This window comes from Ochlerotatus camptorhynchus, unplaced genomic scaffold, assembly GCF_037179485.1.
Source record: "Ochlerotatus camptorhynchus isolate MF236.1 unplaced genomic scaffold, CSIRO-AGI_Acam_v1.1 ptg000141l, whole genome shotgun sequence".
In the NCBI taxonomy this organism is placed as follows: Eukaryota; Metazoa; Arthropoda; class Insecta; order Diptera; family Culicidae; genus Ochlerotatus; species Ochlerotatus camptorhynchus.
The window spans coordinates 4,541,921-4,686,099 of NW_027040631.1; the positions used below are offsets into that span (position 1 = coordinate 4,541,921).

Sequence of the window (144,179 nt, forward strand, 5' to 3'; positions counted from 1 at the left end):
CGGGAATTTGGGAGGAAGAGTGTTATACAGAGAAGATGCATATCGATGCGTTATTGAATTTTATATCGACGGCGAGTACATCGGTGTATTTAGATTCATGTACTGACGAAAATCTGATATCATCCAGGAAAAGTGGTACTGCCTGTCTGAGAACTGGCGGAAAGTAGATGATGAGTACCGTAAAAAGTTGGAGAAATCCAAGAGAGGAACGAAGCCGAAGAAACTGCTTGCAACGGATGAACAGTCGGATAAGTCCAGTACCAAATCTGACCGTCTATCCGGTTCCACTCTTGAGAAACTTCTCAGAGCGTTGGAGAGGGAGCGAAAAGCAAAGGAAAGGGAAATGGAAAGCGTATGGAAATGGATCGGATCGTGAAGGAAAAACTGCGGAAAATGATAAATGAGCTAAGAGAGAAGGAAATGCAGCAAGAGAAGTAATTGCTGGAATAAGAACTATGTGCGGGAATCATATTAAAATGCAATTAAAGGTGTGAAAGGTACATCAAAGAATTGTGGAGCAGATGAGAAGTACGACGACGGAAAAGCTGACGAAAAAAAACCGGTTTCAGTAAAAGACTCGCCGAAAATAGCTAAGCAGCTGAAGGTCCAGCGGAAGAAGCCATTAACCGGAAATCATAGGGTACATGGAAAGTCGGATGAAAGTTCGGATGACAAGTACGATTCGGCCGAAGAAAGCAGCGACAATGATGGTTGCTCGGGGGAAACGACCGTTGAAGAGTCAGATGAAGAATCGGATTACGAAACGGAGGAAGATCCAGAGCCATCGAAAGATGAGCCACGACATAGGAAGAAAACGGTAGCCCCACACGGGCAGGGGCACCAGCCGGTCGGACCAACAAAAGCTCAGTTGGCAGCGCGAAATGGGATTCTAAGAAGCTTCCTATTTTCACCGGGAGACTCGAAGAGTGGCCGCTGTTTGTCGGGAGTTACGCAGCCTCCAATGCAGCTTGTGGCTTCAACGATGTTGAGAACTTGGTGCGCTTGCAGAATAGCCTGAAGGGTCCCGCGTTGAAGAGCGTTCGGGGGCAATTGTTGATGTCGAAGTCAGTACCGAAGGTGATGGGCAAACTCCGTCAACTCTACGGACGCCCAGAGCAGCTGTTACATTGTCACCTGGAAAAAAATAAAGCGGCTAGATGCTCTGAAAGCAGACAAATTGGAGACGTATAATTGCTGATTGTGACGCACTGAAAGCATAATTGCTGATTGTGACGCACTGAAAGCAATAATGACAGATTGTATGTGTTAAACACATACTTAACGACCTCTTCGTGTAACTTACAAGTACTAATTATCATTATAAAATCTAATGATTTCATAATTCTGAAAAACATTTATTTTTATAGCAAATTAGTGGAAGTAACCCTGTCGTCAAGGATGTGACGAATGGTTCCGTTTTCATGCCACAACTGCAAATCGCTTACCAAATCATGGCCTTCTTCGCGAACTTGTCGGCAAACACGAACTTGAATCTTCACGGCACATCCTCACATCCAGTTGCGATGTAAAACATTTGACCGGGAAGCTGCTTAAAATCGAGTTTGACGTATGGTTCGTCATCGATCAAAGTGCAGCCCTTGTGTTTCGTCAAAGCACGGTCGTACAAGAGCCTTGCACGCTTTTTGACCACGGAATTCTGCTTCATGTGCCGATTCGGATGTCTACGGGCTTTGTACAACTTGTTTCCTTCCCTGGAAAGGATGTTCCGCACCGTTTGAAAGTTGGCATTGCACCTTCTGGCCACATCTCGGATCGAAAGACGTAGCTGACGATCCCTGGTTCCAGTTTTTTTTTCATAAGGCCGCTGATTCCTTTCCACACGCAGGGTTTCCTTGTCGGTCTCGAGCACTCGACAAACTGTTGTTTTCGGCATCTTCAGCACTTTAGCCAGCCTGGAACCGGACCACTCCGGATTTTCCAGGTGTTTGTGCACAATATTTTTTCTTCTTTCGAGTTCCATTTGACGTTATTTCTGAACGCGATCGACTACTCTGATCAAGCTTGCTCCAGTTGTTCTCTACAGAAGTGTAAACAAACCTCTATCAAAGATTTTCGATTCCCAACACTTGAGGCGTGCTAGCGGCGCGCGAGGGCCATACCAATTTACTTTTAGTCAGCCTTTAGAGGCAAAACGGGCCGGATCCGTCGGTTTCTGTGACGGTTCTGGCCCGTTTTGCTTTTAATGAAACAGTCAATTTCATTTATGCAATAAACGTTATTGTGTCATAAAAATAATCCTAAACAATATCAATAAAGGAATTACTCGTGCATTAACTTCAAGATCAAATAAAACTGAATAGTCTCATAGATGGTATTTATGATTCAAAACAAATCATAGTTATGTGTGAGATACACAAGCATTCATGTTGTGTTATACGTTATATAAATTTTCAAACATTGGCGTTGATGGCGACTCTCAGAGTCGGACTCTGTAGCTATTTAAGGCCCAAACGCAATGTGGACGGAAGCGGAACGGAAACGGAAAGTTTGACAGTTGTCACAAATGACATCAAGAAGCCTAACCGATGTCGATTTGGTTCTAACTAGTTTTCAATCCGACAAGTAGGCTTCCTCGGATCGGGCTTTTCCGCTGCCGCTGCCGTTCCGCTTCCGCTGTCATTGCGCTTGGGCCTTTACTCCTATGGTAAAATCCATAAGCAAACCTCAGACTGTGCGTGAAACATGGCGGACTTCGTACTATCAACAATCAATACGAAACTAACGATTTTAAATTGGCTCACCACTTTAGTAGCCTATTGGTCCCAAGAAAACAATTAACGTACCCTATTCTAGTTGAAATTCTATTACTACACTATGTTTGTTTTGATTCGCTATGAAAGTTGGACAGATAACATCAGGGGTGTGTGGATTTTTGCAGAACATGCAGGGGTGAGTGAAATAGCTTGGGACTGCTTGGGACCGTTGTTCTGGTACTGAGTGAGCCAAAAATAATAATGATTTTCTTCGGAACCCAGTGGTCTTAGAGTTACCTCTATGGTACTATCCTTTCACTCCACCGAAAAATCCAATAAGATTTGTAAATTGAAAATGTAAATTTTTTCTAGAAGAGACGATTTTTCCACGGTGCCGTCAACGCCAATAGGCAAAACAATAATGTGTGAACCAAATTGAATTTTTGAGTGTACCCATTTAAGGTATAGTCGCTATATTAGGAATATAGCGACTATAATTTAAGGTATCGGACTATTCGTTTCTGCTCGGGGTCTATATGTCAAAGACGAATCACCCCTCGGCGAAATTATAGCAAGCGTAAAAAGTTGGATGAGATCGAGATGATAGAAGAGATCATTGATTATATCTTAATTGGGTTTTGAAAACGCATGAAAATCGACGGACGGCTGAAGCGAGATAATAATGCTCCACGTCAGAAACACGCAAATTAAATTACTGACACCTGATTCAACCAATTCTACGCCGATGTTTTCAATTAAAGCTTTTGTTCAAATGCCCGGTTCCTTCTCATCCTGTACTGAATAGGATATAAAGCACTAATTTAATTCCGTACAAAAGCAGCAATCGGAACTGCGTGGACAGGAAATAGTAAGGTCGACCTAGGAGCTGGGGTTGCAAACTTCGACCGTTATAGAGGTACAAATGTAGCGATGATTAAACGGAATCACGATAACATCATCATCATCATCATCATCATCATCATCAACAGCAACAATAACGAGCTCGGTGACACGAATGTGTATACGCTTGGCCTGCTGCGTTGCGTTGTCCCTGTCCAGCCAGCACCTACTTGGACCAAGCCAAACCGGAGGAAGGAAGAGTGTTTTATCAGATCGAATCGAATGCGGGTGTGAATGTGGACGTGGACGACGTCTTCGCTCTCTTTGACACTCTTCTTATCGTGCTTGCAAGCCCGAGGGCGCGAAGGGTGGGGTGATAAATTATATAATTAATTGCTTTATTATCATCAATTATAGATGAATTATTTAATCGGGGGTCTTACTGGTTTCGCACACTCGCAGAATAGCCGTCCCGTCGGTATGCTCTTGTTTCGCCTTTTAAAGACTAGGATGAGCTCACATGAAAACAGCAGAGTGCTGCATTGTTTCAGAAGCACCACAGCAACAGGGTGCTATAGCTTCGCAAGAATCCCTATAATTACAAGCAAAGCAGCCCACCCAAATGCGACATAAACTCCACCATAAGCTACTGTCGTTCGCACCGTAAACAACCCCTTTCTGGATGGCATAAAGCATGAAAATAACTGCGAAAAAGGTCATGGCCAACTGGTGTGGCCGGTCTCCGATTATGGATCGGATCACGGTCAGTACACTCCTAATCATCCCCCAGCGGAGAGACTATGGCAATCCATCCATCCACCCACCTACCCACGTATTTATGCATGAGAACATAAAAGCGTCACCGGAAAAGCGAACCGACCGGAAAGGGACACGCTTTCTTTTTTTCTGCTCCTCTTGGGTACTGTCTATCGACTTCCAAAATCCAAAGTGGTCGGTTGGCGGGCGGATGGGCGGGTTAATGCTGCTCTGCAGCTCACACAAGTGGGTATCCGGTGTTCGATTTTCATCGTGCTGCTTCTCTGCTATTCAGCAGGCCGCTTTATTCGAACATCGAAATCAGATGTTCTTGCCGAGCTGCAATAGCAGCGAGCTTCAATGTTATTGTTGTTGTCTAGTTGAAGGCGATTTCGGTGCCGCGGTGCAGTGCGCAAGCTCCGGGTTGGCGTCTTTTGGGGGTGTTTGAATTAACAGTGTACCCGAAGAGAGAGAGGGAGAGGGAGAGAATGACGTTTCGTTCGGTTGCTCTCTCCGAGAGCGTGAGATCGGGAGCGGAAAAATTCAAATGAGCGCGACGGGCGGGCGGGCGAACAGCTGAGTAGCGGACGGTCGCTGGGTGATGATGGGTGGTGGGTGTTTTGAGAGCATGGATTGCTTCGATCCGAAGAGCATTAATTTGTAATGTGGATGTTTATTTTTCTCGTTCGCTTCCGTTTATTTTGATACAATAGCATAGAAACAGCAGCGCATGCTGCGAGAGATGAGCGGATGGTGGTGGATGGTGGTAGCATGTAGCGAATCATAACATTGACGGCTAATCGAGAACAGTTCGGCTTGGACACAATGGTCTCGATATGATTTCATGTGTTGAAAAATAAAATTAATCGATATTTTGTTTTGATTGTATCGACATTTGTTTTGACAGTTGATTAGCCGTTTCAATAGCAACCTGTAAACATGGCCTACTATGATGGTAATATCCGTCAAACTTTAACGCTAAGAACAACCGTGATTCTCGCTTGCACGCTCTCGCTCACCGCGTGATCTTCTCACGTGTGTTGCCTGGCTCCGCCGTTGATGCTCTTTACCGCTGCTGCGAGGGATAGGAATCTGTACCGTTTTTCTCCGGGACCGAACCGGAGGAGGATGCGACACGATTCCGACGATGCTAGGAGGCAGCAGCAGCAGCAGCATCTGATGGTCGGTCGTCGTGCGTGGAGCCAGTTTTTCACTTGCCCTCGTCCGGTACGGTCGCTAACCGTGATTCCGTCGTGACTCGTGGTGCCTCGTCTTCGAGTGTGAATCCCTTTCCCGTGAGCAAGCAGAGGCGTTAGGAAAGGTGTTGTCTTAAAATATCATTATTAGAAGTTGGTCCAGCGCTCTCATCGCCTGCATGTATGCAAAGGATAATCACCACCCCCTGGTTTCGATTTGAGTGCCATCGATTCGTGACCTGAAGGCACGGATTATCGCTCGGCGAGGTGTTTGACGTTCGATTTTTCCTCGGATGCTCTGATGCCGCGTAGCGAGTGTGAGAAGATAATGCGAAAATATCGATTCGTAATGGTGTCACTCGTGCGATTCGTACCGTTCTCGTGCTAAATGAACGCGAACCTCCTCCCGATCGGTGACGACTGCTACGACGACGGGGGAACCATGGGAAGAAGAATTGCATAAATTACATAACTTTTCTACCCAAAAACCGGCGAATGGTTCGAATAGTGGTAGGTTATATGTGGCATGGATTACTTTGATTGCGATCCTGGCGCGTGGGTGCGGGAGAGACTCGCCAACCAGCCAACTGGGTTCGAGGTCGAGCAATTGAAGCTCCTCTTCTCGTGTCGTTGCTCGTTGAGTGGAAGATAATTGCTTCTAAGTGAGTTGTAAATTGAACAAAAGCGTTCCAAAAAGTCGACTCAATTTAAGGGAACTGGCGGCTCGGCGATGGTGGAACTGACATGGAAGTGAGTCCACTTTGACTGACACCGGAAAAATTCCATTAGTGATCCACTTAAGACATCGAAGAAAACAAAACAACAACGGTACCAGGGCTTAAGAGAACTGGGTGTGCGGGTGATTGATGGATCGATGACCCTCCCCGCCTCCTATTGTCGATCATTGGTTAGTTAATCGTGAGCGCCAAAGTGAATTGATCCGGCAAGCGGAAAATTAAAGCGAAGCACGTGTTGTGCTCCCAGTAGTGCACTGTTGTTGTTGTTGTTGTTGTCGTTGAAGGAATCCCAGCAGGCGGCGGTGGAGAGTGAGATTGCGAGTGCAGCTGTGAGAAGATTAATGATTTTGATCCACGCTGTCAACGTGGTGCGTTCGTGTGTTAGGAAGCGTGGAGGAGTGTGAAGAAAATTGAAAGCAGGAAAAATCCGTGTAGTGGGAAGCGTTTATGGTAATAATGATGATGTCGGTTGCTGGAGTTGTTTGGAGCCAATAGTTGCCGCGAGGCCAAGAAGAGAAGGAAATCAAAGGGAGTGGAGTGAGAGTGTAACAAAGTATAGGAAGCAGGAAAATAATACGATTATAAATTAAAGCTGCCAGCAGCTGTTTGTGTCAAGTGGAAAACTCGCGCGCTAACCTTCCGCATGCTGGCTGCATGCATGCATGAGGGAATCTGACAGATGTTATTATTGTTGTTTGGTGATGCTTCCGATGATGTCGGTGGCATGTTGCTGTTGTGCGTAAACAGCGAGGTGTAGCCCCGAAGGCAGTGTTCCGTCAAACAAGGACAGGCGCAGCAGGAGCCGAGAAACGGAGGACAGAGAACGGCAAGCGGCTCGTAATGGAAGCTTAAAGTAGGTAGCTCGTGCGAGATAATAACTTTAAACTTTATTGACTGCGGTTGTCAGGTTTAATTGAAATGAACTCATGTCAGTCGGGTTGTGCGGATGGTGGGGTGGTATTAATTCTAGTATAATTTTCAAATGTAATTGCAGGAGTATGTTAATGACGCAGCAGTTTACGGTCTAGGCATTAAATTTATGCTTCACATGATTCATATGATGGCTATGATAATAGCAAGTCAGTTCATCAATTCCAATGTGTCCATTTATTGGATTGTATGTACTGATTTTGGCATCACTCATGTTTGGATTGTTTAGCTTTCCACAATTATCTGATCAGGTCCTATCGGTAAATTGACCTATTATTCAATTCAATTCAATTCAATTTATTTGTCTTTGTTTTAGCAATACATGGGTTCTAATAGTGTACATCATCTAAGGATATGGAGTACCTTTCAACAATTTGATAATTCAAAACAAATATTGCTGATCTACTGAATTATTTCCATTTCACGGATCATTTCTAAGAAGAAGAAGTTCAACCGCAGCGTCAAATTTCTACGAATGAATCGAAATGATCACAGTAGGCTTTGAAATTTTGAAATACCATTTCTCTTTCCAAATCAACAAACGGACGTGTTCTGAAAGGTTGTGCAAATTGTGAACTGTGAAAAATGGAGGAATCAATTTATTTAAATGTGTCTGGAAAGGAACCGACTACGAAGTTTTGAGCAGTGAGGATTCGGAGGATAATTTGCTTGAGGTTAGCGCTTATGAGGTAATGGAATTCAGGATTGAAAAACAAGAACTGTTGCACAAATGTATCAAAATATGTACAGTCAAATTTAGCTCGTTGGGCTATGTTTGGGTGGGCTACGTTTTAGTTGGGCTCCCGTTAGTTGGGCTGTAGCCCACCTAAATCGAAGTCAAACGTCGTTTTTGACAGTGCTATTTCTTTTCCGAGGGGCTCATGTATGAACAATTTGGATAGTTGCTAAAGGATTGTGATGATAACGAAAGTCTTTCACTAAGTGGGCTACAGGTTTAGCCCAACGAGCGAAAGTTGACTGTACTATAAATGTTTTAGTGGCCATCCAAAAAACGAATGCCTAAAGTTGATCAAAAATTACTTTTTTTGTCAAAAATTTCAAGGGCCCGAGGAATAAAGACAACGTTGGAGGGATACAAATTAAAGCTGATACCACGAAGCAAGTGATTGAAAGCATGGACTGCAAGTTTTTACATTGTGAGGTCGCATCAGTACTGGCTATAATCGCATATCAGTCCCATGTGGATTTTCGTCAATTTTGGGATAACAACACTATCCACTATCAATTGGTATCTACTTTCATATTATGTGATAAAACTATGAACTTTGATCATGAAAATATGAAAACAACATCGAGTCAGTTTGTCCCATCAAGCAAAGTAATCGCATATCAGTCCTATCCTGAAATTCAATCGTCCATAGCTCAAGTTAAAGTTCTGCTTTTCGAATTGCCATATTTTTCGCTGATATAATAGAACATGCAAGCTTCATTGTGACAGATTTTAACTTGAAAAAAATATGAATAAATTTACTATGATTTTTCAAATATTTACTTGAGAATTGCACTTCGTAACTTCGACTGCCATTTTCTCAATGACTACTTTTTCGTTATTTTTCACCCTCACTGATCAACTAAAAAGTTCTTCGTGGGTAGTGGGATCGTTAACTAACCGTCATTGTTTACAGGTATATTAATATTATTTTTAAGAGTTCTGAAATGCTGAAGCATTTCCTGTATTAAAAGCAATCTCTACCCGTAACTTCATCACAATGATGGGCAAAGCTTAAATCTAAGCTGTTCGAACCTATTAGTTGTGATCGCTCTGGAGCTCATTCAAATGTCCTGCTGACTGATACCATCATAAAATTAAAGGCAGGTAGGATCTCGGATGGGATCAATTGGTCGATATGGGTCGATTCAGGTTGTTTGAAAATCTATGTGGTTAGGCCATTTGTGATGCTCCTCCTCTGGGTATTATTAAATTATTCAGGCCCAATTAGGTCATAGTTCTTAAATTTCGCAGAAACGATTTGAAATCGGTGCTGCATTATTTCATCAATATCACGTGACAACTGACGTGCTACCTTGATTCTCACTGACGAAACCCCAATAGGCCTTTTTAATGCACGACCAACGTAGAGGGCACGACGCGAGCTCGAGAGAAAACGTCAACCAAACCGTTTGTTTACATCAGAAGAAGGATTTTTCAACGCAAATTAAAGCATTCTTCATTGAACATCTTGCCAATTTCCATCAGTAATTGTCTTATTTTACGTTTTTCTACACATATGAACTGATTTGCATCTAAACTGTTCAAACACAAGAAATCCGGAAGATAATAACCACTAAGACACTATTGGAATTTTGCATTTTTCCCAACAAAATATTCCTGAACACTAACAGAATCCTTGCAAAAATTATACAGAATTAAATTTTTCAACTATAGATCAAGTTTTCGAGCATCTCAGAAGAATCAATTTATCAGGAAAAGTGAAAAAGTGTTCCGCTTCCAATGTCTCACGGCAAAAATTTCTGCTCGCAACACTCTTTTTGACGGTCTCATATTCACCACCAGAGGTTGAATCGATCGCTTAGTTTCTATTAAAAAGGCGTATTGAAATGCTGACTGACAAAATATGATGCGACACGATGTGCGTTGCTTTGCTTCACCAATACACTTTGACAGACAAAGTAGTCCGGTAAATTGTTTGCTACTGGTTTTTTATTGAGCAACATGTTTTTCCTCATCATTTCGGTTGTCGTTTTGTTGTGTAGTGGATATTTAACGTCGAAAACAGTGGTTCCGGGTATCCTCTTCATTAAAGGAAGGATCATCCAAGATGATGCACTTCAATCATATCAAAATTCTCAAGTAATTTTTATGGCCACAGAAGTAAACAAATGCAGTTAAAGCCGCGTAATGTCAGTTCATGCACTGTATTAATGATAATTGTGTCCTTTTTGGCACAATACACCATACACCATATTTTGACACGATTGTAGTGCATCCACTTTGATGTGATATCAAAATTATTTGTTTGTTGTAAGCGAAAGAGTGCTGCAGGATCACCGGCTATGAATATTATTGTGTCATTGATCCCAAAGTGCAGTTGCGCATATTTCCAGATTCTAGGAATTTGTTGCGACACTGCCGGATGAAACATTCAACGGCTGCGGGAGGAAATGTTTTTTTTTTTTAATGGAATCCCTGTCAAAAAGTTGCGAATCATTACTAAGCCTCTCGTTGCTGCCGACAACTGCACATACGTGCATATTTTCAGCACATCGAATAATTAATGAAACGTGTTGCAACACAAAACAACGCACGGTTGAACTGCTTTGAATGGGAAGGTAAAAAATAATGCTCGTTGGATCAACCAAATGCTGTGAATATCCAGATTTCACAGATTGAGCAATCCTTGCTAGGTTCTGCATCACGGCATGGATTCCACGTTCCAACAATCAATTCTCAGTATGAACTCAACGAGGAAAAAAAGGACCATAATCCTGATAAAATAAAACGATAACTGAATAATAACCAGTCCGACAATACTCATTTTTCCAGGATTTAAAGACTATCGTTAACTACGTCAAAGCAACATACATGGACTTTGTTCATGTGGGAGCTCTTTATTATTATTAGTATTATTATAATCCTCCTATTCTAATCACCAAAGTATTTTGATTGCCAATTGGTGATTAGTATCAATTACGCATCGAAAAGCGCTTTAATTCTCTATTGTATTTTTTTTTCTGTTTTCAATAACAAAATTTCAACTAAAACAATGCATAAGGGCCTATTTGCATTGATCGATTCACTTCCTCGACTTTCTCTTTCGTAATAAATTGGCTACAAAAACGCCTCTGGCTGTGTTTGTCTTGTTAATTGCTAGATAATTGCTTCATCGATCAAACCGTTTGTCGAAAATAGCCTGAAACAATTTTACATAGCCGTGGCGATCCAAAGGGTTATTTCCAATCGATTCGTGTATTTGGATTTTAATTTCATCTATAAATGACAAAGTTACAAGCGTTCAAAACCTAACACTATTTCGTCACACATTTTTTTGATTTGTACCTCAGTCAGTATGGTCCACAAAGACGTAGTTCTACGTCAAAAACCACGATAATATACAGCCATTCCATAACAAAATGATATGTCAGAATGTCGTAAAAATTGGTAGTTTTGTTCTTTATCGCAAAATATTAGACCCGATTTTTTTTTGTCATTAGGGTAACCAAAAACATTTTTTTTTAAATGATTTAAAAAAAAAATCATAACTTTTGAATCAAATCAATAGAAGCGCATGGTCTAGTCACATAGGGGTATTGAGCAAAAACCCAAAACATGAAAACTTCAACAAATATAACTCAAGAACAAACAAAAAATGCATCGCTGATTTCGTAGATGTTGTGTAAAACAGCCTCAATTTTCAAGGAAAAACATAAAAACATATTGCGCCCTCTGTCTACAAACCACGAAAACGATAAAAAAAAAAAAAACAAATACAATCAATGTTTCTATCCAAAATCCTAATTTTTAAAATATTAGTATATAGGGTTAACTACCCCATTTCCAGGCTATTAGGCACAACCCGCACTTAGTCTTTCTTAATCTAGCGTAGTTTAGCACCAAACGGAATGTTATTATTACTGATGGCTTCTAAATTTATTTACCTTTCCGTACGTAAGGTAAGATTTGATAAAAAGAAACAAATTGTTGAGGTATTGTTAAAAGTCTAACACTGCTTCTTGACGCCAAACTCGGCCTACGGATTCTAAACTAGGCCTAACACATTGAAACGCCATTGAAACGCCAATGAATTCACTTAGGCCTATCGGATGAAGATGAAGATAAAGATAACGATTGATTCGGTCGGAGCGTTTCAGTTGTTTTTGAGAATATTGAGTGCAAAAATTCATATCACGCGTTCTTATTGACTTCGTTCGGTAGCGTTAGTATCGTATCAAAAGCATAATTTACCGTTTAACGCCGAAATCATGGACTTATTTGATGTTTTCTGCTTGATAGGCCTAAAATGAGCGCTTATGTCGAAGTTGTTATCCACCATATATAGCATTTATAATTACCATTCATTCGATATTTTGATCTTTGAAATCGGCCCAGCGGTTCATGAATTTTTATCTTTAAAAAAAAGTCATTTTTGAAAAAAATAAAAACGGTTTTTGAAAATGGTCACCCTAATGACAATAAAAAGATAAGGGTGTAATATTTTGCAATAAGGAACAATCCCAACGGCTAGTTCACTTTTACCTACTTTTGACTAGTTTCTCTCCTTTTCTCCTTCTAATGTTGTCAAAAACGGAGGAGCAAAACCACCCAACCCCCTGTTATAAGTAAAGTGTGGGAACTTAACGTTGAGTGTAATCATATTTCCTTAATTTTGGGTACAACTAACTTACTTTTGGGTAGAAAGCTAGTGGAAAATTCGATACGAATTACTCACAAGTAAATGAAAATTACTTTGACCCATTTTACCTACTTTTGGCTTCCTGCACTATAGTGCCGAGATGAGTGAAAATAACTTACTTTTGGTTACTTTTTTCTTGCCGTACAAATTTATGCACTGACAGTGACAATTTTCAACACTATTTGAAAGTGTAATAATCAGTCGTCACCGAAGCAAAAGACCGTAAGAATTCCATAAGAACCACTTATGAATTTAAGTCATAAGAAATCGATATAAATTTCATTGATTTGCGTTATGAAAATTAATGTCAAAAAAATAATAAAACGGAGCAGAATACGGAGGACTCGTCTTTCAACGCTAGGGGAAATAAAACGATAAATGGCGTACATCACGGTAGACAGAAAACATCCATAAGTCACGCTCGTGAAAATCATATGCGTTGTCTATTTCCCTCAGTGTACACAGCAGTCTTGTAAGCGGTCACCGTAGTTGACGCATTTTTTGTGATAATCGACTGCCTTTGCTTCCGACACTTGCAAAACAAGCTATCATAGTACAGTACTAAACTAAAATGTCATTTGACAGTGTCTGTCATACGACACTGTCGCCCAAGACCGTCACGAATGTATGTATTTTAGTTTTTCATATAACAAGAGCTGCTGATGTTGTGCTTGTGTTTATTCTGAAAATAGCATGCCATTTATGATCAGAGATGGTTTGATTTACACCAAATTAAGGAATTATAACGAAATCACACATTGTCATATGATAGTTATTTGATAATTGTCATTTTGCAAAAACATTATCCTACCGTTTGTGTTGTGTAAGAGAGACGACGGTAGAGCATGAGAGTACGAATGCATACAGATTGTCAGGCACGAAAACGAAGCGAGTGTAGTAAACAAATGTCAACCGTTTCAACCCTTGCTCGAAAGAGTAGCGTACACTAATGCTTATGAATAGGGGAACGTGGGGCTACACGCGGCTTCAAAGGAAATGATCGATTTTCACTAAATTTTAATCAAAAATGTACATTCTATTTAAGCGCATTCATTAGTCTTAACTAGAGATGGGCGATCCGCTCCCGAGCTGTTATAAAGACCCGATTCACTAAAGTGAGCTGATGACCCGCGGTACTATTTTTTAGAAACCGCAGCTCATCAGCACACTGTTATCACAAATCTAAACCATTCAATCCATCACTTACAGCGGAATTTTCCAAAAAAGCACGCATTGCTCCTTTACGCATTGAACAGTCACCGCGTAAACCGAGATGCGCTTATCAGTTCAGCTCCGGATCCGAATCATCGGCTCGAATCATTCACTGGCGTTTGTTTATTTGTTTATTTTTATATTGAACAATTCAACTGGCAATTATTGTCTAAATGAATAAAACTTAAACTAAATAGTTACGGTCAACGGTACGGAAAAGGCCAAGTAACCGATGACGAAACACGTCAGCTTTATAAAAGAAGTTGTTGAATTGCCGGCTCATTTCTCGAATTGGCTCGTGTTGTGTATAATTTCGGCACCGTGGTTCCAAAAACAGAAAGTCGCGTTGACGAAGAGGCCTCTCAGGGGCATACATGTTTAGCTGAGCCAGCAGTGTTGGACAAGTCAATGTCAATGGGCAGCTTTCCAGCGAACATAGCTTGAGCGACCGTCCGTCTCACCTCTAATGGTTCGATTCCCAGGAGACGGCAACGCTCCTCGTACGGTGGCAAGTTTGTTGGGTCACGGCAGTTGAGGAAACGAAGAGCATATCTCACAAACTTGCATTGAACGGATTCAATTCCAGTGATCCAGCTAGCATGGAAAGGGCATCAAACAACTAAATTTGACTCCAATAAGGATCGCACAAGTGAGCAGTAGAGTGAACTGAGGCATAGCGGGTCACGGAACTCGGCGGCAATTTTGAAAATAATGGAGATGATATCATTGTAGTGGATTCTGAAAGTGAGTCTACAGTCCAAGGTAACGCCGAGATCCTTTATGTGCTCTACACGAGCAAGACAGTGTCCGTAGAGAACATAGTCAAACATGATTGGTTCGATTTTTCGGTGATAGGAAATAATGTTACACTTTTCTATGCTTAGACTCATCAAATTTCTTGAGCACCAGTCAGCAAAAATACCTAACATATTCTGGGGATCCCAACAGTCCGAGAGAAATAACTTTAACTTTGTAGATTTTCGTATCGTCTGCATAGAAAATAGTGGCGGTCCTAGGTTACTGCCTTGCGGAACTCCCGAGTTGTTTGAGAAAACATCCGATTCCGACAGCTCTTTGAATCTTTTTTCTCTCGATTCTTCACGATTCAGCTCCGGATCTGGATCTGAGCTGATGATCTGGAGCTGAAGTCGAGAATAGTGGGAGCAATTGTGCTGGAGCATCACGCGCGGGGCGAGATTTTGCGAATGTACGAAATCATATCATCACGTGGGACATAGGTGTAGCTCTCTCGTATACATTTTTTTACTTTTACTGATATGTTGTTGGCACATTTTGGTTTACAGTTGTTCAGTAGCTCTATTGGTTTATGGACACTAAAACCCCTATTTCTTTTCTGATTTTGAATTTGTGCCAAAATTTCTATAATTTAAAGGTGAGCTAAAGAGCTGTCCGAAAGAGTCGACTCCCTTTAATGAGCTGGAGGGGTCTGATCCGCTCAGCCAGATGAGCTATTTTTCCCACCTCTAGTCTTAACAATATTCTTGATGTTAATTTGATATACATTCATCACCGAGAAAACGATTGTACAAAAAATCTTCTCAAAACAGCGTTTTTTTTTATTTTTCGCTGGGTAATATGTGCCACTAGCAAAGCCAATATGCGCGCCTCGTAAGTGTTATGCTTTTAACAGATGTTCGAACGAAACCTCAGACCATTCAAATAGAAACATCGGAATCGCTTTTTCGAATGATAGCTGCAACAGGATGACGGTTGTTTTGTAATCAGATGATGATCCTCTCGAATACAAGATGCGAACGGCCCTCAGTTGAAATACGTAATGCTCTCTGTAGAATTATTGTCATCTTAAATTGAAATACATACGGTATCGGTTCAACCCCAAAAAGGTTGATGTAAATAATTCAATGGATCGTCATTTGTAGATCTAAATATGGCTCAGATTCATTTGCCGTGTATGAGTAAACTAGTAAGTAAGTAACTCAAAATTGAGTAGAATTTGACATTAAATTGCAAAAAAAATTGGGTTACTCCAAGGGCTAAGTCACTCAGCACAGTGTGCCGAAAGAAGATTCGGCACACCTTCGGCGCAATCTCGTAGGCATTGGATTGTTCATTAAATAAAATGGGAGCACTGCTTGACAGCTGTCGTTGAAATTGTTCGCAACATTACATGCTGTTTGACTGTAGACTTAAGTAAAAGAGTAGTTTTATTTTCGAATATATACGAGATGAAATAAATGGTTTTCGATTTTTGTAACATAAAAAAAAATTAGTTAATTAGGTTGGAAGGAAGGAGGATCCCAAGCTAAGACGTTCGGTTTTGCCATCGGGTTGGAGTTCCGGGAGAATTCGATCGTAGTACCTCAATCAGTGAAATTCGATTTAAAAATTGTAAGTTAATTTGAGACTTATTGAGACTCACCCTAGTGGCTCAACCAAGACTCCCGGATAACTAGCTCAGTAGCATGAGACCCCTGAACTGTAACACAGGGCCGGCATGCTACTGGGTAACTCGGAGGGGCTACGTGGAACAAAGTGTGCAGAAACTGTGGGATTTCTATAGTGATGGTGAAATTAATTGAAAGCTAAAGTGTGGGTGGAAAAAGTCTAGACATTTATTAGAATGGTATTATGGTGCGGATGGTTTTATTGGGCCATTGTGGGGTGTGTTCTATGGGTTTCTGCTTCTGTGGTACGTACCGGCGGTGTTTGCTGAACGATGGCGAGCACTCACGGGTGGTGATTGTGTTGAGGCCGATGTTGTTTGACCGCAATGGCGGATCGGTGGTTTCAACTGGGCTGGAAAATGGCGCCTGGTGACTGGAGCTGTGGTCACGACAATGGTGGATCGGAGGCTTGTGTTTGAGCGTTGCGATGGTGGTTCGCAACCAGGGAATGTAGCGATCCCTGTGCAGCTACCGAAGTAGCCTTTTCTGTTGGCAACGGAGTCTCCCTTCGTTGGAAAATTTCAGCTGACCGTGACAAGAAATCCTTGGTCGAGCCGAGAAGGGTCTTCCTCCTTAACCATTAGGACTTCCGAGTCCGAGGATGCTCTCTTTTCTGGCAATTACAAGTGGAAGATCCTTGAGTTTTAGACCAAGACAGTCGAAACTGACTTGGTCAAAACGTGCCAATCGTGAGGATATCCGTGGAACAAATAAAAAAAAGTCCTGAACGGAACAGAAGAAGGTCGTTCACTGCACTTTGAGGTACTTTGTTCGGTTCACTATAGTATTGACTCCACTCACGTCTTGTACACATGAACGCCGGTTTACTACTGGCTACCCTGAGGAACTCCTGCTCTAACAGGTAGTCGATTAGATTTGGAATTTTGATAATTTACCTACAGAGTTCTGTCAGTTAAATAATTTTGAACTAATTTCATAATATAAAGTGGAAAATTAAACTTTTCAATTTAGCAATCAAACCTTCATGCCAAACACTGTCGAATGCTTTTTCTATGTCTAGAAGAGCAACTCCAGTTGAGTGGCCTTCAGATTTGATTGAACGAATTAAATTGGTAACTCTTAAGAGTTGATGAGTAGTTGAATGCCCATGTCGAAATCCAAACTGCTCATCTGCAAAAATTGTGTTCGTATTGGTGTGAAGCATCATTCTATTTAAAATCATTCTTTCAAAAAGTTTACTTATTGAAGAAAGCAAACTTATTGGACGGTAGCTAGAAGCTTCAGCTGGATTTTTATCCGGCTTCAAAATTGGAACAACTTTTGCATTTTTCCATTTATCAGGAAAGTATGCCAAATGGAAACATTTGTTAAATAATTTTACGAAGAAAGACAAGGTACTCTCTAGGAGTTTTGAGTTGATGAGGATATAGAAAATTCCATCATCACCTGGAGCTTTCATATTATGAAACTTTTTAGTTATAGACCTTACTTCGTCCAAATCAGTCCCCCAGGAATCATCAAAAATATTTTCCCGAGAGAAAATATTCAGATAATCCCGAGCAACCTGATTCTCAATAGGACTAGTAAGACTCAAACTGAAATTATGGGAACTCTCGAATTGCTTAGCAAGTTTCTGAGCTTTTTCCAAATTTGTGATCAAATTTTTACCACCTTCTTTAAGCGCTGAGGCTTTTGAGGTTTTTTAATTTTTTTTGTTTTTCGGGTCTAATTTAGAAACCTTATTTTCAAAAGTTTTGTTCCTCAGGGCAGAGAATCGCTTTTTAATTTGTTTTTGCAAATCCCGCCAGATAACTTTCATGGCAGGATCGCGTGTTCTTTGAAATTGTCTCCTACGGACATTTTTAAGACGGATCAAGAGCTGAAGATCATCGTCTATTATAATTGAATCGAATTTAACCTCGCATTTTGGTACTGAGGCAGCTCTTGCTTCAACTATAGAAGTAGTCAGAGATTCAAGAGCATAATTAATTTCATCTTTGGTTTGCAAAGGAATGTTTGGATCGAAGTTATATTTCATAAATGTTCGATATTGCTCCCAATCAGCTCTATGGTAATTGAAAGTAGAGCTGTTGGGATTACAAATTATTTCTTGGGATATTTCAAAAGTTACTGGAAGGTGATCAGAACCGAAGTCAGCATGGGTAACCAGTTGGCTACAAAGTTGACATGAATCAGTTAAGACCAAATCAATAGTGGAGGGATTTCTTGCAGAAGAAAAGCATGTTGGGCTGTTTGGATATTGAATAGTGTAATAACCTGCAGAACAATCATCAAACAGAATATTACCATTGGAATTGCTTTGAGCATTATTCCATGAGCGGTGTTTTGCATTAAAATCACCAATAATGAAGAATTTAGACCTGTGACGGGTAAGTTTCTGAAGGTCACCCTTGAGAAAATGCTGGCCTACGCATTGGAATGGCAAATAGGCAGCTATAAACGTAAGTTGTCCAAATTTTGTTTCAACAGAAACTCCCAAAGTTTCAAAAACTTTGGTTTCAAATGAAGAAAAATTTTTATGTTTGATTCGTCTATGAATAATGATGGCAACGCCACCACAGGGTCCATCAAGACGATCATTTCTATAAATCAAGTAATTTGCGTCCTTCTTAACCTTATGGTCAGGTTTAAGGAACGTTTCAGTTATAACGGCAATATGCACGTTATGAACTCTCAAAAAGTTAAATAGCTCGTCTTCATTATCTTTAAGAGATCGAGCATTCCAATTTACAATATTTAATGCATTAAAATCCATTACTGAGTTTTAAAGTCATGACAATATTATTTGCAAATTTTACTCCAGTTTGCATAGCATCAAACATGGAGTTAGATTTAAGCATATCAGAAATCATGTCAATTAATGATTTCTGTAAAAATTCCATTTTAGGGGCAGTAATGCTTCCTAAGTCAAAATTGTCAAAATTTCCGTTAGAATTACGTTGGTTAGTATTTTGATTTCTGCAATAGTAGCATAGGTAGCTCCATTAACTCGCTGAACATTGTTAGCAGCGAGGGGAGTAGGTATAGATGAAAAATTTCAAGCAGGGGTGATATTTGTACCTACGGGTACGAATGTAGAATTTGTTCCTCGCTGACCGTTGTTAACAGCAGGGTAATTTGTACCTGGATGGAAACCTGTCGCTTAGAACAAGATTGTAGAATCGCTTTGCGAGTCTTACATTCCCAAAAATTGGATTTGTGGTTTTCACCACAATTTTAACATTTAAATTTCTTAGGATCTTCCTTCACAGGACAGTCGTCCTTTGCATGAGAGGAATCACCACAATTCAAGCATTTAGCTGGCATGTAGCAATTTTTAGTTCCGTGACCCCATCCCTGGCACTTAAGGCACTGGGTGAGGTTTTGGAAATTTCCTCCAGTCTTCCTGAAGTGTTCCCACTTCACTCGGACATAAATCATAAGGCTAGCTTTTTCTAAGGCCTTAAGGTTGCTTAGTTCACTAGACTTGAAGTGAACTAAATAAAAATCATTAGAAATCCCGTTGCGCGAATCTCCATGACGGGATTTTCATTTTGATTACTTGGAGTGGCACAACTCCAAGTAATTTTGCCAGTTCATCTTTGATCTGATCCAGGGATTCACCACTGGGCAGTCCTTTCATGACAACCTTGAACACACGTTCAGTTTTGGTGTCGTAAGTAAAAAAATTGTGCCTTTTCTCAGTAAGATACTTGAGAAGACATTTAAATCCGTCCAAGGTTTCAGCCAATACACGGCATTCACCCCGACGTCCAATTTGTAGTGAAAACTTAACTTTCACGAAGTTCAAAAGTTCCATGCGAAGAGCATGGAAATCGGAAGTGGTTATCACAATAGGTGGAATCTTTTCCTTCTTGGCATTAAACCGGGAAAGTTTACTAGAATTTTTCTTGGATGATGGATCATTCTCATCACCCGTGAGCAAGTCAAATTGATTACTCAAATTAATTTCATCAGAAGGGGGATCAAGAGTTTGCCCCTTTCTTTTGCGTTTAGGCGCCATGGCGGCAGTAAATTTTTATCCAAATCGAATTCCAAGCAGATTACTATAAGAATCTGAAGATCGAAGCTTGTAGCTCACCACCCATACATATCATCTCCTTCGCCTATTCAGTTTTTCTACCACAGTTGATCACAACACGCTTTCGATCCTGTCTCGCCCAATTAAGTTTATAAAAATATCATTTTCTATCTAATCCTACCAACACAAATTTATACATTTGTAAATTTACAGCAATTTTACCAACAATCCTAATAATCCTACTAACCCAACAGTGACACTAAAAAGACACTACAGTTTCATACACAAATTTAAACCTAGGACATTGTAACTAAACGGTTACAAATTAGGTTGAGTGGAAGTAATAACAATTCCGTGTGATTGTGCCGTGAAAAGTAGTAACTTAATTGAACAATACCGAACAACTTTTCACGGCACAATCACATTCTTATTTACCATAATCTCTAGTACAGACAATACAATTTAATACAGTTTTATTTGAATGACCCATCGATTTTATAGTGTGAGCAATTGGAATGGTTATATGCACGCTGGAACTAAACATTCACCCGCAAGAGCAATTTGCATTGCCCATTTCGTGACGGCGAAAAAGATCCGCAAGAAAGGGTTACATCCACCTCCAGAACCTCAACTACGGCAAATAATTCACCCCGTCAAATAGTCTCATCTAGTTGCTTAATTTCTCTTTAAAATTTCCCCACAATAAATAGAAACAGAATATCATGCCAAATTAGTGCCGCCCCATCAAAATATCCCAAACGTAATTAGCGAGACGGTGGCCCATTCGCCATTATGGCTAATAAATTTTATCACCGCAGAGTCACCCCAAATTACCTCCATTCATGCTATCCTTGAGCTTGAACTGTACCGATTGAAGCGCCCAACTCCGGCTCACGTCCACCATGAAACCACATCACACACGGACAGTCCATTAGCCTGATACCCATTAAACAGTAGGAAAGGCATAGTTTTACCTCGCATTCCCCCCCTCCATGCTCGCAATCCGGGATTAACATTAGTTAATTAATTTCATACATCTGAGAGCAAACCCCCTCAGTGAGTGACCATTCCCAGCGGGCCAAAGGTGCCGGGAGGTCAACCTCGTGGTAACACGATGCGTGCAGAATTTTTATGACACCCCCGCAGCTGGTCCAGTGTCAAGCGGTATTTTCCCAATGGGAGGTGTGTTTTGCGAATCGCAGTATGTCACGTCTTCGCGCGGATGGGGAACGATTTAAATTGACCGCCTCCTGTGTCTAGGCGCCGTTTAATCGTCAATCTCTCTTAACGGGAAACCCAATTGTTTTCGAAAAAAAGAAGAAATAAACGTTGTGCCCAGTGAGTAGGCGTTGAAATGAACCGCAAATTCCACAACAAAGGGAATGGTAAACGTGACGTTCTGAAACGGCCTTTGATGGCATTCCGTCCGGTGTGGCAGCCAGCAGTCGTACCATCTGCTCGCATTTTGATCGTGGGTCGTAAAAATATTTCTCTCCATAATCATTAAGCTTAATGTTTACACCAAAAAATAAGCGAAGGGAAGCGCGAGCGTTTTATAGTTTCCCTGAGGTCTGAGTCTATGTTCTCGTATGTGTGCCAACCGCCAAACGGCTTGGAAAATGCCTATAAATCGCACGCAGCAGGCGTTGGATATGGGCACCAGCGCTAAGATGGCTACTTAGATGTGGGGAGATCAGCGTTTCGATTCGGAATAAATAATCCAACCAGGGGGGGCCAACATGTGGCACAAAGTGCCACATAGAATCCGATATCTTCCGGCTCTCCAAGATGGTAATCGAGCCCTTTCGACACGACGACCGCTGGAAGACGATGGCGTGGCCTACTTCGATGCCGTCGCTGCTGGCTGTCGGTACAAAGCGAAGCGAACCCGCGGAACGACAGGCGGACGTGTTTGAAATAATTTCGTTTATTAACTCAATTTAAATTGACTGAGTGAAATTATTTACGACTGACAGGGAAGGGCGACGCACAGACATATGCTTGCTTGAAAGGAGAATCTTTGTTGCAGCGGCCGGGATTCCGTTTGCAGTCCCAGCGTATGGAACGTGCATACGCATAAATCATTCCTCGGTGTGGTCGTCGTCGTCGTCGTCTTCGGTGGTGGCGCTAGTAGCGGTAGAAGGAGGTGCCGGGCAAAGTAGTAGGCGTATGCCAAAACGAACGAGGCGAAGAGTACCTCTTGACTATTTGCATTTATCTGTAACAATATCGGCCTTCCATTATTATGCCGGTCGGCACAGGTCGGGTAGGGCACAAGAGGAAACTCCCGGTGCTTGATTCCCAGAAGGTACCGAAGAGGAAGACGTGCATACTTGGAATAATTTAGAATACTTGAGCGGATCTCGTAGTTGTTGCCGGGTCGGGCAAACGGATTCGAGAATGGAGCGAGAACGGACGTTAATTCAACTTTAATTTGAGAAATAAATTCCCCAGGTTCGGGCTGTGAATGCGCTCCGGGTTGCACACATGTGAATGCACACAGGCGCTCGCTTTTGCATCGACGGGCCCCTGTAGACGGGAGGTCTAGCCCGGATGGATGAGAAATGTGCTGCTGCTGCTGCTACAATATAGTAGTAGGCGGTCGGAATGCCGGAACGGATCAGGTGTGGGGGCGGTCACGAAGGGTAGAGCTGTTTGTGCGGTTGTACACAAACAATTTGTACGTTTCATGGGGTATAATTGGAATTTATTGAAGCCTTCCATGGAATCCATTTGGATGAAGACAACCTTTAATCCTTGCGTCGAGGAGGTTGTTTTCGAGAAATTGTTTTCGAGAAATTGATTCAAAATTCGATTGGAGTGCCCATATTAACCAGGTTATATTTGATTTGCTTTCAGTTGGAAGTAAGGTAAATAGGTTCAAACATTCTGGGGGAAAGCTTCTTGGAAATTAACTGGAAAGGCACCTGCCGTCCAGAAACTTTGATTGGGTTAGAATAGGATTTGGTGGGCGGTGGCACGTGTGTTGTAGAAGGTTGCTCGAGGAGTTCAGTTTCAGTATACTCCTTTATTATACCCACTTTCTTTTACTGGATTTTTCCTACTCTACAGTGGAGCCCCCTTCAACTACACTCTTTGGATCACTCCGCTTATTATGCATGTTCCTCTTATTTCTTCCTGTTAGCTTTAACTTGTTGAACTAAGTTTAACCAATCTGATACCTTCAGAAAGGTTTTTAGTTGAACAAAGAAGCATTTGATGAAGGGGTCGTCCGTAAATTAAACTCATTGGAACCATAGTTGAAAATTTTACCTATTCTGACTGATGATTTACGATATTAAAATACTTTACAAAATTGTAGAACTCATCATTTCCATAACCTTTACTGAAGACACACATTTGCGATTTGTTTTTCCGTCGATCCAATGTTACCGACGCCAGGGAGGCAGCTCCCACACCTGGACCCTACCTATCGACCCATCAACTCATGAACCGGGGACCAACGGCTTTACTTCCCTTCCGAAGGAAGGCGTGATCAGAGATGTTATGCTTTAGAACATCCCGGCGGCGCCTACTGGGATTGAATCCAGGCCTGCTGGGGTGAGAGGCTATCACACTTACCACAGCAAAGTTGTTCAGATGGACAAGACTTATCCTAAGGCAAAGGGTTTATTTCAGAACTAACTTACCAGTTGCTTTCCCTAACTTAACATCTTGACTAGATATAAGGTTCCCGTCTTGGGCAAAGTTGTCCATATGGACAAGACCTACATTATGGTAAAGAAGTCAGATCAGAATTCACTCACAAGGTAGCGCTAATGTGACATTCATTTTGAATTGTTGTCCTAAATTCACATATGGACTAGATATATTCTAGTGGTGCGGTCCGCCGTAGGTACTGCGATCCCGGCAGTGGCAGATGGCACGGCAACAGACCTTGGAGCACGCGCAGGAAACGATTGGCTACCGGCCCCTGATCTTCAAGATGTTGAGGTCGAGATCGGTCGACTGAAGAACAACAAAGCAACTGGTGTAGATCAACTACCAAGTGAGCTATTAAAATACGGTGGTGAAGCACTGGCTAGAGCGCTACACTGGGTAATTGCCCAGATTTGGGAGGAGGAGACTCGTCCGGGAATGAGATTTGAACTCGTGATATTTAGCGTGATGTTTACATTCAGGATTTCCCTAAATTATTGTATGATTCTCCCAGGTATTTCCTATTTCTTCCTAAGTTTCATTATAACAGATCCGGAACTCCAGAACAGTTTGGAAATTAAGTCTGCATTTATCTTCTCTCTTGAATTATTCCAAGTATTCTTCCAAAGTTTCCATGGATTTGACCATTGAATTTCATAGAAATTTCCTCAAGATTCTCCCTTGAAATTCTTCTCAAATGGCGTTGAGAGAATGTTTTGCAATTTTCTTGAGATTATCAGTGGAATTCTCATGAAACTCTCATTTGAATTTGATTTGTTTTTAGAATCTCCTGCAACACTGCTCTGAATATTTTGGAAATAATGTTCAATATTTCCTCTAAAGATCCCGTCGAATTTTTTTTGAAACTATCTTCAAACTAGTTTGAAATTCTGCAAGGGGTTTTATTTTTAATTTGGTTCAGAATTATTTTCTTTTGGAATTTCTAGCCTTCGGCTAAAAATCTCATTAATAAAGAATGGAAATATTATTGATATTCTAGTGGAACTCTTCTCAAAAATCTCTGATTGATTGATTGATTAACTGTTTAGAGATTCTCAGCCGTAGGTGATTATTAAGGGTAGTGTCAGAATTGTATCCATATCATCATTAAGTTTATTGAAGTACCTTCAGAGTTGCGTTTGAATTCTCTAGAATTCTACTCATAATCCCAATGTGGGTATCTTCAAAACTACCTTGGAACCCACCTTCAGATCTACTGACAAGTTTCTTGAAATTTTTCCCAAAAACCTTAACCATCTCAAGAGGTAAGTCACTCAGCACATTGTGCCGAAATTATATTCGGCACAGCTTGGGTACATCCATCGGCACACCTTCGGCACAATCTCGTAGGCATTGGATTGTTGTAAATAAAATGGGAGCACTGCTGAACAACTGTCATTGAAGTTTTTCACAACATTACGTGCTGTTTGACTGTATATTCAGGAACATCTAATTGAATATACCAGAGAAACTTAGACCAACAGTCCACTTATAGATCCAAATATGAAATGTAGGTTCTAGAGTTGACTCAAGAGAAAGAGGCAGTTAGTCAGACCCCATTAGTACTCTTAATTCAAATAATGCTGCAACTCACACAAAACAAACTAAAGAAGTCTATTCATCATCGTCTATAGTCGGTCTCTAACAATGCTCCCCACCGGTTCCAACTATTTCCGGCCATTTCACATCACGAAAAGCTAGGTTTCTGGTCTGCCTTTGAGGGCATTATAAAACCCTAAAACACAAGACTTTTACTATCCTATGATCACAAAATACCAAAATTTCGCACAACCGCCACTTCCCGCGTCATCCTCAATCCGATTTATCCTTGCGATTTCAAACCAAAACAATCAAGGTGTCAGAAATATCGGGTTGCCGGGATGGGTATTTTACAAACAATCGCAGCTTGCTCTACCCAAGTAACAATTTCGGTTTTATAAGGGTTCTGTAGACCATGATTTAGACTTGTAGCATGCTATAAAACCTCCATAAAACTTGCAATGTTACTTAGGTATAACCGGCACAATCGGCACACATGCGGCACACTGGCAACAAAGATGACCCAAGATTGGTGTGTGGAGTGACCTACTCCTTAAAATTCTTCAAGAGAATGAGTTGTAGAGGATTTGGCATTCTCATTAAAATTCTCCAAACAATTCATCAATGTGTGAGATTCCTAAAATTGTATCTAATCTAGATTTACGTTTTAGATTAATCTGGGATCTTGAAAGTAAGGCCAATTTCAAAATTTAACTTTTTTGAAGTTTGACATTTCAAAAATTTTACTAGAATGTAAAAAAAAAACTGTCCTAGCCTCAAATTGTGTCATGTCTAATAATCTAATATTCAAAAAATCTCTTAGTTGGGATATGGCCCGCTATTGAACACCATGTAGTAACTGCAGAAAATATTATATGAGTTTCAAAATATTATGCATCCAGCCTAACGTTTGCAGTCATTCCTGTAAATCTCCATGTCACGATTGAAATGTGCTACTCCCGTCATTACACCGTGTACTAATCTGTGCTCGCGTAGGTATGAAATCTCTCTCCCCTTTGTCTCTTTCTCCTTCCAAATACAAGCGATGCGCTCCCGTATTTCTCGATAGAACTGAAATTAGGGCGTAACAGCTTTTGAAAACAATGGCCTCTTTCGATGATTTCTAGAAAGTTAAGGCTCGCCAACGCAAATCAACATCACCATCGGATAGGGCAAGACTTCCCCTACCCGTTTGCCTGGGCGTGCCTTGAGTTCCTAGAAATCATCGAGAGAAGTCATTGTTTACAAAGGCTGTTACGCGCTAATTCCAGCTCTATCTAGATTTGAGAATAGCACCAGTCGTTTTTGCACTAAAGGGTGTATTCGTTGAAAATGGCGCACACACATAAACCGATCATCGGATTTTCGTGAAATTGTCAGGGAATGAGTTATGATTTACAAAATTTGTTTTATTTAATTTCATCACTCCACCCATCAAATTTTGGACAACCGATTTTCCCACTGTTTTTGCTGTTTTCAACTCCAGCTCTGTTTTAATAGTTTTGGGATGTTTGCGAAGTTCCATCTTCATAATGGCCCAGAATTTTTCAATTGGGCAAAGTTCCGGTGAATTAGGTGGGTTCATATCTTATGGCACAAAATTGACTCCGTTGGCTCGATACCACTCCAACACGTTTCGAGCGTAGTGGCAGGATGCTGGATCAGGCCAAAACAGAGTTGATCCTTCCTTATGAATGGCAAGAGACGCTTCTTAAGGCACTCTTCCGTGTAAATCCAACCCGGGGGCAACTTGACAACTCCAGTATATTTCAAGTGTACCCCAATAATTTGGTTCTGGTGGTTCTGTCAAACTCACAAGTTTTCAGAAGAGTTATCTGAATAGGGCGAGTGCGGAAATGATATATAATAAATTAAATGAAAGTTTTAAATTTATGTTATTGCCGCGCGCCCACCAAACCGGAAAGCGCGTGTGGTACACGTGAAGTCCAACGTCAAAATTAACATTAGCGACATAGGAAGTCTAGTGATTTTCAGTCGCATGCGCAGTCATTTTGATTTTCAGTCGTATGCACAATTCATAATCAGTTTATATTTTTTTATGTAGTCTCGTATGTCTTTGAGCAGAACAGAACCAAAAGCTTAAACATATGATTTGTAAATCGAAAATATGTGGTTAACATCGAATTAATCGGAACAAATGAGAATTGAGCGAGAATACTTTCGGTGATTTCGACTACCCAAGTAATCAAAAGTTCCGCATTCAACGATAAAACTCATTTTCAAGTTTAATAAAGTTCGGGTAAAGTTCTGACAGAACTTTCAAGTTCCATAAAGTTCAATTAAAGTTCCGACAGAACTTTCATGTTCCATGAATTTCAAATAAAGTTTCGATAGTACTCCAAGCAACCAACAGATCCACATTCAACGACAAAACCCGCTTTAATGTTCCATAAAGTGCATATAAAGTTCCAACACAACTTTCTTGCTACTTTAGCAGCTATAGGAACTTCAGGCTCTTGAAGTTCAAAAAAAGTTCCATAAAACATCCCTAAGCACTTTTTAGGAACTTCAGGTAAAGCTGAAACAAGGCCACAACAAAGTTCCGATCAAGTTCCCAGCGGAACTTCTTAACAATTTTTAAGTATCTTAAAAGATCCCTGCGGAACTTCTTAGCAACTTGAAAGTTTCTTAAAAGGTCCGTCATAGCCCACACGAAGCAATCCACACATATATTTTTCAGGAACATACATTAATGTACGTAAATATGAAATGATCAGTGGTTCAAATGAATCATAATTCTTATATTTATGCAGTGCATCAAGATTCCATCCAAACAAAATAAAGATCAATTTCCTAGATTCCAACCCGTGTGTTTGGCATGCGATCTACGAACGCTAACACGTGCGCCACAAGTGTGTTGAAATACCCTGCGGGCAAACACCAATTCATCAAGGTGTTGTGTTTCGTATTCAAGTCAGTCAGCTGGCACTGAAAACTCCAACAAGGCAGGACAACAGCTCACTTTAATATATCTCAGATGACGAAGCAGTTCATGCTGGGGCTCTCACGCAGAAGGACTGGGTTTTATTCTTCAAAACAGCTCCAATTTTACTACTAATGCTGATAAATCCATACACTTCATACCTTTAGAAAAAAAAAACTTTCATAAAGACCAGACTTTAGAATTAACTTTCATAAAAGTGCGAACTAACTATAATGTAGTAGGGAACAAAAACCTTTCTTAATTTATTTTCTAAAAGTTCAAGTTCCGCCAGAAGCTGCTTATAATGCTCTTTCTAGCTTAAAAAAGTACAACGTTAGTTCAGCGGTGTACTTTGTATGCTGTTTCAATTTCAATTTCAGCCTCTCAAACCGTGTACTTTACTTACCCCGTAAGCGAAACACGGGAAAGTATACCTTCATCGCACAACTATGTTCAAAGCAATAATCTAAAGGCTTATCAAGAGCAAAATAAAACTGAAGAAACCAAAGTATTTTAATTTCCATTCGATGATATAAGATGAAACTCAATCAATCGGTTCAATATGTATGGATTTATTTAATTTCACCACGAAAATCATAAATTCGCTCTTTTCATATGGCATTCTTGCCTGTGGTTTGACATCCACTCATGGTGAAACAAAATTTTTGTTTCTCATAGCGAAACGCCGTTGCGGCGGTGAAGGACAATTCCTTTGTTTACGTTATGTAGCGACATCTACTATTTGCAAGTGGGTACGTGAAACTAAGGTTATCTGTCATCTTGCCGGGGACTTGTGTAAATCGCACCGTTGATTGTTTCGGAAGTGATGAAGAGAGCGCTTATTTCACCACATCCGCAAATCGCCTTCCAGATCAGGAACTTCTTTGCAAATTTCGATGATTTCTTCTTTCGAACATCCTCCGGACCATCGAACTTAGACTTGGCAACGAAATATTCTTACCCAGGAAGTTGACGTAAGTTTCGTCATCCATCACGACCGAACACGATTTGGTGATCAACTTCGTGCTAAGTTTCCGGGCGCAAGTTTTCGCAGTGATGTTTTGCTTTTCATTCCGGTTTGGAGCTTTTTGAACCTTGTAAACATGTAACCCAGGACCAGAGATGTAAAATATCATGACACTCACTCGACACTCGTCAACGCATGAATCGACTATCGCTGACAGAACGTTTTAGTCAAGCAGTGAGTGGTAGAGCCATGGCAAACAACAATCACGAGTAATGGTCACTGCTCACAAGCAAAACGGCCATGCTTTACATAACGAAAATAGTGAAGACTTCTACAGTACGATGATGCGAAAAAGGGAAACGACAGAATAAAATGAAAACAATACCTACGCATTCCAAGTTCATCTCGGCACGCGTGACTGTGTGAGCTACAAAACAAAGCAGGCAACATTAAACGGAAGCTGTTGGGCTCACTCATCAACAATAGCAATAGCAACTCACATAAGCAAGCAAAGCATCAACTGCTTCAAAACGAGCACAAATGAGTGTCGTGATTGTCGGGAATGACCAGATCGGGGATGGATCAACACCGAAGACGACATTCACCAGTTGCTTTTTACTTCTTTCGTCAACTTGATGGATGGTCATGGAGAGTGCTTTGAGTGGACTTTTTAGCGACATCTCGAATTGACATGTTTGGATGGTTCTTGAACTGTTGGCCATTTTACTGTCCATTGGACCACTTTTACGGCCACTCCCTTCCTTCCTTCGGTCATTCAGACGCTTCTTGAAGGTTCTTATGACACGGGATACAGTTGTATTTGCAATTCCAAGATGATTGTGCACAACATTTTTTCACGGACAATTGTCTCGACGACATGACTGGAACTACTGTATGAATAACTATGAACCTTGACAGATATGCCATTTTTAACGAATACACCCTTTACTCTGAGTTTTTAGTCGATCCTTGACTATAAGACTGTTTACAGCCCCGGAACCGCTGAGTTCCTGAAGGGATCCCCCCAAAGCCCCAAACTGCTGCAGCAGCAGCTCCCGGGATGGGCACTCAGGTCTCTTGTGGGTTCCGGGTCTCAGTGAGGGCGGTGGAAGTATCGAGCGGTGATCGGATTGTGGTTCGGTCGACTCTGGCCGGAAAACGGTGCTGATAGCCGCCCGGGTGACTTTGCCGGTAATACTGGCTCGAAACGGTGACTTAAGTAGCCCGGGAAGTATTTCGGGTGCTGATCGGCTGGCGATTGTGTTATGGGCTTGGCCGGGTAGTCGTCTAGAAATAGCAGAGACCGACGGTGAACAATGCCGGGCCGACTCCGAAGGACTAACTGTCGGCAATACGGTGGTGATTGAAGTCTGACTGGTGATAGACTGGCAAGCTGGCAGACCGGTCGGCTGGTCCTAAGTAAAGCGGGGTATCGCTTAATCCTGGAGCGGCAGTACGGCGTCGATAGTCATCGGAGTGGAGTACTGGCGGTCCGATACACAGGACCCCGGGATAACCGGAGGACTTGGCCGGTGACCGGGTGATTGTCAGGTATCCTAGCTCTCCGGAAAACAGAGCGTTCTAAACGTGAAGCGTGATGATGATCAAACTTTTGAAAATTACACCACATGCAACAAACAATTCTTGTCGCTTCTACGAGGGCTCACCCACTAACTGATCTCATCCTCTGACTGACGACCACTCTTTCTTCGCTCTTCTCATCGACAGTATTTATCTTTAATTTATTGAAAATCAGATCATTCAAATCGAAACATCGAAATCGCCACTTCGAATGATAGCTGCAACCGGATGACGGTTGTTTTGAAATCAGATGATTTTCCTCTCCAATACAGGATGAACATTGTTATGAGAAGGGATAGGACCTTCAGTTGGAATGCGTAATGCTCTCTACAGAATGATAGTCACCTTAAATTGAAACGCATTTGGTATTGGTTCAGCCCCATCACGCAAATCATTCAAAACGACGATGTTAATAATTCTATCGAACGTCATTTGCTGCTCTGAGCAGACAAACGAGGTGGAAGCATAGAAATCGCTATCAGAGGTGGTACGAACATTGGTAATGCGTTGTCTATTTCGTGGTGGAGGAACATTCCTCGGCCAACAAGTAATTGTTGTATCCATGATAAATGGCTGTTCATGGCTATTCAATATGGAAGTGTAAACAATCGAGTTAATCATCTAATCTAAAGCATTTGCAAGTCATCCTATTCTTAAATTGTTGTCCTCTGAGCCCTGTATGTTTTACAGTCAATTTTCAAATAAATATCATCCTTTATTTGAAGGGCAGGCATATGGATGCTCATCAGTTGATGACTAATTCAACCATAAGGAAATCATCCGAAATTAGACAGCATATTGTTAAAGGGCTCGAGCGATACAATAATCAATCGAAGTATTGCGGATGTTTTCGTTCAGTGTAGAGCAACATAAGCTTTCTGGCAACCCTGGTATATCTTGCAAGTGGTTTTTAGATTGTCCCACATCTTTCGCAAGTTTAAAGTGAAAACGCTACGTATATTCGCGAGTGATTGCTTAACGGTGCGACTGAGTGGTGTAGTCTATAAAACGAGTGCAGTAAGGTAGGGGCGTGCATATATTTGGTGATAATTATCATTAATTAGTTCCTACAAAAGTGCCACAAAGGAACAATTAAAAAAGCGGATCGATATCGTTTCTGAAATCAAGCCCGCCTTGCATGCAAGATCCTGTTGGTTCATACGATCTGCTATCTCGTGCAGCTGTTATTGTGTTTATTACCGTAGATATATTGTTGCGAAAGGAATTGTATGTTCCCGTGGCACAAATTGAATATGCATGACTAGTTTGCGTATATAGAGAAGAAAACAAAGTGTGTTGTTTATATACCTAATGAGATACAGATCTCCGGAAGTGGTGTTAGTCAATCACTCTGGAATTCTCTCTTACACAGGGACTGCATCCTACTGTTAATAAACAATTCACCGCTGAAATGTTGTTTGGTTTAGAAATGTGATGGTATGCAGTAGGCAGAAAAATTTATTACTGAAAGTAGTGCTTTCAACGATTTTTATTTATTTTTATTTTTTTTATGGTCTACGCCTAGACATATAGTCATGCTGAATATAGTTAGAAAATAATTTCTTGAAGTATTATAATTTTATTTCTGAATAAAATATCTACCCAATTCGCTTAGTATAAACATATAAAGCAACCATGATTGCTTTATGCCAAGATCTAAGGGTGTCAAAAACTGTTTTATTCCCTTTATTATAGGCTTTAAGTACGTATTGCGATGGAGACTAATAGAGAATTGATGAAAGTTGAGGATCAGCTGCGAGATAATTCGTTGGAGGAAGTAAATTCATGTTCCTCTTCGATCCTTAACTCCCCCGGACATGGAGATGACGATGACATCTACGATGATGACGACGATTATGAGGACGGCATAAATGTGACTCTGTTGTCGACAGCTGCTACTAATGAATCTAACGAGGAAAATGTTGGAATCAAGAAAACGGAAAAGGAGGTAAATGCTCTTCTTATGCTTGCTGCTAGCGGTAACTCTGCTGAAGTTGATACCGAATCACCGATTGAGGCTACAGTCCCAAAAAAGGCCAAGCGTCTGAATGGAGCTGCTAAAAAGAGGCTCAAATACTTGGTAGCTCATGGTCATTCCTATGATGATGCTCGTGTATTGGGTAAGAAGCCTTTCAAAGTACCGTATTCGGATCCAAACAAGCGTCGCAGAAATGCAGAGCTAAGCGAATCCAATTGTAGCGATACCAATCCACCTAAAAGGATTGCTCTAAACGCTGATAGAGGAAATCCAAAGTCCTCGGTTCAGTCTCGGCTGGAGAAACCCAGACAACAAGGCAATGGAGAATCGTCAAACATAAAGGAGCCAACAAGTAACAATGGCTCCCCAAAACCGTCTTACAGTGAGGCATTAAACTTTGTTAGGATTGGAATTCTGCCCGATGGCTATCCAAGCATTGAGTTAACCACACAACAATTAGTTGCCACCCAAAAGGCAATCTTAACAAATGTAGCTGGACAAAGGAAGGAAAGAATAGAACCAAAGTTCGGAAGCTGCCTGTTCCGGTCGGGTCACATGATTATCATCTGTAAGAATCACGACACCGCCAAGTGGTTAAAGGCTACAATTCACAGTATTAAGCCATGGGAAGAAGCTCGTCTCATTGCAGTCGATGAGAAAGATATTCCTCGGCCTGAAATACTACTTGGCTTCTTTCCACGCAGTGTTGAGGACACAAATGAGGACATCCTTGCATATGTGGAAAGTCAAAATCAAGGGTTATTGGTTGAATCCTGGAGAAATATTAAGAGATACACGGTCAAACAGCATCACGTGGAGCTTGTCTTCACTGTTGATGCTGTTTCTATGAAGACTCTGGAAGACTGCAAATTTACTGTGGATTACAAATTTGGAGTTGCCTATATAAGGAAAAAAGCCTCCACGAAATCAGATGATACAAGAGATAAACAAGGTCTCAAAGAGGAAAAACCTGATGACAATAAGGGTAAGGGCAATGCAGAACAGTCCTGTTTAAGTTCTACAATCTGTGTAAATACTGAGTGGAGCAACAAATAATGGAAATTCTGTGTTGCCCACCTCTTGCTTCAAGTTCACGGATCCTCTGGGTAATCGAGCTGATTTTGTAATAAAGGCAGACAATAATGCCAGTTTTGGTAAAAATAGTAACTCACAGAAATAGAAATGACCGGAACAAGTATCAAATTTATACAAGGAAACCTTCATCATGCAAAGGCAGCTTCCGCAATTCTATGTAAGACATTCATCAAAGGCAAACTGGACGTAGCGCTTCTTCAAGAGCTTTGGACATATAACAGTAGGATTTTAGGAATGCCTACACAATCGTGTAAGTTAATCTGTGACAATACTCAGCTTGTACCAAGAGCTGCAATTCTTGTGAACAGTAATGCTAAAATTACACCTATTACAGAATTTATCAACAGAGATATTGCTGCAATTTCGTTAGAGGTGCCAACTACGAAAGGAAAAACGGAGATTTTCATTGCATCCGCTTATTTTCCTGGCGACGTTGATGATGTACCTCCTCTTGATGTTGCAGCCTTTGTCTCATACTGCAGAAGGCAAAATAAAGCCTTTATCATCGGATGTGATGCCAACGCCCATCATACGATATGGAGTTGTTCGGGGATCAACAAAAGGGGTGAGTCACTTTTTGATTTCATTTCTCAGCGAAATATTGATATATGTAATAAGGGTAATTCGCCAACATTCATTAATTCAATAAGGGAAGATCTAACACTTTGCAGTCCAACAATCTCAGATCGTATAGTAAATTGGCATGTATCGGATAAAATTTCTTTATCTGATCATATGCAAATTATGTTTGAATTCACGGTTAATGATGTATTAAAGGAAACTTACAGAGATCCTCGTAGAACAAATTGGGAGCTATACAGCTTCAGTCTTCAGAGTCAAAATGAGCCTATTTTACAGGATTTTGATTCAATTTCTAAGCTAGAAAAAGCTGCTAATTGCTTAATAAGCAATATAAGTCAGGCTTATAATATTAGTTGCCCTGCAAAGGTGCGCCCGACTAACAGAAATGTGCCATGGTGGAATGATAGATTAGAAAAACTAAGGAAAAGGGCTAGGAAACTATTCAATTCTGCCAAATGCACTGCAAACTGGTCTCAGTATAAAGAGGCTCTAAGTGAGTATAACAGAGAAATAAGAAGATCCAAGCGAAAAGACTGGAGGCACATGTGTGAAAACATAGAAAGCACTCCTGAAACTGCAAGGCTTCATAAAGTTCTCTCAAAGGACCATTCTAACGGCCTGGGAGCTCTTAAAAAAGCTGATGGCTCTTTTACTATAAATGCAACAGAAACTTTGGAAATGATGATGCATTCTCATTGTCCAGGGTCTAGTCCTACTACTGACTGCATACAAGATACATCTCTAAGATGTGAAGAACAAAATGGTACTACTAGAATGAATAACTCTTGTGAACTAGTAGTTTTCAACAAGGAGGCTGTCAATCTAGCAAACATTCTATTCACATACTCTAGAATTGAATGGGAAATAGACTCTTTCAGCCCATTTAAATCCCCAGGGGTAGATGGAATTTTTCCAGCACATATCCAAAAGTGCAAAACTTTAATAATTCCTATTTTAATTAAGCTCTTCAAATCGAGCTTTCTTCTAGGGTACATACCAAAAATATGGAGGCAAGTCCGGGTGGTATTCATACCTATGGCAAACAAAAAAGACAAAACTTCACCGAAATCATTTAGACCAATAAGTCTTTCATCAATATTTTTGAAGTTAATAGAAAAACTTATAGATGAATATGTCAAATCAGATGTTCTTCATGGTAACGTAGAGCCCAATTCGCCTATCAGTCAGGCAAATTCACCATAACAGCTCTTCATATGCTAGTTACTAAAATAGAAAAAAACCTTCACAGCAAAGGAAATTCTATTAGCAGCGTTTCTGGATATTGAAGGTGCATTTGACAATGCGTCTTTTTCGTCAATGATAAACGCCATGAGAAATCGTGGCTTTAATGAAAACATAATTAAATGGATTGTGGAGATGCTATCCAAAAGAGAAATATCAGCTAATCTTGGAGATGCACTAGTAAAAGTAACGGCTGTAAAAGGCTGTCCTCAAGGAGGAGTTCTTTCTCCACTTCTGTGGTCTCTGGTAGTTGATGATATTCTTTTAAAGTTAAAGCATCAAGGATTTGAAGTAATCGGATTTGCTGACGACATTGTTATTATAGTTCGCGGAAAATTTGATAAAATTGTATTTTTCTTTTCTTCTTTCCTTTATTTAACGTTGGTCTCTGTTCCGCAATCTAGTGCCAATCACCGACGGACATCGATTGCCATCCATTGGGTCTGTAAAAGATCATTTGGTAAAAAATGGGGTCTAAAGCCGAAGATGATACATTGGATCTACTCGGCTGTTGTTAAACCCAGAATCACTTATGCATCACTAATCTGGTGGCCGAAAACCAGACAACAAACGGCACAAGTTAAATTGAACAAGTTACAATGACTTGCTACTCTTTCCATTACTGGAGCAATGCGTAGTACTCCTTCGAAGGCATTAGATGCTCTACGCAATATTCTTCCTTTACATCAATTTAAAGGGCGAACACGAAATTATTGCGACACATTCAACAGGGCATAACTTTTTTACCATTGGGTAAAAATCAACAAAATTTTGCACACTTTCTCATTGATGTGTATTGTGTACATGCTGTCAAACTCGAAGTCGTGTTTTCCGATTCAACGAAAATGGAGGTGAACCAACGCGAGGTGAGAGAACAAATTCTTTCCAAACACCTGGAATTTCCTGACCTGTCGCACCGGCAGTTGGGAAAAATGTTGAACATTCACCATTCAACCGTCTCCAGAGTGTTGAAGCGGTTCCAGGAGCGGTTGACGTTGGACCACGACAAAGGAGCTGGAAGAAAACCGGGACCGGAGAACAAAAAGACGGAGGGAAAGGTGAACCGGATGATTAAAGCAAATCCCAACGTCTCAAGCCGTGATTTGGCTAAAAAGATCGGCATGTCGCAGAGCTACGTCCAGAATGCAAAGAAGAGAGCTGGACTACATACATACAAGGTACAGAACTTCCCAAACCGCGATGAGCGGCAACAATCGACGGCTAAAACTCGGGCACGGAAGCTCTAGGAGAAGATGCTGACAAAATATGGCTGCTGTGTGATGGACGACGAAACGTATATAAAAGCCGATTTTAAGCAAATTAAGGGGTTGGAGTTTTTCACCGGCAAGAGCAAGTTCGATGTGGACGACAAATTTAAGAAGAAGAAAATGTCGAAGTTCGCCTCCAAATATCTCATTTGGCAGGCCATCTGCTCTTGCGGACTGAGGAGTGAGCCTTTCGTGACAAAGGGCACAGTAAATGGCGAGATCTACAAATCTGAGTGCCTCGAGAAGCGCCTTTTGCCGTTCTTGCAGCAGCACGACGAAGCTCCGCTATTTTGGCCAGATTTGGCATTATGCCACTATTCTAAAAGTGTCCTGGAGTGGTATGAGGCCAATTCTGTCCATTTTGTTCCAAAGGACATGAATACGCCAAACTGTCCGGAGCTGCGCCCGGTGGAGCAGTACTGGGCAATAATGAAGCGGGAACTTCGGAAGAGCAAGAAGACAGTCAAAGACGAGAAGGACATATTAAGAAAATGGAAAAAAACTGAGAAACTGGTACCGGATGACACTGTAAAGACTTTGATGGAGGGCATCAAGCGAAAATGCGTTCAATTTTACACTCAAGGCTCCATCGATTAACTTTTCTTTTGATTTTTGAAGTAAATATATGTATAAAACTACCCTAAAATTTTGGTTTGATTCTAAACATTATAAGAAAATTGGCATGACATTTTCGGTGTCGCAATAATTTCGTGTTCGCCCTTTACCATAAAAAGCTTAAAATGTATGTTATTGCTAAGCTTTCGGCTGATTAAAATTACCAGATTTAGATGTTTAGAAGCTTAACAAAGGTTAATGGTGTACAACAATTATCCAAACTAACGCTGAATTAGAATCGGCGTGGAACTTCTCCATAATAGTATTACAACATTGCAGAATCATATTGAACTGTTTTCCATAACGATTTACAACGTGCTTACAATCGGCCCTAACTTCAACGTCGAAAAATTACTCTTCAATCTCAAATCGACGATAAACCCCAAATCACGGGCCACTAAATTTTCGCCTGGCCCCCTCCGCAATAACCTCCCGACCCAAGCAGGCCACGACGAGGACGGGCACATATTTTCCCATCATCCCCCGGCCGAAGGGTGGGAAATTCTGCCACACATACGTAGCAGGCCATGCGAGAGCAATCAAATTCACAGCATGTGTGAGCTCCATTGACCATTGTTCCGCCGCCATGCGAGTCAAGTTGAATTGGAGATTCGACTGCGAGCCGAGAAGAGGGAAACAAAAGTCAAACACCATTCCATCTCCATCGCTGCTGCGCTGGCTGGGCTACACAAAAGCAGCAGATGCCCTGATATGCCATGATTGTCCAGACGTGCTTGACGCAAGGGAACTGAACTGGGCATCATCGTCGGACATTCTTTTCGGTGCGTGCTGCGGCTGTGACGATGGTTTGCGGTCATCAGATATGGGGTGGAGGACTGATTCTTTTGCTTGCCCATTCGGGACGTCATTGCTTGTAATAACTCACCATCATCGATGGTCCGGCCGCCCGGCTGAAGCTGGTGAGTGAGTGATATTGGATTCCGAGATCCCAGTTGGCCGATAATCCAGCAGCACGTCCTTTTGTCGCGCATTGTCTGGCTCATATCTGTCGGGGGTGCGTGTGTGTGTGTGTACCGTAGATTCCAGAAGCTGCAGCGTTTTTGTTGATCATCATCATCAGTATCAACGAGAATGACAAGGGACGAGAATTTCATTTGGACAACATTCTTGCCGGTTTGTCGGTCATCGCCTACTACTGCTACTGTGTCGTGGAGGAGGGTGAAAATGAGTGCAGCAATTTGTGAGGAATGTTAGACCTTTGGCACTAGGTCACAGACTGATGTGAATGTGAATTGTATGGGGAATTTGGGACAGATATCTTGAAGATAAAATTAAATCACACGAATATGGTTTTTGCATGGATTGTGATGGGTGAAATATTCACGGCAAAAAAAGAAACGAAAGCGTTCGTCGTTTCCGCGCGTGGCTCTTAACGGATGAATCTGGTTCCGGTTGGATGGAAATGAAAACGAGTTGTTGAAAGCCGTCCATATAACTAACTACACAGCGACAATCACCTCCCTTGTACACGACGGGATGTTGTGTATGGAGATCACGCGGAATCGACGGAATTTCATCGCCGGCTTGGCATTACAACGCGCCTGCTGTGTGTGTGTAGAGCGCCATAGTGAAGAAGACATCCATCTTCTCGGGCGTCGGGTTTCGGTTGTACGTCGATTGAAGCAGGCCACGAACGAGGCATTAGCGCAAGGGGGGGGGGGGGGACAAATTACAGGAGTATCACGTTCCAGTTCAGTTCCGGAGGCGGATGCCGTAATTAATCAAAAGAAGAACAGTTTGCGCTTCATGCTTACTATGTGTAGGCACTAGCATATCGGATCGCCTTTGTGTCCCGTTGTGTGTAACTAAGTAAGAGATTAAGTGATTTGATTTAGTTTTATTTCACGTGAAATGAAAGAGAACGTGCATGTCATCACAAGCGCTGAAAGTAAAGGTTCTATTTTGGATCCAATTAACCAGCGGAGTCGATCCGACTAATCTTCATTTCGTGGTTACGTACTAGCAAAACAAATTTCTCTTACATCCAATGTAAGGTTGGGTTTATTACATTCTCTGTATATGTTAATAAATCTGATATAAAAATTACAAAATTACTAAAAAAAAACCTTCGCGAACATTACAGAATCTGTTCATGCGGTCAAACATTGCAAATTGTGGATACTTTCCATGCAAATCGTTAATAGAATCTCACATTTCCCGGTTGAATGTATTTGGGCATTTTGACACAACTCAAAGCCTACTGAGCAATTGAAAAACAAAAATGAATTCAATGTTATTTGGCTGAAAGAGCGAGTGCTACCGAAATTGCGGCGCCATCGGGTTTCACTCATCCAGAACGACTGCCTTCAATTTCGTGCTACGCCCCACTGAGTTTCGCCTTGTGATGTATAGAACTATTTTTAGCCGGCTCATTGACAGCGTCATAGAATGCCTAAACGTACATGACAGCATATATTTATGCGTAGCTCGCCGCCTGGCGGTACCATAACTGTGTCACACTCATTATCATGGCAAACTATAGCTCCACCGAGCATCGTCTATGGCAAGCGGTACGGTAGTAACAACAACGACAACATTCGGCGTACGTCAAAATTATGCGGCCGCCGCAGTTTTCCACCACCCGCGATTCGTCCCGTTCCACTTCTACTGATTGGCATAAGTATTCCCAAAATTCAGTTTTCAGAAAATGCTGAACTAATTTGTGGCTCATGTCAGCACACTGCCTGTTGTACGGTGTCGTGTCTCTTTTCCCGCATCATCAAGAGACAGAGAATATGAAATGTTTCAGTATTTAGGCAAGGCTGACGATGCATGCTGAAAGGATTGGTTGGGTAGATAGCGGTGGAAACAAGTTTTAAAGGGGGATCAAAATTAAATGCGGTACCTGTCTACTAAGCATCACAGCAGGCTGTTGTCATGTTGACGCTTGACAGAGAGTTGGGTGCGTGTGCAGGGATGTTAGATGATTTTTTTTAAATGCATGGGAATTGGAAAAAAAATATCTGCAAAATCGTTTTTGGCCAAACTTGTCCTGATGTTTACGATTTACGGTGGATTAGTTCGTTCAAACTATCGATATCAGAATCAATAGGCGAATCCAATAGAAACCAAGCGATAGTTTCAGCCTCTGGCGGTGAATAAGGGAACCCTTAAAAGAGAGATGAGGGGGAAATTTCACCGTGAAACATAGGAAGAGGAAAATATTTTCATCTTTCCTGGTTAATTTATCCACCGCAGGTCCTTGAAATCGTCATCCGCGTGTACTATTTTGTTTTCTGTGTCGATTAAGCAGTGATCCGGTTGGTGTTTCCTTATATTTTTGATGAGAAAAATTGTCCCAGTGGTTATGGTCTACCGGATTTTTAATAAGTGGATATTTGTGTTGTAAATCAGTTCAGATCTGTAGATAATCGTAAAATAAGACCGCTTCCGATGGAAATTTGCAAGGTGTGCATTAAAATATATATTATTTAGAGTTTGGAAAATCGTCTTTATGATGTAAACAAACTGATTGGATGACATTTCATCTCAGAGTTGCCTTGCGCACTCTATGTATACATTGGTGTTGCATCAGAAGAGCCTATAGACTAATTGTGCTTTGAAAATTTTGATAAAATTTAAAAAGAATAATCAAGAACTGGAATATTAATCTTGAATTTGTACAAGCTTGGTTCTGTTGACACTATTTTATGTTAAAAAAAGTACACCTATTGTTGATTTATTAGCGAATACGCCTTTTTAGTAGGCTTTTTCAATGCACCGACATTGTAGAGAGCTCCATGCGAGTTCGAGAGGAAACGTCAACCAAACCGTTTGTTTACATTAGAATTAGAGTCGGTGTATAATGAGTAACGCCAAGAGTGAAGCCAAGTCTACCTATTGAACTGTCAAACCGGCTACCTAGCGTGCAAAGTAAACAAGCATTACGATGCCATGAAAGGTCCACGAAAGGTATTGCAATTAAATATAAAATATATTCGAAGAAGTGATCATATACACGCAGTGAGCATTACATTTATCATGCGATACGTTTTGAATGATCAGTAATGACAATTTCTACTATTTTTTTCTTTGAGATAATTCGACAAAATCACTAATATAATGATTTACTACAGCCGTTAATTTTTTCCCTCGCTAAAAGTCATTTGAAGTTGATCCAGCAGTCCTCTGTTGCCAAGTTAAAAGAAAGGGAATCTTTCAAAAACTGTGATGCGAGTTCAAATGTTTTTATCTTGGCGTGACTCATTATACACCGACTCTAATTTGAATAAAGATTTTTAACACCGGTAATTAAAGAATTTCGGAAATTGTCTTATTTTACGATTTGTACCTCAACTATTCACACACAAGAAATCCGGGTGATCATAGCCACTAAGGCACTATTCTAATTTACAATTTTTCTGATGACAACATATGAAGAAGACTGGCAACTATTCCATTTTCTCGTACGACCGCTTTGAGGCAGATACAATCGCGTCATCTGCCGCTCAAAGGTAAATGCTTGAAAGCAAAGATTACATCCTCAGAAGAAAGGTTTGTGTATTTGCTCATTGTTCTATGCGTTGCTTCCACCTTCGCTCAAGCGCAGCGCTATTGTATCTGTCGCTTGAATTATGGCAAAGTTGCCAGTCTTGATATGATATCTTCGATTTTTCTCAACCAAAATATTCCTGAACACCAGCAGGATCCTTGCAAAAATGATACAGAATTAAATTTTTCGACTATATATCAAGTTTTGGAGCATCTCAGATGAATTAATTTATCCGAAAAAAAGTCAAAAAGTGTTCCACTTCCTGTGTCTCATGGCAAAAAAATCTGGTCACATCACTCTTTTCAACGGTCTCTTATTTACCAGAAACTAAACGAACAATTCAGCCTCAGGTGGTGAATAGGAGACCGTCAAAAATAGGGTTTGTTGTTGTTGTTGCTGTTCTTTATTTCTGACATTTTACATCCTGCGGTTGCATTCATGTCAGTTCAAATCAAGTCGGGACGGGACTTGACAATCGAACTTCTCACTCTTCCTAATGTTTTTGAAGAATGCTCTTGGGAAAGTTTTGCGCTAAGAGAGTGATAACACGGGGGTGAAAATGAACCACTTTTCTGTCAAACGTGAACCAGCTCCTGATTGGCCGATTTCATGTTCGTAAGATAGAGATAGAGGTAGATAAAGATAGAGATAGATACAGAAATCAAAAGAGGAAGAAGCCAATTGTCACCTCTTCCTCTTAGGTTTTGCGTGGAGTTTGACAGAGTTGACCAATGATGCCAGAAATGCAATTTTTTTTTTTCAATTTCAATTTGGACTTTATTCGGAGTTTCGACCGCAGTTTAGCAGCTTGTACATAATATTTGCTCAACGCAATTAAAACAACCATTAGGCACTCAATTTTCCAACTTTCCTTTCGCAAATATAAACAATTAACAACGCCATTGACGTCAACATCCGGCATCACTGCAAGTCAGATTGATGCGATCCCTCTGTCCTTTTTATTCCACGATTGCTACTGTCAAATTGACCCATCAGAAACTGACTTGGATTTGAAAGCAAATTGGCACGAAATCGCTACCCGCCTGTCAATCCCCGTCCCATAATTCAAGGAGCTGCTCAGCCAGTATTTTTCTGTTGTCTGCTATTTTTCACCCACACACTTACAACCAACGCAAAACAAACACATGCGGTGTAAGCGACCGCTGTAAAATACGCTTATGGGCCATAAATTTATAGACCAGTTAAGAGGGTACTGTAAAATTGGTGGAAACATTTCTAGATAAAAATTTCCAATGGTCCTATATGCATTAGATTAATGCAAAATATTAAATTTTCGCTCCACACTGCTCAAACGGTTCCAAATTGGGTCTTGCTTAGCCTCCCAAAATTTGAACTACTTTAGTGAGAAACTGACTTGGCACAAACCATTTCAAGTTCATATGGGAATTACTATGGGAAAATTTATGTTTTTGTTCATATCTATCTAACAATTCACCACATCACTACGCATTTAAAAATGAAAGCCGTGATTGTAGCAAAATTTTCCAGCTACAAATTTGTTGAAAACCACTTTTCGATCAAATGTAAGGAACAAAAGTTATTAATGATTCAAGTCACTGATGTCTTATGATCATGCTCATTCAACTGTTCAGCAGGCAACATTGGTGTATGTGGTGCGAAGAATAGAGCACAAATATCATGGCTACTATGTCACACTGCAGAATACAGTGTTGCCTACATAACAGCAGCTTGATCATGCCATAAGATTATCAATCTCTCAAACAATTAATAACAATTTAATTTGACATTTGGCTGAACAACGATATTCCGCAAAATTGTAGCTTAGAAAATTTCCTGTAAGAATAGTTATAGAAATTTTCAAAAAAGTAATAGTAAGTAAGTAATAGAAAAAGTAATATTGAAAATGGGTAGAAGACAATGAACAAAAAGTTTGGTTTTCCCATAGTAATTTCCATATAAACTTCGAATAGTTTGTGCCAAGTCAGTAACCAAATGAGTTTAAATTTTGGGAGGCTAATCAGGACCTGATTTGAAACCGTGTGAGCACTGTGGAGCGAAAATTTCAAATTTTGCATCAGTCTAATATGCATTGATCGATTCTCTTCATCGACTTTCTCTTTCAACACTAACTCAGCTGCGAAATATTTCCCTGTTGTATTTGACATTTTCGACGCTAGATAAGAACCTCTTTTATCAAACTATGTGGTATAATTAGCGCGAAATCTGTTTGCATAGCAGTGGTTATGAAAAGAGAAAGTCGATGAAGAGAATCGATCAAAGCAGATAGGACCATTTGAAATGTTCATCGAGATTTGATGTCAGTCCCGTGTTTCAATTGGTTTTAGTATAACAGTGTGTGGGTGTGTTTAGAGTGATGTGAGGGTAAGTGTTAGTGTTTATAAATCAACTCAAATTTCACTTAGCTTTCTTATCATTTGCTCCTTTCCTCTCGTTCTGGTTCATCATCTGCATGCTCATCTCTTGTTTTCGCTTCTTCTCCATTACTTTCATCGTCTTCTTTCTTCATGATCTTCCATATACTAGATAGAGTGAAAAGTAACCTCCTTGACCGCCATAATGCGCTGCTACTGCAAACAAGGTTATGGTGCCTTGTAGTCCGTTGATATTTAGGTAGACATGCCAAATTTCAGTGCGATATTGTCTTTAGTTTTCTTTTGACAGCTGATTGTTGTTGTCGTGTTTGGCATCATGCTGAGTATGGATAAAATCGATTTTCGTTCTCTCATAAAACATTATTTTTTGAGAGGCATAACGACGAAGGAAAGAAAAGTGTTGGCTGACCAGGACGTGAAGGTGCGCGAGCTAGCAGATACCGCAAAGATTATTACTGAGCGCACTTTCCATATTTTGGGCGAGATTCTGCATATGAAAAAGTTATCCTGCCGCTGGGTCCCGCGCAAGCTCACTCCTGACCAAAAACACGATCGCGAGAGCACTTCGAAAGAGTGTTTGGACTTGCTGATGCGGAATCGGGTGAACTTTTGGCGTCGATTGGCAACTGTTGATAAAACCTGGATCTACTATTACACCCAGAGAACAGAATCAGTGTCCAGAAATGGATTGAAGCCGGCACGAGTGCTCCGAAGCGGCCGAGGGAGGCTCGATGGCTCGGAAAGGTTATGGCGTCGGTTTTTTGGGATTGTCATGGCATACTCTTCGTGGAAAGCCTCGAAAAAGGAAAAACCATCAACAGCGAGTATTACTGTGCATTATTGAAGCGATTGAAGGTCGAAATCGCTGCAAAACGGCCTCACATGAAGCGATTTTTTTTTGTAAGACAATGCGCCGGCGTACAAGAGCATCGCAACCACGGCTAAAATCAATGACTTACGGCTCCTATTGCTTCCGCATCCACCGTATTCGCCGGATTTGGCTCCCTCAGACTATTATCTCTTCCCTAACCTCAAAAGATGGCTCATCAATAAAGAAAAACAAGCTCTCGTGAGGAAATCATCGACGCCGCGGAGGAGTATTTTGCAGACCTTGCAGACTAGCCATTGCAGTTCCGCTTCGCTTCGTGTGCATCCTCTTCATCATATTCTCGTGATCACTTTCACATTTTTCCTCGTTAGCTTGCTCTTCTATAATTTCTTCTTTCATCTTCACACCTCCTTTGTAGTTTTCTTGGTTCTCTCTTTTCTTCGTCTTACCTGAAAGCGTGTTTTCTTCGGTTGGGGCAACTTTCTTCCGATGAATCTTCTTTGATTTCCTCGCCAACATCTTCTTTGATTTCTTCCCCAGCATCTTCTTCCATTCATTACAGACTTCGTTTTTTCTTCTGCATCGCTTCATTGTCTTCAACCATCATGTCAGCAGCCTTCTTCCACTCCGATTTCTTCCTACATCCTGCACTTTCCTTCCTATCCTCGCCCTTCAGACTTCCGATAAACGTTAATTTCATGCAGGAACTTGAGCAACCGCTTCTCAGTATCCTCGTCGTTGCGTAACGCCGTATATAGGCTTGTGGAATCGATTTCGTATTTCGTCCTGGCCGTTTCGGATTTCCTGAAGTGCAAAATAATGTTACAAACGTCAACAACGGTCCCACAGCATTCACATGCTGGCGGAGATGTTTTCTTCAGCAGACACTCATGCGTAAGCCTAGTATAACCGATGCGCAGACGAGTGAGTACGCGTTGATCGGCAGAACTGTACTTATCGATCCACTTCTTCGTTTCCCGTTTGACCTACTTTAGCTTGAAATCTGTCAATTGTGCCCAACGTGCTTCCCATTGCTGACGAAAGACTTGGTTCAAATTCTTGAAAGCATCATTCCTTGGTACGGTGACGTTGATTTGTGGACTGTTTCGTGCTTCACTGGCCAGTCGGTCTGCTTCTTCGTTACCGTGGATTCCGTCATGACTAGGGATCGATCAAAGGTGGATCGGCCGTCCACGTAATAAGTGCTCTATTTACTGGATCCACCGATGCTGTGATCTTCCAATATCTATGATCGAAAGACAGCTGGCCGAATCATAATACGTTAGTTTGATGCTTTCGCTGCGATGATGGCCGTCTTGATTGCAAAGGCCTCGGCCCGAAACACGCTACATTGTGACGGAAGACCTATTGCTTGATGAATGCTGTTGCTAAATACACCTGCTTCAACTATGTTCTCGCACTTAGAGCCATCCGTATAAATGGCCAAAGCACGGTTAAACCGGTTTGCCAGTAACTCCTTCACGATGGGATTCGGAGATCCCCAGCTTTCACCTGCCATTTCACATCCCAAACAATATGCGGTTTGGGTTCATACCACTCCCGGTTGGCGATGTTTGGAAGCTCCACATCAACCGCCGCCAGGCGATCGCACGCTCGTTCCACTACTGGAAGATTGGTATTCCTGAAATCCTTCTCCTAATAAGTCGCGACGTGACGATTGCCGATCCGATACATCTTCAAGATCCACAGCTTAGAGTCGCACGTGGTTGCAATGGTGTTTGAAGGACAGCAACCGGTCAAGGGTAAACGCCACTACGCCAAACTCTGTTTAGAAGTTGCAACAGTGCGATTTTGACGGATACAGGCAAACGTCGGATCATCGGATACCCTACTGTGCTGCTAGGTGATATTTTTCCGATGAAGTCCTCCCACGAATGTTCCTTAGCTTACTTCACTGCCTTCATAGCCGCTGACTTCGCTTCCTGGAACTGCTTCAAAACATCCGCTGTGTCCGATCCTGCTGTTCTACTACACCTCAGTGCTCTCAGACGTTTTCAACGCCGCTTAATCGCCGTTTTCACTTCACCGATTTGGAACCAACTCGTCCTGATATTCGAGGAAACGCTATCCGATCGACGAACTCATCAACGCCAAACTCGTCATCCGGTTTGATGCTGCTGGTAGTCAGTCGTTCCGAACGATGCCCAATCCGCTTGGTCGTAGAGCTATTTTCTTCGCTTCGTGGTGACCTGTGAGCATTCAGGTGAAGTGAGGTGATTGGAAAGTGGTCGAGCCATCTATACAGCGTCCTGAATCGCCTTTTCAGTTTTCTTTAACTTCCATTGGGTGGAATTACTGGTAGTTTAGTGGATTGATATCCTTGTCGACGAAATCCACCTTATTGTCGCGATACCACTGTAGCACCTCTCGGCTGTAGTGGCAGCTTGCCAAATCTGGCCAGAACTTCTCTGAAACTTTGTGAGCCTTAATGCAAGGTAGTATACATTTCTCCAGGCACTCTTGCTTATACAGCTTTGAGTCCATCGTTTTGTTGGTGATACAAATCTTGGTTTAAAGTCCGCAGCAGCAAATTCCTTGCCAGATCATCAGTTTGCGGGTGAATTTATCGGTGAAAACAAACTTGAATTGGCTGGGGACACCTTCCCGTGCTGTGGCCAGATAATTTTTTTGTCTGGAAATCTGACCAACTTTCACCACTAAAACACGTGTACTTTCAAAACAAATCCTTCGCTTCCAAAACATTCCAAAGCCGACCACTAGAGGCGCTGCTATAGAATAAAAAAAGTGTCTGGATTCTAAGTGGACTAGGCCCTGATTAGGTAAAAAATATTAAAATTAAGGAAATTGCGGGCATGTCAGTAGTAGTCGCCTCCTAAGAAAAATAAGAAGAATTTACAATGAAACTGTTCGCTGTTACTTGGCTCCGTAGAGTATCCACCAGGCGTCTCCATCGATTCACTTGCGAAACCTCATTGGAACTGGTCCATTCAATTACCCGTCTGCGTAACCTTTCCAGAAACCACGATTTGCTACAAATGAAATGACAGGCACTCTACGCCAGCCATCCATCCGAGTAAGCCATGAAGTGTATAATTGAATTTATCATTGCTTAATAGAATTTACCCCGATCATGAACACCAACCAAATATGATTAAACGATCAACTTCTCTCTTTGTCAATGCCCGATGCGGCTAGTCCTCGTGTCATCAAATCTTGGGTGGAGATAAAATTTTACAACCTTCTCCTCATCCGCCTGCTGCGGGCAAGACGACGACTCTCACTCTCTGTGCCTGACAACTTCAATTACGCAGTGAATTTATGGGATCCAAAACAAACATTAAACTTTATGTGTGTGTATATGTCGCAGTTTAGGAGCGAAAGCGAAATCCTATACTTTTACGCTGCCGCTGCTGTCGGTGCTTGGCTGGTCGTCGCCATCGCACGAAAGGGCGTAACTCGGGGTCGGTGGAAAAATGCGCCACACTCGCCACGTCGTAAAGCATTCGCTACTTTTTGGCCGCTTCAGAAGCACACAGTGTTTGTGTGTTTGCTTGTTTTACTGTTTTTTTTTGTCTACGCGAAAATGTATGTTATAGAGAAAATATGAAGTCGAAAATGGGCCGCCCAGATGGGGAGACGGTCGAGGTCGACTAGCAAAACAAACAGACCGAAGCGGGATGCAACTCCCTGATGGGATGCATGCAGCAGCAGCTCGTCGTTTTCCTCTGGTACTGCAGTGCATAAAAGAACGTGAAAATGTGTTGGAAGTTGGGGAAAATATGCAATACGAGCGCACAAGATCGAAGCAAGCGGGGGAAAAGTAAACAGCAACTACTCTTTCTCGCTGACATATGCATCGATACCTATATATGTGTGGCATGGCCCTGGCAGCATGCGCTGTCTGGGATGGGTGAGATAATCTGGAATGTAGTTCAATGGTTCGAGGGGAGCCCACCATAAGGGGAATCCTATAACTCTGCAGCTCGTGTTGACTGTATAAATAAGATTTTTGGGAACCTGCTTTTTTTGTGCAGCCACTGTATCGATACCGATGACTACAGGGGATTACACTGAACAAATGTTATGGTGCGATTTGGAAAACTCGTTACAAGAAAATAACAAGTTGCGTCAACAAAATGGCATTATTATTCGCGCAGTGTGCTTCTTTGCATAGTCAAAGCAATATTTGATCGTTTGGCGCCTGGGCGGTGGTGTTGAGAAAACAGAAAACTTGATCAAAATTTAATTTTTTCGCAGAGCTCGTTACCGAATTCCACGAAAGGCACTTTAAGCAATCGTTGCGAAAATCTTGGTCGTTGTTTACCAACCGAGCAAAGCAGACAGACGAAACATTTAGCTCCATCCCTCCTCACTGCCTGACCGGCTTGACCTGGTTCGAGGTCAAGGCAAAACCAAGAAGCGACAGTTCCTTGGTGCCACATTATGACGAAGCTCGAGCAGAGAGGGAATTTCCCAAATTACATTAAGCAGTGATTCAGGGAAATTTATCGAAACGACATCGTTGGGATTTCTGTTGCTTGGAACGGACCGGAACGGAAAGGCACTTGATGGCTTCAAAGTGTGGTTAAGAAGTGGAAGAAGTCTACTCGAATTTAGAATGTTTCTAATGAAGTGTATAAATTCCAGGCAAAACTCTCACCTCCAGCCTTGGCTTTTACTTGGTTGCCGGCTGGCTCATGCTACCGGAAGAGCCAATCATCACGTTCCTTGTGGTTTTAGAGTAACAAGAAGTGAAAGCTTAAGAAGTGGAATGCTACGATTTGCTACTTTAGCAGCACCTTGGAAAGTTTTTGGATATCTGAGCAGCACCTGTTTGCTGAGACTGGGGTTGACTTTGTTTGATGATTTTAATGAAGATTTTTTAAAGATTCCAGAACAATCGGTTATTTTTTCGAGGATAGCCAGACAATGACAAATTAATTAATACATAATTTTATTGTAACGGTCTACGCTCCATGCTCCTCTCAACAAGATTCGAATATTTCCTCCAGCACTTGAATTTTACTAATTTATCGTTGTTATTTATATTATTTAATACATTAATCACTAAGGTCTCATGATCGGTTATTTTCCAATCAGTATCCGTAACTGAACAAATGGAATCAACATTGGAATAAACGTGGTCAATTAAAGTTCTACTGTGCCTTGAAATACGCGTATATTCATTTACCGTTTGCATTAAATTAGAAAAAAAAAACTCAACTAAACGCTTCAAACGATTCGAATTATCGTTATCACACCAATTAATATTAAAATCACCAGCTTAAATATTTAATTTACTAGAATCAAGGAATACCTCGAGCCAGTTTTCTAAAACTTCAACAAAACGCTGGTCACTAGAACTGGGAGAATGAGACAAAACACCATAATTACCCATCTTCATGCCACGTACAACTGTAATGCCCAAGAACCAGTTGCCATCTTCGTTGGTACGAAGGTTTGAACTGATTCTTTGACATAAATAGCAACACCGCCAGTGTGTCTAGAATGTGATAAACAAGCAGCAACAATATATCCCGGAATACAAATAGGGCTGGAAGGATGCGTGGATATACCGTTCCAAACGCTCCGGGTTATGTAAAATTGGAATGCAAAATTTACCATCGTTAATCCAACAAATCGTGGTCGGACTATCGGAGGAAGCTTTTTAATCCGACACTGCCAAACACTTACGGAATGAAAACATAAACAACCAAACAACCCACTGAAATCAAATCTTTATACCAAACAAATCTTACATTAAATCTGAATAAATTTGACTAATTAAAATTGAATTTAATGCATAAATGACCATGTTATAAGCGTTCAAACCCTGACACTATTTCGTCACACATTTTGCAGACAGTTTATACCGGCAGAAATTAGCTATATAAGCCAATTTTTGGCAGTATAAGCTAATTTGCAGCTTAAATTGTTAGTTGGGTAGTCCACAAAGAGGTAGCCCTACGTCAAATTTAACGGAATTAAACATTTTTTTTACCTAATTGTAATTTGTTTAACAATAATTTCCAGGAAAAAAGTGAACGTAAATACATGTTTGTTGTTTATTTTGTAAAAATAGATTTTTTCGCGTTTCGTACTATGTTAACGGGACCCAAAAGGGAAATAAAAGTGTAGTCTCACTGAAAATCGGTCAATACCGCCGATTGATCCAGGAATATACAGCTGTGTTCGATAAAATAGCAGCGCATGCCGAGTTTCATACAAAATGGTCAACTTTGAAATGGTGTAATTTTGTTAACTTATGATCAATTGAGCTGAAACGTTTGCCAAAGAACTACAAATATGTTCAATATGATTACGATTACAAAATATTAAATTTTTGGAAGCACCGGAAGCTGCCGGAAAGTGAGACACCAGATAAAATTGTTCAAAACAATAGCAGTTTTTTATTTGAAAATTTACGTGCTGCAACTGTTTTAAACATTTTGAACTATTATATACATTTTTAGGAAAAATATAATGACATTAACACTCCGAATACGGTGGGTAAAAAACTTTACGCCGACTACGAAGCCTCCGAAAAGCGTGTAACGGCAAGTGTGCAATAACATAACTTAGCAATTTCTTGATGATTTAAAAAAAAAATTGTGGTATCTCTAGAATTCCTGGGGTCTGTAGATTATTTTGATTAAAAAAAAAATTAAAATTTGGTTCGCCTACTTTTTTAAAAAGTGAAAGAGTCGTTACATGTTTTTTAAAAGGTGTGTTGATGGGTTTTGCAAGTGGCTTAAGATCTATAATTTAGATCAATGGGCACAAATGTTCATAAATAGCCAAAATGCAGCCATTGTTTATATATATGGATCCTGGAGACAACGGAACGGCTCTCGAAAGATCTGGAGCATATGTAAAAGTGGTCAGTTCACAGACGGGATCCTATAGCTCCGTGTTTTGTTCTTCGAAAACATTAGGAATTGCGATATAAGCAAGGGGTAAGTAAATTAGATTCGGCACAGCTTGGGCACATCCATCGAAACACCTTCGGCATACCTTCGGCATACCTTCGGCATACCTTCGGCATACCTTCGGCATACCTTCGGCATACCTTCGGCATACCTTCAAAATACCTTCGGCATACCTTCAAAATACCTTCGGCATACCTTCGGCATACCTTCGGCATACCTTCGGCATACCTTCGGCATACCTTCGGCATACCTTCGGCATACCTTCGGCATACCTTCGGCATACCTTCGGCATAGCTTTGGCATACGTTTGGCACACCTTCGGCATACCTTTGCCACACCTTCGGCATACCTTCGGCATACCTTTGGCACAATCTCATAGGCATTGGATTGTTGTAAATAAAATGGGGGCACCGTTGGACAACTGTCATTGAAGTTGTTCACAACATTACGTACTGTTTGACCGTATATTCAGGAACATCCTCTAATTGAATATACCAGAGGATCTCAGACCGAACTGCTAAATACGAAAAGTACGTTTTAGAGTGGGCTCAAGAGAAAGAGGCAGTTAATCAGACCCCATTAGTGATGTGATGTGATGTGAATGGAACCCACCATCAGTGCAAAGATTACCAATGTCTGCAGATACTTTACCGGTTGTAAAGTTCTGCCTGATGGTTTGTTGCTGCAGGTTGAATCAGCTTTGGAAGACAAAATGACCAGATGGCCATCTGTAATCACATGACAAGGGACTGGCAAATCCACGAACCCTCTTCCAGTCAACAAATCCTTTGATTCCCTTAGGCTGCCCCCCCTTCATATAAACAAGATCGTTGATTGGCTTACGCCCATAGCCATCCAGGTCAATGTTTACGTCACGACCTCAAATTCATTCTTATATCCCAGTTCCTAATATTTTCGAAAAAAAAAAACTGCGGTGCTCTAGGATCAGTTTCATGGATAGACCACTTTTATGGATGTTTCGAATTTTTCGGAGGATGACCTCATGGCCATCCGGGACCATGTTTATGTCACGACCGCATTTTTTTCTTATATCACTGTTCCACGTATTTCCGAAAAAAACTTGTGGAGCTCTAGGATCAGTTTCATAGATTGACCACTTTTACGAATGTTCCGGATCTTCCGGAGGACCTTTCCGTTGCCTCCAGGATCCATATGTAGGAACCATGACTGTATTCTGGCTAATGATGAACATTTGTGTTAATTAATCTAAATTATAGATCGTAAGCCACTTGCCACCTTTAAAAAAACGTGTAACGACTTTTTTTCGATTTTTAAAAAAAGTAGACCACCCTATTTTCAATCCTAGTAAAATCCAAATAATCTACAGACCCTAGGAATTCTAGAGGAACCGCAATTTTTAAATTTCATCAAGAAACGGCTAAGCTATGCCATTGCAACACGCTTTTTGGAGGCATCGTAATCGAAGTGTTAAAAAATTAAGTTTTTGTATTGAAAACATTGGTTTTATTTTTTATGGGTTTCGTGGTTTGTAAATGGAGGCCGCAATATTTTTTTTTTTTTTTTATAATTTTCCTTGAAATTTTTTTCGTTTTTCTTGATATTATTTCACAAAATCAGCAGTGTGTTTTTTGTTTTCCGTTTTTTTTTTCGCCGGTGCCGGTGGTGTAGTGGTAAGCGTGACTGCTTTCTAACACCCCGATGGGTCTGGTTTCAATCCCAGCCGAGGTCGGTGGGATTTTTCTGAGGCATAAAAATCTCTGGTCACGTCTTCCTTCGGAAGGGAAGTAAAGCCGTTGGTCCCGGCCCATGTGTGTTGTGAATGGGTGCGATATCCTACGCAGGTGTGGGAGCTGCCTTCCTGCCAGGCATGGAAAATCATTTGCATTCATTTCATACATTCATTTACATTCATTTGCCTCTAACTTTTTTCATCAACAGCATTCCGCAAAATAATGCATGGAGCTTTTGTAGGTTTTGTTATTAGCTACAACTTTTGTTAACAAGTCAAATCCGTATCTCTGATGCATGACAAAACAGAGCGAACAGAAGCCAATACTGTTTTTCAGTGAATTACATTCACTGAAAAACAGTAACAAGTTCTGCCCGCTCTAGTTCGTGATGCATAAGAGATACAGATTTGATTTATGAGCAAAAGTTGTAGCTAATAACAAAACCTACAAAAGCTCCATCCATTATTTTGCGGAATGCTGTTGATGAAAAAAGTTAGAGGCAAATGAATGTAAATGAATGTATGAAATGAATGTAAATGATTTTCCATGCCTGCTTCCTGCACATTCGATTGCCGTCAATGGATGGCAATCGATGTCCGTCAGTGATTGGCACTAGATTGATAGAATAAAGGAAAAAGAGCAGTGTGTTTTTTTTTCGTTTTTGAGTTGTATATTTTTGACGTTGTCAAGTTTTGGGTTTTCGCTCAAAACTCCTATGCGACTAGACTACCATGCGTCGTGACCATGTTACAGTTGCTATGAATCAATGGAGACGCATAATAGTCTACTCGCGTAGGAGTATTGAGCGTTTATTTCATATTTATTTGATATTTTGATCTTTGAATTCAGCCCAGAGGTTCAAAAGTTATGATATTTTGAAAAAAACGATTTTTTGATCATCCTAATATGAAAATGGTCACTCTAATGACAAAACAAAAAAATACGGGTCTAATATTTTCCGATAATCTAATCTAATCTAATCTAACATCAATACAGCCAGTTCATGAAAGCATCCTGGAAAATGATAAATATACCTCCATCATTTTTCTTGTCTATTTGGTATATGTTGCAGAGATGCGCAAAATATATCAAAACGGCCAGGCCCACTGTGCAGCATTTAAGGGGCAAGATGATTCAGAAATAACGGGCCTGTTTAAGTCAAAGATTTAAACACAATGCTTCAGAATCTAATAAATGGATGAAACGTGGACATCGCGTACCGTACGCTCCGTTGTATTGTTATTTATAAATGATTGGTCGTTGGGAGCATCTAGTCTAAAAATGTTAAGGGATGCTCCATCTACCTTTAGTGGTCCGGCAGTATCGACCGCACAGAGCTATGGAAAATCATGGACGAGAACGGCTTTCCTGGGAAGCTGATCAGACGGATCAAAGCAACGATGGACTTACCATTACTTACCAATCAGGCTAAGGCCTTGTTGTCCTCTGCTGTCCGAAGAAGTCGTCTCCACTCTACTCGATCCATGGCCACAGTTCGCCAGCCTCGTAGTCTGCGAAGGGTCCGCAGGTCACCTTCTACTTGGTCGATCCACCTTGCCCGCTGCGCGCCTCTTCTTCTTGTTCCTGTTGGGTCGCTTTCTAGAACCATTTTCACTGGGTCGTCGTGCGGCATTCTTACGACGTGCCCAGCCCACCGTAGTCGCCCAATTTTTGCAATGTGGACGATGGATGGTTCTCCCAGCAGCTGGTGCAATTCGTGGTTCATTCGCCTCCTCCACGTTCCGTCATCCATCTGCACTCCACCGTAGATGGTACGCAACACCTTCCGTTCCAAAACACCAAGGGCGCGTTGGTCCTCCACGAGCATAGTCCAGGTCTCGTGGCCGTAAAGGACCACCGGTCTAATCAGCGTCTTGTAGACAGTCAACTTCGTGCGGCGGCGAATTTTATTCGACCGGAGCGTCCTCCGGAGTTCAAAGTAGGCACGATTCCCTGCCATAATGCGTCTTTGAATTTCTCTGCTGGTATCATTTTCGGTACGATTTCGTCACCGTCAATCTGAACTCGGGGTGGGAGGCTAACATTGTCTTCCCTAGAACCTCTTGCTTTCATGTATTTTGTCTTTGATGCGTTGATGGCAAGTCCAATCCGTCTAGCTTCAGCCTTCAGTCTGATGTACGTTCCCGCCATCATCTCAAAGTTCCGTGCCATAATGTCAATGTCATCGGCGAAACCAAGGAGCTGGATGGACTTCCTGAATATCGTGCCACACGTGTCTATCCCAGCTCTTCTGATCACACCTTCTAACGCGATGTTGAACAGCAGACACGAAAGTCCATCACCCTGCCGTAACCCCCTTCGAGATTCAAAGGGACTCGAGAGTGTCCCCGATACTCGAACAACGCACATCACTCGATCCATCGTCGCCTTGACCAATCGCGTCAGTTTATCCGGAAATCCGTACTCGTGCATAATCTGCCATAGCTGATCTCGATCGATTGTGTCGTATGCGGATTTGAAATCGATCAACAAATGATGTGTGGGCACGTTGTATTCGCGGCATTTCTGCAGAACCTGCCGAATCGCGAAAATTTGGTCCGTGGTAGCGCGGGCACCCATGAATCCCGCCTGGTATTGCCCCACGAACTCTCTTGCATATGGTGACAGACGGCGGCATAGAATTTGGGAGAGTACCTTGTAGGCGGCGCTCAGCAGTGTGATCGCGCGGTAGTTGCAGCAATCCAACTTGTCGCCCTTTTTGTAGATTGGGCATACGACACCTTCCATCCACTCCTCAGGTAATATCTCCTCCTCCCAAATCTTGGCAATTACCCAGTGCAGCGCTCTAGCCAGTGCTTCACCACCGTATTTCAATAGCTCACTTGGTAGTTGATCTACACCAGTTGCTTTGTTGTTCTTCAGCCGGCCGATCTCCTCCTCAACTTCTTGAAGATCAGGGGCCGGTATCCTGTCGTCTTCTGCGCGTGCTCCAAGGTCTGTTGCCGTGCCACCTTCGTTTTCTGCTGCTTCACCGTTGAGGTGCTCGTCATAGTACTGCTTCCACCTCTCAATCACCTCACACTCGTTCGTGAGAAGGTTACCGTCCAAGTCCTTGCACATATCGGCTTGCGGCACGTAGCCTTTGCGTGAACTATTTAGCTTCTCGTAGAATTTCCGTGTGTCGTTTACGCGGTACAGATTTTCCATCGCCTCGCGATCTCGGTCTTCCTGCTAACGCTTCTTCCTTCGGAAAACCGAGTTTTGTCTGTTCCGCGCTTGTCTGTATCGCTCCACATTCAATCTCGTGCGGTGTTGCAGCATTCTCGCCCGTGCTGCATTCTTCTCCTCTACTAACAGTTTGCATTCGCCGTCAAACCAGTCATTTCTTCGGTCCGGGATTGCAGTACCTAGTGCCGCTGCAGCAGTACTACCTATGGCTGAACGGATGTCCCTCCAGCCATCTTCAAGAGAAGCTGCGCCAAGCTGCTCTTCCGTGGGTAGTGCAACTTCCAGCTGCTGAGCTTAGTCCTGGGCAATTCCGGCGTCCCGTAGTTGCTTAATGTTGGGTCGCGGCGTTCGACTTCGACGTGTGTTATGCACCGTCGAGAGTTTTGAGCGCATGCATACTGCAACTAGGTAGTGGTCCGAATCTATGTTCGCACTGCGGTACGTGCGGACGTTGATAATGTCGGAGAAGAATTTCCCGTCGATTAGAACGTGATCGATTTGGTTTTCTGTGTGTTGGTCAGGTGATCTCCAGGTGGCTTTGTGGATATCCTTGCGGGGGAAAAAGGTACTTCGAACTACCATACCCCGGGAGGCTGCAAAGTTCACGCATCGTTGGCCGTTGTCGTTCGATACGGCATGCAGGCTGTTTGGCCCGATTGCCGGTCTATACATTGCCTCCCGTCCTACCTGAGCGTTCATGTCGCCGATGACGATTTTGACGTCCTGTTGCGAACAGCCGTCGTACACCTGCTCCAGCTGCGCATAGAACGCTTCTTTCTCGTCGTCGGGTCTCCCTTCGTGTGGGCAGTGCACGTTGATGATGCTGTAGTTGAAGAAACGGCCCTTAATCTTCAACTTGCACATCCTCACGTTGATCGGCTGCCAACCAATCACGCGTTGGCGCATCTTACAGCACTACAAAGCCGGTTACCAGCTCGTTGGTGGTGCCACAGCTCTGGTAGAAAGTAGCCGCTCGATGTCCGCTTTTCCATACCTTTTGTCCCGTCCAGCAAAGTTCCTGCAGTGCTACGACTTCGAAGTTGCGTGGATGAAATTCGTCATAGATTAACCTATCGCAGCCCGGGAAGCCGAGCGATTTGCAGTTTCATGTTCCGAGTTTCCAATCGTAGTCCTTATTTCGTCGCGTAGGTCTGTGCCGATTGTTCCGATCCGTATTTCTTTCTTCGGTATTTGCAACTTTGTTTTTTTTCCAGGGTGGCTTGTTGGGCCTGCACCAACCCCCTGTCTCGCCGGGGGGCCATCGTGCACAGCTCTGTTTAGAGTCCCACGCTGGCACTAGGACGGTGATCAACTGCTCCTAACATGGAGAACAGACGCCGTTTTGAGCCGCACCTCCATGGTGAACAGACGCTCAGGTTTGGTGAAGCATTTCCTTTATCAACGTACTATGGTTACCGCGCCAGTGTTTGCGTCGCACCTCTTCACTTTGCTATTGCCGGACTGGCAACATTGCCCAGGCTACGCCACCCACCTGTGTCCATGTTTCAGCTGGTAGTCTTTTGTTATCATATGACTCGAGGAGGCGTGAAGTAGGAACTTGTGAGGACCAGGGCTAGGTATTCCGCTCCTTCCAGGTTGTCAACTCACCATTTTGTAGCCCAGCAACGATGGACGGTGTGCAAAACTGCGTAAGGGTTTCGGGTGAACTATCCAGTTCATTCGAATCTCGCCGGGGACTGCGACAAGGTGACGGACTCTCATGCCTACTCTTCAACATCACTCTAGAAGGTGTAATGCGACGAGCCGGGCTCAACAGCCGGGGTATGATGTTCACGAAATCCGGTCAATTTGTGTGCTTTGCGGACGACGTGGACATTATCGCAAGAACATTTGGAACGGTGGCAGAACTATACACCCGCCTGAAACACGAAGCAGCAAAGGTCGGACTGGTGGTGAGTGCGTCAAAAACAAAGTACATGCTAGTAGGAGGAACCGAACATGACAGGGTTCGTCTAGGAAGTAATGTCACGATAGACGGGGACATAATTTTGAGGTAGTGGAGGAATTCGTTTACCTTGGATCCTTACTGACGACTGACAACAATGTGAGTCGTGAAATACGAAGGCGCATCATCAGTGGAAGTCGTGCCTACTACGGGCTCCAGAAGAAACTACGGTCAAAAAAGATTCACCCCCGCACCAAATGTACCATGTACAGAACGCTTATAAGACCGGTGGTCCTCTATGGACACGAGACATGGACTATGCTCGAGGAGGACCTGCAAGCACTCGGAGTTTTCGAGCGACGTGTGCTAAGGACGATCTTCGGCGGTGTGCAGGAGAACGGTGAGTGGCGGCGAAGAATGAACCACGAGCTCGCTGCACTCTACGGCGAACCCAGCATCCAGAAGGTGGCCAAAGCCGGAAGGATGCGGTGGGCAGGGCATGTTGCAAGAATGTCGGACAACAACCCTGCAAAGTTGGTGTTCGCTACTGATCCGGTTGGCACAAGAAGGCGTGGAGCGCAGAGAGCACCATGGGCGGACCAGGTAGAGCGTGATCTAGCGAGCATTGGGCATGACCGAGGATGGAGAGCGGTAGCCGCAAACCGAGTATTGTGGCGCACTATTGTTGATTATGTCTTATCTTAAATGTGATGTTGTACAAATAAATGTATGTAATTAGTGGTCCGGACATGAGCACTAACTCTTGTCCTATGTGACCTATGGTTATAGTGCCATTACCCGCATTCTGAGTTCTTATTTTCCCAAAAATACCGCGGTGAGTTCTTATTTTCCCAAAAATTCCGGGAAAAAAATAAAAAATCCAAGAAAATCAGTTCCCTCCTCAGATTCCTGAGAAAATTCACATGCAAAAACCTGTTTTCCGTCTCATCATTGAAAAAAAAAATGACACTCAGCAAAACCGAAAGGTCGCTGCTTCGTGTTTTTTTGAGTCCAGCTTTATGCCATGATGACTAGAAAATGTTTTTGCACATGAATCCTCCTTAAAAAATCAGAAGAAAAGTGATGCATTTAGATTTCTGTCACCTCTCTCCAATGACTTTACAAAAATCAAAACGTAATTATTTTTTCGGAGCCGTGAACTTCCTCTTAACTGGATATCTGTGTGTGTGAGTTTGTGTCTTCACGCCAACTGACCAGAGTTCAACAGTGGAAATAAGGAAAAATTCAAGTCTGGATTATCGATCGATTTTCATTAACACCAGCAATGTCTAGAACGCAACACACAACTTGTTGCCATTAAATTGAAATTAATATAAAATATGGAATGATCTCACCGATCTCTCAAAAATGACATGGTCCAAATCGCAGAGTTTTCGTTTTGAGAGCAGCAGAAACAGAACAGCAGCAACGCCTCTAGCGATAGATGTGCCGCTGGCCGTCTTCGTGGTCCTTCTTTTTCAGCTCGGAAATCTAAATACACCGGAGCTGCTGCTGGTTTCCAAATCTTCAGCATTCAGCTGCTCCGAAATATCAGAGGTAACCAAAATCGTAAAAGCACCACTACACTTCGCAACCCGTAAACTTTTACTCTTGAACCGCGCACTAGAAAATACAAGTCTCACGACGGAACCGAAAATAACGGAAAATCCGAATCACAGCTCACACGACCGGTATTCCGTTAAAAATACTTATCGAAATAGCCTTTAATTTTTATACTCACGCACTTTCCAGAAAAATCTTATCAAGCACCTTCAACCAAAAATCTAAAAAACATAGACGAAAAATATGACAACTGGCAAATTTTCGCGTCCGTTTAGAAGCAGGGCACGCTTTGATCTCGGGTCTAATATTTTGCGATAAGGAACAAAGCTACCAATTTTAACGAAATTCTGAGAATCACTATATCCTTTTGCTATGGAATGACTGCCTACATTTGTTACTTGAGCGGGTATCCATAAAAAGCCCGCAAATGGAAACATTATTTTGAGTGAACATGTGTTGACCAGCAAGATCTCATCCCGCCAATGTTTTACATTACATTATTCTTCATCCCACCAGAAAGCTTCGAATGTCCGAAAGTGCTCTGACACAGCTGGCATATTTTCACCTTTTGTCGAAAAAAAAAGAAGCATAACAGTAGGCCATGAGTTGCAATCTTGATTCAATTACAGTAACAATGCCCCACAATGAAAGGTGGCTCAGTAGCCCGTAAAAAGGCATTTTCTTCCCGGCAAAGAAAATTCGAATTCCACCTGCGATGTAGGCAGGAAATGGCAACACAAAAAAAATCTGACAATAATTCCAGGTCAGTACGATCTGCTTTGACCTGGCTCGGAACAAACTTCCTATAGGTTGAAGGTGAAAACGGAAAAAAAATGGCGTTGCCAAAAATCGATCCGATTTTTTTTGGCTGTGCCCGGTCGTAAAATCTTCTCCGATTGAAATTCATGGCACATTTGATCGGTTTTGCTTATTTGGACAAGCTATTCGAAATAAATAAACTACTATTGCATGCGTATCTCAGCATGGCAACTCGGAATGCGGTATGAAAACATTTCGCTTGATTGAAAGCCGATAAACACATGATAAAAATGAGCATCTCCAATCAGCCGTTCAAAATAAACATCCCGATTTATTGGGTTGCACTAAATCCACTGATTCAAAAAAAAAAAAAACAGATGACTCGGGTTGGGGTGAACAAGTTGACGCTAAATCATTCTCCCGAGGACAACGAACGAGCGAAATAAAATGACACAATGGCAAGAAGTTTATAAACGATCGGAGGAAAAAGAGATGGAAGGGCCTCCGCCGAACAGTGGAAACAATAAAATATTATTGATTGTTTTTCTCACTGTTTTTTTCTCTCCTGCTGAAATCCCTGGAGAAAAGTGGAAACAAGCAGACTTTCGCAGGAGACATCGCCAAATGAATAAAACATTGATTCTGTCAAATTTTTTTTTTCTGTTTTCGTTTCTTCCACTCTGAGACTACTTTGATGTGACATTCTTATTTCGAACCGGATCTCCCGGAAAGTAAGGTACCGCTTCCCTCGCGGAAAGCGAAATTATTGTTTTAATTTTCACCCCGACCCCCGTAGCGACAAGTTGGTCAGGGACACCAAGCCCGACCAAGAAGCCGTAAGAAAAAAGAGTCGCGCTTGGGGCTTGTATCGATTCGCTGCTAAATCGTATTTAGTAGCAGTCGCTGACTACTCGCAGGAAATGGGATTTTCACCGTCCGTCGCAGCAGGCTTGGAGGAGGGTGGCGGGAGTGATAAAAAATATGTTCCGCTCCGGTACGTGAGCTGAATCGACGAAAAGCACAAAGCAACACCAAGTTGTCAGTTGTTTACTGTCTTGAGGGCGCAGAATATCTTCGGCAGACAAAAAAGGTCTCCCTCAAGACCAGTTGGTGGTTGTGCGTAAAACGTCCTCGTTCGATTACCCGACCCGCACGGCACAGGAAAGCAATTTCACTTTGATAGTTTATTGTGAACGTCGTTCAAGTGAGCCAGGCCAGGGGGGAGGGCTTTTATGGTCTTAGCTGGGTGTCTTTCGAACAGTACTTATTTCGCTGTGCTCCTCCATCGTGGTGTGCTGCTTATGACACTGCTTTGTCATGAATCAATTTTCAATGACAACTTGATTGGTGCGTCGAAGCGCGGACAGAAGCTGTCAAACGTTTTGGGTAAAAAATATTAAACGGAATTTTATAGACATTTTCGGTGTTCTTGTGGTGGCGGTGGTGTGGTAGAAAATTGCAACCGACGACGCGAGCAGTTTGGGGGGTAGGAAATTTAGGTCAAAACCATTAATTCTGGTGAATGGCCGCGGCTTCCGCCATCAACCGCGGCACCAAAAGAGAGCAATATAATCGATTTCATTAGCCTGGGATTGCTGCACATTTGCGAGGGCAATTGGGAATTTAATCGAATTTGCTGAAATTGTTCGATGTCGGTGGGCATTTATTTAGTTAAGTGCTTTATTTCTGCTCAACAAACGTTGTATAAAAAATTAGCATCGCAGTAAGCGAGATGATTGAAACAACACGCCCTTTTGTTACCCGCCAACTGGGATATGAGCGATGTTATGTGGGGTTTACTCCTCTTCAAGGAAATCTTTTACAAATGTTCAATGTGGAGCAGAAGAAGTCTTATCTGTGATGGAGCGAGTCAGAAAAATAATTATGGGCACGAGCACATGAGATCATTTTTCTTCAGCTTGTGTTTCATTCAAGCTTGTAAGCAGAAAACATTTCTGCCCGGAGATGAGTTTTCTTTGCGTATCTTTGAGAAACACATTTATAATTACAGTCCAATTACGCATCTATACACGTCCATCAGTCTGCGTCTTGCTGAGATGTGGGAAATTAAAGGCAACCGTATAGCTAGACGCCCAAATAGACAAACGAGAGTAATAGATTCCAGGACTTAATTTAATTAATAGTAATGCTCGTGTAGATAGGGAATGAATATTTGCTATACATGGAATTGAACAATTTCATGGTAACACTATCTAGTATACAATTTAAATAGCTAGAGTCAGCTTTTTTTATGTCTTTATTAAGGAGACTTTCAGTCCTGGGCTGGTTCGCCTCCGGTTCCTAGAGTCACCTAGCCACTCGACATTTGTAACCAACGGGTTCCAATCCTTTCCAGATAGACCCGAAGACATAAAAAAAGAAACATGTTTTGTTTCGCTCCTTTTCTCCTTTCAAGCAACCATTCCAATGGAATCCCATGGTCGATTGTACAATACAGGCGAATGTTGTCGCCGACCGACAACAGGACGCGTTTCCAATGCTAGTGATGTAGCACGGCTGGATTCTCGGGTCCTGATGACTTTAACCGTTTGCACAATCGATCATGGAAGTGAGAGTGATTATTTAATTAGGGTAACTTAGAAAAAAAAACATTTATTGGGCAAACTGTATTATTAAACTATTTGAATTATATACACAGATTTATTTTACTACTAAACACCCCAACAGAAATTAAAATAATTTGTGATAAAAGATGGCGGTGGATGCCACAAGTAAATTTACTTTTAATTTCTGTTCCTTATAGCTAGGAAAACAACTAATCCTAACGCGCCATACAAAAATCACTCTCAAGAAAAGAAACTAGCTAGGGTAGAATAACCGTCACTACGAAATTCACCGCTGAATACGTACGAGGTTGATCGCTACCAACGGGACCGTGCGTTTGCTGAATACCCGATTTGGAGGAAATGGACTAGATGCGTTGTATGGTGAGAGAGATTGGCTGGATGTGAGTGGGAGAGTCGCGGATATAAAAGGAGTGCCACACATGTGGGGAGGGCTCTTTTGGGAACTACCAAACATAGAAAAGACACTAGTGTGACGGGTACGCGGTTAAACTCGAGCGAGGTTTATTAAAAGTATTTTTATAAACCGATAAGTTACAATCGGGCGAAAAAAAAAAGTGAAGTGTATCAGAATCCGCTGATAGCGAATTGGTGAGGTGGAAGATCGCGGAGTGGTGTCCTTTGGACCAAAAGCGCGACTACTTGGACCGGCAGTGATTGTCTGGTACCGTTAGAGGTCCGGTAGCGTGACGCATGCCCGATTCAGTTTTGTGCGACTTCCCCTCGTAAAAACCCACTCCTTGTGCACCAGTGATACAAAAAACTAGTGTCCGCTAGAGTCCGCCACGACCGTCCGTCAACATACGGTCCCGCTACCCTGTCGTCGCTCATCCCACGGGGGTGACGATACCTCGTCGGACGTGCTATCATCGACGAAGAGTGATAAAGTCCAGACGTTCCAGTGCTCTCCACCACCGGCAATTCCCCACCGGATCCGCCCCGAAGCCACCACCACCCCAGCGTTCACGAGACCGCTCACCAGTACATGTGCGATCGGCGATTCGTACTCGTAAGTTCATCGCTCGCTACCACCATAACCACGAGATCAAGTTCGAAGCAGCTGTACCACCACCATCGTGACCGGCGAGTCACACGCTAAGGTATGTCCACCCATGTCTAACGCACGGTCCATCAGTCCGACCGAGATCTTCAAGGCGCCCACCCGTCCGACGGCCGCAACGAGTGCTAGCCAACGAAAATGTATTTGCGCACATCGTAATAGTATGTGAAATTTACAATTTATACAAATAATGGATAGTTGAATTCCACCACGTTTTTTTCCTTAATACATTCATGAACTCGTAAATCATTTGTTTCGCTTATCGTTAAGAACCCGAATACTGTGAGGTCTATTTGGATAAGGTAAGTGCCGATATATCGTTTTTTGCCCTAGTTTGCCCTGAGAGAGCTAGCTGTGGTGTTTGACCGCAGGTCAGAGCGGAGTAGCAAAACCTTTTGTTTCACATTCTACAAGTTGATATCGATTTGTAGAACCATAGTACATAAATGATGATTCACCTTGAATTAATCTATTTTTCCTTGATCGCCACAGTGTTTTCGAATGTGGATTGAAATTATGGTGCATGTCTTGAGCTTCATAAGGTAAGGTGGAATGAATATCAAACGTAAAATTTCTTGAGTGTACTTAAGGTGTAACCGCACGGACTGATGTTTTCATCATACGTCCTCATGGCGTCCGGAATAATCGAAAACAAACCGAAATATAAAAAAATATAGTTCATGAAATTAGAGAACAACAAACACTGGAACACTATAGAAACGGTATAATACAGGTACTGCACTACCCATAATCGCATATCAGTCCCATCTTTGCTTGATTTCCTATCCATATGGGACTGATATGCGATTATGGGCAGTGAATGAGTAACCAACTCCGAAAACCGATTTTTTTATTAATCAAAACTAAATTGACGTAGTAAAATCTATCTACGAAGTATCAAAAGCTTTAGGGAATATCCTAAATATGCAGAGAAGCTTCAAAAACTTCAGGGAAGATCCAATTTAATTTTATGTAAATATTATGTAAATTTCAAGAATTTAAAGAAATTTCCGACAACTTTAGGGTAGTTCTCCGAACTATGGGGCAGTTTTAAGATCATTAGTATTAGGTTTTGATAGTTTCAGGAAAATTTCAAGAACTGGTGCTAGGGGCAAAGACAGCTGTAATCGGAGTAAACATATTTGCAGCGAGTAAATTTGAGTTACTCACAATTACTCAAAAATGATCAAAGTCGTCTCGATTTTCTGATCAAAGAAAATATCGACAAAAATGATCACCAGGGAATAAATAAACACACATTAGCTATGTTTGCAAATTTGGTTTGTTCAACCTCCTCTCCTAGGATAATTGCTGGCAACTTGGACTTAACGCTACCCATCAAAACCTGTGCAACACTTGCGCCATCTTTTTTACACACTTTCATCCACTCTTTCTTCCGGAGCTTGCCCTTCATAATCGCCCAGATTTTGACGTAGGACTATGTCTGTGATTTCTGTATGGAGGCACACTTTGTGAAAACCAAAAATGGAACATGTAACAAAATTATGGAAGAATTTGAACATTAATAACTCAGCTGCCCCTGGACCAATTCCTATAATTTTATCACCAATCGATCAGAAATATTTCCACGCATCAATAAACTTCCGACTGATGATTTTCAACAAAAAACTATTGAAGAAGTGTACAATGTACAAATAAAAAGTGATTTTTTTTAACTGTTTTCATGAAATTAACACTCTTCCCAAACCCAGTCGTCATAAACAAGTACCACTTGGTAGCACATCATTCTGCTTTAACCTGAACAGATATACAAGAGCGCTGCTGTCTAGTCTCAACTCATTTTTGCATTGGACGGTGTGGTGAGCAGGCAGCAGAAGCAGCAATAGCAGCAGTAGGAAGGTGGTGGCAGGTTAGATAGGGCCTTTTCAGGGCAAACAAGCTTATTACTCATTCCTAGTTGAGCATTCAGTCGGTTAACAACGTCCCGGTTTCAGTTGCGCGGCATCTAGTTTTTTCGGTGTTTTTTTTTCCGCCCGAGCGGTTTTTTTTCACCCCCCCATTTGGTGCCCCAAGTGACCAGTGTCCAACAGAGGAAGTGGAATTCCATCGGCCGAGCCCCTTGGAGTTACCAGCCATCTTTAATTCATCGCGGTAATCCATCACCGGAGCTAACGGCGTCGTCAAGCCCATCATTTTTCACGCCGTCGCGTGGGTGTGCAAGTGATAGTGAAGCGTGTCGTATCATCATCTTGCCGACCCACCAATACCAACCATCACCACCGGATAGCAGCGTGGACCAACACCAACGCACCACGTGATAGCAGCGTTTCCACACACACGCTTTGTGCCGGTGTAGTTAAGTAGCGAATAAGTTTTATTTATTGCCCCTTTGTTTTCGTTTCTCCCTTCTCCCATCCCACGCAAATATTTTTCTTCTTCTTCTTTTTCTCTTGTCCCTGTGTGTTCCCTGTGTGTAGTTGTTTTGTATCTATTGCGGTGGCAGTTGCCCCGCAATGGATGGTAATAGTGATGGCGGGGGGAATACCCTTCCTGCCCATCCCACTGAAGACGAACTGTCCGACGTGGAAACGACAGCCACGGTGACGAAGTACACCGGAACCATCCCGAAGCGGCCCAGGCGAAAACGAGCACCGGAGTCCGTACCGCCTACCCCATCTCCTCCTACCCCGCCTAATCCATCGCCACCAACACCACCAGCACCGTCACACCCCGCACCACCAAACCCGTTTCCCCCTACCCCACCTAATCCCTCTCCCCCCCCCACACCGCCAAAACCGTCTCCCCCTACTCCGCCTAACCCCGCCAAGAAAACAAAAACTGCCCCCCGCCATAAGGCATACCCAGACGCCTCGACAGGCCCATGGGTTGTTTTTTTCCGACCCAAACAAAAACCGCTTAACCTTAATCAGATCGAAAAAGATCGATTTAAACGTTTCTCGTCAGTGACCGACATTTTGAAGGTGAGGCCAGACAAACTGCGCGTCACTGTTGGTAACCGCAAGCAGGCGAATGAGATCGTTGCCTGCGAGCTTTTTACGTTGGAGTACCGCGCTTACATTCCCAGTCGTGACGTGGAAATCGAAGGAGTGGTCACCGAAGCGAGTTTGACCTGCGATGACTTCTTGAAGAGGGGGGTTGGTGTCTTCAAGAACCCCGTTCTTCCAGAAGTCAAGATTCTTGACTGCACCCAAATGCAGTCAGCATCCCTCGACGGGACAAAAAAAAATCTACGCGCTGACTGACTCGTTTCGAGTGACTTTCTCCGGATCGACTCTGCCGGATTATGTCCGAATTGGGAGGATTCGACTTCCTGTGCGGTTGTTTGTACCAAGGGTGATGAACTGCACCAAGGGCAAACAATGAGGCCACACCGCCGCCTTCTGCGGCAACAAGCCACGATGCGATCAGTGCGGCGAGAAGCATGCGGAGGGTGCTTGTGGTGCTCCTCCTAAATGTGTTTATTGTTTGGCAACTCCGCATCCTCTCGCAGATTGCCCGAAGTATAAACAGCAAGGAAAAAAAACTTGAACGGTCTCTGAAGGCGCGCTCTCAGCGTTCCTTTGCGGTGATCTTGAAGACTTTCAATACTCCTCCCAAAATCACTCCGGAAAAAGAAAACAATAATCCGTTCAATCTTCTCCCAGTTGACGAGGACGACACTGACTCAGAGGGCAATGACGGAAGTCCTTTTGTTTTCAAAGGTCCTTCAAGGAAGCGATCCAAGAATGACTCGCAGAAAACTAAAAAAACTGACTCCCAAGCCCCCTTGGATAAATCAAGAGGTCACGGAAATAAACCGAAACCCGATCCACCGGGTTTTAAGCCTGTCGATTATGACAAAGAATTTCCGGGGCTTCCGGGAACATCTAAAACCCCAGATGTCAAAGTTTCGCAACCAGAACAGCAGAACGCCATGTTCACGCTTTCTGGAATTGTGGACAGCATTCTCGATCTGTTCAACATCAATGACCCAATACGGAGCATCATTAACATGATGCTTCCAATCGTGAAACCTTTTCTGAAGCAATTTGCTTCCAAGTGGCCCCTCCTTGCTTCATTCGTATCCCTCGATGGATAATTTTCCAAAAAATGATACGGTATCTCTTCTTCAATGGAATTGTAGAAGCATTTTACCAAAACTAGACATATTCAAATTTTTACTGCATAACATACACTGTGATGCGTTTGCTCTCTGCGAAACATGGCTCTCTCCAGATGTTAACCTTTCTCTTCACGACTACAACATTATCCGTCTCGATCGTTCAGATTCGTACGGCGGGGTGCTCCTAGGGGTCAACAAACAACACTCAGTCGACCTTCCTCCAGTGTCAGGTATTGAAATTGTCGCATGTCAGGTGAATATTAGAGGTAAAACCATCAGTATTGCCTCGTTATATATCCCTCCGAGAACGGTTGTTTCTCGGCGAGCGCTATCTGACATCTGCTCAGTGCTACCTGAGCCGCGGTTGATGTTAGGGGATTTTAAATCCCACGGTACAGAATGGGGAGAGCTGTACGATGACAACCGCTCAACCATCATCTATGACCTATGCGACGATTTCAATCTGACCATTCGAAACACCGGTGAAGTAACTCGAATAGCCAAACCTCCAGCAAGAGAGAGCAGACTAGACTTGTCACTCTGTTCGAACTCACTATCATTGGATTGCACGTGGGAGGTAATCCAAGACCCCTATGGTAGTGATCATTTGCCCATCAAAATTTCGATTTCCAACGGTTCATCTTCACAGTGTCCAATCAACGATCTCACGAGAAACATCAATTGGGAAGAATACGCGAACGCGGTCCGTGACGGTTCAGAATCGGTCGACGTTCTCTCTCCGTTGGATGATTACTCCTTCCTATCGCGGCTCATAGTGGATTGCGCGCTTCAAGCACAAACGAAGCCTGTTCCTGGCACTACCATTCGCAAACGTCCTCGCACTGTGTGGTGGGACCAGGAATGCACCGACGTGAATAACGAGAAGTCTACCGTGTTTAAACAGTTTCGTAAATACGGCTCCCGCGAATACTTTGAGCGGTATACGGGTCATAAAACGCGGTTACTGGCGTCGGTTCGTCGAAGGGCTATCGCGAGAGACTTCGTCGGTCAACGAGGACAAGGAGTACTCTAACAAGTGGATTTTAGATTTCGCGCGTAAGGTTTGTCCCGATTCGATTCCGGTTCGATGCAACACTCGCGATCCGCCGCTGGAAAACGATGACATGGACTCTTCTTTCATGCAATAACTCAGCTCCGGGAATGGATCGAATCAAGTTCAACCTGCTCAAGAACCTCCCAGACGTCACAAAGAGGCGATTGTTGAACTTGTCCAATCGATTCCTGGAGCTCAACGTTGTTCCGGATGATTGGAGACAAGTGAGAGTTATCGCCATCCAGAAGCCCGGTAAACCCGCTTCGGATCATAATTCGTACCGTCCCATCGCGATGCTGTCGTGTATTCGGAAGCTGTTAGAAAAAATGATTCTTCTTCGTCTGGACAAGTGGGTCGAGGCGAATGGCTTACTCTCAGATACGCAATTTGGATTCCGTAGGGGCAAAGGGACGAACGACTGCCTTTCGTTGCTTTCAACTGAAATCCAATTAGCCTATGCGGAAAAACAGCAGATGGGCGTTTGATTCTGTTTGCATCGACATCCTTTCGGACAAACTCCATGCGAGTGGGCTTTCTCCGATTATCAACAATTTCCTGTTTAATTTGTTGTCCGAGAAACGAATGAGCTTCTCTCATGGCAACTCGGAAATTGCACGAATCAGCTACATGGGTCTTCCACAAGGCTCATGTTTAAGTCCCCTCCTGTACAATTTCTATGTCAAAGACATTGATGAATGTCTGGCCGAAAATTGCACGCTAAGGCAGCTTGCAGATGGCGGCGTGGTTTCCATGGTTGGACAAACAGCACCGGACCTGCAAGGACCATTGCAAGATACCTTGGATAATTTGTCTACTTGGGCAATGAATCTGGGTATCGAATTCTCTCCGGAGAAAACAGAGATGGTTGTTTTTTTCTAGGAAGCTTTATCCAGCACAGTTTCAGCTTCAACTTATGGGTAGAACAATCACTCACAGCATGTCGTTTAAGTATTTGGGTGTCTGGTTCGATTCCAAGTGCACTTGGGGAAAACACATAGCGTATCTGAGGCAGAGATGCCAACAGCGAATCAATTTCCTTCGTTCCATTACCGGCACTTCATGGGGAGCCCATCCGGAAGATCTGATAAGACTCTACAAGACCACCATTCTCTCGATTTTGGAGTACGGTAGCTTTTGCTTTCAATCGGCGGCGGGGACGCACATATTGAAGCTCCAAAGGATTCAATATCGTTGCATTCGAATCGCGCTAGGTTGTATGCAATCGACGCATACCATGAGTCTTGAAGTTCTTGCGGGCGTCCTCCCCTTAACAAATCGTTTTGCGGATTTATCGTTCCGGTTCCTCATCCGTTGTGAAGTCATGAACCCGCTGGTGATCGAAAACTTTGAGAAGCTGCTAGAGCAGAATCTTCAAACACGATTCATGAGCTTGTACTACGAGTACATGACTCTGGATATCAACCCCTCCTCGTTCAACCCCAATCGCGCTGTCTCCCATCATTTCAGTTGTTCTTCAGTGAGATTCGATCTCACAATGAGGCAGGAGATTCAAGGAATTCCAGAGCCTCACCGTGCCCTGATTGTCCCAACTATTTTTGCGAACAAATACCGCCACGTTCCCACCGAGAAGAGATTTTTCACAAATGGGTCGGTGATAAATGCGTCCACTGATTTTGGAGTATTCCACGATCTTCATAGTACCTCATACAAGCTTCAAAAGCCGTGTTCGGTATACGTTGCTGAACTAGCAGCTATATCGTACACGTTAGAGCGTATTGTCTCACTTCCACCTGACCATTATTTCATTTTTACGGATAGCCTAACCTCCCTAGAGGCTATGCGTTCAATGAGGCCGATGAAGCACTCGGCGTATTTCCTCCAGGAAATACGATCGTCATTGAGTGCTTTATCAAACAGCTCGCATATCATCACCTTGGTATGGGTCCCTTCTCATTGCTCTATCCCGGGCAATGAGAAAGCGGACTCGCTGGCCAAGGTAGGTGCTATGGAAGGCGATATTTACGAGCGACAAATCGCCTACCACGAATTTTTCACGATTTCTCGTCAGCAAGTCCTCGCCAACTGGCAACAAAAGTGGAATGATGGTGACCTGGGAAGATGGCTACATTCTATTGTCCCACAGGTGTCGATCAAACCCTGGTTCAAAGGGTTGGATATGAGCCGTGATTTTATTCGTGTAATGTCCAGGCTAATGTCCAATCACTGTTCATTAAACGCCCACCTCTTCCATATTACGCTTGCCGACAGCAACTTGTGTACCTGTGGAAACGGTTATCGAGCATGTTGTTAGGTCCTGCTTCTTGCACCATGAGGCGAGATCCGTTCTGTGTGATTCCCTTAGGGTCCGAGGAAAACAACCCTTTAAGCCAATTAGAGACGTCTTGGCTTGCCGTGATATCGTCTTTATGAAGCTTATTTACGACTTTCTTAAAGCTGTTGATGTTTGTGTTTAATGTTTTGTGTTTTAGTCATCCTTTACGTTTAAGTTTTAAATTAGTTCCCTTGTCCTCCCTCCAAATGATCAATAAATGTAATCCCTAATCTCGAGTAAGCCGCGAGTAATCGGCCCCCGTTCTACTAACATTAGTTGTAAGAAATGATATTAATGTAAAAAATATTCGGCTCCGCAAAGCTAACGCATTTGAGCCTTGACAAATAAATGGATTATAAAAAAAAGCTTATTACAGTAAAGAATAGGAATAGAATTTATCTGTGCCACCAACGACCACACAGATGCTAATTTCAAATAACAGACTAAAGTGGTAATTTTTATACGATAGATGAGGAGGAGATGAAAGTATAGAATTGATAGTTCCGTTTAGAGTACGGCAGTGTGAAAATTGCATATAGAGAGTAGACAGCGAGCTAGGGCAACTTTAGGAAGCTCATCTCCTCCTCATCTATCGTATAAAAATTACCACTTTAGTCTGTTATTTGAAATTAGCATCTTCAACTATGAAAACCGTATTCTGTTTACCGGTTCGGTTAGGCGCCTTTTTTACCTTGAAGACATGAAGTCCGACCCGCTTCACTGTCTGCTGAATGAACCAGACGGAAGAATTGACCTTCTTGGCCACGTCCCGAATCGAAAGGTTCGGATTGCGCTTGAAGTAATCCCTCACCTTCCTCGCTTTTCTTCCGCTGCCAGCTTGCCGCTGATTCGTCTGGGTCTCCTTGAACGATTTTACCACACAGGACACGGTCGAATTGTCGATTCCAAACTGTTTCGCGATCCACCTGTGGGACTGGCCTGGATTTTTCACGACCGCTCCCATATTTTTTTGTCGAAGCACTTCTTGCTTGGAAGCTATCTCTAACACCACTTGACAGATTGTGACGAGATTTTGCACATGTAAACATTACACTCTGAACTAGTTTTACTCGACATCCCATCATTTTTTACCCATGCCTTAAAAATTTATACCCAAAAAAGCGTTTCCTTTTTTTTCGAGTACAATATTTATTTGAAGACCATGCATGTTGATACCAGAGATTTGAGAACATTCTGGCTTGTACGTTAACAGAGGCCTCTCCTCTCGTTGATTTAATTTCGGACATCAGGAAATCCGACCTGAAAGTTGAGGTGCATCGTTAAGAGTAAAATTATGTTGCAAAGTTTCAATAGCGAAAGAAATAATTATATCTCTGAAAATATTTATATGGGGGAACTGGCTCTAATGTTGGCCTATGGATCTAAGATTGGGCTCATCGCTAAAAATCATCTATTTATCAATTTTATCTAGATGGACAGTCATTGGGACGGTACTAATGGATATTTTTGGTCACTATTGAAAATTTAGTCGATTGCTGAATTTATGTATTGGTCCAAATTAGGGACATTAAGGCCGACATTATATCCATTTCCCCTATATCAGAGAAAAGGTCAGCTATCTTCAGAATCTTTCAACATTTTCATTAAATTCAAATTGAATCGAAATCAAGGGTCTGACTGATGCAAAATTTGAATTTTTCGCTCGACAGTGCTTAAATGGTTTCAAATCGGGTCTTGATAAGCCTCCCAAAGTTACAATTCATTTGATTAGAAACAGACTTCGTATAAGCCATTTGAAGTTTACATGTAAATTACTATGGGAAATATCAACTTTTTGTTCATTGCCTTCTAGTCTTTTTCCATATTAAGCTGCGAAACAGTTCGATAGCCATTCTTATAGAAAATTTACTCAGCTACAACTTTGCTGAAAATTGTTTCTATGTAAAACGAGACAGCAAAAAGTTTTTTTTAATTATTAATTATTATTAATTATTTAAGAGATTGGTAAACTTATGACAAGATCAAGCAGCTGCTCTATAGGCAACACTGCATTTTGCAGTGTGACGTAGTAGCCATGATATTTGTGTCCTACTCAACGCCCCAGAAACACCAATGTTGCCTGCTGAGCAGTTGATTGAGCATGATCATAAGACATCAGTGCATTGAACCATTGATAACTTTCGATCCTTCGCAGTTAATCAAAAAGTGGTCCTCAGCAAAGTTGTAGCTGGGAAAATTTCCTACAAGAATAGTTGAAAGTTTTTGAAGCAGACCGATATGGTGAATTATTAGATGGACATGAACAAAAATCTTGGTTTTACCATAGTAATTCCCATACAAACTTCAAATGGTTTGTGCCGTCTCAGTTTCTCACCAAATGGGTTCAAATTTTGAGAGGTTAGTCAGGATCCGATTTGGAATCGTTTAAGTATTGTGGAGTGAAAATTTCAAATTTTGCATCATTCTATTGGTCACTCTACACACTTGTTTTGTGCCAAATTTTTTCTCAGTGTACTTCAGTGTGCCGCAGCTGGCACGGCGTTGCCACGAAGTAATTGAACTGACTTTTGTTTGCTTGTGAATAATGAATTATTTGGCAACCCGGTATTTTGACAACTCTTGATTTTGTTGTGACGACGATTTTGGGCGGCCGGAGCTGCAAAGCGACAGCGGCCAAGAAAGTAGTGGACGCTTTGTGCTAGCTACGATTGTTCAGATCTTTGGAATCGAAAGGCGCTAAGCGCAAAGCCATTCCAAGCGACGAACCGACGAAGAACACCAGCGGAAGATCAATGCCATGAAGCAGTTGTACACACCGTCGACGGTAGAGGAAATCAATCGGTTGAAGGAAACAAAATATTTCTACCACTCGAATCTGTTCCGGCTGCAGGTGGAAGAGATCAGTGCTAACATTTGAAAACGGCACAAAAGCCATTTGTAAACAAATGGTTTGTGGGCCCTTTACTCGCTACCCGAAGAACGCCCACGCAAACCAACAGCATCGTCAGGAAGGGGAAAATTTCCCCTACCCGATGTTGCTGTTGTGTCGCGTGGGTGTACTTTAAGTAGTGAGTAAAGGGCCCACAAACCATTTGTTTACAAATGGCTTTTGTGCCGTTTTCAAATGTTAGCACTGAGATGCTAACCCAAGTAACAATTTGGGTTTTATGAGGGTTCTGTAGACTAGAGATGGGAAAACCGGATCAATTAGGTGAACGGTTCAGAACCAGATCATTCACAAAGGTCGGATCACCTTCACAGTTGATCGGATCATCGGATCACTTACACCTAGTGCATTTTAAATTTATTCGGAGATTCTACCTTGAGCACAGACAATTCATTTACAACTTATTGTCATCAATTATTCATTTATTATTTCTCTAATAATTCGTATCTACAAACGCATCCGTTTGTAATTATGGTTGATGAAGAAAATTTGGGAAATGTTCTTTGGAGAAAGCCGGCTTCTTCTGTCGGAACAAATCTGTCCAGCTTTTGAGAAAATTCGTTCGCAAGGAACAGACGTCGCCGGAATACAAAACCGCTCTTGCATTACACCATACAGCCTTGGATAAAGCAATTTTCTTGCCTCCCACCACTCCAGGGGATCCTTGGTCCTGGCAAGGTAGGGTTCTGCCAAATATTTGTCGATTTCGGCGATTGCCGATGCAGACGGATCCTTGGTGCTTTGTAATTCATTGATTTTTGCATCAAATTCCTCCCAAACTATGGATCGACATAGTTTCTCGTTGTATCCTTCAATATGCATGTGCTGCTGATCTGAATTGCCTGGATCAGCTTGTCCAATTTTCTCAATTAATGATTGATACGCCTCATTATAGTTAAAATCTTCGCTGAATCCTTGCTTCTTGAATCTGAGGTCCAATAAAACTGCCAGGCCCACCAACTCGTTGGTTTCCCTGCCACCAAACCGCTTGGCTAATCCATCAAGAAGTTTCTGTCCCAATTTCCGCACTATCGCTGGTGATGATGACTCTTTTTCCAAATTTTGTTTTACTTGTTGGCTCAAGATTCGGGCTAGGAGTGCAGTTTTCGACAGTGAAACATTTTTCTCAGCTGAAATTTCCTCCGTAACGGCGTAAAAAATCTCCAAAATCTTGACAGCTCTTTCAATTAAATCCCACTCACGTGTTTCCAAACGAAGCTTCGATTCCAGCAATGCCAAGGTTGATACAACAGTTTCTTTGTTAATAAGAAGCCGTTGCAACAAATCGTAAGTGGAATTCCATCTAGTGGCAACGTCTTGCTTTAGTTTCAGCTCTTTCATGCCAAGTTTTCCTTGCATCTCGTGAAGCTTAGCCAGCGCAGAACTGCTTTTTTTGAAATACTACCATGGAGTTTGCAATGCTGCGTTGAACAATCAAATTGAGGGAGTAAGCAAAACATGACAGATGAATAATGTTCAATTTTGATGCAGCTGTCTTCATATTAGCGGCATTATCAGTAAATGTTTTCTCCAGTATGTCTATCACTGAACTCGGAACACTCCAACAAGTAAGATTGGAGCCGTGAATTCTGACAAAAAAAAAATGAGTGGTTAAAGGATAAAATCCGACATTGTTTGAGTTGGTCCATCCATCGCAAGTTAGACAAACAGCCGAAGCAGCCGACAGATCATTCATAACTTTAGCCAATAGTTCATCGTAAACGGTTGGGAGTAAGCTGTTTGTTAACGTCTTTCTGCTTGACATATCCTTACATATCATTTACAACAGTTGTGTGTCGGAAAGCCTGCTTTTTTGCACCGATATTGGCTTGACTGTCAACAAATTTCGACATCGTTTTTTGAGAGGTAGATCGAGCGGAAACTGGAGCCGAGCTTGATTTCGGAGATTGATCGAAATCACCTTGGGTTTGCCTGTACTTAGAGCAGCAAGATTTGAAATCTCTTCATATTTTGCTGGTGGTGCAGGACTATCTGCTCTCGAAAACTGAATCGTCGGATGTTTGCCTCTAAGATGCCTTTTTAGGTTTCCGGTCGAACCACCGGCTGTTGCTATCAAAGCAGAACAGTGCCGGCATTTACCTTTGCCCTCCTCCTTCGTGAAATGATACCACATTTCACTCGAAGCTTTTCCTTGAGCAGACATTATGCAATTAGTGCCTAGAATACATAATTGTTTGTAAAGATTTAATTTGATGACCAATGATTCAAATTAGTTACTCACAGATTACGAAAATAGACTTAATTTTGTCTTCCAGCTGGAGGATTTTGTTTTGCTTAAAGCCCACACTCACAACAACAAAATTTTGACAGCAGTAATCAGCAAAACAGCAAATGAACTTCTGCAACCCCAGCGGGCGTAATAATAAACGTTTGGATTTCGTTGTAACACCGGCATCATCAGATTTCAAATAATATGAAGAATGCTATATTTGCCTCCACATCTAAAATCCAAATTATTTGAAATCCATTCAACGAAAACATACACCAGTATTCGATTTATATTCATTTTTTATCAAAATTGTAAAAAGTGTTTGTTAAAAAATATTCTTCGTCTCAAACGTATCATCAAAAACCATTGGGTACAACAGCGGGTTTCCGCTGGGCTACCTGACGAGAGTTGTCAAATGTGGGAAGAAGAGTAGTGAACTCTACTGAACCGCTGAGTCGGTTCTCATAAAAAATGAACCGTGGATCATTCATTCTCCGCGCTGATCCGGATCTTTTGAACGGATCTGGATCTGATCGCCCATCTCTGCTGTAGACCATGAATTAGATTTGTAGAATACGTTAAAACCTCTATAAAACTTGCAATGTTACATGGGAAGCTAGGTGAAGGTGAAATTCAAGTTGCAAGTTGTTCAGGAGGTTAAGACCTTTTGAATTGTTGACAGACTAGTTCGTAGTTCTCTCAACAGGTGGCACTAGTGTTCTTTCAAATTTCGGGTAAATGCTGGGTGGACATCTCGAGATCTTTGCTAAATACAAAGTTTCTGTTTTTCTGCATTGTTGTTCAGGAGTTTAATACCTTTTAAATTTTGGATAGTTCAGCACGGAATTATCTCACTAAGTGGCAGTAGTATTCTTATTAGCTTCGTGTAAATGCTGGGTGGACATGTTGAGATCCTGCCAGATACAAAGTTGCTGTTTACTGCAATGTTGATCAGGAAGGGGGGTCTCCCTTAGGTCAGTCGGCAGATCTAGAGATCTTCAGACATGCTCAGAGATCTTACTGGCAATCCCAATAACTTCAGGAAGCTCCAGACTTTTGGGGGAGTTTACATATCTGTAAAGGTTAGATTCGAAAAATTCTGGACAGCTCCACAAATTCCAGGAAAATTTCAAGAAAGAGTTCTGAGAATTTCAGAAAAGTCAGCATACATATTTTGGGAACTTCACAGAAGTTCAGAAATGTTGTGGGGAAATCTTCAGGTAAAGAACATTATGAGAATTGTGCGAACTTTCGGGTAACTTCGAGAACATCAGAGAAGATCACTGAACCTCAGAATTTCCGAAAATTTCAGCAAAGTTCTGAGCTTTTCAGGATGGTCCAGAGAACTTCAGAGAGATTTTTAGGAAATTTCTTAAATTCAGGAATTCTTGAAAATTTGGGGAACATTATCATGGAGGAACGAAAACTTCCAGCAAGTCCAGAGAAGTTTAGGGAAGTTTAGATATTTTAAGGGATGTTCCACGACCTTCAAAGAAGTTTAAAAAACGTAGATACTATAGATTACATAGATAAGCGGATGCAAAGTAGAATGTAGCCAAACGAACTGTCAGTTAGTATAGCCAAACGATTATGACGTCATCATGGTGTGTTTTGCGGGGGAAGTATTGTAATATTATAAGCATAAAACGCTTTCCAAACTCCACATTCCTAATTATTTCGCGGAAAACAGAAGAAGGAAATATTACGCAAGCCACTCCTTGATTCATTGTTGCAAAGATTTGAACATTTTTCACGAATGCCATTTTTCATGGTTGCCAAAAACACTTTTTGTGCCTCCGCTTATCTCTGGAATCTATAGCATCTATAGTTTACACTCTTCTTTGTCTGAAATGTCAAATGAAGGGCATATCTCGCAGATCAATACAATTCCCTTGCAGCAGTAGAATAAATGAATACTTGCATGCAAGTTGCTGCTCAAGGCTTATAGTGTTGCATCACAAAAGTATTGTTGCGAGCACTGAAAGTAATAGTGTTCCGTTTTGTAAGATGTAATTATTAATAAGATAAAAGGTGATTGTTAAGATACAGTATACAAACCTCAAGACAAACTGAAAATACACACAGTTGAATTCAAATCTCCGAGTAGGCACGCTGCCTCTCGGAATGCAGTTAATCTGGACTTTTACTTCGTCCTCTTTCATCCCGATTATCGAGTATCCGTCGCCGTTACCCTGTTTGGAGTAGACTTATGGGTCCTGTTCTACCGCTAGACGAAAGCCAAAATGGCTGAACTCTGACACAAACTTGTCCCAAGTGAACAATTAAGCGAAGTTTAATGGAATTCGGAGAGGGAAAACCATGCCGTCCAATGTGAAAATGAATGGTGGCGTGACGCCAGCTTTACAGGTTCAAGCAGAACGATGCGCAACCACATGGTTCTCGATTATGGCAACTGGGCTGGGGAAAACGTTTATTTCAAGAAAACCGTGATAATATATCACTTTGTGTTGGTTAATTTTTTCAAAACGTTTTAAATAGAATATCTATTTCAATCGATTATCTATCGATTGGTGTATTTGAATTTTGATTTCATCTATAAATGACAAAGCTATAAGCGTTCAAATCCTAACACCTTTTTGTGTCAGTCGAAATTTTAGATTTTCGATTTACCCCCTGTGCCTTCCCGTCTACGTTCGGGACCTAACACCACTGCGACCAGTAATTTGATCTAGTGTAGTACATCCCGTGTCCTTAGTTTAGTGCATGTCGTATTACTCCATCACTTATGAGAAATGATGAAGTATTCGATTTTTTACAGTTATCATTCTTGCATTTATCGCAAGGGTCAGACTCTAATTGAAAGGTCCCGCTATTTATACCCTTCGGAGTGTTGAAACACCCTCCAAAGGCGCACCACTTCTACTTTGGATTCCTTAGCGACAAAATGAAAGAATGACACTGATGCATCAGAACCCTAGCCTTAACCACTTCAACCTAGTGAACAACGTAGAACATTTGGAATCACCTAGATGAAGACTAACTAACTCATTTTTCCTTGTTTCAAGATCATCCTCGGTGGACAAAGTCGAGTCTTGTCACTATCAACAAGGCATAACAGTGTTCCTTGAATTACTGAAAAACCCTGTTCCCCTAGTTTGAAGTAGCGAGGACTAGGAATCGGTGGTAGATCTTACATCCCGTAACACACCACGAAAAGGTGATCTCCCCACGTTATGGGGCAATTTCAACATTACTTCAACTCTTATGCCATGTTCAAACTAGGAAATTGTATCACGTTGTAAGCGCTGTTCGTGGCTTAAGAACAATTATGGTACATTGTTATTGTATCACGAAAACCACTTATTATCACACGTTACAACTCGCTAGTCTGAACACGGCATTAGCATAAGCCTTTCATGCGGGCTCAATATCTAGTATTCCTTTCAACCATCCCTTAATTGAATATTCCATCGAATTCTATCGCAACAATCGGGCAGCTAACAAGACAAAGCCCTTCGTTCAGCTAAGCCCCATTTCCGGACCGGTCAACCGGCAGAGTAAGCATTGAATAGGATTCCGGATCATTAGGAAATGCTTTGTGGCAGACGTTTTCTTGCACGAATTGGAGGAAGCACTTGTTCTTCTTGAGTCCAGTGACAACAACCGTGCATGGACATAACCTTGAATCTTTGCTACAATAAGCTGTCTCAGTGGGGAAATGGGACGAGAAAAGAATTGATTTTCCTGAACACGAAGACATGTTCGGAATAAATTGCTCAACTAAAACTCAACTACTACCCATCCAGAGACTCGTCTTGTCAACGGAAATCTAATTTATTCCTCCTGCTTTACTGCTGATCTAACCTTCTCATCCATTCATTCATATACGGAATGAGCGACCCATCGTCTTGTATGAAAGTTTGTTTTTTTTTCTTTTCGTCGGACGGGGCACGTACGGAACCGGGAGAAAATACGGTCGTTGGAATATGCTGCTCTCGGCAGAAGGCTTATGATGAAAAGTTTTTGCTTATCCTCTTAGATGTAAATGTGCCGACACTAATGCTTCCACTGGGAGGAGACCGAAGAAAGGAGCATCAGCGGCGAATGATGGCATGACATTCTTTGATTCAGCGAATGACGAAGAAGATATTCTGATATCCACCCCGAAAGGCTTGCTTCGTTCTGATCCGGCACAGAGCTCCGCATTTAAACAGAACTAATTTTATCAAATTTACTCAGCTTGTAATTTGTACATGCTCGGCAAACTAGAAGGTATATCCATCCACTCACTACAGCAGCAGCTATTATGATTCCGCACGTTTCTCCCCCCGGGGGATGGTTCGGTTACTTCATTAGTTGGAGCGGATTTCATGGGGATAAAATTAGGATTCGACATATGTTATGCTCTCCGGGATTGTTACTCGCATGGCTTTATGATACATAATTTGATGGGTAATCTCGACTCGACTGACGGCTTAAGTTGTTCACATTATTATCCCTCTGGCAGCCGGAGGGCACGTCAGTAAAGCAGCGTCTGATGTTGATTTGGTTTCTCTTGTTCTTTTTTTTCTTTCAGGTACATGCTCAGCAATCTTTGAAATATGGGCTTCAATGAGCCACATCGTGAATAAACCACAAACACTCCTAGCATAAACCAACAATCTCCGGTTAATCGAGAGCATCCGGACCAAGGAACAGGGGGGGAGGGAGAGAGAGAGGAATCAAATCCGTTCGCTAGCCCGGAACGGGTATCAGCCTGCTGAGAAGATGTCCCTCTTCCTCCATTGCTTGGCAGCGGACAGAAGAACCGAAACGACGGCATGATGTTACGGTGGCCCAAACTGGGGCTCACACAGCCCTACTACAAGTATCTATGGCGCTGCTGGTTGCTAGTTGGTCTAATCCTGCTTCAGCGCATAAGCTACGGTCGGATGGAGGAGATCCTTCGATTGCGGGGTGGCGGACGAGGATCCGCCGGAGGCAGCGGGGGACAACATCATCAGCAACAGCTGCAACAGTTGGAAGAACAAGAACTCTTTTCGTCGTCTTCCTCGAACGAGATTGAATGCCCGAGCTTTGCGGAGAACTCGGCCTGTCCGTGCTACAAGTTTGACGATGGTAGGTTGCCTATTTTTTTTTATCGTACTCTTCCGAAAACGCATCGCAGTATGTCACGCTCTCCCTTAAAAAGCAACGAAATCTCCGCACATGTTGGCATGCTGCGATTGCCTCACTTCATGTCTCAATTTCAAACAACCACTAAATCAAGCTTTCTCGTTCTCCGCCTTTTTTGCCTCACCCAGGATTGTTCCTCGAGTGCCCGAGCATTACTGCGGTAGCTCTGCGCTCGACGCTGCAGCTCATCTCGTCGCCAATCCAGTCGCTGTCCGTGTACGAGTTTGACCGTTCGGTCAAATCCCTTACCGCGGATCTGTTCGCCTCGGCACACACGTCGTCCCTCCATGGTGGCAGTGGCAAAGGCAGCACCAGCCCCGGCAACGATGTCAACATCCGGCATCTTCAATTTTCCCATTCCAACCTCCAGCAGCTGAAGGAGAATAGTTTGAATAATTTACGAGCGCACTTAGAGAGTTTAAGTATTGTAAATGGAAAATTGACACAAGTAAGTTGTTGTCCGAGGGAATTGGGAGACACGTGTGTCCGTTTCGGCGAAGGAACTTTAAATGGACTCGATTTATTGTGCTGTAAAAGCAGTCGGAAAAGTTTTGCTAATCCCAAACGACATGTGTTTTCCGTTTTCCGTTCTCGCACTCTATTATAAATGGATTTGCAATCAGGGAAAGTTTTACGGTGGTTTTGCAGCTCGATCTAGTTGGAATGTCACTTTTGTTCGTCGAGGTTTGAGGCAAACCTGTCCTGATTGCAAATTAGTTTTCGCATTTTAAATGTTCTTTTTTTTTCTCCGTCCACTAATGCAGGTGCCCCCGAAAGCGCTGGCCGGCATGAAGAAGCTGATGGTGCTGGACTTTGAGCAGAACGAAATCGCCACCATCGAGGAGTATGCCTTCCACGGGCTGCACCTGGTCAAGCTGAACATGAAGGGTAACCGGTTGGAGCGGATTCCGGAAAATGGCCTTTTCGGTCTGGAGGATTCCCTGGCGGAGTTGGACTTTTCCGAGAACCGCCTGAAGCAGTTCCCGACGTCGGCACTGAAGCGGCTGGAGAATCTCCGCTCGGTGCGCCTGTCGATGAACGAGATCAACTCGCTCGAGCAGGACGATAGCTATACGCGGTTCGGGTCGTTGGTGTTTCTCGACTTGAGTTTGAACAATTTCGTGGAACTGTACAGTGATGTGTTCGGGGCGTTTCCGTACGTGAAGACACTGTCGTTGTATAACAACTTCATCGAGCTGGTGCACCGGGATAGCTTCGTGTCGCTGAAGGAGCTGCAGTCGTTGGATCTGAGCCACAATCGGATAGTGTTTGTGGATGCGGAAGTGTTTGCCGCGAACCGGAAGGTGCACACCATCGATCTGAGCCATAATCATATACACTACGTGAGTGGAGTGTTCGCCAATCTGCCTCTGTTGAGGGAGATTTTTCTGAGTGAGAATAATATCCTGGAACTGACGGATGATTGTTTTAGCAATTCGAGTAGCATTAAGGTAAGTGACTTTGTTGACGGTGGAACAGCTGGATGAGGTTGTTTGCGACTGAGGGAATGAGAAACAGTTTCAAAAAGTTTAGCTGAACGGTTGTTAATCGTTTGCAATGTCGTGGATTGCTTCGTTTTCCTTAGCAAACGATCTGCGGAGGTAAGATTTACTCATTTGACTGAACCTCCACAGAGAGAACGATGGGGGCCTTCCAGGAGCTTTATCCGTCGCTTTCGTGGCCACGCACTGATTTTTTCACTGCATTTGTGACGTTGGCAAAGTTGAAAGGATGTTGTACCCCGGTTAAGTGCATGTGTAAGAGATTTTCGATCTAAATTGTTTGCTCGGTTTAACACACATCGTAGCATAGCATTGGTCTGATATCTTAACGTCTTTACAATCATAACGAAATTGCTATCGTTCCTACAACGATCCTCGATCCGTTTTAAGCTGCAACATAGAGTCGTTCTTTTGAATTTATTACCTTAAAAAAAAACAGGATACTGACTATCGTGACCAGATTACATCTTGGAGAATGGGGAACCAACAAACAATTTGAATTGACTAGGAGCTGAATAAGCCATGTTTTTGCTTGAATAAGCTCATATTCAACTTTCAATGGTTCTTGGGGGAGAGAAGTGATTAATGGAGAATTCCATATGAAAAGGGCTTATATCATTAGATAATACTACTGACTTGGGGCCTCACTTAGCTCAGTCGGCAAAGGCATAGGTATAAAGTAAGACCATGCTGGAGGTGGCTGATTCCCAGTTCGGTCTAGGAATTTTACGGGTTGGAAAATTTCTCGACTTCCCTGGGGATAGAGTATGACTGTACTTGCCACACAATTATACTAATGCAGAAACGGTACAGGCATCGAAAGCTCTCAATTAATAACTGTGGAAGTGCATCTTGAACACTAAGTTGAGAGCACGCAATAAGCTTGATATGCGATAAGCAATAAACTCGAATTGAGAAGAAGAAGAAGAATAAGAAGACATGGCTACTTCCCCTCGTGCTGGAAGTCAGCTAAAGTCATCCCCGTCCGGAAGCCTGGGATATATCCGCCCTATCCTTCAAGCTACCGACCCATCAGCCTTCTCTCGGGGTTATCTAAGCTGTTCGAAAGGGCAGTCTACCACCGGCTCCTAGCATCTGCCGATGAAAACAACTTGTAAAGATCGCTCGACTGACTCGGGTGACAAACATTCTCAGACGGAACAAGTCTGTATCCAAAACATCTGCCATGGCATTTTTGGACGTTGAAAAAGCGTTCGCTAATGTCTGTTCGCGATGCCTGGTCTACAAATTGCAGCGATACGGTCTTCTAATGTTCCTAATGAAGATCATAAAAAAACTATCTCTCGGACAGGAAATTCCGAACACATAGACATAGCATAAAAACTGTAGGCTACAGTGCTGGTGGTGGTGGTGGTGGCTTCAGCAACCCTCCATCTTGGCAGAGGATTGGTATATTCACGGAGCACTTAGTTTGGAATAAAAATTAACACACACATAGCAAGAGTCTTTCTGACAGAAGGTCTGACAGTGCATCAAAGAAATGTCACATTAGCTAGCAGGGCTGCGCAAATACCCGTCACTGAAATTGTCTTTCAACACCCCTGCTCAATTTCTGAACCGCCTAACACCAATTTCTTCCAGGAGACGCTTGAAGGCCACAGATGGTAGCCTCTTAGTCATTACATCCACTAGCTGCTGTTCCGATGGAATATACTCAATGTTTATATCACCTTCTTGCACTAGTTTCCGGATGAAATTCAACTTTATATCAACGTGTTTCATTCGCCGACTGTACCTTGACTCTTCTGCCACTCTCATACATGACTGGTTGTCCTCATAATAATGCTTGCGTGTAAGCCGCCACTGTGCCTCCAAAAACTCGTACAATGTAGCCGATCATGGATCTTCTATCGTTGACATCGTTTCCCCAATCCGCATCTGAGTACGCCACCAGAGCTGGTTTATCCTCAACTCTTTGGGATTCCAGACCGACGTCGAGAGATCCTTTTACATAACGGAGAATCCGCTTCAGGCGACACCAATGTTCATTAGTAGGACAACTTTGTAACTGACTGAACACATTCACTACAACACACAAATCTGGTCGTGATACGCCAGACAACCCACAAGGTCTCTATAAGGGTTGTCCGTTCTTTCCGCTTCAGTTCCTTTCGTTAACTTCAGATGGCATTCTATCGGTGTAGCAACTGGCTTACAGTCCTCCATGCCGAAGCGTCGAAGAAGACTTTCCAAATATCTCTTCTGCGAAATCCTCATGAACCGCTTCTCGATATTCCTTTCAATGCTCATACCGAGAAAACAGCTAATATCGCCAAGATCTGACATTGCGAATTCCTTCTTTAAACAGCTCTTCACTGCCACAATCGCCTTCGAATCATGACCAACGATGAGAATTTCGTCCACGTACAGAATCAATCGCTTTTCACCCTCCGTTCGCACATACCAACAATGATCGTTCTCACTGCGCTTGAACTTGAGCTTCATCATGAACTGGTGGAACCTCTCGTTCCACGACCGGGATGCCTGCTTGAGTCCATACAATGCACGATTGAGACGACAAACTAGATTCGATTCTTGCTGCAGACCCTCAGGCTGAACCATGTAAATCTCTTCCTGGAGCATTCCGTTGAGAAACGCCGTTTTCACGTCTAGCTGATGAATTTGTAGCCGCACCTGATTCGCCACCGCCAGCACTGCCCTCACCGTATCCCGTCTTGCTACTGGAGCATACGTCTCAACATAGTCGTAGCCGTACCGCAGTGTAAAGCCACGAGTTACCAGACTAGCCTTATACCGGTCAGGAGCATCATTATCACCCTTCTTGATTTTGAAAACCCATTTACACGTAATAGGCTTTCTTCCTTCTGGAAACTTGCACAAAGTCCACGTATTGTTCTGCTCGTGTGACCTCATCTCTTCTCGACTAGCCTCTTTCCACATCTTCTAGTCTTCACGCTTCTTCATCTCTGCCCATGCAGAAAAGTTCATCTCGTAGTCTTTCTGCCAAATAGGAGCAACTCGCTTCCGAACACTTTCTTCAACCGCAGGCACCATCCGCTCATTGGCCCCTACTGAATCCTCACTGTCTGTACCGTCAGCACAGTCTTCAAACTCTTCGTTGGTCACCTCCAAGTCAAGCTGTTCCAAACCTTCTTCTTGGACCATTGGATTCGTCGACTATCACATCCCTAGCTGCAATCACTTTTCCTCGCGTTGGGTCCCACACCCTGTATCCGTTACAGTGATACCCAAGAAAAACTCCTTTCCACGCTTTCTTGTCCAACTTTTTCCGGTGTGCTTTTGGAATGTGACAAAACACAGGACTACCCCAGACTCTCAAGACCGAAACATCAGGCTTTCTACCCTCCCAAAGTTCAAAGGGTGTCTTACCGTTAACGATCGCACTTGCTGGGCTCCTGTTCACCAGGTAAGCTGCTGTCTCTACCGCCTCACACCAGAACCGCTTATCTGCACCCGAACTGAACAGTATAGAGCTGGCCTTTTCTTCCAGTGTACGGTTCATCCGCTCGGCCACGCCGTTCTGCTCCAGTTAGTAAACTGCATTTCGATACCTTTCTGTTTGCAAAACTTGTCAAATTAACCCCCTTGTCACATTTGAGACGCGATATGTGTTGGCCAAACTTCGCAGTTACCATCGCCTCTCATATAGTCTGAAACACTCAAAAACTTCGTCCTTGGACCGTAGTGTATAAACGATCGTAAACCGGCTCCAATCATCTATGAAACTGACATAATATCGGCTGCCATCGTGTCCCATCGGTGTCACAGGACCACAAACGTCACTGTGTATCACTTCCAACACTCGTTTAGATTGCTTCTCCGGACGTTCACCGAAAGGTTTTCTAGTTCGGTTCGAAGAGGTTCCTATCGTTAGCCATATGTTCTGATGCACCTGAATCAGCATACCACTGCAGCTTATCACAACCCACATCACTACCACCAGCAACAAACCAAACGCCCTTGTCCGTCACATTAGCACTCAGCTAGGTGGCATCCCTATCTTGTTTGCCTTGCCTTGAAAAGAGCTAACATCGCTGCGGGCCCGCGAATTGTGGGCCCCACTGACAGCTCATAATTTGTAAACAAATCTAGATAGAGCTGGAATTAGGGCGCAACAGCTTTTGTAAACAATGACTTCTCTCGACGATTTCTTCAAAATCAAGGCTCGCTAACGCAAATCAACATCATCATCGAGTAGAGGAAGACTTCCTCTACCCGATAGTTGTATTGCATTGCGTAGGCGTGCCATGAATTCCTAGAAATCTTTAAGAGAAGTCATTGTTTACAAAAGCTGTTACGCCCTAATTCCAGCTCTATCTAGAAATAGAAGATTCAATCCAGAATTTCAAAAAAGGCGTGACTGATATTATGGATATTCTTAATATTTTTGCTTACATTTTGTGAAAAATAAACTTAGGACTCATAAAATATTATTTTCTGATTTTCTACCACGAAGTCAACCATTTATGGCATAAAAGGGAAAATAATTTCATTTGATAAAAATAAGACAATTCAGTCACGCCATTTTTGCAGTTCACACTGGAATTGTGACGTTTCAGATGTTGGTTTTAATAACATGGCGGCATGCCGCCCAGCTGTTAGCACTGGATTTATAGTGTTTATTATCCTTCTTCGTTTTCTTCTCTGGACAGTCAACAGCTTTGTGTCCAACTTTGTGACAAACGAAACATTTCATTTTCTTCACAAATTCCTTCGGCTTCCCCGTGAATGCAGCTGGCTCACGTTTAGAGGTAACCAATCCCACACCGGATCCCTTGCATTTGATCTCCTCGTCGAGGTGCCGACATTTGACAAACTCGAGTGTCAAATTGTTCTCCGGCATCATCGTCTCGAGAGCGGTAACCACCGTCGCGTATGCCGGCCCCAGAGTTAGCAGTAAATGACAAAAAATGTCAATGTCCTCCATTACTGCACGCGTACCTTTATATTCACGTACGACTCGGTCAAAAGTAAGAAAATGATCCTGCAGGCTGCCTCCATCGTGCCGCAGCGTCAATAGCTTTTTCTTGAGGTGCAGTCGACTTGCTATACTGCGCCGCTCGAACACTTTCTCCAACGCAAGCCAACATGCTGTCGTGAATCCTAGAAATCAACACCGTTTTACATCGCCGATCCTTCTTCCGCCGCTTTTCTGTCAGCTTCTCCTTAGCTTGCCGTACAGCGTCGGTGTCTTCTTCCTTGATGGTAAGTTCATCAACCTCCACGATCTTCGTTTTCTCCACCATTCAAGCAACTAATGCTCCTCGAGCCCCACTTGAACTCGAAACTTCCACGACGCAAAGTTGGATCCATCAAACAACGGAACGCGCATAATTTCCGGTTTGTTCTCCATTCTGACTCGAAACTGTTACAAATTCCCGACACGCACGAAATCTGGGCCCATAACCTGATAAGTTATGGAATTCCAGTCAGAAAATAAAACACGACGCATTCGAGAATGAAAGTATAAAACGTGTATATTCACGGAGCACTTAGTTTGGAATAACAATTAACACACACATAGCAAGAGTCTTTCTGACAGAAGGTCTGACAGTGCATCAAAGAAATGTCAAATTAGCTCACTGAAATTGTCTTTCAACATTTTGTTCAACCTGTTCACCTCCGATATGCCAGCTCTCTCTGATGATATATTAATTTTTAAATTAGGCAAGCTAATCAAGAAAAATTCAAGTTTCATTAATGATTATTCACATAAGATTTTTTATCGCATACGTGTCGTCAATGCACATATAAACATAGCATAAAAACTGTAGGCTACAGTGCTGACACCATTAATGGTGGTGGCTTCAGCAACCCTCTATCTTGGCAGAAGATTGGTATATTCACGGAGCACTTAGTTTGGATTAAAAATTAACACACATGTTCCCAATGTTTGTTGGTCGAATATGTCCCACGGTACGATTTCTTCGAGCAAATCACAACGACGGTATTTGTGTTGTAGTGTAGCTTTAGCTGTAAGTTTATTTTTAGGTTAGTTTTGGAGTAGTTCATTAGGTTTAGTTTTACTTACAAAAATCGGTTTGCATGTGTAGTTTTAAGGACAATCCAAATACCAGACAATTATTTTCACGCTATTCCTGCATGATTTAGCATAAGTTAGGTTAAGTTTAAACAAATTAGATTTAGATTGTAAGTTCGCATGAAATAGCAAGACTCACAAAGATAGAACCACTAGGTTTAAGTATATAGCGGTAAGATAATTTAACTAGCTGTAAGAGACCATTTAATTATAATTTATCCAAATAAATTATAATTAGATCGATGACACAGCAGATCTTCACGGTCTATCTTCATTCTCTCTTTCAGCTCTGTCAACGTGACAGTTTAGCTGACAGTTCGCCCGAGCTGCTACTGTACCGTCACAAGCAGTGTTCCCAGTGCCAACATTCTCTCCCCCATAACACTGGCCACCAGGTCCAGTTTTACTCATCTCATCAACCTCTAGGACCGCCAATCTAGCCACCGGCCTACGCATTAGCCCTCTCGCAGCTTGTACCATAGCCTGCCGTATTCTTCCGTCCACCCCCTTGATTGCTTGGACTATATGACCTCTTATCCACTCATTCATTCTCCCATCGCCAACTATCAAGACCAGTTCTCCTTCAGCTATCGGCTTCACCTCGCCGCACCACTTCGGACGTTTAGTCAAAGTTGGAAGATACTCCCGGGTCCATCTTCTCCAGAACACGTTGAGCTGTTGTTGTATCTGGCCAAAAGAGGTTCGTAGAGCGTCTGCTGGAGTTGTTGCCGGAGTTGCCGGTTGCCGCACACCACTTGAGTTGCCCAGAAGAAAATGATTTGGCGTAAGGGATTCGTATTCCTCCGATGTAAGCGGTAGATACGTGAGTTGACGACTGTTCACGACCGCTTCAGCTTCCACCATGAATGTCTCCAGCGCCTCGTCATCTAGCTTGCGGTTGTTATTGTATGCTGCGTCCACTGCAGCTTTGATGGAGCGCACCATCCGCTCCTACGCTGAGCGCCCATGTGGGGTGTTCCTGGAGGGTTGAAGATCCACTTCGTGTTGGTCGGCGCCTTGAACATTGGTGCCGTTGTCCGAATATATTTCGGCCGGAGAACCTCGACGGCATATGAATCGCCGCATGCACTTCACACAGGAGTTAGTGGTGAGGCTGTAAGCGACTTCAATATGTACTGCGCGTACCATCAAACATGTTAACAAGGCTACCCATCGTTTTGCGTTACTCCTGCCTACTTTCACAGTCAATGGCCGAAAGAAGTCTACGCCGACGTACGTGAATGGGCGTACGAATGATGCCATCCTTGCAAGCGGAAGCGGAGCCTTGGGTGAAGCCTTGTAAATGATTTTGTTCAGTGTTGTCCTAAGCCTTGGAATGTGGCATCGTTGGCGTACCTCGTTCACGACTGTCTCTGCGTTACCATGCAGATATCTATGGTGATAACTGTCGACCACCAGACGTGTGAACACATGGCTCCTAGGGAGAATCGCCGGGAATTTCGCCTCCTTTCCAACGTTCGGTGCTGCTCCTATCCGGCCATCCATGCGAAGAATACCGTCTTCATCCAAGATTGGACACAACGGATAGATGTTGCTGGATTTTGCCACGGCTTTCTGCTCTTCGTCCGGTTTTGACCTGTTGCGTGTTAACACCACCATCTCGTCCGGAAAGCTCTGCCACTGGGTCTCACGAATGAGAAGTTTCTCCGCCTTCTGCAGCTCTTCAGACGTCAACGGGCCTACGGATCGTTGGTTGCCTGTGGTTTTCAGCTTCAGATTTCCGATGAACCGCAGGACGCAAGCGACTGCGCGAGTGGCCGTGTTCAGCTGGGAAAAACGTTCCAGATCTATCAGACGTTGAGGTATTTTTACCTCTTTGTGAGCGTAGCAAGAACGCAGTTCTTCTTCTGTGAGGGATGACGGCGTTTGCTGCTTCGGCCATTCTGTTTCTGAAAGCTGCAGGAATGCAGGACCCTTACACCAAACGCTGTTTGCTGCCAAATCGGGACCTTTTCCCCACTTCGTCGCAATATCTGCCGGATTTTGCTTGCCCAATGCCAGTTTTCTGGGGCCATAACCTGATAAGTTATGGAATTCCAGTCAGAAAATAAAACACGACGCATTCGAGAGTGAAAGTATAAAACGTGTATATTCACGGAGCACTTAGTTTGTAATAAAAATTAACACACAGACAGCAATAGTCTTTCTGACAGAAGATCTGACAGTGCACACTGGGCAAAAAGTGACAAAACCGCGACTAAATTGAATATCTCGGCTGCCAAACGGTTTCAGTCAACATGTTATACATATTCTCAAAGGGAAAACTCTCCTGAATCGATTGGTGGTAGTCTCATTGGCCGGAAACTTTTGCGTACCGAGATAGAGCCCTAATAAACAAATACCATAAACGAACTGTATCCCGGATGGGTTAACTATCCCACAAATGGTTTGGATGATACCCCGAACACGTCGTTAAGCTCTCTTTTATGGTTATTTTTATTAGGGAGGGCCGGGATCAACCCGAGTTCCCGGTAATGTAGGAAATGCCACTATCTTTCGACATAATTTTAGACTTTACTTAACGTATATTACTGGAAATTGATAGTACTAAGTATATATGGTTTAAAGACACCATATACGATCTCAGGAAGACTCTACTGGCCTAAAGGAGGATCTGGAACGACCGATAAAGTGGCCACATTATAAAAAATTGTGCTAGAACCTTGCGATTTTTTCTATGTTGTTCAGAATCAAGAGATCATAGCGTATTTAATGTGGAAACTATATTTTGGGGTATAGTGGCCATATTCTGGTTCTCCGGATAATCTGGATTGACCGATAAAGTGACCACGTATAACATGTTGACTGAAACCGTTTGGCAGCCGAGATATTCAATTTAGTCGCTGTTTTGTCACTTTTTGCCCAGTGTGCAGTGCATCAAAGAAATGTCACATTAGCTAGCAGGGCTGCCCAAATACCCGTCACTGGAATTGTCTTTCAACATTTTGTTCAACCTGTTCACCTCCGATATGCCGGCTCTCTCTGATGAATCAACAATCAAAAATCAACAAGCAAACAACTGCGGTTGATGTTGCAAGCTGTGATATCGCAGCTCGAAATATCAAGCTAACAAAACTCACCAGCTGCAAATTTCACCAAACTGTGGTGAGATCAGCGCAGGCAGGTCATTTTCAAGAAAATCTGGCCCAGTTAAAATATAAAATCTGGAAAAATCTGGAATGCTTCTAAAATTCCAGTTTTAACATAATGCTATTGAAATAAAAGTGATGGACCAATCTACCGTTAAAATCGGTCAGTATAATCATCTGGAATTTATTTAAAATACTACAATGGTTATGCATTACAAGTTTAAATAAATTATATGAAGCAAATAACTTGTTAGCATAGCTGAAATCACAAACGAAGTGACAGACGGAGCGGCTCGAAAACTTTGGGGACTAACCTACTATTTCAATTCAGTGTACCACATGGCAACACCACTACTACTAGATTGTACCACATGGCAACACTACTACTGGATTGTACTAGCATTTTCACCAAATGTATTAGAATGTTTTGGTTCTATCTCTTTCACTCTACTCAAAAACAAAAATGACAAAATGATACACTCTTTGCACACTGTCAAAGAATCATTGTACACAAAATCAACTTTGTTCAAATCAAAACAAAAAAAAACTAACCCATCTGGTGGATGATGGCACAAGCTTCCAAGAAAATTCTATTACAGTGAACCACGTTATTTTAATGGATTTCTTCGCCAGTTAGTCGTCTGTCACTTCGTTTGTGGCTGAAATCATCCAAAAGCTGTACAGTATTGAAATATCCAATAAGCATAATTTAAAAAATTGAGTTCAAAGTGGGTAAAATGCTGCAAAAAATATTTTTAGAATTGTTTCTCAAACTGCAACTTTTTCAAAAAGAATGAGAAGCAAAGAATCAAGCAAATTTGATGAGATGGATTTTCTAAACTAATAGTACGCTCAGGCTATATCTGATATCATGTAATATAGACTATCTTGCAATGAGCACTCATACATAGGATTTCCAGTGAAAACTAGATGTATGAGTGATCATTGCAAGATAGCCTATATTACATGATATTAGCCATAGTCTGTACGGGGTATAATAGTCTTTGTAGTCCTTACTATGTGCCCAGCAAACAATTTTAGCTGCAGCTTAGCTTATACAGGTAAACATTAGCTGCATAAGGCAAATTTTGGCTGTATAAGCTAATCTGCAGCTAAAATTGTTTGTTGGGTGATGCAGTACAAAAATTTAAAGATTTTATTAGTTCTAAATAATTCTAACATTACCCTGAGGTTGAACAAATTTCCAATTTAATTCTTGACATCATACAACACGCAATACCCAGTAGACCAGTAGGCAATTTTATTTTGAAGCAAAATTCACCTGGCTGAAGTGGGAATCAAAGTTTAACATCATGGTACTCACACACAGTTTACCTAAACTACGGGTAACTCCAACCATTACGAATAATTTTATGCCAAAGAATATTTTTATTATATTACTAAAATAAAAGTCTGGTAGCTTCATTTTTGAAGTCTCAGGATCTTCAAATGATTCCAAATTCCTGAATTTATATTTTTGCTGGGTCCCAGATCATGACATTTTTGGTTAGCCTGAATTTACTTGGAACTAGTTCCATTGGAATCATCTTAGAATTCCATTATACTTCCTTTCTATATTCCCCTGAAATAATCTTGATACTATCTAAACTTTTCCAGTAACCAATTCCACAATTCCCTCAAACTGGTAATAATTTCCAAGAATTGGCACAACTTTTACTCCATTTTTCTCTATGAAATTCTTAAAATATTCTTAATAATTGCCTTGGTACACTCTTCAAAATGACCGTCACACTCTTCTCAGACTCATCCAATATTTCTCTTTGAACTGCTTTGTAGGTAAAAATTGTTTTGACATCCTCTTCAGTTTTTCCTAATTACTCAAGTACTTTGCCAAAATGGTTTTGAAAGTTTCCCAGAAATTCCGCATGATCCCGTTTAAATGTCTTAAATTTTTATTAAAATGAATCTCCATAGAAACATTGGACAGAATTCCATTGAAATTATTCTAACGATTCGTATCAGCATACTCCTTAATTTTCAGCATAAGAATTTTCTATGATTTCTCTTCCAGATTGTGTTTCTTTTATTCACAAAATCTCCATGCAATTGTCATAAGCGTTGACAAGACAATTGACACCGTCTTCAACCACAGACTGATTATTTAACACTAGACAACAGACGACACACCACACCCAGTAGTCCAGTAGGGAAATTTTTAGGTAGTCAAAATTTGCACCGGCTGGAGCGGGAATCGAACATTCACTTCATGGCACTCACAATACGCCTGAACGACGGGTGAAGTCGCACGACCGCAAAGCCCACAAAAATGGATGGAACTCTGCTCAGAATTAGCTTGAAATTCTCGTTTGATTTCACAAGTAATTCACTTTACAATTCACTGTGAACTATTTTCAGAATTACCTTAAAATTCCAATAATGTTCAACGTTGATGGACTTTAATAATTAAAGTAGTATGTTTGGTTTTTTTTATTTTTTGATTAGATGGTAAATCAATTTCAGTGATATTTTTAAAGTAACATGTTAAAAAAAAATCTGGGAAAATCTGGAACATATTTAAAAAATCTGGAAATATACGTGGTCTGTCTGTGTATCTGGCAAGATGATTAAAAATCTGGAAAATCCAGATAAATCTGGAATACTGGCAACGCTGGGTGGGATTGAGTTTAATGATTTTTGCTTTACACCCGAACGCAACCGAAGCTTCCATAACGGCTGACAGCAGTTCCTTCGTAAAAAGAGATAGCAAACTATACTTTCTCTTTCTAAGAAAACGACATGAAACGGAATCATGTTTGTGTCGAGTCAGCTCTAAGTTTGATTTTTGCACGTTGTGAATAGTCTCGCAATATCAAAGGAGCTTGTAAAATCAATATCAAGCATGTAGGGTTTTTGATCTAATTTCCATCCTACTAAGCACAACGCGCACTTTACCTCTCTTTTCTGAACGAGTTTAAACTCCTTTCCATTGGATTTAATAAAGAGCCACAAATTGTTGAGATATTGCTTAAAATCTAATACTGCTTCTTGATTCTAAATTCGTTCTACGAGTTTCAATTCCGTCCTAACGCATTGAAACGCCATTAGATTTTCTTCGTCCTACGGATAAACGTAGAAAAAGGGGATTCGCAGGGAGCACTTCTTTTGTTTTGAGAACAATGTGCGTAAATATTCATACAATGCGCTCTAACAGGATTTATGTTGTAGCTAATGAACTAACGCATCGGAACAAACCTATTATTGATTTGTGTACGGTGAAATCATCGATATTATTGATCTTTTCTGATCGATAGAACGGAAATGGGCGATTAAGACGAAGTAGCGCTCTACCCTATTGTATTCAAATTTAACAAAAAATCATCTTGCCTGGGATTGGATCTTACCTCATTTTAGCATTATCCAATCTTCAGAATTCTTAAAATTTCTCCCGGATCGTAAAATTCCACTAGGCTTACGACATGAAACCACAACCTTGCTGCATTCGTCAATTTCAAATTTCAAATCAGGAAGTTAGTTTAACTGAAAACCATCAACTCATTGAAAATATGTACCCCCCTAGCCTCGGGTAAGCCGCGAGTATTCGGCCCAACTCCTACTAGACATAGAATTAAGTGAATTTTGTTACAAACAAAGTACAATGAATTATCGGCTCCGTAAAGCTAACGCGATTGAGTCTTACAAATAAACGAACTAGATAAATAAAAACACATTGAAATTGAATAGTTCACCACCCCAGACGAAACGAGTAAAGATGGTCTGGAGTTTTTTAACCAGCAAAAAAACGTTATCGCTGTAATTTATACCGCCAGCAATTCAAACAAGACATGACATCCGAACGTTTCTCATAACCTCAATTGCATCTGATTATACCCCATCTTCGCCTCACTCAGTCTGGATTTAAATTTTGTTTACTCACGCATTATGTTCATCTCGTCCCTATCCCCCACCCCCCCCCCCCCAATTCTCGCAGGTGATTTATTTAGAGAATAATTCGATTCAACGCCTCGACGCGGAGACGCTGTCAAGTTTATACAGCCTGGAGCAGCTGTATCTGAGCGGGAACCACATCCGGCGCGTTCCGATGGGATTCTTCGAAACGACGAGCAAACTGCAGTCGCTGAGTTTAGATAATAATTTGATAAGCGAGCTGGATGTACGGGTGTTTCGGCGGCTGCTCAGACTGCGGGAGATTCGACTGAACGGTAATCAGCTTCGGCTGATCCAGGAGCAGTTGTTCGGGACGCTGCAGGGTCTGATGGAGCTCCATTTGCAAAATAATGCGATTAGGGTGATTGAGAGGAACGCCTTCAAACACTGTCGACTGCTTCAATACATCAATTTGCAGGAGAATGAGTTGGACGAGATTGATATAATTTTCTCCTACTCGACGGAGGCCACCGCCAACCACCTGCAGCAGCCGCTGACGGCACGAGGGAAGCTGATTACGACCAAAACCGGCACTAATGATCCATCATATTTCGGAGAATTGGATCCGGCGGCATCGTCTGCGTTGATTTCGATTCAGCTAAACTCCAATTCCATCAAGTATCTCCATGGACACTCGTTCCAGGGCCAGAGCAGTGTGCAAATCATCTGGCTCGAAAATAATCAGCTCAAGAGCTTAGACAAGGTGCTGCTAGTTGATTTGATTCAATTGGAGAGGCTTTACTTGAGGAACAATACCCTGTCCAGTATCGAATCGAATGCTTTCGATTCGCTTCGAAGGCTTCGATATCTAGATATGAGTCTCAATAGGTTGTCCAGTATGAATGAGAAACTCTTTAAGAATTTAGCAGAACTGGAAGAGCTGTTATTAAACGAAAACCAATTGCAGAAGCTACCGTCGAATGTTTTCGGGCCACTTCACAAGCTTCGTTCACTGGACCTGAGTGATAATCCCTTGGGGATTCTCGAGACGAGCGTCTTCCAACCGAATTTCTCCGTCAGTGTGATAAATCTGAAAGGCTGTGAATTGAGTCGCATCGAACCCGAAGCATTCAAGGGTCTGCAGAACCTAAATGAACTGAATCTGGACGACAACTACCTGAGACCCGATGACATCAAGCAAATTGACGCCAGTTCGCTGAGAACCCTCCGGTTGACGTCCAACAACTTCACCGTAATCCGGGAAAGCACCCTGGACCGATTGCCCTCCCTTCAAGTCCTGGTCCTTGAGCGTTGCTCCATAAGAGACCTTCCCTACTCGCTGTTCAGTAAGAACAACAATCTGGTCAAGCTGGACTTGAGTCACAACTTCCTCCGCTCCCTCAAGCGCAACATCTTCAACAACCTGAATGTGTTCAAAGAACTCCGTCTCCACAACAACAACATCAACGATTTCCCTCACACTGCCTTATCCAACATCTCAACCCTGGAGATCCTAACCCTATCCCGCAATCAACTGACCAACGTCGACTTCTTCAAACTCCACGGTCTCCCCAATCTTCGACATCTGGATCTCCAAGACAACATCATCTCGTCCTTATCCGGCTTCAATACGGTCACTCTCCCGCATTTGGATATGATCGATCTGAGTGGCAACCTGCTGCTAGCCCTCCCGGAAAACTTCTTCAAACACTCGATCAGTCTCCAGCGGATTGACCTGTCCTGTAATCGGTTCAATCAAATCCCGAATGCTGCCCTATCGGAATTCTCCCTGGCCCGGCTCGCGTGGCTCAACCTTACCGGAAATCCCCTGCAACAAATTCACCACACCATGTCCGTGGACGCCGACCAGCGTCGTTTCCCCTATCTCAAAGAACTCCACATCAGCCAAACAAACCTGACGATCCTCACGAGCAAGGATTTCGACATCTACCCGGCCCTGCAACGTCTCTACCTGGTTCAGAACCGCATCAACCGAGTTTCACCGGGAGCGTTCGTTGCTCTATCCAACCTGCAAATCCTGGATCTCAGTGTCAACGAGATCGAGATGCTACCCAAGGAACGCCTCCAGGGCCTTCGCCTGCTGGAAATCCTCAACATTTCGACCAACAACATCAAAGAGCTGGACGAGTTCACCGATGACCTGCAAAAGTTGAAGATCCTGGACATTTCCTCCAACCAGTTGGAGCGAATCCAGAAGAACACCCTCCGGCACTTGGTGGCCCTGCAGGAGCTGTACCTGCAGGGAAACCGAATTCGCAGCATATCGTCGGATGCATTCCGCTCGCTACGGGCGCTCGTTACGCTGGATCTGCAGAAGAACTTCTTCGAGGATGTTCCGCTGAGGGCACTGAAGCCGCTGGAGACGCACCTGAAGCAGCTGCGGTTGGAAGGTAAGTTGAGTTGGGGATGATTTTATTGGTATTTTACAGATGTGCAGCGTATCTACAAGGGAAACTTTGGAAAGGGGTCTATGAAGGATTTTGACGGATTTTAATGAGGTTCTGTCGAATATCAGAAAGAGATTTTGATGAATCACAGGGCGAGGTTTTGACGAATCTCGGAGTGAGATTCTGATGAAGCTTCGGACGAGATTTTGATCAATCTCCGGAAAAGATTGGAACGAATCACCGGGCGAGAATGGAATGAATCTCCTGGCGAGATTCAAATGAATCTCCAGACGAGATTTGAATGAATCTCCTGACGAGATTTGAATAAATCTCCTGACGAGATTTGAAAATATCTCCAGGCAAGATTCAAGTGTATTTCCACAAGAGATTCTAATGAACCTTCAGGTTGTATTCGAAAGGTATATCGTGCAAGATTTAAACAAATGTCTGAGGAAGATTTGATTGGCTCTTCCAACAAATTTTATTAGAATCTCCAGGCGAGATTCAAGTGAATCGCCACAAGATATTCTAATGAACCTTCAGGTGATATTCGAAAGTTATATCGCGCACGATTTAATCTAATCTCTGAGTGAGATTCGAACGACTCTCCGAGCGATATTTGTTAGAATCTCCAGGCGAGATTCATTAGATTCATTAGATTCATCAATTTTAAAGTTCCGCTAGAATCTCGTTCAGTATCCAAAGATCAAATCTCTTGACGAGATTTAGGTTAATCTCTGGACAATATTATGACAAATCTTTAAATGTGATTCTGGAAATTTTTTGGAAGTTATTCTTATAAATCTCTGGAGGAGATTCTGATGAATCTCTAGAGGAGATATTGATAAATATCGTAATGCCATTCTGATGAACCCTTGGATATGTTTCTGATAAACCTCTGGACGGATTCTGACGAAATCTCTGGATGATACTTCGAAAAACAACTATACCAAATACTGACGAATTTTTTAATGAGATTTTAGTATAAAATTCTAACGAATCTTCGGATAACATTGTGAACAATCTGCGGGCGAGATTCTGATGAATCTGTGGACGAGATTTTAACAAATCTTCGGGTGAATTTTGAACAAGATTCTGGCAAAAATCTGTACGGCTTTCTGATGAATCTCTGATCGTGAATCTGATGAACTTTAAATGAAATTCCTACCAATCTCTGGATGAGAGTTTGATGAAGATTTTGAAGTACTATTAGTCAAGATTCTGCTGGAACTCATGATGAGATTCTGACGAATTATTCAATGAGATTGTGAAGAATTTCTGGTTGCGATCCTAACGAATCTCTGAATGATGTTTCATCGTATCCTTGGTCGAAATTATGATAAATCTTGGGAAGAAAAGTTGACGAATATAAGGACAAGATTTTGAAGAATCTATGATCGAAATTTTGATGAATTTCATAACGAGATTCTTACGCATCTTAGGACGAGATTCTGGAAAATTTTAGGAGGAGATTCTGGCGATGCTCAGGGCGAATTTCTGACGAATCACTGAACGAGATTCTGACAAATCGCTTAATTAGAATCACTTCTGACGAATCGCTGTTTGCAAGTTTGAACAAGATGCTGTCAAATGTATGAACGAGTTATTGACGAATTAATGAACGAGACTATTGCCAATCTGTGTACGAGATTCTGTAGAATCTGTGACTGAGATTCTGCCGAATCTCTAATTGAGATTCTGTCGAATCTCGGAATGAGATTCTCTCGAATCTCAGAACGAGATTCTCTGGAATGAAGGATCTCTCGAATCTCGGAATGAGATTCACTCAAATCTCGGAATGAGATTCTCTCAAATCTCGGAATGAGATTCGGTCGAATCTAGGAACGAGATTCTGTTCAATCTCGGAACGTTCTCTCGAATAATTGAATGAGATTCTGTCGAATCTTTGAATAAAATTTTGGCGAATATCTGAATGAGATTTTGTAGAATCTGTGAATGACAATCTGTTGAATCTCTGATGGAGAATCTGTCGAATCTCTGATGGAGATTCTAGCGGACCTCTGATGGAAATTCTGTCAAATATCTGATGGAGATTATGTCGAATCTTTGATGGAGATTCAGTCGAATCTCTGATGAAGATTCTGATGAATCTCTAATGGAAATTCTGTTGAACCTTTGATGGAATTTCTGTCTAATCTCTGATGGAGATTCTATCGAATCTCTGAAAGAGATTCTGTCGAATCTCTGATGGAGATTCTGTCGAATCTCTGTTGAAGATTCTGATTGAATCTCTAATGGAATTCTGTCGAATCTCTGATGGAGATTCTGTTGAATCTCTGATGAGGATTCTGATTGAATCTCTAATGGAATTCTGTCGATTCTTTTAAGGAGATTCTGATGAATATCTGATGAAGATTCTGTTGAATCTGTAATGGAGATTCTGTCGAACCTCTGATGGAATTTCTGTCGAATCTCTGATAACGATTCTGTCGAATCTCTGATGGAGATTTTGTCGAATCTCTGATGGAGATTCTGTTGAATCTCTGAATGAGATTCTGTTGAATCTCTGAATGAGATTCTGTCGAATCTCTGAATGAGATTCTGTCGAATCTCTGATGGAGATTCTGTCGAATCTCTGAATGAGATTCTGTCGAATCTCTGATGGAGATTCTGTCGAATCTCTGAATGAGATTCTGTCGAATCTCTGATGGAGATTTTGTCGAATCTCTGATGGAGATTCTGTAGAATCTCTGATGGAGATTCTGTCGAATCTCTGATGGAATTTCTGGCGAATCTCTGTTGGAGATTCTGTCGAATCTCTGATGGAGATTCTGTCGAATCTCTGATGGAAGATTCTATCGAATCTCTGATGGAGATTCTATCGAATCTCTGATGGAGGTTCTGTCGAATCTCTGATGGAGATTCTGTCGAATCTCTGATGGAGATTCTATCGAATCTCTGATGGAGGTTCTGTCGAATCTCTGATGGAGATTCTGTCGAATCTCTGATGGAGATTCTGTCGAATCTCTGATGGAGATTCTGTCGAATCTCTGATGGAGATTCTGTCGAATCTCTGATGGAGATTCTGTCGAATCTCTGATGGAGATTCTGTCGAATCTCTGATGGAGATTCTGTCGAATCTCTGATGGAGATTCTGTCGAATCTCTGATGGAGATTCTGTCGAATCTCTGATGGAGATTCTGTCGAATCTCTGATGGAGATTCTGTCGAATCTCTGATAACGATTCTGTCGAATCTCTGATGGAGATTTTGTCGAATCTCTGATGGAGATTCTGTCGAATCTCTGATGGAGATTCTGTCGAATCTCTGATGGAGGTTCTGTCGAATCTCTGATGGAGATTCTGTCGAATCTCTGATGGAGGTTCTGTCGAATCTCTGAATGAGATTCTGTCGAATCTCTGATGGAGATTCTGTCGAATCTCTGATGGAGATTCTATCGAATCTCTGATGGAGATTCTATCGAATCTCTGATGAAGATTCTGTCGAATCTCTGATGGAGATTCTATCGAATCTCTGATGAAGATTCTGTCGAATCTCTGATGGAGATTCTGTCGAATCTCTGATGGAGATTCTGTCGAATCTCTGATGGAGATTCTGTCGAATCTCTGATGGAGATTCTGTCGAATCTCTGATGGAGATTCTGTCGAATCTCTGATGGAGATTTTGTCGAATCTCTGATGGAGATTCTGTAGAATCTCTGATGGAGATTCTGTAGAATCTCTGATGGAGATTCTGTCGAATCTCTGATGGAATTTCTGGCGAATCTCTGTTGGAGATTCTGTCGAATCTCTGATGGAGATTCTGTCGAATCTCTGATGGAAGATTCTATCGAATCTCTGATGGAGATTCTATCGAATCTCTGATGGAGATTCTATCGAATCTCTGATGAAGATTCTGTCGAATCTCTGATGGAGATTCTATCGAATCTCTGATGAAGATTCTGTCGAATCTCTGATGGAGATTCTGTCGAATCTCTGATGGAGATTCTGTCGAATCTCTGATGGAGATTCTGTCGAATCTCTGATGGAGATTCTGTCGAATCTCTGATGGAGATTCTGTCGAATCTCTGATGGAGATTCTGTCGAATCTCTGATGGAGATTCTGTCGAATCTCTGATGGAGATTCTGTCGAATCTCTGATGGAGATTCTGTCGAATCTCTGATGGAGATTCTGTCGAATCTCTGATGGAGATTCTGTAGAATCTCTGATAACGATTCTGTCGAATCTCTGATGGAGATTTTGTCGAATCTCTGATGGAGATTCTGTCGAATCTCTGAATGAGATTCTGTTGAATCTCTGAATGAGATTGTTAAAGATTTTAACGAATCTCTGAGTGATTTTCTGAGAAATCTGTGGATCAGATTGTGACGAATCTCTGCGTGAAATTCTAACGAACCACTATACGAGATTCTACCGAAGAGGTTTTGCAGGATTGGTAGACGAGATTCTGCCAAATTTCCAGCCGATATTTTGCTGAATCTCTGGACAAGATTTTTCCGAATCTTTGGATGAGATTCTGCTGAATTATTTACAAGATTCTGTAGACTCGCAAGACTAGATTCTGTCGAATCTTTGGACTAGATTCTGGTGAATCTCTTGATAAGATTCTGCCGAATCTTTGGACTCTATTCTGCCAACTCTTTGGACTAGATTCTGCCGAATCTTTGGACTAGATTCTGCCGAATCTTTGGACTATATTCTGCCGAATCTCTAGATAAGATTATGCTGAATCTCCGGATGGGATTCTGTTCAATCTTCAGACGAAATTCTGCCGAATCTCCAGACTAGATTCTGCTGAATCTTCAGACGAGATTCTGCCGAATCTTTAGAAGAGATTCTGCCGAATCTCCGGACGGAGATTCTACCGAATCTCTAGATGAGATTCTGCCGAATCTTCAGACGAGATCTGCCGAATCCCCATACGAGATTCAGCTGAATCTCCAGATGAGTTTCTGCCGAATCTTCAGATAAGGTTCTGCCAAATTTGCAGAAAAGTTTCTGCCAAATCTCCAGACGAGATTCTGCCAAATCTCCAGACGAGATTCTGTTGAATCTCTAGACTAGGTTCCGATGAAATGCTAGACGAGATTCTGTTGAATCTCCGGATGTAATTCTGTTGAATTTCCATACGATAATCGGTTGAATTTCCATACGAGGTTCTGTTGAATCTCCGGAAGTGATTCTGTTGAATCTCCAGACGATATTCGGTTGATTTTCCATAAGAGGTTCTGTTCAATCTCTGGATGAGATTTTGTTGAATCTCCAGACGAGGTTCCGATTAATCTCCAGACGAGATTCCGATGAATCTCCAGACGAGATTCTGTTGAATCTCTGGACGAGATTCTTTCGAATCTCCGGACGAGATTATGTTGAATTACCGGACAAAATTCTGTCGATTCTCCGGACGAGATTCTGTTGAATCCCCGGACGAGATTCTGTTGAATCTCCGGAATCTTTGGACGACATACTGTCGAATCTCCGGATGAAATACTTCTGAACCTCAGTTCGAGATTCTGATTAATATCTGGAAGAGATTCTACAGAAACTCTCGATGATTTTTTTATTTATATTCTGCCAAATCTCCCTATGAAATTCTCTCGAATCTCCTGACTGGATTCTATTGAATATATTGATAGGCTTCTGCTGAATCTCCTGACGAGTTCCACCGAATCTCCGGGAAACATTATTTTAAATCACTTGTCAAAAATCCGTAGAATCTCTAGATGAGATTCTCCTGAATCTTTGGACAGAATTCTTCCGAATTTCCGGATGAAATTCTGCTTAATCTGCTTAAATGTTAGCAATTCTGATTAATCTTCAGACCAGATTCTGATTAATCTCCTGCCGAGATTCTGATGCAGTTCCAGACAAGATTTTGTTAAATCTCCTGATAAGATTCCGCCAAACAATCGGATTAGATTCTGTCAGAATCTTGTCCAGTGACTCTGGATGATTTTTTATCTAGATTCTTCGAACTGGATTCTATCAAATCTCTGGACAACATTCAGTCGATTCTCTGGACGGGATTTTTTTTAATCTGTGGAGGATATTCTTTGAAATCTCTGAAATAGATTCCATCCAAACTTTCGATAACATCCTGATGAATCTCTGGTCAAGAATTAGATCAATCTCTGAAGGAGAATTGGCTGAATCTTTGTTTGAAATTCTATTGAATCTCCGTAGAAAATCTCCGGAGATTTTTTTTTTAAATCTCCGGTTGAGATTCCGTTTATAATGATTAATTTGCTTTCCTTCTAATTTGTCGGTAGTGACATCAGGTGACGCTACCCTTCTGCGATTTTTGTTGTTTTGCACGCCGAAAAAAGTCACCGCCTACTGCAATCGCCACCGAAGAGTGACCATTCCCGCAATGGCAGTTAATTGTTTTGATTGTTCAGCATTTTGCTTTGATTAACACTCGAAACTGAGCCATAATCTTCCTTCCTTGGAAACCCTTCCGAAGAACGACTTTTCCCGGGAAGGTCTTTCATTTTGAAATTTGTTCACTCGTTAGCGTAAAACTTTTCCGCTTCTGGCTTGAACTTGTTCTGCTTGCTTTATTTTTTTTTTAGGTTATCAAGACTTAATAAAATCGTAATGATTTTAACGATTCGACCCGTCCTTGTCGTCATCGTCGCTGTGAAACTGTACAAACGGAACAAATTGTCGATCAATGTTTTTTTTTTGTGACGACGATGCACCCTTTCCGGAGGGAGCCAAAATCGAAAGGGGACCAAAATGAAAATGAATGTTACAAGCTCGCATTAATATTGATTGCGACGGCCGAAAAAAAAGTTAGGTTAAGGTTCGATTTTGCAAAATTTCCGCACTGGGTGCCGATGATGTTTAACGATTACGATTATGACGTTTCATTATAGATTCAGATGGCAGATGGCGGTAACGAGTTTTTCTGTTTTTTTCATGCTTTCGTTTGCAACAGAAAATCATCTCAACTGTTCGTGTGACACGCAGGAACTGTGGGAGTGGTTGGGCGATCACCGGAGGTGGACCAGCGACAACGTGCGATGCGAGCAACCGGTGGAGGTGCATGGCAAGAGTCTCCTCACGATGGAACCGCAAGAATTTTGCGACATCCCGCTGATTTTGAAGATTGCTATCCAGGACATTCAACCGTACTCGGTGCTGGTTTCGTGGCAGAGTCGGGAACATTCCGGTCTCCACGGGTACCATGTGATATTCCACTCGTTGGACACGGTGGAGGATGTAAGTAACTGTTTTGTGGGATCGGGTGGATGAGTGTGCCATGCTTTTACGCTTTTACTCGTGTGACGCCCTAGCAACCGTGTGTTTTCGTTATTTTTCTTTTGACAGATTCGTGGAAAAACGCTAAACCGACTGGCCAATTCTGCTAAACTGGATCGTCTGTCATCGAATACGCGGTATTTGATTTGTGTGCTCGGGTTAGGCAACTGGCTCTCGTATCAGAGTGACATCCACAGCCTACTGAACCAATCGAATCAGATTCAAAATCAGGTTCTGAACAATCAAAATGGCTACATGAATGGCGAGCTGGATGCTTCGTTCTCCAACACCTTGCTGTCGCTGATGATGGACACTCCGACGTCCAGGTGCACCGAGGTGAGGACGTTGGATGCTATCGGGCCGAACCCGCTGGCTGAGGTGGATGGGATGTCCAGTCAGGGTATCATACACTCAATCCTAACCAGAAGGTTGGGCCTGATAGTGGGTTGCTGCCTGGGGATAATCGTGTTTATTGTCCTCGTTTCGGTCTTGGGATATCTGAAAATCAAAAAGCAAAGGCTGGATGCAGCCAAGCGACAGCAGCAACCGATGGCACCGGAATTCATCTCGTACCGGCATTTCTCCATCCCAAACGATGAAAACGGAAGGGATGGAGTGGCGGCTGCGGGTGGGACGAACAGTTTCCTGCATAATAATCATCTCCATCAACATCATCATCATCATCATCAGCAACAACCGCAGCCAGCCACCACGGTTGAAGGACATCCGAGCTTTATATCCGGGGCAGTGCTGGGAACGACGACGACCCTGAACGGAGGCGGCACCGTTCCCGGTGGCGAGGAACGGAAGAAGATTTTCATTGACAGTTGAAAACAATAAGGACCACCTGCGCAGAATATCGGGCTTTGTCAATTAGGTTGTTGATTCCACCATCTTGTTTTCCGATTTTATATACCGAACAAACACAAATCTCTAGTCAGCTAGAAACTAATCTGCTTCCTTCTGCTACTCTTCTACTCGCACACCACGGTTAGAAGAACCGGAGAACTGAAAATTGAAACAACGAGCAAAATGAAACTTACGAAACATACCTACATAAATCAAAACAAAACAAAAGTAGAAGCATCCATAAATATTTAGCAGAGAAATCAAAAGTGTTAATGAGCTACAAACAAACCGAATCGAATGAGAGGGAGGAAACATATAAATCAAAGCAAGCGCGGCAGAGTGACACCGTGGAAGGCGAAGATGTCAAATTTGTGTGTAAATAGCTTTACGGGTCGGTTGCGTCGGGGATCGACGCGACGAGGTGGAAGGAAATCGAAAGAAGTCATTCCTGTAAATAGGGCGCGAATCGAAACTGTGCATGGGCAAAAGTTTGATGATACAAGAACAACAACAACAAGTGAAAGCAAACAAGAACACAGTAAAAGAAAGCTAAACGAAACGGTAGGTAAATAAATTTTAAATTTCCGAGCGCAACATCAGAGCAAGCCAGCCGGGTGAAGTGAGTGTGGCAATGATCGTCGTATCGAGCCAACAGTGCGTCGGAGAGGTTAGGGGCAGATAATAATTAGCGCGCCCCGAACAAAGAGGCAAAAGGTGAGCTCTACCGGTAGTTCACAAAGTTTAATGTAATCGGTTCGGAGGGAATGGGGCAGTCCGGGGAAGGGCGGTAATAAAGGAAACTTTGTACCGGACGCTCGACGGAAATAATGGTTATTGCAATTAGTTTGTTTTCTTCTCGTCCTCGAAGAAAGGAAACACGAGCGCTTGGACGTTTTGTGGGGATACTGAATTTAAGTTACACACTTTGTTGTTGACTGATTGGGAACGTGAGGTGAGTGAGTGAGTGAGTGGATGGTGATGAGATGAGTGCCAGCCGAAGAGTGATCGACGACAGTTCTTATGATGAGATACGTTGGGCAACGGGAATTAGTTGAATCGCGACGATCATGCCTGTAGATATTTGTTGACAAATTGAGTTGAAGTTTGAAAGCTGATAGGAAAAGTTGCTTTACTGAAAATCCTTTTTACAAACATTACTTATAATACTACCGATGCGATGATGGAAACGATACTCTACTAGCGAGTAGATGAACGACGTGGCAGATAAACAGAATCAAATTTTATAAATCAAAACAAAGCATTAAATTTTAGAGATTTTGACAAGTAAGAACTAATGTATCCCTCTACTTGTAGGTAAGAAGAAATGAAAGTGGGATGAAAATGTAAACTAAATATTAAGCAAGTAAACAGAAGAAAAAAAAATGGAAACAGTTACGTACGTACTAGCGGAAGAACCAGTGGAAGAAAGTGAATTAAATAAACAGTAATAATAATCAATTGGACGTTGTTGCGTTTTGAGCGATAGCTTAAAAAGAACGATTCCTAGAACAGAAGGTAAGTGCACCGAGAATATAAACAATCAGCTGCATAGCAGCTTTTTCCAGCAATTAATGAAACCGCAGTGACGCGTGATAAAACCCCCAGCAAACGAATTCAATTTTGCCGCAAAATATTTCCGCCGAGTGTCGCCAAGTGTTGCCAAGTGTTGCCAAGTTCGGCGGGCGTTCAAAGCCTACTGGTGCTGCTACACACGCACATACACCACCCCCAGCTTGTTGAATCGATGCTGTATTCCATTATGCTCTGTTTATGAATTGTATATGCGTTTTCGATAGTATTAATGAGCTTGGAGTAGGGGGAGGAGCCTAGTCGGAGGGAAACATTCAATACTTCAATTGAAGTTGCGTTATTTAGCACGAAAAATGGACAATTTACCACTCTTCACAGCATGCAATTGGATGGTTTTAGAATTGCAAATATGTTGCATTTGCGGTTTGAACACAACTATTTTCAATTACAGTTGGCTTGCAATTTGATAGAGAAAATATCAAAAATATAATTGGTATGTATAGTGGCAATTTGATGTAATGAATTATGTTGTGCAGAGTGTGATTAGATATTTTATGGGCTGTAATTAATTTCATTATGAACAATGAAACTGCAAGGTTGATTGTTCTGGGCTTGATTGTACTATTTACTTGTTTGTAACAAACTAAAGCTGTACCGTGGACCCCCAGTAATCAGACCGTTTTTAACCCGTAAAGATTTTATAGATTTTTTCATGTGGCTTGATAAAAGAGAATTTCGGTGTATGTTTCCACTTCTTTCATAACAAAATTGTAGTTTTACATATTTGAAATACTACCAGCAAAAAAAAAACAAATTTTAGATTTTACCTCTCTGAATTTTATCAAACTTCAGCTTACTCACCGGGTGAGTCGATCGTACTAACTTTCGTCCGATGTATCGAGTTTTCAAAAACCGAGTAAACAAGAAATGTCAAACTGAGTAAAAGCCATTTAGTCAGCACAATCCTGGACTTAGGAAAAATGCCAGCCATGTAGAAGGAAAAGTCCTTATTCTTATACTTATTGTGATGATAAGCTTATCAAATCCAGTAATTCAGCCTTGTTCCGTGAAGTCTATCAAAATGCCCACCTTCAAATCCTCCTTGTCTTAACCTCTTCCCATTGATCCGATATAATTCATCGCAATTTTATTGACTTTTAATACCGGATTGAAAGGGGAAAAATCCCCCTGCCCAGTAGCAAGCTGTTGATCTTCTCGGTGGTGTTTGACTACCTACTGTTGCAACCGAGCAACATAGCATAGCACCAGCGAGCGTTAAAACTCGGTCAGGAAAATTTATGGGCCTGGCAGCTAGTGGGGTAAAACTTTACGGCTTCACCGACAGATGCTCAAGGTTTTTTTTTTCCGGGATGGTTATGGAGTGTGGATTGAGGAAAATTTAAGTAATTGAATGATGTTTGAAGCACGTACATTTAGACCGATTAGAGAATTGAAATTTGTCAACCGAAACTGCGAGAATTTTCGACACATCACCCAATTGTTGCACGCGCCACATTGTTTACTGACGTTTACCAATCATGGTGACATGCTAATTAGTGATCAATTGTGGAATGATAAAACATGTCTTTTTGATATTCAGTACTTTGATAAAAGTAGAAGGGTCTGTGCCTAGGGGCACGAACGGAAGCTTGACGTAGGACCACTAGTGGACGGAACAAATGTGTACATTTAGTTCTTTTAATTGATCAATCATCAATTATCTCAACTCTTTCCGTTTTTTATTTGTAAGCGTATCAAATTTGTAGTATTTATTTCAAAGAGAAAGTTGATGAAGAGAATCCAAGGGACTGTCAACTTGAGTATTTTCGATTCATCTACCCGACTTTAAAAGGTGTATTTTGAATTTTTTTTGTTATTTATGAATTTTTAAGTTTTGTGCATTTTGGTATTAAATGTATTCAATTCACCCCTCACAGGATTTCCTTACGAATTATATGAATGGGGCGGAGGGACTTCGAGAGATTGAACTCGTGAGAGCTAATTATCTCACAAATTTGATTTTATTTGCTTTCTGGGGACTGAATATACACTCAAGGCTAATTATTCCCACTTCTCTCAAATTCTATATGGATTTTTTGGACGATGATTACTCTCACCAATACATTTGGGCCTACAATTCCACACCTTCTATAGAGACCAGGTTGAGCCTTGATAGATAGCTGCTTGCGGGAACTGATGACCTTGACAAATGTCCAAATAATACTCTTAACAAATTGATGTTGGTCCTGAAAAGGACCGTTTTGTAGTGAGGGTTGAGTAATTCTGAGCTGGGTGTTCAACACGGATGAGGCTGTCGAGCTGTATGTCATTTGGAGCGAGGGTGACACGCTTGGCATAGCTGACCGACCCGCAGCGACTCACGAAGAGCTACTGATTCCGATCCATAGCATAGCGGTGCAGCTTCATCCTCCTTTGATGGTTGCTTATGTGGGCTCTGCAGCTCGCTGCTTGCAGCCTTTCGTTGTTACTGGAGAACAATATTCAACGCCACACGCCGAAAGCACTGCTACTGCTGCTACTAATTTCGACGACCGAACACCACCACACAGTGGTGTGATCGTTGGGAGCGTGTGGTTCTGAGTATGGCGATGAGTGTTCAAAATATTACGCAATTCCATCCTCCCTATTCGCACGCGCCCGAGGATTGGAGGCGAATGCCACTTCGACTTGTTTCGTCTACTTACTACTCTCTGACGACTGTGCTGGGGAAGCAGCATATGCATGTCGGTAATATTGGAGGCGAACCAGCCCAAGGCTGAAAGCCTCCCTAATAAAGATAAATAATAATAATAATGTAGGTAATTGGTGGATTTGTTAGTTAATTCAACGCTTTTGGACAATGCTGGACATTTACCAGTTTTTCAATAGTTTCTTGTTGAAAATCAACATTCGGAAGCATTGTTATCTATGCGTAGCCATATTTCTGATCGATTGGTGATAAAATTATTGAAATTGTACCAGGCGCAGCTGAGTTATTAACGTTCAAAATCTTTCTTAATTTGTTACATGTTCCATTTTCGGTTTTCACAAAGTGTACCCTCATATAGAAATCAAAGACGTAGTCCTACGTCAAAACAGGTTTGAAATATGTTTGACATTGTTCGTATGAGTTCAGGCGATCTATTAATTTTTCAACTGATTAGATATTATTATGAAGATCTTCAACTGCCCAACAATTCAAAGCACATTTCCCACTTATTCTCTCAAACACCAGGTTGCTCATAAATTACTCTAAAGTCAGTTGATCAAACATCCCTTAAACTCCTCAGGATATTTGTTCAAGATATTAACTTGATCAGGTATTATTCTGAAGATCAACTGTATGTATGTAACGGCGCCGGTGGTGTAGTGGTAAGCGTGATTACCTCTCACCCCAGCAGGCCTGGGTTCAATCCCAGCCGGTGCCGCCGGGATGTTCTGAGGCATAACATCTCTGATCACGCCTTCCTTCGGATGGGAAGTAAAGCCGTTGGTCCCCGGTTCATGAGTTGATGAGTCGATAGGTAGGGGCCAGGTATGGGAGCTGCCTTCCTGGCACGTCGGTAGCATTGGTGCTCAGCAAGGAAAACAAGATCGACGGAAAAACAAAACCAAAGGAAAAAAAAAAAAATGTATGTATGTATGTATGTATATACAATCCAACTTCCACTGTTCGGCAGTGTTTTTATGCGTGAAAAATGTTTGCAATATAATCTTTTATTATCTTATAGGGTTAACTACCCCATTTCCGTCCTATTAAGCACAACCCGCACTTAATCTTTCTTAATCTAGCGCAGTTGAGCACCAAACGGAATGTTATTATCACTGATGGCTTCCAAATTTATTTACCTTTCCGTACGTACCGTAAGATTTGATAAAGGGAAACCAATCGTTGAGATATTGTCAAAAGTCTAACACTGCTTCTTGTTGCCAAACTCGGCCTACGGATTCTAAACTCGGCCTAACGCATTGCAACGCCATTGAAACGCCAATGAATTCACTTCGGCCTATCGGATGAAGATAAAAATTGATTCGGTCGGAGCGCTTCTTTTGTTTTTGGGAATAATGGATGCAAACCTTCATATCACGCGTTCTCATTGACTTCGTTCGGTAGCTTATTTACTTAAGTATCGTACCAAACGCATAATTGACTTGTTAACTCTGAAATCATGGATTTATTTGAAGTTGTCTGCTCGATAGGCCCAAAATGGGCGATTAGGCCGAAGTAGTTCTCTACCCTACTGATCCCATTGCAAACAATTTTAGCCCGGAAGTTGAAAGGTGATAGCTCTGTTGAGATTCAGTAACCCATTTCAGAATGCCTGGTCACTCACGTCCATTCCGAGGTTACTTTCACTTCCAACAAGCCCCGCATACACGTAGTACCAGGCCCGTAGCCAGCATTTGGTTTTGGGGGGAGCTAATTTTATGACATAAAAACTTCAATGATTTATAAAATGTGCGCCTAACTGAACATCGATTGATACACTGTTTTTTTTTTACCCTAACCAAAATCGTTCAAAATCATGTGTGTTACCGTTTGGGTACTTTGCCCTATAAAAAAAGCTCGAGCAGAGCGATAGCAGTGCTATAAAGAGCGAGCACTCAACCGAACGAGACAGCAATCCACTAGTATACTGCTGTTCGGTGCGCTAATGGCTGAGAACCATGATAGTTTATAATCAGTAATGATTGATCTAATGTTTGCTTAGAATTAATGATATTATTAGTCATATTGTTGCTAAAACTAAACAGTGAATGAATAGTAGAGCACTAATGGCTCATTCATATACATAAAACAGATAGGAATTAAAGAACTGAATTACATGAACTCCAGTATGAACGGTCGAATTAAATACAGAAACATACCAACTGTTATACACCTACACTTAACATACAGAAAACAACACCCACCACCCGGATCATGGAGGAGAAGGGAAATTTGGAATGGGACTAATGGATCAAGAAGGAAAGGGACATTTTGGGAAAAGGGAAATATATGGTCTGCTACCGGTCCGAAGAATAGCACTAGTTCTTTTTCCACGCCAACCTTTGAGAGAACAAGTTCACCAAGTTGAAGAACAAAGTGTAAAAAAATAGTGAACAGTCAAATACGGGTGGAAAAAACAAAGCTGCCTAATCTATTGAAACCGTAGAATCAGGACCCATTGAGTTTTACCTCAAAACCGGCTGTAAAGCCTGAGTCAGGCCACGGTCTGTGAAATCAGCCCGAGAACGCACTAGGCCAGGTAGTGCTCGATCGACCGGCTATACGTGCCAACGAGCCGACGTTCAACCTTGGTAGGAAACCTGGTACCGCGAGGAGTTCGCAGCTACAGAACCTCGTGCCATCCTGCACTGATACCACTGTCCGTGGCAATCGTGCCATTCATCGCACTCAACCAGCAGTCCCCTGCGTCCAGCGGAAGTGACGCCGACGCCGCCGACGTGCAGCAATATCAGCGATCATCCGATCGCACTCGTAGCCACCCCGTCCGATTCCCCGCAGCAGAGATCTACGTGCCGGCCGGCCCTTACACACACACACACACACACACACACCCCCAGAATTTGTAAGTAGGTTTTAATTAATAAAAGTTAAATAGTGAAAGATTAGGTGACCGTGTTTGCATTTGCTGATCAGTGTCCCCTATTTGTCCGGAGCCGACCTTGAGAGCTCCGTCTCTCAAGCTCGAGCTAGTCGCTGCAAAAGAGGCTGGTGGATAGCCCACCCCGTCTGGTCCCCGTGGCTTTAGACCAGGGACCTGGGGCATTGTAGTCTTAGAGCACACGCGGTGAGTAACATGTGTCATCATTTTTTTTTTAATTCGTTTTAATCTTTGATCAGAATTTTTAATGAACCATCAGAATGTAAAATAATAATTTTTCAAACTTTTTAATACGCAGTTATGAGAAAAGTTAAACAAATGTATGAAATTCAAGAAAATATTTGTAGTTTTAATTGTTTTCTGTTGGTAATGATGATCAAGATTTGCATTCTGTTAAGAAAGACAAAAATTTGTTACATATTTTTTAAAACATAATTATTTTAAGATTTTAATGGTGTTAAATCGTAAAATCACCGGCACCGGATCCTAATTCATTTAAATTTATGAAGGCGGTAAATAACAAACATCCCTCTATGCAGTGGTAGCAATGTGATCCACACGCAACACGAACAGCGAATATTGTTGCCTTCATCATTCTGTATGTTTTTAAGTTTTTGTTTTAGCATCACTGTATTTTTGTTTTGTTTTTGAATTGATCGTTATTCTGTGATATTTTGTATTGTTCCAGTTAGCTATATAAGTGCAAATATTTAATGCAATTAGATTAAGTTTGAATTTGACTTCCGATCAGGGTGCTGCCTGAAAGAGGTAATAAATAGTGAATGAGAAATGTATACTTTTACTTCATTTGAATCAGTTGCCGATCTCCAAACTGCTGTCCAAAAATCTGAGCAACAAATTAAACACAACGTAGAGCCATATCCTGGACATTATACCTTTACAAAAGTAATCTTCTAGCTTTACTCTAAGCTGTTAATTGATATTATAGCCAAGCCCGAAAGTCGCTGGTTTCCCATTAGTTTTAATTCGTTTCAGTGTGGAGAAAGATCTTTCCACACTGGATGTAGCCAGTGATGCAAAATATCATGACACTCACGTGACACTCGTCTTCGCATCAACCGACTATCGCTGACAGATCGTTTTGTCACGCTCTGAGAGTTAGAGCTATGGCAAACAACAATCACCAGTAATGGTCGCTGCTCACAAGCAAAACGTTACACTCGCTGCTGATCATGAAAAGCACAACGAAAACGAAGAATTCTGCAGTACGATGGTGAGAAAAAGCGAAGCGACAGAAGAAAATGAAAACAATGCCTACATATTCCAAGTTCGTCTCGGCAGGTGCGACTGTGTGAGTTACAAACAAAGCAGGCAACATGAAACGGAAGCTGTTGGGCTCACTCACCAACACACTCAAATAAGCAAGCAAAGCAGCAACTGCTTCAAAACGATCAGAGATGAGTGTCGTGATTGTCGGGAATGACCAGATCGGTGATGGATCACAACAGAAGATGACATTCACCGGTTGATTTTTGCTTCTTTCGTCAACTTGATGGATGGTCAGCTTCGACGAGCACATTGATAGGAATGTACAAAGCGTTACTACCATCAACTGTTTGGCGATCGTGATTGTGATAGGTTGCAACTCTGGCAACCACGCTGGTGAAATCACAGAGATAACAGTTAAGTTTGTCAAGTTGGGATGACTCTCCAATATCTGTAAAACCAGGCAACAATATTTGGAACACCGGAAGGATGTCATCATTTTTTGTGAAACGTCCCATCATGTTTTGGATCAATCCATCGAGTCATGGAATGAAAACTGCTCTTCGATAATATTCCTCTGGTGTTTCTACTGATTGATTTGCACGTATTGTTTGCTTGGATGCACGTGGATGTAGTCGTAGCTGCGCATTCGAAAACAGACATATGCAGCTTTGAGGTTGTATTATACTGTTCACATGATTAAGAGCCGGTATGAGGTCCACATATTTAGATTGTAATCCTATTGAAAGTGGTTGTGTTGAAAGATCACATTGATGTAATAAATATATAAGATGTTTGAATCTTTTTATAAACAGAAAATGCATACTTTGCCTGAAGAATAAACTTCTAATATTTAAATAAGTTTTTAGACCGGTCCTGATTTATACTGTGCTAATATGGTCTAGATCTTGCACTACCAGGAAAAAAGAACTTCAAAGGATTAAGAACAAAGTTCTGAAGATTATTTTGAAATTGCCTCCCTGGTACAGTACTACCGAAGTACATAGAATTTTGAATGTTGAGACTCTAGAACAAATCCAGATAGAGCTGGAATTAGGGCGTAACAGCTTTTGTAAACAATGAATTCTCTCGTCGATTTCTAGCAACTCAAGGCACCCCTACACAAATCAACTTATCCATCGGGTAGGGAAAGTCTTCCCCTATTCGATGGTAATGTTGATTTGCCAGGAAGAGCCATGTCTTTCGAAAAATCATCGAGAGAATCCATTGTTTACAAAAGCTGTTATGCCCTAATTCCAGCTCTATCTAGAAATGTCCAACAAAATAATTAATAATTTTAGGGAAAAATCGTTGCAATCTTCGGATACTTTTTCGGGAACGTTTGTTTTTTCGTTGATGCATACACCATTTTTTTGCCTAGTATACTTCTTCGCGAAATAATTGGCCAGAAAGTAGAATCGTTTTTGCTCTACTGCTTTCTCAGCTAAATCTCCTGCCTCTCGTGTTGAATCATCAGTTGCGAATTCACTCTGATTCAAAAATGGGTTTATCGTATAGTTGACAAGTATTGAGCAGTCTGGAGCATCCGACTTGTTTGAAAGTTCGTCTTCGGCAAATGGGTCCTCATCCTGGCCAGCATTATACAGCGGGTCCTCGATTAGGTATTCCACTTCTTGGTCTACTTCCTCATCTGAATCCTCGTCTCGCTGGTCCATTGCTAACGTCCTGTCTAATGTACAAAACTGTGAATTAAATACGGGAGTTATCTGATATGTGATAGAAAGCAATATTTATTAATATATTACCGTTAATCATAGCCTCAATGAGATAATTTTCCTCAAAAACATTCGAAACCGAGATCGAATCAGATATCCTTTTACATTTTTGTCAACTGTTTATTTTGGTTCTCATCATCGAAGCAAGGGTTGCCAGTGGCTCTGAAATATTTTATATTTACTTAATAAATTGTACTTGTGACAAAAAAAACAATCCGGCAACCTTGATGCGGTGCTTGGTTTCAAAGCTGTGTTTTTTGGTGCGGTGAACAAGTTTCAGAGAATGACCCAATATTTTTATATCTAGTTGTAATCAGTTAAATCTCACCGCTCCTTGCTGCTGAATCTTTGTCATCTCGATTCTCGTTGAATCCTGTTGAATAATAGGCATCTGTAGTGGAATACTCTTCTCTCTCTTTCTCTATCACATTTCGATGTTTTTAGTATGTCTTCTTGAATATTGTAACCGTTATCAATTGAATAATGACAATGCCAGCACTATCTATCCCGGTTATTGATCGGGGGGGCAGAACGCCAACACCAAAAACATAAAATTTTCTTCTGGAAGCGGAGGCAAACACGCGAAAAGAAAAACCCACCGAAGCCCAAACCAGCTAGCACGACACTACAGCAACAGTTCTATTTGTACCAAGTTCTTGTCCGGGAGTATTCACAATATTGTTCAGAATCTTCATTTATTCACATTTTCTTTTTGCATTGGAACCAGCCAAAAAGCACGCCGAAAACACAAAATTTGTGACAGCAAATTTAAAACGAACCGTTCTAGGACAGAGCCTACTGCGCGCACCAGGTATTATTCTGAAGATCAACTGCACAGCAAAAAAATAATTTTGATATCACATCAAAGTGGATGCACTACAATCATGTCGAAAATTTCATGTAATTTTTATGACCACATAAATAAACAAATGCAGTAAAAGCAGCGTAATGTCAGTTCATGCATTGTATTAATGATAATTTTGTCCTTTTTAGCAAGTAATATTACACCATATTTTCGACATGATTGTAGTGCATCCACTTTGACGTGATATCAAAATTATTTTTTTGCTGTGTGCAGAATAATTCAAATCATAACTCTCAAATATTCTCTGGTTGCTCACAAATTATTGCAATGACCTCAAGGTGATCAGACATCTCCAAAAAGCCCTCAAGACGAGGGGCACGCTCTTCCAGTCTCGCTTCCAGGTATGAGTGCGAGATACTTAAAATATATCTCGTTTTTATGGCTTTCTCAGTCTAGGGTAATTCAAACAGTTAGTTTTGCATTGCCCGACGTTTCGGCCGTTTATTGTGGCCTTTTTCAAGGGTAAACTAGAAAAATATTACAACTTATAGCGACTACTACTAACATTAAACATTGATATAACATGAACATACACAGTCTACCGTTTGTCGTCAAATTTTTTTGTTTGTTGCCACGATAAGCGTGTTTAGCTTGGAGGAGCTTCCTGTATGGTGCCTATATTTTAAATGTTGTTAATGTACTATTTCGCGGTATTTTGTTTTACTGGACTTACATTGAGTTTAATATAAATTAACATAGGACACTATATGACACTACACTATACAACGGTTATTTTGAAGAAGATGGTGGGATAAAGCATATACAAAAGTAGATAAAGCTCATCTATGTCGACTCGTTCGTGCTTTGTTCAACTTGACTGTGTGTATTGTTTCGTGATCGTTCTCTGCGTGAGATATTAGCTTTCACGGTATGGAGAATACCAGCGTACGTTGTGTTTAGCCCCGCTACATCTGTTCTATAATTAACGGTGTTAGATGTGTTGTTTATATGACACATTTCTAGCATCGATAAAGCAGAACTTCGGTAGGTGCGATCGATTATTTTTGTTCCTTCAAGATCGAACGTGTGCTGGTGATCTGCTATGTGTTGTATAAGTGCGGTTTTCGCATGGATGTGCTGTGTCGTTTGTAGGATTTCTGCGAGTTTATTTATATTGGATTTGTGTCCACTTAATCGTTTTTTTAAGTGGTTTGTGGTCATACCAATATAAACTTTTTCGCAATTCCTACATGGGATGCTGTAGATGACGTTGTGTTGTTGTTGTGTTACTATTGGATCCTTTATCGGTTGTAGGAGTGTTTTGGTTGTTTTGATCGTTCTTGGAGCTATTTTTACTGTAGGGTATTCTGTTTTTAGGATTGCGGCAAGTGCTGCCGTCAAGATTGGGATGTTTGGCATTGATCGGTATTTTAGTTGTTCCGAAATTTGGTTGTTGTTTTCGTGTCGTACATGGGCCGTGGAAAGCTGGACTGAAGGTGAACTATTGGTGTGATGCTCCAGCTTTCCACGGCCCATGTACGACACGAAAACAACAACCAAATTTCGGAAAAATAATACCGAGTGATATGAGATCACCTTGAAAACCTCAGGATTTTCAATTATGCAGCAACTTGAATGCTTCCTTATACCGTATGCGTGATAATGTTTGCTCCATTGAAAAATGTCAAAATTAAAAAAATTCTCAAAAATTTAGTTTTTGAGTTTTTTTTTTATTTTTCAAAGGGGAGATGTTTCTCAGAGTCTTAAACTATGTTAATCATCGATCGAGAATCCACTTGCTACAATTACGGCCTCCACACGCTTCCGGAATGCACGGCAGGTTCTAATAATGTAGTCTGGATCCATTTCTCTCCAGGTACGGGTCAATGTTTGCCTGAGGCTTGCTGTACTTGGGTGGCGTTTAGAACAGGTCTTGGCCTTCATGACGTGCCATATTGAGTAATCCAGCGGATTAAGATCGGGGCTGGATGGCGGCCACATATCCTTCGCCCAGAACGGAAGATGTTCCTGCAACCACTTCTGAGTGCGGTTCGAGGTGTGGCACGGAGCCCCATCTTGTTGAAATACAACATTTGGCTTCGGACCGTACTGTTCTTTGAGCCACGGAAGAACATACTTACTTAAAATCCCGATGTAGACCTCCGTGTTGCCCTTGTCGCCTTCTGGAATGAACATCGGGTCCATTTTTTTGCCATCGGAAGCCACCAATCCAAACACCATAACGCTAGCAGGATGCTTGGTCTGGTCAGATACACGTTATTGTGCTCGTCGGCCACGTCTTTTACCGGAAAAGAACTAATAAACCGGTCGGTTGTGGAATTTGATACGGGATCGACGGTAAACATGCTCTCGTCGGTGAACAGGATTACCGGATTTTTTCGCTTAAGGAAGTTCAAGATTTTCTTGCATCGTTCGACTCGTAGCTCCCGGATGCGGTTGGTAATCATGTGAGTTTTTTTGTCCGTGCCCTCGACTTCGCCCCGCAATCTTCCTTTACGATCTTCCATGCCGTAAAGTCACTGATCCCGTGTTCATTTGCCATTTTCCTTATTGAACGCACTGGATTCACCCGAATCTTCCTTTTGATAGCAGCGATAACCCTCGGAAACCGAGCTGACCTCGGACGACCTGTGGCCACCTTCGCGGATAGTTGTCCTTTCTTTTATCGGTCTAAAACCCTTTTGCCGGTCCACCGAGACACTCCCACGGCGATTGAAATGTCTTTTTGCGACATTTGCGCGTGGGACAAATCACGAATACGCTGCCACTTCGTCATGGTGCAACTGTCAAACTAAGAAATCATTTTCTTTTATACACAGCCTACTACGGTATGAGCTATAGGTTACGTGCATGCAAAGAAAACCAAGGCATTGTATGCACAGGTGAAACGGGAACCAAACATTATCACGCATACGGTAGATCAGGATGCTATGGTATGATCACTTCAGGATGCCTTCGTCATCTTATTTTTCTGTATCACTTTGTTTATCTTTACCAAGCACACATTGGCTCAAAATGGTTCAAATGTATCAATGGTTACGGAGGGTTATTCCAAGAGTCGAAATGACTGTTGTAACTAGTGAAGTGAGAAAAGTCACGTCACCACGCCGTGACTTTTCGCACTTCACTGGTGACCAAAGTTTTTTCGACTTCCGGAATAACCCCCACTTACTCAAATCCAATACTACAGGAAACAGCTCTATAAACTTCTCAAAAGATCTGTAAGTTTATCAGAAGTTTTTTGAATTTCTTACAAGTTTCTTTAAACTTTATTTCAAATCTGTGTACGATGCAAAAAGTTTTAGTTAAAGTATATGAGCTTCTCACAAGTTCGCATGGTGTACCCAAGTAACACAACGTTATGCAATTATGTTGAGGAAACTTCTTTAAAACCAGATGCAGTTATGCGGCTTTTGGAATGTTTGTTAGCAGTTCGAAAGTTCCACAAACTACTTAAAAATGCCATGAACTTCTCCATGAACTTCTCGGATGAAGTCGATTGTGAATATTTCTGACTGTTCAAGTCACGTCTTTGACCAAAGATTTTTTAAAGACTTGATCGGAAATTGGGTTGTTCAATTCCGAAAAGTATACCGGTTTTTAAACATCATCTGAAAGAGCTTCAATTTCTGAGCACAATGCTATTTTTTGCGATCCTATAGACATTTATCTCGATTTTTAAATGAAAAGTAAAATATTTAGACACTTAAATGTATTAGTTGACAGCTCGCTCCTACACAAAGTCCCGCCAAGAGGCACTTGCATGGTGATTTTTGCTAATGTAATGCACTTATTTAAATTAGTTCCGACCAGTGTGCAAAAATTGATTACATTTTCGATTTCGGTTCCATTTTAAATGCAGATTACGAATACGCATTTACCTGAACACGTCCAAACTCTAATTATTCTGAAGAACTTTGATTATTCAAAAATCCAAATCACGTCTTGCAGATATCCTCAGAATATCGCAGATTGTTCAGGGATTATTCAAATGATGATACAAGAATGATCAATTCTTCGAGCTCAAACCAAAATCAAATGTTCCACTATTATCGTAACATCGTTGGAAATTTTAAACGGATTTCTGATGTTTTTTTCATGTTAAAATTGACATTATTTTTTATTTCTTATGAGTCAATTGGTCATGTCAAACAAGTTTGTTAGTGAGAGAGAGAAGGAGTAGTAATTTCCATTTAATTCCACTACCTTATTTGCTTATCCTTGACAGATACGCGTATTTCGTCTACAATGTGCAGACTTCTTCAGTGTCTTGTGCTAATACTCGACTAGTCGAGTGTTAGAGTAAGTCGAGTATTAGTACAAGACACTTAAGAAATCTGTACATTGTAGACGAAATACGCGTATCTGTCAAGGATAAGCAAATAAGGTAGTGGAATTAAATGGAAATTACTAATCCTTCTCTCTCTCTCATTATACAGGTATTCCACTAAGACGCCCACATTCATCAGGAAGTTTGTTAGTTTAATTTTTGATATTTGTTTTCGATTCGCGCTCAAAATTGCTCGTACATAATGTTACGCAATGCCGAATTATGCTCGAATATCTAGTACTACCTTAAGCGTTTCACTCGTTTCGAGATCGATTTGAAATCGGTAATGTCAAATGTGGTCGAAACGAAAAACAAATACTCGAATCGAGATGCGCAATGCTACTCATGGATTTGTATTTTTACGTTTTAAAGCTCCGCGTTTTAAAACCGTTTCACTGAGAGTCGGAATAGTTGCAAAATTGGATGATTACAGTAGTGATTCTTAAACACACAGGCGCTCGCAAAAATGAGTTTGTATGTTGTGGGATTTTTCAACTTGACTTCCACCTTAAGGTGTGCAGAGTAGAATACCCCTTGTACGGCGCCCTTATTACATAATCCGTTCATGTCACGAAACATTGCCAGTCGGTAATAGAATCTTACATTTCCCGGTTGGGTGTACAAGTTCACCAACTTATCCAAGATCGGATTATCTAAACTCTGCAGCGTTTGAATTGTCTTGCCAATTTTTCACATGCTTATAAATAGTTACTTTTAGGCTCTGAACCATTTGCCGAGTTAAATTTAACTCGTGGTTAAAAGTGACATTTCGAAAGTTATTTTCTATGTTCGAAAATCCCCGTGCTGTCGATCGACCGGTTTTCGAGCCACGGTTGTCAAAATTTAACTTCTTGTCTGTCAGAAATAACCATGCTCGGATAGCAGGGTTAATCGATAACTTTTCATCTGTCAAATTTTAACCAAAAGTTAAAATAATCCACCAAATGGTTCAGAGCCTTAGAAAGTGATTCCGGTTTCACCCAAGCTCCTTCCGTTGCTTGCCGTGGTGATCCTCATCCTTAAATGTTAAAACGTGTTTGTTTACCGTTTCCGATTTCATTGAAATTAATTGACACTGCTTCTTTCCGAGAGATCATCGAAGGCTTCGTCGAACCATTGATGTCATTGCCATTGTGATGAATGACAGCAAAACAACAACAGCAGCACTGCGTGAGAGAAGCGTGCAGAAGGTTGGTAGTATCAATTACACATAAAATGAGCTATTTATGAGCTGAAAATAGATAAATATAAAACAAGGGTAGGATAAACAACGTCTTTGTCAACTACTTTTAGCTATTATCGTTGTCAATGGTTGCTGGGTCTAATTTTAATCAGCCGTTGCCAGCAGCCATTTCGCCACTTGTCGTAAGTGGCTCATCGAATCAACCAATCGCCATCCGTCACTGATAGCCATGCACATCTGCGTGAACGTTTCAAAATACCGCTAAATATAATTACTTTGTCTCCACTCCAAGAAATTGCGGCACGAACATTCATTAAAGGATTACGGAAAATTTTCCAATTTCCACCGCTTTCGGTCGACAAGATAAAACAAAATAAAAAGAGAGCAAACCGCAATGTCATTAAGCGTAATGATCCGTGAAAGGCGAAGCCGTTATAAAGTAATTATTGCGTGGTGTTAATTAAGTTCAAAACCAGAATACGGGGCGTGGAAAATGCGACTTTCATTCAACCTGCCTATATGGCGAAGAGGGGGGAAAATCATGGCCTCCCACGGCTTGCTTACATTTTTGGTTGCTTTGTTTTGAAACGTGGCTGACGGACGATGGCAAGGTTGTCGCCTTTGATCAAAGTATGTAACTTCGTACGTGTGGTGTGTGTGTGTGAGTGTGTGTGACGTTCAATTTACGCCCTTCAAATAAAAATGCAAAACCAATTACAGTAATGATTCGATTTTGTCAACGTCAATGTCAATCTTTTCTAACGTTCTACGAAACCCATGCGGACTTATTGTACCAAAGCACACCTTAAAATTCCTCTTCAAAACAATTGAGAATGATTTGGAATTGCGATTATATCCAATTTATTGAAAGATAAAAGTCTAATGCGCAGGGTGCTGACAAAATCGGGCCATTACTGTAGTACATTAGATGTAATATTGTTTTTATCGTTAAAGTTTTCCCCTTTTGAGGTCATCGCAGGAAAAAAAAAACATTTCGGACAAGTGCTGATAGTATTTGCACTAATCAGCAGACCAAAGCCACCAGAGTATGAAAACGCTCAGCCAGCTGTTGCTGAAACAGAAATCAAGCTGGAAGCGAAGGGAGGAATGAGCTTGTTTCATCAACAGGCAATATTGGCGGCTGGACGCCAAAATAGCAACAATCTGCGACGGAAAACTTTGTTTAGTCGGTCCTGTTTTTTGCGCTTCCGCCGGTGAGCAAAAAAAAAACTACAACTGCTTTGACAGTTTTATTATGACGTGGACTGGGGCTTTTATGATGTTGACAATTCTGGCAGGGTGCTAAATTTTCGCATAAATCACAAAGTGGCACACGTTGGACTTCCCGTCATCACTGCAGTCAATCATTATTCAAATCAAGCTGTAATATTAGAGACGCACGCCTAATTCAATTTTCGATGCGCTAGTTAAGCTAATTTCGATTTGCGAGCTCATTAAATCAGCAGAGCTAAATTTATTCGGTTCTCAACAATTTGCAATTGCGCAACGATTTTTACGCTCCATTTGGCCGTGAAGCTTGCTAAGCAAGCTTTGAACTTTACGAATAGAGGACTGTGAGCAATTTGGGGGGTTTAGTGTTTAACTGCTGTCAATCGTGTCATCGATTTGGTTTTCATTAGTTTACTTTCGAACTGGTAAACTTAGGCTCTGAACCATTTGGCGAATTTTTTAACTTTTGGTTAAAATTTGACAGATGGAAAGTTATCGATTATTCCTGCTATCCGAGCATGGTTATTTCTGACAGACAATAAGTTAAATTTGACAACCGTGGCTCGAAAACCAATCGATCGACAGCACGGGGATTCTCGAACATAGAAAATAACTTTCGAAATGTCACTTTTAACCACGAGTTAAAATTAACTCAGTAAATGGTTCGCAGCCTTACTCAGATCAGGTTTTTCCTTTCAATCGTAGCAACCTTCATGTTGTGCGATGCAAAATGCAGTGCATCAAATAATTTTCCATCACAGCAAGCCCCGATTGGTGATTAGAGAGATACAGTCCTTTGAGACTCTACTAATTTATGTGGTCTGGATAATGGCACATCATCAATCGTAAATGTTCATCGATTAGATACTAAACACCAATCTCAGCTAAAAGGGGGTGGAATCGACTGATCCGGCTGCTCGTAAAAACTTATTAATCATTTGTTGTTCATTTCCTTTCAAGGCAGCAGACAGGCGAAAAGAAGCGCAAACTCCTATATATCTCAGCACATTTTCAGGACTTCATAAGTTTTTCGCAATAAATCTATCGAATTTGTCAAGATTTCTTCGGTACGATTCGGTCGTCAGCGCAAATTTATCCATGGCTTGCTTGATAAGCCTACTGCGTTGTTTGTTTTGATAACGAATCTACGTAAACAAAACCGAAAGATTCAACAAGTATGATAGAAATAAACTTCATCTGACGGTAATAGGCCAAGCTAATACACTGTTTGAGGCGTCGATGATGGAGGTGGCTGGTTGTTTGTTAGAATAGGCTAGGATGGGCAAATTTTTGGCCAACGTTGGAGTGTCGTAACTTCGTCAAATATTGTCAAATTTTTCCAGATTAGAAATACTCAGAGCGAGAGATGGGTGGAGAAAACAAAACACAATTCGGCAGCTGGGATTTCTACCTAAATTATCTTGCAACCCTTGCTGCTAGCATTTCACATGACTTTCATTTTTGATTCGATTTACGTGCAAAATATTTTATTTGCATCGCAATATTTTGCACATTTCTTTGAGCCATTAATTAATTATGGGAACATGCCATTCGTCCAGAATTTCTCCGCTCACGGTGGACTTCAATTTATTCAGAGTTGGTTGGAAATGCTAACATGAAGCTTTAGTGTGATGATTTATTAGCTAGAGAATGATCTTTAGAAGAGGGTAGGTGGATAGTTCCGTTAGAGTACGGCAGTATGAAAATTGAATAGAAGTTGAAAATGAGCGAAGGGCCATTAAAGCGACAGTTTTCAAGATAGACGCACATTTTTGCCTAGCCCGTACGATGTACGCGGGGACTTGAAGTATGTCTCCAAGTCCACAGGCAAAAATGTGCGTCCCTCTTGTTGCTCATAAACTGACTGCGGCTGTGGAATAGTTCTAGCGACGTTTTCATCACTACCTAAAGCCCCACGTTGCGAGAGCATTTCCAGTCGATGGTGTGTTAGAATGCAGTTCTTCTTTACCCAACTATTGTGTTGCTCAATTTATTGTTAGGTATGTCAATTTCCTATCCCTTACATTTTAACTCCATCGATCAACCCTTTGACAGCAAGCTGTCATCGAAGATTCCAGACCAAATGTCAAGAAGATTCTTTTTCTTTCCATGTTGTGTTTTTACAATGAGAAACTCGTGGGTGTGAATTATACTCGTTTCGTGAAGCTAAACTTATGTTTTATTCCAAAACCGATTCCGTTACCACTGTCCGAATTCCCATTAGGTTATGGGCCCAGTGGGTTCACGAGTGCCGGGATCGTGCTAGTGCTTAGAAATGGAAAGAGAAGGCGAAATCGCGCGTGTTCCACAATTTGACGGTACGAACTATCCATCATGGAAGTTCCGTATGCAAGTGGTGCTGGAAGAGCACGAACTTACTGAATGCATACAGTATGAGCTTCAGGAAGTGGAAGAATACGTCATTATGGAATGCGATAATAATGCCGTTCGAGAACAGAAAGAAAAGGCCGCGGAAAAACGGAAGAAGAAAGACCTCCGTTGCAAGTCTCTTCTGATTGCACGGATTCATGACAGCCAGTTGAAATACATCCAGGATAAGCCGACACCGAGAGCAATCTGGTTAGCGCTGCAACGAATTTTTGAGCGCAAGAGCATCGCGAGTCGCCTGTACCTGAAAAAGAAGCTGCTGTCGTTGCGGCACAATGGTGGTTCTCTTCAGGACCATTTTTTAGTTTTTGATCGTATTGTGCGGGACTACAAAGCAACGGGTGCAACGTTGGAGGACATTGACATCGTATGTCATTTATTACTGACACTTGGGTCAGATTTCACGACGGTAGTGACGGCACTAGAAACAATGCCGGAAGAAAACTTGAAGTTGGAGTTTGTACGGTGCCGTCTACTGGACGAAGAAATAAAGCGAAAAAGTGCGGGTGTTGATTCGGCAGTGCCGAAGAACGATGATGCAGCTTTCGCAGGGTCGAGTAGCAAGCAGCAATACCCGAAGAAAAAGTGGAAGTGTTTTGGCTGTCACAAAGAAGGCCACAAAATTTCCGTTCGAAGGACCAAGTGGCTGAAAAGTTCCGCGAGTACCAAGCAATTGCGAGTGCAAAGTTCGGTAAAGCCATCTCCCGATTCCGTTGCGATAATGGTGGGGAGTATAAAAGTCATGTGTTCACTGACTTTTGTAAGCAGAAAGGTATTGTAATTGAGTGGACAGTGCCATATACGCCAGAGCAGAATGGCACAAGTGAGCGTATGAATAGGACGCTGGTTGAAAAAGCACGTTCTATGCTCGAAGATAGTGGTGTTAGTAAACAGCTATGGGGTCAGGCAATCGAAACAGCAGCATTTTTAGTGAACCGTAGCCCAGCTAGTGCTATTGATCCTAAAAAGACTCCGTTCGAAATTTGGAATGGACAGAAGTCGAATGTGAATAGACTTCGAGTGTTTGGTGTATATGTGTACGTTCATATCCCAAAAGAACGTCGAAAGAAGCTTGACGCGAAATCGTGGCGTGGAACGTTCGTCGGGTATACCACCAATGGGTACAGGGTCTGGGACCCCAAGCGGAAGGAGATCGTTTCGGCTCGGGACGTGATATTCGTGGAAGAAGGTAATCTTGGCGTTCGCCAGGTGAACGGTGATTTGGGATGCGACCTCTTCAAGATCTCGTCAGACCACAACGAAAGCGTGCGAAGCAATCCAGATGACTCAAAGGAAACGTAATGCTCCGAGGTGGCTTGATGATTATGAACAAGATTACACAGGATTTGCCTTGATTGCGTCCAGTTTCGTAGAGTATTTGCCGAGTACGGTTGCTGAAATGAGAACGCTTGCAGATTGGCCGAAATGGAAGCAAGCTATCTACGAGCAAATGGATTCGCTTATCAAAAATGACACCTGGACATTTGTGCAGCTGCCAGAGGGGCGAAAGCCAATTAGTTGCAAGTGGGTGTTTAAGGTTAAGCGATCTGACGATGGCGGAGGTGACCGTTACAAGGCTCGTCTTGTTGCACGTGGATTTTCCCAGAGGCACGGATTCGATTACACAGAGACGTATTCTCCCATTGCCAAACTCGATACGATTCGCGTAGTTCTGGCGATATCGAACCAGGAGAGGATGCACGTTCACCAAATGGACGTGAAATCCGCGTTTTTAAACGGACATATATCCGAAGAGATTTATATGACGCCACCGGAAGGATATGAACGAAATAACGGCTTGGTGTGTCGACTAAATCGTGCCTTGTATGGCCTAAAACAGGCATCGAGAGCATGGAATTTGCGGTTCGACAAGTTCATGCAAGAATTAGGATTCTCAAGAAGTACGAATGATCCGTGTTTGTACGTAAAGGGATCTGATGGTTCACTGGTGTTTTTGATATTATACGTGGATGATATTCTTGTTGTTTCTCGTAACCTGGCCCTGGTGAAGAAGGTGAAATATCGCTTTTGTCGAAGAATTCGAAATGACGGATGTCGGTGAAGTAAGCAGTTTTCTCGGGATGAAAGTGGAGCGGAGCATCAATAAGCGCATTCTACGGATTAGTCAGCGAGGATTTCTAGAACGACTGCTTAACCGGTTCAACATGCAGGATTGCAAACCAATCTCGACGCCGATGGAGTGACGTCTACAACTGAAGCGAGGAGGACAAGGTGGCCAGACGAATAAACCCTACCGCGAATTAGTTGGATGTTTGATGTATGTTGCAATGACATCTCGACCGGATTTGTGCGCGGCTGTTAATTATTTCAGCCAGTTTCAGAGCTGCCCCACTGAACAGCACTGGGTACATCTAAAGAGAGTATTACGGTATGTAAAAGGTTCGCTTGGCCTTGAATTGGTGTATAAAGGAGACAGTGAAACATCGATTTTGGAGGCGTTTGCGGACGCAGACTGGGCGAATGATGTGACGGACAGAAAGTCATTGTCTGGGTACGTTTTCCGGATCTATGGCAGTACAGTTTGCTGGCTCACCAGAAAACAATCAACGATCTCATTATCTTCAACGGAGGCGGAGCTTGTATCGTTGAGTACGGCGGTATGTCATGGAACGTGGTTATTACGTTTGCTGGACGACCTTGGAATCAAAATCATCGATCCAGTTATCTACTTCGAAGACAACCAATCGACGATCCGTGTGGCAGAGGATGAACGTGGTGTGGGTCGACTGAAGCATGTCGATGTAAAACACATGTTTGTACGGGACCAGATTCAGCGGGGGTGTGTTGCATTGCAGTACGTGCCGACAACCGAACAGCTGGCTGACGTAATGACCAAGGGTCTGCCAGTAGGTGTTTTTCAGAAGCATCGTTTGATCTTAGGGTTGATGGGTTCTGAAAATTGAGCGAGGGTGTTAGGAATGTCAATTTCCTATCCCTTACATTTTAACTCCATCGATCAACCCTTTGACAGCAAGCTGTCATTGAAGATTCCAGACCAAATGTCAAGAAGATTCTTTTTCTTTCCATGTTGTGTTTTTACAATGAGAAACTCGTGTGTGTGAATTATACTCGTTTCGTGAAGCTAAACTTATGTTTTATTCCAAAACCGATTCCGTTACCACTGTCCGAATTCCCATTTTTTATAACACTACTTTATTACGCGAACTCATGGACAGTGATGTAGCCCACCTTCCTGCAGAGTTGATTCACTGGAGACGAATTCCATTTAAATCGTTGAATATAGACAGTCAGTCGCACAAGAATTACCAGAGACGATCGAAGGCCGAAAATTTCACTCGGACTGACGGTTGGAAGGGCTGCTGCAATGGCTTTACTCTCCAGATCCGCCATGTTGAACTTGTTCTCATCGATTTCTAGCACTTTGGGCCAGTACTGCTGATCTAACTTCAGCCAGCAAGGTCCGTGAAACCAGCGTGGTTCGTACTGCAGCTGCACTGGGGTCATGCCTCTTGAAATAATATCCGCAGGATTCTCCTCTCCTGCGACGTGATTCGAAATTCCTCCCTTCGTTATGTGTTGGATTTCGGAAACACGGTTTGCCACAAATTGCTTCCATCTAGATGGCTACGACGAAAGCCAGCAAATAGCGATGGTTTAGTCTACCCAAAAGAAGCATTTGGCAGTAACGTTGATGCTGTTTGTATATTTTCTCGTAGAGGTGCGCTAGGAGCAATGCGGACGATAGTTCCAGGCGAGGAGTCGATAATGATTTCTTATTTTTCTTCAAATTTTCGAGTGGAGCTGTAGCTGTAGTGCGAATGAATACGCATGCTCCGTACGCTTTGTTTGAGACGTCACAGAAGCCATGCAGCTCTACTGCTACGACGATACGGCTTATTCCAATCCATCGAGGTACTGCTATCCCGTCTAAGCTTGCTAAGTTCCGCCTGTACTCTCGCCAGTACTCCTGTAACTGCAGTTCGAGTGGATCATCCCATCCACAGTCTTGCTTCCAGAGATCCTGCAGAAAGATCTTCGCCTGAATTATTACTGGTCCTACCAGTCCCAAAGGGTCAAACAGTCGGGAGGCATCTGATAGGACACAACGCTTCGTTATCTCCGTAGACTCATTCCACATCGGCGAACTGAATCGAAAGGAATCTGTGCTTGGTTCCCAGGTTAAACCCAGCGTTTTCACAGACGAGCTCGAAGAATCCAATTCTAAAATCGAGCGTTCGTCCCTCAAATCCTCCGGCACCTCTGACGGCAATTCCTTGCTGTTAGAATTCCACTTTCGTAACGAAAATCCAGCTGATTGCAGTAACTCTATCATTTCCTTGATGAGCACCTTCCCTTCCTCAATGTCATCTACGCCTGACAACATATCAGCAGCAGCTGGGTGCGAATTCTTGCCTTCATCGGCCAAGCGTTGCAGACATTTCGTAGCCAAGTAAGGTGCTGATGCAGTGCCGTAGGTAACTGTATTGAGAACGAATGTCCGAATGGGTTCTGTGACGCTATCTCTCCAGACGATTTTATGCAGCAGACGGTCCAGTAAACTCTGCAGCACCATCCGATACATTTTGGCAACGTCTCCTACAAGAGCGAATCGATGTGTACGGAAACGGAGAGTGATATCCACTATCATGTCTTGAACTTCGGGTCCTACCATTAGTCCATCAAGAAGCGTCGAATACTACTCACAGCTTCGTCGTCGTGCTGTCAGCCTTGAAAACAGCGTGGTGAGGCAAGTAGTATGACGGGGCACTCGTATCTTCTTCGAAAATTTCCTGCATACCCATGGCTAAATATTCGTGCATGAAATCCACGTACTGCCTTTTCAGTTCTGGATTCATCGAAAAACGACGCTCCATTCCCATAAAACGCTTGATTGCAGTCGACTGTGGACTCACCGAGCTGCTGGATAATCGCCTCCTTCTTCGGTAACGTGACCACGTATCTCCCTTCTTCATTCCTGAACGTTGTCCTATCGAAGAATTCTTTGCATGCTGATTCCTCGACCGATAACGGACTGGTGGATTGACAAGTTTCAACTTCCCAGAACTTCGAAAGTTGATCTCGAATCTGTGCTGTTGAACAGATTAGAGTGTACGATGCGCCTATGTGCCTTCAGGAATACGACCGGAAACAATCCAACCGAATACGGTGTTCTGAAGCGTCGGGCGATCTTCAGTCGCCTTCTGCCTCTCCTCCTTCTGCAGCTACAAGAAATATTCCGCTCCCACGATTATGTCGATGGGTCCTGTCTCGAAGAACTTAGGATCGGCTAGATGCAGACGATCGCGAAGATTCCACGTCGTGATGCGGAAACTTGCGGTTGGAAGTGACACAGTTAGCTTCGGCAACACGTGGAACTGCATCTTTTCAGTGAATGATATATCTTGCGATCTTGGACCCACTACAGCACTGACTAACTTCATCGAAACGGCTTGATATTGTCCAATACCTTGGATTGACAGAAAGACTAGTGTCTCTTCTAGCTTGAGCTTGCTAGCGAAACTCTTTGTCATAAGGCAGTGCTGTGAACACGAATCGAGCAAAGCTCGTGCAAGCACAATATTGCCATAGCGATCGTTAATACTGACCATTGCGGTCGAAAGAACGATGTTTTGTGTAGGTGTGATGGGGAGAGCTACATGTGTTTGGCTTGTGTGTGAGTGTGTGAGTCTTGTGATTTTGCAGTGTTAGCGGTCCGTGTCTGATGGTTCGAGTTTGGTGGGCTGGATTGTGGCTGTCCAGACTGTTGGTTTGCTGTCGAAGGTCTTGACTGCGAGGGTGAAGCGGGGTATCTAGGTTGATCACTGTGCAACCAAGTGTGATGCTTCTGATTACAACGTTCCCTTCTCGCAGTTCCTGGCGATATGCCCAGGATACAAACAGTTCCGGCAAAGTTTGTTCTTAGTGACAGCCTCATTTCTCTCCGCCAACTTCATCCGCTGAAATTGGATGCACTGGAATACTGAGTGACGTGGTTCACTGCAAAAATGACATTTTCCAGCTGATTTCTTGGCTGTGTGGCAAACTGCGATTCGTGGTATCTGTGGACTCGAGCTGGCAGATTTGGCTGGAGCGATTGATTGCAGGACTGAGCAGTGACCCTTGAGAAACACCATCAAATCTGCATACTTGGCGACTTCTTTGCTGTTATGATGTGTTTCCCAATACCGGATTGTGGCCGAATCCAATCTGCAACACACCATGTAGGCCAGGATGGTACTCCAGTCGGCATGTTTTTCGCCGATCTTCTCTAGCACCTGCAGATTTTTCTCGAAGTCTCCAATCAACTGGTTGAGCCCTTCGTATGTTTCTCTTTTGAGGCTTTCCACCGCGAATAGAGCGTCGAGATGAGCTTTTACGATCAACTTCTTATTCTCGTAGCGACTCTCTAACGCCTTCCACGCTACAAAGTAATTGGCGGCAGAAAGCTCTATTGCGTTTAGCTACTGTAGCGCATCACCGGACAAAGAAGGCCTAAGATAGGTGAAGTTGTCGATTTCCGAGAGTAGAGTACTATCATAGAGGTAACTCTAAGACCACTGGGTCCCGAAGAAAATCATTATTATTTTTGGCTCACTCAGTACCAGAACAACGGTCCCAAGCAGTCCCAAGCTATTTCACTCACCCCTGCATGTTCTGCATGAATCCACACACCCCTGATGTTATCTGTCAAACTTTCATAGCGAATCAAAACAAACATAGTGTAGTAATAGAATTTCAACTAGAATAGGGTAAGTTAATCGTTTGCTTGGGACCAATAGGCTACTAAAGTGGTGAGCCAATTTAAAATCGTTAGTTTCGTATTGATTGTTGGTACTATTGTGTATGAGACTCCGAAAGCTGTCACGATACGGCACCCATTCGTGAACCCTTCCACTAAATGAAGGTATTTTAATTTCAGGCAGCTTTACTCTTGCGAATGGGGCTGCGGCTTGCACGCCCGATTGCTGGTTTCCAGAAACTAGCGTCTCACAGGTTCGAATCGATTGGAAATCCAGCAGATCTGCCTTCAAAACATAATAACGATCCTCGAAATCCTGCATGAGCTGATCGTTTTCCTGTTGCCTTCCACCATCACCATTCCATAATCCATTGCCTTCTGTCCTCTCGTTTTTCTGGTCGAACGCCGGAGTGCCCTTTTCCACAGCTGCAGTATCGCTTTCGTATTCGTTTCCCTCATCCATGCCGTCGCATGTTGAGTCATATGACGAGGTATCTGACTCACACTCCTCCTGAACCGACTCTTCATCATCGGATTCTTCTTCCTCTTCTGGAGTTTCCTGCGGAAAAATTCTAATGGGAATGTTCGATTGGCTCAGATTTTGACTGTTCATTTGGCTCAAAACATTCTCTCCACCCATCTCTCCCTCTGAGTATTTCTATTCCAGATGCGTTCGACAGAAAACTATTACAGTCAACTTTCGCTCGTTGGGCTAAACCCATAGCCCTCTTAGTGAAAGGCTTTCGTTAGTTGGGCTGAACTGTCAAGCTTAATTGTGTCCTCCTCCTCGCTGTTGCTGCTGCTGTTCGGTGGGGCCCTTCGACGGTTTGGCGATGGTTCGGCTGCTACAAAGCACGGACTGTGCTGAGCGGTTTGCTTCTTTGGCTGCTTAGCAGCTGCCCTTGACGCTTAGCGGGGGGGTGGCGGGTTTGAGCGGGGCTCGTCTGTTGGAAACCCCCGGCGACGTTGGCGACGAATCACCGGATTGCCTACCCGCCGCAGTGTTTCTGCCCAGGCGAACTCACCTCTGGTATCGCCTGCTTCGTCCTGCTTGACGATTAACTGCGGTGGCGAGACTGGCTCTATTGGCAGAGCCACCGCAGTCAGGACGGCGGGTGTTGGCCGGATCCTTGGTGATTAGTCAGAGAAGCGTATAGCTCCTGCTTCCCACAATGGTAATCCGACACTCTGTTCACTGCACTACCAGAACAGTGTTCTTTTTTCCACAGCCACGGGGCCGGCTTTCAGGAACGACCGAAAATCACTGCTTTTCTTGAGATCAGCAAAATCACAACAGAAAATCACGGCTGATTTTGACCTTAGCTGATTTTGAGGTAACAAAATAACCAAACGGCAAATCAATAGCTTGGTATTACAGTCATATTACATTTTGGAATCCAGGATGGTGGACCAAAATCCAATATGGCGGCCTCCGGATAGCGTATATACATTTAAACCCATGCAATATGGGTATATATGGAATGGGCTCGATGCATAAACGCTGTTTAGGGACCGCCATATTGGAGTTTGGACCGCCATCGTGATTTACAAATTGGCGGCGGATGTCAATTTTCCAATTCTACTCATCAAGCCCATTCCGCAGATATCCATATTGCATGGGTTTAGATGCATATTCCCTGCCGGGGGGCAATCATTTTGGATTTTGGTCCACCAGCTTGGATTCCAAAATAGCGGCGGATGTAAATTTTAGGCTTCCACTCATGGAGCCTATTCCGTAGATACCCATATTGCATGGATTTAGAGGCCGCCATATTGGATTTTGGTCCGCCATCTTGGATTTGTGGAAGCCATCTTGGTTTGAACTCCACCATTTTAATTTCATCTGGAATGTTGACTTGAATTTCGGAATGTCCCAGAATCTAGAATTTAACATATCTTCTACTCCTATGATTTTCGATGATTTTGATCTTGGTTGATATTGATGCTGGTTGATTTTGGGAATCGAAAATCACGGCTGATGATTTTCGTAGTGATGATGACTTGTGATATTGATGCCTGTGATTTTAGGTGATATTGATCTTAAAAGATAGCTGATTTTGATTTTCTGACCTGGATTTCAGCCAATAATGATCAGTATAATAAAGCTACCGACCTAAAACTAAATCGGAGTATATAAACTTCCAATACAGTAGTTCAGTAATAGTTCAAATTTTACGCTTAAAACCACATCCGATGGACACTATCCGCCGCGAGTCCACCACTAATCCGGAGAATAAGCTCCTTTTCATACCGATTTCCCGAACATCTCGTAGAATGTTTCTGAAGTTCATAGACATCCCTAAATATGCAATTTCTTTAAATTTTTCTGAATGTCGCAGAATTTACCTAAAATTCACAGTAGTTCCCTGAAGTTCATTTAACCTTCATGTTGTTCACAGAATTTTCCTGAAGTTCCTAGAAATTTTCTGGAGTTCGCAAATTTTTTCGCATATATGTCGACCGTTAGGAAAAAGGTATTCCATGAAACTTTCCGTTTTTTAGGTTCACAGACTTCGCTGATATTTTCAGAGATTTCCTTAAGGTCGTAAAATTTTCCTGGAATAAGCAGAATATACTGAAGTTACCAGTATTTTTTTCTTAGAGCAACCGTACCAGTCGTTGCCATTTGCGGCACTATTTTACTTACGCACAGCGTTTCCATTTTGGCTTAATCACTCCTCTCCACACCGCTCGTTGCTATCAGAGTCATACCATAGAGGTAACTCTAAGACCAGAAGGTCCCGAAGAAATGTGCTCAACTGTTTGGCTCAGTTCTGGTACTCTCTTCGGTCCCAAGCTAATCGATGCACCCCTCGAAACATTGGAAAATCCACGAACCCCTCATTTCACCTGTCAAACTTTCATAGCGAATCAAAACAAACATAGTGTAGTATTAGAATTTCGACAAGAATGGGGTACGTTAATCGTTTGCTTGGGACCAATAGGCTAGTCAAGTAGTGAGCCAATTTAAAATCGATAGTTTCGTATTGATTGTTGGTCATACCGTTCAGTTACCGTTTTCCACACCGGCAAAACAAACTTTTAACGTTTATTCAAAATAGCAACCGTCTGATGCGTTGCTACCGGGTTGCTAAATTTATGAACTCACTACTTCCCAAGGTGCGGATTGCTATTTTCCCCACCTGAATAGCAACCCCCTGTACGCAAGTAGCGTTATGGTAGAGGTTGGTTGGGGAAATAGCAATCCACACCTTGGGAAGTAGTGAGTTCATAAATTTAGCAACCCGGTAGCAACGCATCAGACGGTTGCTACTTTGAATAAACGCCAAAAGTTTGTTTTGCCGGTGTGGAAAATGGTAACTTAAATTATGACACTGATAGCAACGACCGGTGTGGAGAGGAGTGATTAGGCCAAAATGGAAACGCTGTGCGTAAGTAAAATAGTGCTGCAAATGGCAACGACTGGTACGGTTGCTCTAACGATGCTTACTTTACTAAAGTTGACAGAATATTTTTGAAGTACCCAGATTTCCCTGAATTTAGTATCGAGGTAGGCCGTGCATTGAAACTGACGTGTTTTGTTTATGCTGCTGCTTTATTTATCGCAAATTTTACTGTTTAGTGAAGCAGCAAGGAAAATGTAAAATGCCTTCTACTGGTGGATTTTTGACGATCTGAAATTGTTTCAACAATTTCGCGTGTGCTTATAAGTTTGGTTGTTAATCAAAATAAGAACAATAGGAGTTTTAGACTCTCAGGGAATAAATAAACACATAGGGGAAATGTCGGCTTCGGCAATACCTTAAGCTATTATCGTCAGGGGGTAAACAAAGTCCAAGAGCACTCAAATTTGACCAATAGATGCTGTGAAACAACATGTATCCACATGCTAAAATTGAGCTCTCGAGGATGTTGTTTACCCCCCTGATGATAATAGAATAAGGTATTGCCGAAGCCGTCATTTACCCTATTAGCTATGTTTTTGTAAAATTGGTTTATTCAATCTCCTCTCCTAGGCTAAAGCCCGCATCTTGGACTTAACGCTACCCTTAAAATCCTGTGCAACACTTCCGCCGTCTTTGTTACACACTTTCATTCCCTCATTCTTCAAATCCTTGTTGTTTTTAGGAGATTTTCCCTGTTTTCGGGAGCTAGCCCTTCATAATCGCCCAGAATTTTTCTATTGGGCGAAGTTCTGGCGAGTTTGGTGGATTTGCCTCGTTCGGCACAAACACAACATAGTTGGCTTTGTAACACTCCATCACCGGTTTCGCGTTATTGCACGATGCCAGATCTGGCCAAACAGAGTGCCACCCTCGTGGGACCGGAGGAAGGACAGCAGGTACTTCTGGAAGCATTCTTTTTTATATATTTGGCCGTTGATGGTGCCGGTCGTTATGTACGGCTTGCTGAATTTGCCGCAACCACAGATCGCCTGCCACATTAAGTATTTCTTGGAAAATTTGTCGACCTTCTTCTTCCGGAACATCCAGGTGGGACTTGCCTACGAAAAACTCAAGGTCGGAGATCTGCTTGGCGTCCGCTTTAATGTACGTCTCGTCGTCCATTACGATGCATTTCGGCTGCACCAACCACTCGCGGTACAACTTCTTGGCGCGGGATTTGACCACCGTATTATGTTCATCGGTTCGGTTGGGCACCTTCCTTACCTTGAAGACATGAAAGGTTTGGCTTGCGCTTGAAGTAATCCCTCATCTTCCTTCCGTTCACGGTGTCGACTGTCTTCGCTTTTCTTCCGCTGCCAGCTTGCCGCTGGGTCGTCTGGGTCTCCTTGAACGATTTTACCACACTGGACACGGTCGAATTTTCAATTCCAAACTGTTTCGCGATCTACCTGTGGGACTGGCCTGAATTTTCTACGACCGCTCCCATAATTTTTGTCGAAGCACTGTTTGCTTGGAAGCCATCTTGATAACCACTTGACAGATTGTGACGAGATTTTGCACATGTAAACATTACACTCTAAAATAGTTTTACTCAATATTTCATAAATGTGTGTGAAAGTGTTGCATTTTTTTTCGAGTAGTATCTTTAAATCAAGTTCTGGGAGCGATTCCTTCTCTATCGCAGTCTGTCTTGGCTCATTTTGGAACAAAGATAGTTTCTTATTATTTTCAGCTTGCTGAAGCTACGTTCACACGATGCCACCATAGAGGTAACTCTAAGACCAGAAGGTCTCTAAGACCAGAAGTTTGCCACTACAAAATCTTGGATTTCAGCGGCCCTGGCGAGGGTCACTTTCACCACCCCTTTACTACGTCCCTGAATCCACGTAACACTTTAAATGCACTTCTGAATAATGATTCAAATGAAATTATGCACGAAATTGACTCAACCAAAATGGAAATCAGATTTGATTTGCTTGCGCTGTCAAACTGCAGAAAGTTTTCTTCAATCATGGCCATCTTGGTCTTTGTCATAATGGTAAACGTCATAGACTTCTCTAACGTTTATGAATTGCACAAGTATTAGTGCAGAACTTGGAGCCAAGAAAACTTTTGAATACACCCAAAGTTCTGCACTAATACTATGTGCAATTCATAAACGTCAGAGAAGTCTATATGTCAGAAAAGGGTGATTCAAATTTTAAGGTGCTCGAGCGTAAAAAGCTGAATAAGCGTTGTAAAACTTCCCTTCCATGCCTTGCCGTGCAAATTTAAAAAAATCTTGGTCTGTATCATGATTGATGGTTGGTATTATGTTGAAGGCCACGAGGTGTTATTTTTTTAGGCCTACAATAGCTAGTTTGATTAGAGCCATGTCAGTTCTGTTTTTTTCTAATCATAATGATTGATGATTGCAGAAACATAATATGGCTTCTCAAGTAAGACAATCCTTTCTCAACGGTACCAAGAAGGACTCCTAGCGAACAAAAAAACATTTCATCCACCGTCGTGCACTTAGTGTCGCATTTTTCACCATTTCAAAGCAACCCATGCGTTGAGAATGCCGCACGTGTCACCCCTCGGTAATTATGTCGTTACAGATGAAATATTGTTCTAACGACCCCTCTTGAAGGGAAAATGTTTCAATAGAAAAAGAAACTAAAGAAAATGAATGAAAGAAAAATTCACAGGATCATCGCACGAGCGCGGAGCATCTTTTGTCCAAACAACTACCAGGAATTATGATGGATGGAAATGGAACAAGAGAAAATAAGAAGTGTCCCCCCGGCTTAGAACAAGATATAAAAAAAAACCATTACCATCAACTGGAGCGCGGGAAAGTGACAGGTGACTGATGAATTTTAATTGAAATAAATTACGCGTTTCTGCAATTTTGATGGGTTGCTTTGTTTTAGGACAATTTTGCAATTAATTTGTTTGTCTGGGAACAGGTAGGCAAAATAGCTGGAATCATTCGCCACTTGAAATTTGGGCTGATTTTATTTATTGTGACAGGACAGGATGGCTGTCGGGCAGTGGTTCTTTTTACAACTACTGATGCTGCTCCTCTCGTGTCAACGGTTCACAAAACCGAGGGGCTTGATTTACTAGCACCATTAGCTGTCACAACGGATGAGGTTCGTGAATGATGAATGTTTTTCGATCACTGTCCCGGATTACTATGATCGTTTTGTGTCAGTGTTTTAGTTTTGTTTATCCTTGTGTTTAAATGAATCTTTTTTGTTTGTTTGAGAAATCGCATTTTTTTAAAAAACGAATTAAATGAGAGTCCATAATATTACTGTCTTCCAGGATTTGGACTCATGCGGTTTGAATATTCCTCACCTACTTTGATGTCATCGAAAGACATCCGAGACTCCGATTGGAAAACGTGCACCAAAATCGAGGTTTACTTTTATCAGGTTTCTATTTCCCAACAAGATCTGCATCCTTGCAAGATAAAAAAAAAAACGACGACAAAAATGTACCCGTGTTTGAATTCCAAGCTGTCTTCCGGTTGCCATCGTCGGGACCATTCGACAGAATGGATCCCGTTCCGCACTTGACAATACCCTCTCTTAAGTGGAACGTTTCATACACAAGAATGTGGGTTATCTATATTTTTCGCGAATCCATCGCTACATGCCAATTGTCTACATTAATCATCTTTTATTGCTAATCAGATTCCCACAAAATCTAACCGACAGCAATAAACAATCGTTATCTCAATCGAAAACACCCTTTTTCGGCAATCAATTCGAATCCCCATCGCCAAACAAGCAGGCCGATTATCGCCATGGCCATTCCATTATTTGACTTTTCAAAGCCTGCTCTGACCTTCGGTATCGAGTCGATAAGACACAAAAGACAATTGATAGGAAATTGAATCAATCAGAACTTTAACCTTCCCCATATCCGGCTTCCATCCCCTCCTCCCATGACCACAAGCTCTCAGTAGTGGTCAATCACCGCAGCCCTGGCTGGAAGCGAATCTGTGCGCGTGTTTGTGTCTATTTGTGTGTGTGTGTGTTGTTTGAATAGAAATTGATACCGAAAGACAGCCCCTCCCCCGGGCTCCTTCACCCTTTCCTACTAACCAAACGGGCATTGTTCGACGCAAACATAATATTTGCCAATTTCCGTCCAATTTACTTCTGACCGAGTCCGGGGATCACTATTGGGGAAGCGAGAGGGATAGAGTTGCGGTCAACCGCTATCACATAAAAGCCTACTCGATTTGCATAGAATGTGTGTGTGTGTGAGAGAGAGAGAGAGTGGAAGGAGCCTTTTGTCCGGGTCGTCCGGGTTCAAACAGGATCTAGGTACACGCGGAAATGGGTTCCTAATTTTATGGTTTGACCGTCGTTCGGTGGGATAAAGGTGCTCACTTCCGGAGCGGTCAAATTAGTTGTGAGATTGCAAAAATGAAAAGACAATCGGAAATTGGGTCTACTTGGATCGTTGTTGATTTTTGATTGGGACTTAGAATAGAAAGAATCTTCCATGGGATGCTTTGATCTCACTTGCCATTCAGTGAAACCATCCTCATTCCTACATTCCAAGCCGACAGCAAATTTAATAGACTCTTTAAAAAAAGTCGCAAAAACGCCATATTTTCACAGCAATCAAACTGTCACATGCAATTTCTACCGGAAACAAAAACTTCCAACAAATTCGTACTTCACACACACACACGCTCAGCGAAGCAGGAGTGCATAGAAGTGAGAACTAAATCGAACCGGAATGTGTGCAAGCATCCGTTATCATTGATTTATGAGCAAATAATAGTTGTTTATAAAATGTACATGAACGAAAGCAAGATTTATACGAATTAGTTTTTTCCACTGTCAAATGTTTTCTCTTCTTTCACTTCGCTTGGATGCAGGGATGCCAGATAGTTTCAGACATTCTGCAGTCGATGTACGAAAACTAATGCAATTTCTGTATTCTGTCTATATCAGGAATTTTGAATAGGAGGAGGGGGGCTGAAGGTGTTAATCAATAGAACAGGACCTTTTGCTGTCGTTGCACAGTGGTTCAGAAATGAAAATTTGAAGGAAATAAATATTTTAACCCAAAAGTCAAAAGTATCAAAAGTAGCATAGTATCTTCTGTGAAGGGGTGCCAGGAGTTTTAAGAAAAAGTCTTTACGAGATTGATTTTTTTTTATACATTTGATGACATCATTCGTAATCTTAAAATCATAAAACAGAGATACAGGGAAAATGCTTCCCTTTATACAGAATTTTGTATATTTCGTAAGGTCAAAAATCTAGAAATAATTTTACATTTTTCAATTATCCAAGTAGGTACCTACTAGAATTCATTTTTTTAATGTGCGCAATCTCGAAAGCTTTTACTCCGTGATATTCTAAATTTCATCGATTTTTTTTCGTAATCTGTGAACATCTGACATCTGCCACGAATACGGGTACACAATCTATGAGTTGGTTCGTGCCTAAATAATCTATTCCGGACAAATTATTTTTATCTATATAAAAATAATACCATGGTTTTGATAGATGGGATCGCAGCACATTTGATTCGGCCGTTATGGATTCTCGATCAAGAGTTAAGTTTAAGTTTCATGTCGGTTTGTCGGTGGATTCATCATCGCACGATGTTAGTGAAAACCACATGAACAGAGGATGCAATATACCGAGCAGCGGTCCAATGCAAGAAAATGGAAAATGAAAAATGTTGAGTGTATTAGTGAGTGAAATTAATCATGTCGAAAAAAAAGTGCCGACTGGAACTCGAATCATGAACGTTGCGATTAACAGACCTGTGCTTTCTCCACTGCTCTATCCATGCTTTGGAAAATGGATAGGCTAAACATAAATTTGGCCCCCCCTCCCTAGGTGTTTTCATTAGTTATGCTAAGGGCTAGAATTATATAAAATTACAGAGTGAATTTCTAGATATATCTGTTGATACCGGCGGGTAACATTGTGTTGCTTAAAATATTGATGTTCTCCAAAAATTCATTCCGCAAATACAATCGCTAGTTTTACCGTTGAAGGTTAAAGGGAACCAGGATTTCTCCAAGAATTTCTAGTTGTCTTATACGAACCTTTCTAAACTTTTGGAAAATAGCCGAGTTAATGAATGTTACATTGTTGTCGCAATCGAGCAGCGCAGCTACCGTAATGTCAAAAAATTTTGAGTCTAGTGTGGAATCGATCATCCGTCATGTTGTCAAGGAAATTTGATGAAGGGACTCTTCTTTATACTCGTCTCCTGA

At 42.1% G+C, this 144,179-nt stretch overlaps 3 protein-coding genes and 1 long non-coding RNA gene across 4 annotated transcripts; 1 reads left to right on the plus strand and 3 right to left on the minus strand.

The window, feature by feature from the left end:
* Window positions 1–5,537: 5,537 nt before the first annotated feature.
* On the plus strand, window positions 5,538–108,015 carry LOC135700721 (protein artichoke). The gene is made up of 7 exons (XM_065221326.1): window positions 5,538–7,096; window positions 82,187–82,728; window positions 82,914–83,233; window positions 83,550–84,236; window positions 97,390–99,697; window positions 106,616–106,899; window positions 107,008–108,015. Exons 2-7 carry the CDS (start codon window positions 82,431–82,433, stop codon window positions 107,767–107,769), a joined length of 4,659 nt encoding a protein of 1,552 aa, XP_065077398.1. The 5' UTR covers window positions 5,538–7,096; window positions 82,187–82,430; the 3' UTR covers window positions 107,770–108,015.
* Window positions 108,016–119,139: 11,124 nt separating this feature from the next.
* On the minus strand, window positions 119,140–119,501 carry LOC135700703 (uncharacterized). The gene is made up of 3 exons (XR_010517588.1): window positions 119,428–119,501; window positions 119,288–119,369; window positions 119,140–119,221 (listed from the first exon to the last, which is right to left on the minus strand). It is a non-coding gene; the product is annotated as an uncharacterized LOC135700703 (long non-coding RNA).
* A 36-nt stretch (window positions 119,502–119,537) lies between these two features.
* Window positions 119,538–120,230, minus strand: LOC135700684 (uncharacterized). Its single transcript, XM_065221262.1, has one exon. The coding sequence runs from the start codon at window positions 120,228–120,230 to the stop codon at window positions 119,538–119,540; it is 693 nt and encodes a 230-aa protein (XP_065077334.1).
* An 11,214-nt stretch (window positions 120,231–131,444) lies between these two features.
* On the minus strand, window positions 131,445–132,410 carry LOC135700685 (uncharacterized). Its single transcript, XM_065221263.1, has one exon. The coding sequence runs from the start codon at window positions 132,408–132,410 to the stop codon at window positions 131,445–131,447; it is 966 nt and encodes a 321-aa protein (XP_065077335.1).
* Window positions 132,411–144,179: the final 11,769 nt, after the last annotated feature.

Bases quoted from the DNA above. Each gene is read 5' to 3' on its own strand.
- LOC135700721 (XM_065221326.1), top strand. From the start codon at position 82,431: ATGATGTTACGGTGGCCCAAACTGGGGCTCACACAGCCCTACTACAAG. The intron at 82,729-82,913 runs GTAGGTTGCCTA...TGCCTCACCCAG, and splicing joins GTGCTACAAGTTTGACGATG to GATTGTTCCTCGAGTGCCCG. The intron at 84,237-97,389 runs GTAAGTGACTTT...CAATTCTCGCAG, and splicing joins GCAATTCGAGTAGCATTAAG to GTGATTTATTTAGAGAATAA.
- LOC135700684 (XM_065221262.1), bottom strand. From the start codon at position 120,230: ATGGGCCGTGGAAAGCTGGAGCATCACACCAATAGTTCACCTTCAGTC.
- LOC135700685 (XM_065221263.1), bottom strand. From the start codon at position 132,410: ATGTATCGGATGGTGCTGCAGAGTTTACTGGACCGTCTGCTGCATAAA.